Here is a 144,179-nt window from a genome sequence, read left to right on the forward strand (position 1 = left end):
GTGCTTGGAAGCTGATGTAAGTCCATCGAGTGGCAGTTAGGTTCCAGTGTGCGTGTGTTTGGTTCGGATGCTGATGTAAGTCCAGTGATTGGCATTTGGGCTCCATGTTTGCCTTCTTGTGTGTGTTCTGGTTCGGATGCTGATGTAAGTCCAGTGATTGGCATTCAGGCTCCATGTTTGCCTTTGCCTGTGTTTGTTTGTGTGCGTGTCAGCCGAGCTACGAATGCTCTGATTCTTCTCTCGTCCAAGGAGATACATATGCATAGGATGCGATATCCTAGCGAGCATGTGTCGTTTCCCCAGTCCGAACTACTTTGACTCTGATGTCTATGCCTGATAGACTAAGTAGGCCCAGGATGCGATATCCTGCCGAGTCAATCTTGTCTGTTTTCTTGTGTCTCTTTCAGCCAGTGTGTGTGAGTCTGAGCAGTGTTCAGCAACCATTTTCCTTCCTATTGTGCGTGGATCCCGTCGAGTACGACGGATGTGTAGGGGTGCTAATACCTTCCCTTCGCATAACCGACTCCCGATCCCATTCTCTCTGGTCGCGAGACCATGTTCTTTCCAGGTTTACTCTGAGCGTTTCCTTTCCCTCTTTTGGGATAAATAACGCACGGTGGCGGCTCTGTTGTTCTTGTTTTCCCGCCGGTTTTTCGCGTGATGCGACAGTGGGCATACCTATCCTAGACCAGTTGTCGTTGAGTGGCTTGGAGAGAGTTCCTTCTTCTCAAGAGATTGCTGATCTGTTACGTATAGATGAATCTATTATTGGTGCTCATATGACTACCAAAGGTGGAATTCAAGGTCTCCCGTCTGATTTCCTCATTGATCAAGCTACTATGTTTGGGAAGGACATGAGTGAGGACGCCTTTGAGGCCATATTTGTACTTCTCATCTATGGGCTAGTGTTATTCGCCAACATCGATAAGTTTGTGGATGTGAACGCCATTAGGATTTTCTCTACTCTTAATCTCGTTCCTACTCTGTTGGGTGACACTTATTTCTCTTTGCATATGAGGAATGCAAAGGGCGGTGGTACCATTGTGTGTTGTTTGCCTCTGTTGTACAAGTGGTTTATTTCGCACATGCCTCAGACGCTCGCCTTCAAGGAGAACAAAGGATGTCTACGGTGGTCCACGAGACTTATGTCTCTCACTAATGATGATATCTTTTGGTACAACCGTGTATATGATGGTGTGCAGATTATCGACTCTTGTGGTGAATTCTCCAATGTACCTTGTGTAACACCCTTCTACCCAAACGACATATTTAAATAGATTATCAGAGTACAACATGTAGAAGAGTTTACATTTCTTACAACATAACAATTATCACATCACAACATAAAACACATTAGTTATTTTATTAAAACTTCGCAGCGGACAACAACATTAATATTATCATTCATCGTATAACAATTCATAATAATGGTTCAACATTATCTCAACAAAACATCTCAACATGTTAGTCATCATAAACAACGTAAATAATAATCAATTATCTATCGAATCCCCTAACCCCGGTGTCACATGACCAGAGCATTTGACTCGACTCTGTAGAATAACTCTACACTTATTCTTCAAACCTCAACAATAGCTACTCCTCTTTATCTGCACATTGCTCATCATAGATGAACATAAACACATGCAGAAGGGGTGAGAATTACATTATTAAATAATAATATAACGACAGAAATATAAACATAAATATATTTCACATATGCCAACACAACTCATCATAATCCTCATAATCAACATATTCATGAACATCAACAAAACAACATATCAAATGCAATGCACACACCCATGCATGACTCAACACGACTCGGTATACCCATTTTGTGACCAACTACAGGATCACCACTCCCAGATTCATCACCATAGAATCCGAGTTCCCCGCAAGGAACCAAGCCTCTCAACAAGCCCGGAGTCAACAACATCATTGGAACTCAGTCCGTTCATCACTAGGCGTCGGCCTTTCATGAATGCATGCACACCAAGCATGCATCATAATAAACATAGCAACAACAGCATCATATAGTCATGTTATCATCATCATTAACACATCCTATCACCAAAAGCATATCACATCATGCCACATAATCAAACACAGTATTATCACACTCTACTAATATCTATACCACTCAAAGCAACGGGAAATGATCCCTCATATACCATGCATCAGCTAAGTTACCCCGCTCAGCCTAAACAACCAAAACTGCACAACAACAGCCCCGGAAAGACCACAGTCTGCCCATACGCGTATTGCCTATGCTCATACGCGTATTACCCACGCCTGACCAAATCCATACGCGTATTGCCCATGTCCATACGCGTATGCTACGCGTATCACATTCCCATACGCGTACCAACAGAGACCAAAACACGTTCAAAACATCATCTTCCTCATCCATACGCGTATTGCCTAGCGCCATACGTGTACCAGCCATCTCATACGCGTATTGCCTAGTGCCATACGCGTATGACCAGAAACCAGATTTCCAGATCTGCAATGGCTCCCTCTGCTACGAGATCTATCCAAATTCATCCTTCCACAGTCCAAATTTCACACAAAGTCACTCATATCATCTAATACAATAGTCCCCTATTCAATTTCACAAGTCCTAACATCATTGCATATAATTTCTACGAATTCCTTCGATTAAAATCCTAATTTCGTTCATCCAATATTTCACCATTTTCAGCATATTATTGTTTAATAAGGTTCAGACCCCTTACCTCTTTGGATTGAAGGAAGCTCTGAGCAATCTTTGGCCTTTTCCTCTTCCTTCTCTTTCTCTTCAGCGTTTCTTCCCCCTTTCTCTGACTCTGAGGCAAAACACGTGAAACAACCTGAATCCTCACTTTGGACTCTTTTATCCAATTTCCACTTTTACCCTTCCACTCTTCATATTCCATTTATTTTATTTATTTAATTATTATTAAATAAATAACATCTATAATAATAATAAAAATAATCCAATAATTCAACTTTATTTAATTAAATTAATAAAATAATATTAACTCAATTAAATAATTCTCTTATTTTAATCGGGGTGTTACAACTCTCCCCCACTAAAAGAGTTTTCGTCCTCGAAAACATACCTCAAGCAAATAGAGCCGGATACGACTCCTTCATCTGATCTTCACGCTCCCAAGTCAAGCTCTCACCAGCTGGACCTCCCCAAACAACTTTCACTAGAGCAATCTTCTTACCTCTCAGGGTCTTCTCTTCTCGGTCATCTATCCGAATTGGCAACACCTCAACGGTCAAATTATCCCTCACCTGGATATCATCCAACTGAACAACATGCGAAGGATCCGCAATATATTTTCTCAACTGAGATACATGAAACACATCATGCAGATTAGAAAGCGACGACGGTAAAGCTATCCGATACGCCACTTCCCCAACCCTCTTCAAAATCTGATACGGACCCACAAACCTCGGAGTAAGCTTTTTAGACTTTAAAGCTCTACCCACACCTGTCGTCGGAGTAACTCTCAAGAACACATGATCTCCCTCTTGGAACTCAAGTGCCTTTCTCCTGTTATCATGATAACTCTTCTGACGACTCTGAGAAATCTTCATTTTCTCCTGAATCATCTTAACCCTTTCAGTCGTCTGCTGCACAATCTCAGGTCCGAGTACAACACTCTCACCTGATTCATACCAACACAATGGAGTTCTACACCTCTTACCATACAATGCTTCATATGGAGCCATACCGATACTAGCATGAAAACTATTATTATAAGTAAACTCCACCAACGGCAAATAACTATCCCAAGAACCACTCTGCTCCAACACACAAGCTCTCAACAAATCCTCCAAGGATTGGATAGTTCTTTCAGTCTGACCATCAGTCTGAGGATGATAAGCTGAACTCAACCTCAACTTAGTTCCCAACGCTTTCTGCAAACTTTCCCAAAATCTAGAAGTAAATCTGGGATCTCTATCAGACACAATACTGGATGGAATACCATGCAGCCTCACTATCTCCTCGATATACAACTCTGCCAACTTCTCTAAAGAGTGATTAATCTTCATCGGCAAGAAATGCGCCGACTTAGTCAACCGATCCACAATCACCCAAATAGAATCATTACCTTTCACCGTCCTCGGCAATCCCGTCACAAAATCCATGGAAATGCTATCCCACTTCCATTCAGGAATCTTCAAAGGTTGCATCATACCTGCCGGTTTCTGATGTTCAATCTTTGACTTCTGACAAGTCAAACAGGCATACACAAACTTAGCAACATCTCTTTTCATACCAGCCCACCAAAACAACTTCTTCAAATCCTGATACATTTTAGTTGCACCTGGATGGATACTCAATCCACTCCTGTGGCCCTCTTCAAGAATACTCTTTTTCAATTCAGACACCTCAGGAACACAAACTCTACCTTTAAATCGCAGGATGTCATTCTCATCAATCTCAAAATTACCACCATTACCCTGGTTAACCATAGTAATATGATCAACTAGAGCGACATCAACTTGCTGACCATTCTGAATATCTTCCAGAATTCCACTAGTCAACTTCAGCATGCCCAACTTTACACTATCAGCGGAAACTTCACAACCCAAACTCATATCACGGAACTGTTCAATTAACTCAAGCTCCCGAACCATCATCATAGACATATGTAGAGACTTTCTACTCAGCGCATCTGCAACTACATTAGCCTTACCGGGATGATAACTCAATTCAAAGTCAAAATCCTTCAGTAATTCTAACCACCTTCTCTGCCTCATATTTAACTCTTTCTGATCAAACAGATACTTCAGACTCTTGTGATCACTGAACACTTCGAATCTGGAACCATACAGATAATGCCTCCACATTTCCAACACAAATATAACAGCTGCAAGTTCTAGATCATGCGTAGGATAATTCCTCTCATGAACTTTCAACTGTCTAGAAGCATAAGCTACAACTTTACCATTCTGCATCAAAACACCACCAAGACCCATCAAAGAAGCATCACAATAGACAACGAAGGACTCACCAGGATTAGGCAAGGTCAACACTGGAGCACTGGTCAACCGCCTCTTCAACTCCACAAAACTCGCTTCACAAGCTGCATCCCACACATATACTTGACCCTTCTTAGTCAACTGCGTCAACGGCAATGCCAACTTAGAGAAGCCTTCAATAAATCTGCGATAATAACCAGCTAACCCCAGAAAATTGCGTATCTCAGTAGCAGACTTCGGAGTCTCCCACTGTAATACGGCAACAACTTTAGCAGGATCAACAGAAATCCCACCACTCGAAATCACATGGCCAAGGAAACTCACTTCCTTCAACCAGAACTCACATTTAGATAACTTTGCATATAATTTCTTTTCTCTTAACACCTGCAAAACAATTCTCAGATGTCCTGCATGCTCTTCTTCCGTCTTAGAATATATCAATATATCATCTATGAACACCACAACAAAATTATCAAGGTACGGATGAAATATACGATTCATATATTCCATAAACACACCTGTGGCATTAGACACACCGAACGGCATCACAGTGTATTCATAATGACCATACCTCGTACGGAAAGCAGTCTTCGCAATATCATCTGACTTCACTCGGATCTGATGATAACCCGACCGCAAATCAATCTTACTGAAAACATGAGCTCCAACCAACTGGTCCATCAAATCATCAATCCTCGGCAATGGATACCGATTCTTGATAGTCACCTTATTCAACTGCCGATAATCGACACACAACCTCATCGTACCTTCTTTCTTCTTCACTAACAATACTGGTGCACCCCAAGGAGAAACACTTGGACGCACAAACTTCTTCTCAAGCAATTCTTCAAGTTGCTTCTTCAATTCAACTAATTCAGTTGCCGACATTCTATAAGGAGACATCGACACTGGACTCGTACCTGGTACTAAGTCAATGGCAAATTCGACTTCACGTTCTGGAGGTAATTCACTTACATCCTCCGGAAACACATCCTGAAATTCACAGACAACAGGCAAATCTACACTCACCACTTTCTTATTCGCTTGCAGAGACGCAAATAAAGCGAATATCTGAGCTTCATCTTTCACAAATTCCCCCACCTGCCTAGCAGATAGAAATCTTGCCTCATCATTCTCACCAACTTCAGAAAACCGCACCGTCTTACTATAGCAGTTGATAAACACGCCATAGAATTCTAGCCAATTCATTCCCAGAATAATATCAATTTGGTGCAAGGGTAAGCACACCAAATCAACTACGAACCCTCTCTCGAAGATCGTCAAACGACAACCTCGACAGACAACAGAAGTCTTCACAGAACCATTAGCAGGAGTATCTATCACCATACTTCCGCCTAGGGACGACATAATCACACCAATCCTGGTCGCACACTCATACGAAATAAACGAATGAGTAGCACCAGTGTCAACAATAGCAAGCAATTCAACATTATTAATCAAGCAAGTACCTTTAATCAGATTATCTTCTTTAGGAGCTTCAGCCCCACTCAGAGCAAACACCCTACCAGTAGTATGAGCTGCAGTAGCCGCCTTCTTCGGTTTCGAGCACTGCAAACTGATATGGCCTTTCTCGCCACAATTAAAACATGTCGGACCAGCATCCTTACATTCCGTAACTCTATGACCAGCCTGACCGCATCGGAAACATCTCAGCACTTTCTTGGTACAGCTATCAGCACGGTGGCCTGGCTCGCCACACTTGAAACATTTACCAGCTACGGGAGATCCTCCCCCACTTGGCTTCTTCGCATCTACCACTTTCTGCTTACCTTTACCATTCGGAGATGCATAAGGACTACCACGATCCTTATTCTTCTTTTCACTAAGACTCTTGTAGTGAGCAGTCCTAGCCTTGCTATCTTCATCAAATATCCTGCACTTGTTAACCAGTGTAGGAAACCTACGAATCTCCTGGTAACCAATGCCTTGTTTGATCTCGGGACGCAACCCGTTCTCAAACTTGACACACTTGGATTCCTCAGCATCAGCATTATTATAATGAGGACAATACTGTACCAGCTCCTCAAACTTCGAAGCGTAATCAGCAACAGACATGTTACCCTGCTTCAGTCCCAGAAATTCCATCTCCTTCTTACATCGCACATCAGCAGGAAAATATTTCTCCAGAAAGGCCGTCTTGAACCTTTCCCAAGTCATCTCAGCACCTGGTACTTCAATCCTCTGTCGAGTGTTATCCCACCAGTTTTCAGCCTCTTCAGATAACATATGCGTACCAAACTGCACCTTCTGTGCTTCAGTACACGTCATCACCCGGAAAATCTTCTCAATTTCCTTCAGCCAAATCTGAGCACCATCTGGATCATAGCGCCCCTTGAATGTAGGAGGGTTATTCTTCAGAAACCTTCCCAAATTCCTAAACTCGTCGACCGGCGGATTCTGCTGCGCCTGCATAGCCTGCGCCATAGCAGCCAAAGCCTCAGCAATCGCACGGTCATTTTCTCCAGCCATACTCTGCACGACGCAACTACAACCATTAAATATCGACAGTGTCATTTACACTAATCGACCAACAGGGAAAACATCACATTATGACTCGACTGGACTGACCATGCTCTGATACCACTAATGTAACACCCTTCTACCCAAACGACATATTTAAATAGATTATCAGAGTACAACATGTAGAAGAGTTTACATTTCTTACAACATAACAATTATCACATCACAACATAAAACACATTAGTTATTTTATTAAAACTTCGCAGCGGACAACAACATTAATATTATCATTCATCATATAACAATTCATAATAATGGTTCAACATTATCTCAACAAAACATCTCAACATGTTAGTCATCATAAACAACATAAATAATAATCAATTATCTATCGAATCCCCTAACCCCGGTGTCACATGACCAGAGCATTTGACTCGACTCTGTAGAATAACTCTACACTTATTCTTCAAACCTCAACAATAGCTACTCCTCTTTATCTGCACATTGCTCATCATAGATGAACATAAACACATGCAGAAGGGGTGAGAATTACATTATTAAATAATAATATAACGACAGAAATATAAACATAAATATATTTCACATATGCCAACACAGCTCATCATAATCCTCATAATCAACATATTCATGAACATCAACAAAACAACATATCAAATGCAATGCACACACCCATGCATGACTCAACACGACTCGGTATACCCATTTTGTGACCAACTACAGGATCACCACTCCCAGATTCATCACCATAGAATCCGAGTTCCCCGCAAGGAACCAAGCCTCTCAACAAGCCCGGAGTCAACAACATCATTGGAACTCAGTCCGTTCATCACTAGGCATCGGCCTTTCATGAATGCATGCACACCAAGCATGCATCATAATAAACATAGCAACAACATCATCATATAGTCATGTTATCATCATCATTAACACATCCTATCACCAAAAGCATATCACATCATGCCACATAATCAAACACAGTATTATCACACTCTACTAATATCTATACCACTCAAAGCAACGGGAAATGATCCCTCATATACCATGCATCAGCTAAGTTACCCCGCTCAGCCTAAACAACCAAAACTGCACAACAACAGCCCCGGAAAGACCACAGTCTGCCCATACGCGTATTGCCTATCCTCATACGCGTATTACCCACGCCTGACCAAATCCATACGCGTATTGCCCATGTCCATACGCGTATGCTACGCGTATCACATTCCCATACGCGTACCAACAGAGACCAAAACACGTTCAAAACATCATCTTCCTCATCCATACGCGTATTGCCTAGCGCCATACGCGTACCAACCATCTCATACGCGTATTGCCTAGTGCCATACGCGTATGACCAGAAACCAGATTTCCAGATCTGCAATGGCTCCCTCTGCTACGAGATCTATCCAAATTCATCCCTCCACAGTCCAAATTTCACACAAAGTCACTCATATCATCTAATACAATAGTCCCCTATTCAATTTCACAAGTCCTAACATCATTGCATATAATTTCTACGAATTCCTTCGATTAAAATCCTAATTTCGTTCATCCAATATTTCACCATTTTCAGCATATTATTGTTTAATAAGGTTCAGACCCCTTACCTCTTTGGATTGAAGGAAGCTCTGAGCAATCTTTGGCCTTTTCCTCTTCCTTCTCTTTCTCTTCAGCGTTTCTTCCCCCTTTCTCTGACTCTGAGGCAAAACACGTGAAACAACCTGAATCCTCACTTTGGCCTCTTTTATCCAATTTCCACTTTTACCCTTCCACTCTTCATATTCCATTTATTTTATTTATTTAATTATTATTAAATAAATAACATCTATAATAATAATAAAAATAATCCAATAATTCAACTTTATTTAATTAAATTAATAAAATAATATTAACTCAATTAAATAATTCTCTTATTTTAATCGGGGTGTTACACCTTGTAACACCCCTTTTCTATCCCAAAATACTTAACATATAATCAGAGTAAATAAGCACGCATATAAACAAAAGGGCGTCACATCGACGTTTTCAAAAACTAAAAGCTTTCAAAAACCAAACATCATCCATCATCAATATACAATACACCTGGTCATTTAAAATAACATATTTCACTTCTCATGAATATACAGGAATATGCGTTCGCAGCGGAAAATAATGAATACTCATGTATTTCATAAAATGATCCATGTCCCATACCATGATCATCTCTCAATAATCACCTCAAGATAAAATAAAACAAGTAATAACATAATGCATATCCAAATAAGATATGAGTTCAATACTACTAATCTACCCAGTGTTACATGACCAGAGCATTGACTCACTACCTAGTCTCCAAACTAGAATACGGAAGCTCTCCGGCTAAATCTCGAATGAGCTACCTTCCACTTACTTCAGCGATACAACTCCTGAGTATCTGCGCGATACACATGTAAAGGTAACATTCATACAGAAAGGGTGAGAATTCAAATCATTATGAAGAAGTATAATCAAGAACAATGATTAAATCAACAATTAAAGGAATTCATCACACTTCATATAACCATGTAAATAATATTCACCAACATCTATTTCACATGTTTCAAACATCCATCAAACTCAAGGAGTACAATATTAAAATCCAATATTATATTCTCAAATACACACATAACTACAATTATCACATAATCACATATGTTGTCAAGTTATGTATCCAGACATCACCAAATTCTATTACCATATCTCGTACACACACAACAATCACATCAATGCACATATTCAATTATCACATAACTCTAATGTGACTCAATGCAAGACATGTGACTCTATGCATGTGGTACCGAAATGTGAACCCAACGTTTCACCGCTTTCCGATTCAATATCTAGAATCCAAGCCACGCTTCCGATCCGGACAAGATCAAAGCTACCACGCCTATTTCCAATTAAGGATCAACGTCTGCGACGCCTATTTCCAATTAAGGATGAACGTCTATATGGACCCAACGTTCCACCACTTTCCAATTCAATATCTAGAATCCAAGCCACCACGTCTATTTCCAATTAAGGATCAACGTCTGCTACGCCTATTTCCAATTAAGGATCAACGTCTATATGGACCCAACGTTCCACCGCTTTCCGATTCAATATCTAGAATCCAAGCCACCACATCTATTTCCAATTAAGGATCAACGTCTGATGCGCCTATTTCCATTCAAGGATCAATGTCTAATACCATGTGAACCCACAGTTTCACCGCTTCCACTATGAAGCCGACCATGCCATGAATGAATGTACAAATACCAACACATATGCAATTAAGATCATCTCTACCATCTTAACATTCCACAAATCACCATAATTCAACTCTATGAATTATCCATCAATGGTACATATTCACATTCATAACAATATATCATTCACAAATCCACCAATGGTACATATACACATTCATAACAATATATCAATCACAATCCACCAATGGTACATATACACATTCATAACAATATATCATTCACAATCCACCAATGGTACATGTACACATTCATAACAATATATCATTCACAATCCACCAATGGTACATATACACATTCATAACAATATATCATTTACAAATAAAGGCTAATTATCAAATACACACACTTAGATTTCATTCCAAAACGAATACAACATTTAAAATATCAATTTTTCACTTTTCAAACAGTGCTAACCAGTTAAAGTATATGGTTAATCGGTTAACGCAAAACAGAATACACTTCCTGGCAATTTTCGACAGTGTTAACCGGTTAACGCATTTGGTTAACCGGTTAACGCAAGACAGAACACAATTCTAACAGGTTTTCAACAGTGTTAACCGGATAACGCATTTGGTTAACCGGTTAACGCAAAACAGAATGCTATTCCTGCGTTAACACAAAACAGAATGCAGAATTTTCTGCGTTTTTCATCGTTGGAGGACCTTCGGACCTTCGATTTCAATTCCGTAAAAAGCCAAACGTTCAGAAAATTATAACTCATACAATACTCTCATTAGATAAGGTTAATTCACAATTTTAACACAATCAATCACCACAATCAAGAATACTTATCAAACCTGACAATTTCAAACAATCATACAAAATTAGGGATTTTAACCTAAACATAATCTACCCATTGACCCGATCATACTAACCCATAATAAATAAGGATTCCCCCCTTACCTCTTCAATTTTCTGGAAACCCTAGCTTCTCCTTACTTTTCCTCTTCTTTTTCTCTATTGCCTCCAATGATCAAATGAATCCTAATTCTCACTCTCCTACCTCTTTTTTATAGTATTATATTTGGGCTTAAAGAGTGATATCTCTAATTTAATTAATAGGCCCAATAAGATCTAATATTTAAATATCTCTAATTTAATTCAAAGCAATTAAATCAACTCAACATACACCAAGTTAATTAATTTAATTAATTATTCAATTATATCTCATATCAACTAAATAATTAATTAACACACCAAATTAATTAATATAATCGATTATTATACTACCTAACAACCAATTAATTAATTAACACTCCAAATAAATAAAATAAAATATAGTAATAATAATATAAGAAATAAATACTAAAATTGGGTTGTTACAACTCTCCCCCACTTAAAAGATTTTCGGCCTCAAAAATACCTCAAACGAACAACTCCGGATACGATTCCTTCATCTTATCCTCGGGTTCCCAAGTAATATTGCCATTGGCGACTCCGCCCCATATCACTTTCACCAAAGCAATCTCCTTACCACGAAGCTTCTTCACTTCTCGATTTTCAATTCGCATAGGTGATGTATCAACCGTCAAATTATCCCTCACTTGAACATCATCTAATGGAACAACATGCGATGGATCCGCAATGTACCTCCTCAATTGAGATACATGGAACACATCATGAAGATTAGAAAGTGATGGTGGTAATGCAATCCGATATTCCACTTCACCTACCCTCTCGGAAATCTGATAAGGACCAATGAAACGCGGCGTCAACTTACGTGACTTCAAAGCTCTACCAACACCCGTTATTGGCGTAACTCGAAGAAACACATGCTCATCTTTCTCAAACTCAAGAGCTTTCCTCCTCTTATCATGGTAACTCTTTTGACGACTCTGAGAATCCTTCATCTTCTCTCGAATCATCTTAATCTTATCCGTAGTCTCTTGAATCAACTCGGGTCCAACCACAGTACTCTCTCTCGATTCGTACCAACATAAAGGAGTTCTACACCTTCTACCATAAAGGGCCTCAAAAGGTGCCATTCCAATACTCGAATGGAAACTGTTGTTATACGTAAACTCGATCAAAGGCAAGAAACTATCCCAATTTCCTCCTTGTTCCAAAACACAAGACCTCAAAAGATCTTCAAGTGACTCAATAGTCCTCTCCATTTGACCATCAGTTTGCGGATGATACGCCGAACTCAAACGCAACTTCGTACCCAAAGCACTTTGCAAACCTTCCCAAAATCTCGAAGTGACCCTCGGATCTCTATCCGAAAGAATGCTCGACGGAATACCATGCAAACACACAATCCTCTCGATGTACAACTTAGCAAGTCTCTCCTTCGACTAATCCATCCTCATCGGAATAAAATGAGCATATTTCGTCAACCTGTCCACAACGACCCAAATCGCCTCACAATTACTCAATGTTCTCGGCAAACCCGAAACAAAATCCATAGAGATATTATCCCACTTCCACTCGGGAATAGATAACGGTTGCATCAAACCAGACGGCTTTTGATGTTAAATCTTTGACTTTTGACAAGTCAAACATGAATACACAAATTCCGCTACATCCTTCTTCATACCTTGTAGTCAAAACATCTTCCTCAAGTCTTGATACATTTTAGTAGCACCAGGATGAGTACTCAAACTACTTCTATGCCCTTCCTCGAGAATCCTCTTTCTCAAATCCGCAACATCCGGAACACAAACTCGATCACGACACCTCGTGATACCATTCTCATCAATCCGAAAGTCACCACCTTTGCCTTGATTAATCAATGTCATAACATCGACTAATTTCAAATCTGACTTCTGACCTTCTCTAATCTCGTCAAGAATGCCACACGTAAGCTTCAACATACCAAGTTTAATACACGAAGACGTCGCTTCACAAACCAAACTCAAATCTCTAAATTGCTCCAACAACTCAAACTCTCGAATCATCAACATAGACATGTGCAATGACTTCCTACTTAATGCATCGGCTACAACATTCGCCTTTCCAGGATGATAATTCAAACCAAAATCATAATCTTTTAAGAATTCTAACCATATCCTTTGCCTCATGTTCAATTCTTTCTGATCGAACAAGTACTTCAAACTCTTGTGATCACTAAACACATCAAACCTCGATCCAAACAAATAATGTCTCCAAAGCTTCAACACAAACACAACGGCGACCAACTCTAAATCATGCGTCGGATAATTCCTCTCATGAACTTTAAGTTGCCTTGAAGCATAAGCTACCACTTGCCCTTTTTGAATCAAAACACCTCCCAAACCCAACAAAGAAGCATCACAATACACAACGAAAGGTTCTAACGGATCCGATAAAATCAAAATAGGAGCCGTAGTCAATCTTCTCTTAAGCTCTTGAAAATTCGCTTCACACTGCGAAGTCCAAATGAAAGCTTGAACTTTCCTAGTCAATTGCGTCAATGGTAACGACAACTTAGAAAATCCTTCAATGAACTTCCTATAATAACCAGTCAAACCAAGAAAACTTCGAATCTCAGCAACAGACTTAGGAGCTTCCCACTGAGATACAACTTCAATCTTCGTAGGATCCACAAAAATACCACCACTCGAAATCACATGTCCAAGAAAACTTACTTCACTCAACCAAAACTCACATTTGGAGAGTTTAGCAAACAACTTCCTCTCTTTCAACACCGATAACACAACCTTCAAATGCTCGGCATGATCCTCTTCACTCTTAGAATAAATCAATATATCATCGATGAACACAACGACAAACTTATCCAGATAATCATGAAAAATTATATTCATATACTCCATAAATACACCAGGTGCATTAGTCACACCAAAAGGCATCACGGAGTACTCGTAGTGACCGTACCTTGTCCGAAAAGCAGTCTTCTGAATATCCTCAGCCTTTACACGAATCTGATGATATCTAGACCTCAAATCAATTTTGCTAAACACACAAGCTCCAACTAACTGATCCATCAGATCGTCAATCCTCGGAAGTGGATACTTGTTCTTAATCGTCACTTTATTCAGTTGTCTATAATCAACACATAATCTCATAGAACCTTCTTTCTTTTTGACCAACAAAACAGGTGCACCCCACGGCGACACACTAGGACGAATAAATCTCTTCTCAAGCAAGTATTCAAGTTGACTCTTCAACTCTTTCAACTCAGAAGCAGACATTCTATAGGGAGCCATCGATACAGGACTAGTTCCAGGAACTAAATCAATCGAAAACTCAACCTCATGTTCCGGCGGTAAATCACTTACATCTTCCGGAAATACCTCCGCAAACTCTCAAACTATTGGCAATTCTTCAATCGTCCTCTTCTCACGAATATCCAAAGTTGCCAACACCATAAACAACTCGGCACCCTCTTGCACCGATTCATCAACTTGCTTAGCAGACACAAACCAATCTTCCTTAGCACCAACCTCAGGAAAAATAACCGTCTTCTCAAAACAGTTGATATACACCCGATTAAATTCTAACCAACACCATCCTCGAATCCGACCTCTCTTCGAGTTCAGGGAAAGCACAACATTCTCAAAATAGGTTAACTGGCCCACTGCACTCTTGCATGTAACAACATAATGTCCAAGATCGATACAATTGGAACATCCAAGAGAAGCAGACACTTCTCCCCCACTTATTTCATTCCCAACCTGCAAATGGAAAATAAAACAAGCATCAACAGTGTTCTCACACACATGTCGCATACTAGGGAATAAACATAACTAAACAACCTGGTCGGACGGACCGACCTGCTCTGATACCACTAATGGTATCAGATAAACCAGACAAACAGTATCGATCGTGTCAGATACACAAATCAAATACAACGGGATTGGAAATCCTAACGACTATTGACCAACTGGTCGACCATGCTCTGATACCACTTATATAACACCCCTTTTTATATCCCAAAATATTTAACATATAATCAAAGTAAATAAGCACGCATATAAATAAAAGGGCGTCACATCGACGTTTTCAAAAACTAAAAGCTTTCAAAAACCAAACATCATCCATCATCAATATACAATACACCTGGTCATTTAAAATAACACATTTCACTTCTCATGAATATTCAAAAATATGCGTTCGCAGCGGAAAATAATGAATACTCATGTATTTCATAAAATGATCCATGTCCCATACCATGATCATCTCTCAATAATCACCTAAAGATACAATAAAACAAGTAATAACATAATGCATATCCAAATAAGATATGAGTTCAATACTACTAATCTACCCTGTGTTACATGACCAGAGCATTGACTCACTACCTAGTCTCCAAACTAGAATACAGAAGCTCTCCGGCTAAATCTCGAATGAGCTACCTTCCACTTACTTCAGCGATACTACTCCTGAGTATCTGCGCGATACCCATGTAAAGGTAACATTCAAACAGAAAGGGTGATAATTCAAATCATTATGAAGAAGTATAATCAAGCACAATGATTAAATCAACAATTAAAGGAATTCATCACACTTCATATAACCATGTAAATAATATTCACCAACATCTATTTCACATGTTTCAAACATCCATCAAACTCAAGGAGTACAATATTAAAATCCAATATTATATTCTCAAATACACACATAACTACAATTATCACATAATCACATATGTTGTCAAGTTATGTATCCAGACATCACCAAATTCAATTACCATATCTCGTACACACACAACAATCACATCAATGCACATATTCAATTATCACATAACTCTAATGTGACTCAATGCAAGACATGTGACTCTATGCATGTGGTACTGAAATGTGAACCCAACGTTTCACCGCTTTCCGATTCAATATCTAGAATCCAAGCGACGCTTCCGATCCGGACAAGATCAAAGTTACCACGCCTATTTCCAATTAAGGATCAACGCCTGCTACGCCTATTTCCAATTAAGGATCAACGTCTATATGGACCCAACGTTCCACCGCTTTCCAATTCAATATCTAGAATCCAAGCCACCACGTCTATTTCCAATTAAGGATCAACGTCTGCTACGCCTATTTCCAATTAAGGATCAACGTCTATATGGACCCAACGTTCCACCGCTTTCCGATTCAATATCTAGAATCCAAGCCACCACGTCTATTTCCAATTAAGGATCAACATCTGCTACGCCTATTTCCATTCAAGGATCAACGTCTAATACCATGTGAACCCACAGTTTCACCGCTTCCACTATGAAGCCGACCATGCCATGAATGAATGTACAAATACCAACACATATGCAATTAAGATCATCTCTACCATCTTAACATTCCACATATCACCATAATTCAACTCTATGAATTATCCATCAATGGTACATATACACATTCATCACAATATATCATTCACAAATCCACCAATGGTACATATACACATTCATAACAATATATCATTCACAATCCACCAATGGTACATATACACATTCATAACAATATATCATTCACAATCCACCAATGGTACATATACACATTTATAACAATATATCATTCACAATCCACCAATGGTACATATACACATTCATAACAATATATCATTCACAAATATAGGCTAATTATCAAATACGCACACTTAGATTTCATTCCAAAACGAATACAGCATTTAAAATATCAATTTTTCACTTTTCAAACAGTGTTAACCGGTTAACGTATATGGTTAATCGGTTAACGCAAAACAGAATACACTTCCTGGCAATTTTCGACAGTGTTAACCGGTTAACGCAAGACAGAACATAATTCTAACAGGTTTTCAATAGTGTTAACCAGTTAACGCATTTGGTTAACCGGTTAACGCAAAACAGAATGCTATTCCTGCGTTAACACAAAACAGAATGCAGAATTTTCTGCGTTTTTCATCGTTGGAGGACCTTTGGACCTCCGATTTCAATTCCGTAAAAAGCCAAACGCTCAAAAAATTATAACTCATACAATACTCTCATTATATAAGGTTAATTCACAGTTTTAACATAATCAATCACCAAATCAAGAATACTTATCAAACTTGACAATTTCAAATAATCATACAAAATTAGGGATTTTAACCTAAACATACATCTACCCATTGACCCGATCATACTAACCCATAATAATAAGGATTCCCCCCTTACCTCTTCAATTTTCTGGAAACCCTAGCTTCTCCTTACTTTTCCTCTTCTTTTTCTCTATTGCCTCCAATGATCAAATGAATCCTAATTCTCACTCTCCTACCTCTTATTTATAGTATTATATTTGGGCTTAAAGAGTGATATCTCTAATTTAATTAATAGGCCCAATAAGATCTAATATTTAAATATCTCTAATTTAATTCAAATAAATTAAACCAACTCAATATACACCAAGTTAATTAATTTAATTAATTATTCAATTATATCTCATATCAACTAAATAATTAATTAACACACCAAATTAATTAATATAATCGATTATTATACTACCTAACAACCAATTAATTAATTAACACTCCAAATAAATAAAATAAAATATAGTAATAATAATATAAGAAATAAATCATAAAATTTGGTTGTTACATACCTCTTATTGGTACATGCGGTGGAATTAACTACAACCCTATTTTGGCACGTCATCAGCTTGGGTTCCCCCTAAAGGATAAACCCAATAAGATTATGTTAGAGGGTGTGTTCTTTCAGGAGGGTAAAGATCCCCAAGGCTTGAAGGGCAGGATGGTCCGCGTTTGGCGCAAGATCCATAAGAAAGGAAGGAAGGAGCTAGGACCGAAGAACTGTATCGCTTTGGAACCCTATACCTCTTGGGTTAGGAGGAGAGCTTCCGAGTACCTCATGCCTTATGAGTATCCAAGACCCACACCTTTGGTTGTGGCTAGGCCTTCAACCCTCCCTAGCGAAGGAGTATAGGAGTTGAGAGACGAAGACCGTTCGCGTGCTTGGATCCGTGAACGAGAGGAGTTGCTTCAGCAGATCAGAGAGAAGGATGCTTTTATAGAGTTCCTTGAGCACCAGGTTATTGATGATCCTGATGACGCATTGACTTCTCTACTTCCTCAGTCTTCCAAGTTTTGGAAGAGGAAGTATGATCGACTCGTCAAAGAGAAGGCAGATATGGAGGCAGCCTATGAGAGGGAGGTGAAGAGGCTTCGTGCAGCTTATCTTCCGGTCTTGAGGGCTTTGGACGATTGCTTCTAGGGATCCATAGGATGTTCATTTTCCTTCTCTCTTGTATTGTATTTGGTTACCAAGACTGTACTTCTTTGGCGTAAAAACATTTCCAAATATTAATTGACGTGATATTTCCGTATGTGATAAACGTTTAATATTTCCAAAATTTTCAAATAAGACTCTAAAGTTCCTCTGATATAAAAATTAAATCATAAGCATTGCATGCATCATGTTTATCTATTCCTAGGGGTTTATATCTTCTTCTTGATTCTAGTCGGGGTTTTCTTACACTGTTTATCTAATGTGAGACTAGAATCAAGGGGTATAATACCCTTTGAAATTGATAAACATGTTATTGCATTTGCATATTCATTAGCATGTCTTGCATAACAGGTATCGCCGTAGTGTTCTCATCTTGTTTGGTATTCCATTCTTAGGATAGCTGACTCAGGCATTCACCGATACGGTACCCGAAGGAATCAACAGAGAGCAATGGAAGGTTTACAAGCAGAGCTCGCTGAGATGAGGATTCGCATGAATCAGTTCATGGAAGTGGTCCAAGGAGTGGCTCAGGGACAACAGGAGATTAGATTGTTGGTACAGGGGAATCCCCCTACTACTCAACTGGAGGTTGTGGCTGATCCTCCCGCTGGAGAGGCTAATGGACCCAATGGACCGGGGCCTATCCCAATCCCACATGGCAACCTTGGTCAACAACCCATCCATGATAATCAAGAGGATCAATTCCCCCTGCTTCAGGAGGACTTTGGCATGGGCCATGGTATGGACCCTATGTTTCGGAGACTGAAAGAGAGGTTGAAAGCTGTGGAAGGGCAGAATGCTCTTGGTGTGGATGTTGCTGACTTGGGGCTGGTCCTAGGCGTGAGAGTTCCGCCAAAATTCAAGGTCCCCGTGTTTGATAAGTACAATGGCAACTCTTACCCGAAGACTCGTGTACAAGCTTACTTCCGCTAGATGATCGCGTATTCTGATGATGAGAAGCTGCTCATGTACTTCTTCCAGGACAACCTAGCTAGGGCATCCTTGGAGTGGTATATGAGGCTGGACAGAGCCCATATTCACTGCTGGAGAGACTTGGCTGAGGCCTTTGTGAAGCAATATCAATACAATACGGATATGGCACCTGACAGGACTCAACTCCAAAATCTGTCTCTCAAGAGCAACGAGTGCTTCAAAGAGTATGCTCAACGCTGGAGAGAGTTGGCTTCCCGTGTTCAGCCTCCGATGTTGGAAAAAGAGATGGCCAACATGTTTATGAACACACTGCCTGGATCTTATTTGGAGCGTCTGGTGGGTTGCAACGCCTCGAATTTTGCTAATGTGGTCTCTACTAGTGAGAGGGTGGAGAACTACTTGAAGACGTGTAAGATCCAAAACGGGGTTGGATCATCTTCGGGGTCAAAGAAGTCGTTCTTAGGAGGACAGAAGAGGAGAGAATGGGATTCAAATGTTGTGTCTTCTTATCATAACAGAGGTAACCAGAGGAATAACTTTCAGAATTACCATCTACAACCTTATGTTGCAACAGTGACCATTCCGGCTGCAGCACTAGTGCAACAACAACAACCTCGACGTCAACAAAATCAATACCAACAACAACAGGGTAACAGGCCTGCTTATCAACAGAGACAGAGGATGATGGATAGGCGTTTCGACACTCTTCCGATGTCGTATGCCCAGTTGCTTCCCAACCTTCAACATTTGCAATTTGTCTAGTTACGCACTTTGGCTCTTCCCGTTGGCAGGCTTCTAGTGGGTTATGACGCCAATGCTAGGTGTAATTTCCACTCTGGGGCACCTGGCCACACTATTGAGAACTGCAAAGCTTTTAAGCACGTAGTTCAGGACCTTATTGATTCAAAGGCCATTAACTTTGCGCCGGATCCTAAGGTTGTCAACAATCCCATGCCGCAACATGGTGGAGCATATGTTAACATGGTTGAAGAAGGAGTCAAATCAGTCAAGGATGTGTTGAAGCTGAAGACTCCGCTGTTAGAAATCAAAGAATACTTGCTAAAGGCAGATGTTTTCCCCGGCTGTGGGAGCGGTTGTTTGGGTTGTGTTGCACTGAGTGGGGGTTGTGTGAAGCTGCAGCAGTGTATCCAGGCCTTGCTTGATGATGGTATCCTCCAAGCTGAAGACTTATCTTCCCAAAGGTCTGTTGAAGGGGTTGTTGAGAATGCAGATGTTGACCCTCTCTTTCCTGAAGATGCTGAAGAATTTACAAATGTTGTTCCTGCTGATTTTGTAATTCCTAATGATGTAATTAATTTTTCTGATGATGTTGCTGATATTCCAAACATGGTGTTTGATTCTGATGTACTTGCTGAACTTGATTCCGATGTTTCGGATGTTTGTACTTTAATAAATAATATTTTTGAGTATGACTATGACATTGCCACTATCACGGTTTTCTATCCAACCGCTCAGATCAGTGCGCCAGTAGTGTAACCGGTACCACCAGTGCGACCACATCAATCCACTATGACCATCACGACCCCTTGTCCTTTACCTTTCACCAGCGAAAGGGACATTCCTTGGAATTACGAGGGGAGTGTGTACACTCATGATCATGGAGTGGAGTAGCCACTGAAAGTAGAAGAGGTGCAGGATCAGAAGTCTGAACTTGGAATTGAGATAAAAGATCCCGCAGTGGACAATGTTGGTGGAATCGGGCGATTCACGAGAAGTGGTAGACTGTTCTCACCACCGGTTACCCAACCGGATAGTGCTGACGCCACGGCGAAGGCCAAAGGCAAGCAAGTTGTGAATGAGGGTACCTCCGCACCATAGGCTGGCTCTGAGCCTGCTTTTGTGAAGGATGTGGACGAACTTTTGAGAATTATAAAGAAAAGTGATTACAAGGTAGTCAATCAGTTGATTCAGACGTCATCCAAGATATCTATTCTCTCACTCCTGCTGTGTTCGGAGTCACACATGAGGCACTTTTGAAGGTCCTTAATGATGCATATGTGCCTCAGGAGATCTCAGTGAACCAACTAGAAGGGATCGTTGCAAATGTTCATACAAGCAACGGGTTGGGTTTTACTGATTCTGACTTGACGCCAGCTGGACGCGATCATAACAAGGCTTTGAACATCTTGATGGAGTGTAAAGACACTGTGCTATCCCATGTTCTAGTGGATACAGGTTCCTCTCTCAATGTGCTACCCAAGAGAGCCCTGTCAAGGTTAGATGTAGAAGGTTTGATCTTGAAGCCTTCCGATCTTGTGGTAAGAGCCTTCGATGGTTCTAAGAGGTTGGTGTTCGGAGAGGTAGAATTGCCAATTCAGATTGGCTCACAAACCTTTAACACCGTATTCTATGTGATGGATATCAGTCCTTCGTATAGCTGCTTGCTGGGTCGTCCTTGGATCCACAATGCTAGGGCAGTCTCCTCGACCTTACATCAGAAGATCAAGTTCCCGGTCAACGGAAGAATTATCACTGTCTGTGGTGAGGAGGATATTTTGGTCAGTAACCTGTCTACATTCAAGTATGTAGAGGTAGAAGGTGAGATTCATGAGACCCTGTGTCAGGCCTTTGAGGCAGTTCAAGTCAAGGATGCAGCTCCAGTGGAAGAGGTTGAAGCAGGTGCCTCTTTGTCGTCCTTCAAGCAGGCACATGCCTTGGTAAATTCAGGTGTTGCTCCCGGTTGGGGACGTCTGGTGGATTTACCTGTAAAGGAAGACAAGTTTGGGATTGGGTATCAGCCGACATTGACTTCTACAACTTCAACGCCTCAGACTCGTCAGAGGCCGATTACTTTCTCCAATGATGGCATCATTCAGTACGGCCAGGTCTCTGCAATCAACAAAGAAGACGGGGATCGTGATTGCGACGTTGACAACTGGGTGCGTCCAAGGGTCCCGGGTGAAGTTCTCCGCAACTGGTCTTCTGAAGAGATTATCTAAGTCACTCTTCTTAAAGAGTAATTTTCTTTGTTTATTCATGCATATCCAAGTCTTACGTTCCGCCCGGGGCGTGATGACTCATTGTAGGGCTCATCTATATGGATACCTGCATTTTTTATCATAAATAAATGACGTCTTTTTGCATTCAAATATTTTGTTCACTGTCTTTCTATTTTTGCAGTTTTCAAAAATCAAAAATAAAAATAAAATATACATTTGGCAATGTTTTGTTTAGTTTCCACTTCTTGTTCACACTCATAAGCACATACCATCACTCATGCAGATGCACGTCACCGGATCCTATTGATAACAGTTCTGCTATGGCTCGCTTCGACTTTGAAAATCCAATCTTTTAAGCTGAAGAAGAGGGTGATGAAGACTGTGAACTCCCTGAAGAACTTTCCAGGTTATTAAAAAAGGAGGAAAGGGTCATTCAACCGCATCAAGAGTCTGTTGAAGTGATTAATCTCGACACTGAGGACGTCAAGAGAGAGATCAAGATAGGGGTTGCTTTGGAAGATAATGTGAACAAGGGGCTGATTGAATTGCTGCAAGAGTATGTTGACATCTTCGCTTGGTCTTATCAGGACATTCCAGGGCTTGACACAAACATTGTGGTACACTATTTGCCTCTCAGAGAGGATTGTCCTCCGGTCAAGCAGAAGCTCAGAAGAACAAGACCAGAGATGGCTGTCAAGATAAAGGAAGAAGTGCAAAAACAGTTGGATGCAGGGTTTCTAGCGGTTATAAATTATCCGCCATGGGTTGAAAATATCGTTCCAGTACCTAAAAAGGATGGAAAGGTACGGATGTGTGTTGACTACCGGGATCTGAATAGAGCTAGTCCTAAAGATGATTTCCCATTACCTCACATCGATGTTTTGGTGGATAACACGACTCAGTTCTCGGTATTCTCCTTCATGGATGGATTTTTTGGCTATAATCAAATTAAGATGGCACCAGAAGACATGGAGAAGACAACTTTCATAACCCCATGGGGCACCTTCTGCTACAAGGTGATGCCGTTTGGTCTGAAAAATGCTGGGGCAACATATCAACGAGCTATGGTAACTCTTTTCCATGATATGATTCATCATGAAATCGAGGTTTATGTTGATGATATGATTGCCAAATCTCAGACGGAAGAAGAACATCTAGTGAATTTGCAGAAACTGTTTGAGCGTTTGAGGAAATTCAAGCTGAGGCTTAATTCGAACAAGTGTACTTTCGGGGTGAGATTTGGAAAACTGCTGGGTTTTATTGTTAGTGAAAAAGGGATTGAGGTGGATCCGGCCAAAGTGAAAGCGATACAAGAAATGCCTGAGCCAAGAACAGAAAAACAAGTCCGTGGTTTTTTAGGAAGGTTGAACTACATTGCAAGGTTCATCTCTCACCTAACAGCCACGTGTGAGCCAATATTCAAATTGTTGAGAAAAGATCAGGCCATCAGGTGGAATGATGATTGCCAAAGGGCTTTCGAAAAAATAAAATAGTATTTGCAGAATCCTCCTATCCTTATGCCTCCAGTCCCAGGGAGACCGCTGATTATGTATTTGACAGTACTCGATAATTCCATGGGTTGTGTTCTCGGTCAAGACGACGAGACAGGTAGGAAAGAGCATGCCATCTACTACCTGAGTAAATAATTCACAGATTGCGAGTCGAGATACTCAATGCTTGAAAAGACATGTTGTGCACTTGCATGGGCTGCTAAGCGATTGAGACAATACATGTTGACTCACACAACCTTACTGATCTCCAAAATGGATCCAGTCAAATATATATTTGAGAAGACAGCTCTCACCGGAAGGATTGCTCGTTGGCAAATGGTACTGACAGAGTACGACATCCAGTATACATCCCAGAAAGCCACCAAAGGGAGTATTCTGTCAAACTATCTTGCTCAGCAGTCGATTGATGATTATGAGCCGATGAAGTTTGATTTTCCGGACGAAGACATCATGTTCCTCAAGATGAAAGACTGTGAAGAGCCAGTTGTTGAGGAGGGACCTGATCCAGATGAAAAGTGGACTTTAATGTTTGATGGGGCCGTCAATGCCAAAGAAAGTGGAATTGGTGCTGTCATTACCACTCCGAAAGGTGCCCACATGCCTTTCACCGCTTGTCTGACTTTTGAATGCACCAATAATGAAGCTGAGTATGAAGCTTGTATCTTGGGTATCGAGCAAGCCATTGATTTGAGAATCAAGACTCTAGACATCTTCGGAGATTCAACTCTAGTGATCAATCAAGTGAATGATGATTGGAATACTCTCCAGCCTAATCTCGTGCCCTATAGAGATTACACGAGAAAACTGTTGACTTTCTTCACAACAGTAAAGCTATATCATATACCTCGTGATGAGAACCAGATGGAAGATGCTCTTGCTACTCTATCCTCCATGATCAAGGTGATTCGGTGGAACTATGCTCCCAAGATGGATGTTATGTGCCTTGATAGGGCCGCATATGTGTTTGCTGCTGAACTGGTAGTTGATGACAAACCCTGGTACCACGACATCAAGTGCTTTTTGAAGAATCACGAGTACCCTGCAAGGGCATCCAACAATGATAGAAAGACTTTAAGAAGATTGGCAGGAAGTTTCTTCTTGAACAAAGACGATGTGCTGTATAAGAGGAACTTCGACATGGTTTTGCTCAGATGCGTGGATAGACACGAAGCGGAAATGTTAATGCAGGAAGTTCATGAAGGCTCCTTCGGTATTCATGCCGGCGGACATGCAATGGCTAAGAAATTTTTGAGAGCGGGTTATTACTGGATGACCATGGAATATGATTGTTTCAAATATGCTCGGAAGTGTCATAAATGCCAGATTTATGCTGATAAGGTGCATGTGCCGCAAAATCCTCTGAATGTGATGTCTTCGCCGTGGCCGTTTGCTATCTGGGGCATTGATATGATTGGAAAGATTGAGCCGACTGCTTCCAATGGGCATCGCTACATCCTTGCTGTCATCGACTATTTCACCAAGTGGGTTGAAGCAACGTCATTTGCGAAGGTCACGAGGCATGTGGTTACCCGATTCATTAAGAAAGAAATCATTTGTCGTTATGGGATTCTCGAAAGAATCATTACTGATAATGGTTCTAACCTCAATAACAAAATGATGAAGGAGTTGTGCAAGAACTTCAACATTCAACATCACAACTCTTCCCCTTATCGTCCTAAGATGAACGGTGTTGTTGAGGCAGCAAATAAGAACACAAAGAAGATTGTGTAGAAGATGGTCATTACGTACAGAGATTGGCATGAGATGCTACCCTTCGCCTTGCATGGGTACCGTACTTCAGTACGTACATCGACCGGGGCAACCCCTTACTCCCTTGTGTATAGTATGGAAGCAGTCCTACCTGTTGAAGTGGAGATTCCTTCTCTAAGAGTCTTGCTGGACGTCAAGTTAGACGAAGCTGAATGGGTTCGGACAAGGTCCAATGAGTTGAGTCTTATCGAAGAGAAGCGAATGACAACCATTTGTCATGGGCAGTTATATCAAAGTTGGATGAAGAGAGCCTTTGATCAGAAAGTGCGTCCTCGATGCTTCCAAGTCGGAGATTTGGTGTTGAAAAGGATCCTTCCTCCTCAGACAAATCATAGGGGCAAGTGACTCCTAACTATGATGGACCGTATATTGTCACCAAGGTTTTTGATGGTGGAGCCTTAATGCTTGTAACTATGGATGATGAAAACTTCACTTCCCCTGTGAACTCAGACGCAGTTGAAAAATACTTCGCATAAAATAGACCCGCTGGACGATAAAAAGAATAGTCCAGGCAAAAAAATGGGCATCCCGGCGAACCAAGAAAATGAAAAAGGTTCGGGCAAAAGTTAGGGATTAAAAAAATGAAAAGATTGTACACTCGGTAAGTTGAAAACCTGAAAGGGCAACTTAGGCAAAAATGGGTATCCCGATGGATTGAAAACCCGAAAGGACGATCCAGGCAAAAGTTAGGGATTAAGCGAATGGTTGCGTTCTGAGTAGTTTTGAATATCATCTCGTGTCGATAACCGAAAACTTCCGAAGGATAGGAAACAGTCCAATCACCTTTTTCGGAAAGCTGATCATCTGGAGGATCTTGAAGACGAGCTAATCATAGTAGAATTGGAACCCGATAGAAATCCATTTCACATTGCCATTAGATTAATTTCTGTTTTTATCTGTTGTGCAATTACCTCTTTCCAGGGATTGCTTCCTGATGTAAATACCTATTCAGAGACCACTCAATCAATAAAATCATGTTATTCAGTACATCTCTGTGTTCATTTTCATTTTACTGTTTTGTTTGCAAAAATGACGTCCGAATAACTGATAAACATTGCATCATGAAACATAAGAGCTTTACAGGTACGTGCTTAATAAACATTGAAAATTGCTGTAAATTTTAAGTGCTTTGGATCGTCTATTCAGAACAGGTACACTCGGGGCATTTCCTTAAGGTCCCCATCAAATGATCGCGGATGTTTTTCCTCAACAGTTGGAATTTGGTATCTTATCCCTGCAGAGCTGGTCCGAGCGTTGGATTCTTCAAACCCCAGCAGGCTCTCACTGCGGTACTTCCCCAAGCATTTGTTTCAGATTATAGATTCACCAGCGGAGTTGACAGTTGATCCGCAGTCGCACGCGGATCAAAACGAGTAGTTTTTCAAAAATGTAGTTTAACGACATATTGACTCAAATATCGTTCTCAAGGATTCTTGTTTAATTAATCTACCGATAGAACAAAAAGGGGGGGTGGTTGGTTTAGATTCGAAAAAGTGATTTTTAAAAGTGATTATAAAATAAGCTGACACGAACCAACCTACTGCATCATCTTCCGACTTATCATTGATTCTTAAAAATTCCAAATCCCTAACGGGTCTGCTCCTATTCGATTACAATTACCATTAACAAGCGTAAAGGAAATTATGCGAGTAATATTCCCAAATTCCGAATTAAGCAAACGGATTAAAAACTATTGCGAATTAAGCAAACACAATATGATCGAACGCGATAATGCAAAAGCTACACTAATCACGAAATTGATTCGGGATAATCATTCATCAATTGAATTTAAGGATTCTATCCTAGAGCAACAATTAGATTAAGCAAATAATTGGAATTATAAGAAGAATTCAAAGGAAACAAATTGGAATTAATAAAAACCTCAAAGCGGATTCTGAATTACAGCAGGTTGATTCAAAAGGGATTAGTTCTCCATAGTCATCTTGCTAGCTCTCAAAAAATCGTAAATGAACAGAAAAACGTAACCCTGTTTTTGGCTGCCTCCACTAGGTAAAAACACCCAAACCCGTTTCACCACTCAACCGGGTCAAATGTACGATCCAGGCCCAATACAACTAACCCAAACAAAATATAAAAATAATGCAGCAGCTTCAACGAAATTTCTGGCCCGGCTACATTCTGATTCAGCTCTCGACTTCTGAACAAAAGTTGTAGATCTTTTTCTTAGTTTTCCATCGACTGGTAGCACGTCTCAATCCGATACTCCTAGCTCAAGATATGATTTTTCTCGCGAAAGTTGCTAATACTGAAAATTAAATACGAAAATTAAATAAGTGCAAAAATAAAATAAATTATGAAAACACATTAAAACATAAAAATAATCAAAGCAAACCGAAGAAATGCTTAAGTACAAACATGGAAGAACGTGCATCAAAATGCACTGATCAAATTCCCCCACACTTGAACTTTTGCACTCCGAGCAAAATGAAAAACAAAACAAAACACAGACACATCAACGGTTACTCATTCTAGGCTACAAGTCATCTTCTGTTAAGTTTGCTTCGATAGGTACTAATCTTGCACACTAAGGACATTGTAAGAACACTAATCCACAGTTATGCAGATATAAACCTCCTGAATACACAAATCAACTCGAATCATGTTATTGTATTAAAGCCTAACTTACTCATCCTTCTTTGGCTCTTTTTCATTCAGGCGCAATCACATTAAGCCCGTTATCTCCACACACTCATAGCAAGGCAACCGGTCAGTGACTCTGATCCTTTTCTGCACGGGGTTTTGGTACTTAAGTGGCATAACCCTTTGCTTACTCAATTGTAGTTGCGGGGGATCGGACCGTAATCCGCCCTACCAAGTTCAGCACCAGAAATCGCTGAACCAACTACAAAAGAGTCTTATATCCAACTTTTTTTTGAAGGTTCCACAACCGTTGGGCTAAGTGACCGAGTGAGGGTCACCAAACTTAGAAGGTGCATTCCTTTATTTTATTTTTCTTTGGAACACTCACTTATATTCATCGGCTTCCCTGCGTAGAGTGTGTGTGAGATGGTGCTGACTGCTGAAATAAACTACTCAAGAGCTGTCAGAGGATGAGAATGTAAGGCTAAAACATAATAAAAATTCAACTCAATTTCCATATGCAGGAGACTTACGGTGTTAAAACAATACCGATCTTGTGAATTTTTCCCAAGTCTCCGCAAACTCGACTCAAAGTAACCTATAGCCTAAAACTTTCAAGAAGATGCATTTTTTTTAATGACTAAAAACAAACAAAACACTAACAAAAACAAAGAAAACACACGATTCCCTCCCCCATACTTAAACTAAGCATTGCCCTCAATGAAAGGACTTTACTAATAAAGTAGAGAGAAGGAGAGAAAGACTCCCTGATCAAGTTGCAGTGTAGTCAAGCGCTTCCAAAGAAAGCTCCTCTATGCTGACATCTTCAGGCACCGAACTTGCATGGAATAACTTCAGACGCTTCCCGTTAACCTTGAAGACTTTGTCAGTACCTGCACTTTTTATTTCTACTGCACCATGAGGGAAAACATTAGTAACAACAAAGGGGCCAATCCATTTGGATCGAAGTTTCCCAGCCATAAGCTTAAGGCGGGATTTAAACAATAAAACTTGTTGGCCCACAGAAAATTCCTTCCTAGAAATCATCTTATCATGGAAGTGCTTAGTTTTCTCTTTATAAATCCTAGAGCTTTCATAAGCCTCTAATCTAAGCTCTTCCAACTGTTATAATTGGAGTTTTCTTTCAATACCTGCTTGTTGCATCTCCAAATTACAACTTTTCACCGCCCAATAAGCACGATGTTCTATCTCAATAGGAAGATGACATGCCTTACCAAAAACAAGTCGATAAGGAGACATCCCAATGGGTGTCTTGAAAGCGGTTCTTTGAGCCCAAAGTGCGTCTTCTAGACGACGGCTCCAGTCCTTCCTGTTTGGCTGCACCATTTTCTCTAAAACCTGTTTGATCTCCCTGTTTGAGATCTCAGCTTGCCCATTAGTTTGTGGGTGATAAGAAGTAGAGACTCTGTGCACAACTCCATTCTTTCAGAGTAAAGCTTCCATGGTGCGGTTACAGAAATGAGTGCCTTGGTTACTGATGATAGCTCGCGGTATTCCAAACCTGCAAAACATATTAGACCTGACAAAATCTGCAACAACTCTAGAATCATTAGTCCTAATGGGGATAACTTCCACCCACTTTGAAACATAATCAACAGCAAGCAAAATGTAAAGAAAACCAAATGATACAGGAAAGGGACCCATGAAGTCGATTCCCCATACATCAAATACCTCACAGAAAAGCATGGGCTGCTGAGGCATTTCACTCTTGCGAGTGATGTTTGTACCTGCTATCTGGCACTCTTTACAAGTGCGGTAAGTCTCATAAGCATCATTAAAAACAGTTGGCCAATAGAAACCTGAATCAAGGACCTTTCTTGCCGTCCTTTGAGGACCAAAGTGTCCGCAAACTTGAGATGCATGAGAAAAATTCAAAATAGATTCAATCTTATTGTCGGGGACACATCTCCTGATTACCTGATCACTACCAAAGTTCCATAGATATGGATCATCCCAAACATAATATTTGGCATCACTCTTGAGTTTATGAACCTGTGATCTCGATGCACCTGTAGGAAAAACACCAGCAACAAGAAAATTAAAAATGTCAGCAAACCAAGGTGTAATCCCATGCAAAAGAAACAACTGCTCATCAGGAATGTCATCCTGAATAGGAAAAGGATCTTCATTTCTCTCTATCCTGCTCAAGTGATCAACCACTAAGTTCTCAACTCCACTTTTGTCTTTAATCTCAACATTAAACTCTTGGAGCAACAACATCCACCGAATCAATCTCGGTTTTGCATCCGGCTTCTTCAGCAAGTACTTCAAAGCTGCATGGTCAGTAAAAACAACAACCTTGGAACCTAGCAAATAAGATCTGAATTTATCAAGAGCAAAAGCAATAGCTAGCAGTTCTTTTTCAGTGGTAGTGTAATTTGACTGTGCAGAATCTAAAGTCCTAGAAGCATAGTGTAGCACCTCAAATTTGCCCTCCTCATTCATGCATTCATTTTAGGTCATTTAACATTTCATATTGCATTTCATCATGTCAATCAGAATCAGCTTCAAGAGTTTGTCCTCCAAGAAGCTTGTATTCAACTGTGAAGTCAAAAGTCAACTGTTGGTCAACTGAATGTTATATGGATAGAGGATAACTTGAGTTACTTCCAACATGTTCAAATGGGGTCTATTCATCATTCAAAACGCTAATCTTGAAGGAGCAAAAGTTTGTCCATGAGCTGTCATGCTCGCTAGGCGAGCAGCGTGGTTCGCTTAGCGAATCTGAACTATCATGCTCGCTAGGCGAGCAAATTCTTCGCTAGGCAAAGCCCACGCGTTTTAAAATATAACAGAAAATCTTGGACTTGGGCCTCTCTCATTTGAGCCCACAAAGCCACGAAAATCAGGTTATAAATTCAGAGTTTCAGTGGAACAAAAAACCCGGGAAGAAGAGAAGAGCTAACAGAATTCAGAGCAGCCTCCATAGACACTGAAGGAAAAAACTCCTTTGCACAGGATCACCTCTACCACATCCATCTCACATAAACCCTAAGATTTCTTTGCGAACCCAACCGTGCAATTGAACTTCATTCGATCTCTCCAATCAGGTTTTCCTTATTCCCATTACTCTATGCTTTCAATTTGAATTTTCTGAATGTATGAGGTATTATGGTTGAATCCGGGAGAGTGGGTATCGTTAGGTTTTGCATGTGGGTTTAGATATGCATGAATGTATAACAATACTTTGAATGTTTGATCACTCAGTTTCTGAAATGGATACCTAGGGTTTGGGGTTTCTGAAATCGCACTGTTATCAATGGAAAATCCAGAACCCGTAGGCATTCGCTAGCCGCTTCGCTAGGCGAGCCTGCAGCGAAGCTTCGCTAAGCCTTCGCTAGGCGAGGCAGTAGCGATCGCGACAGTAGCTACTTTTTCTGTTTGATCTCCAATCTATTTCATGCTTTGTTATGACATGCTTTCTATTGCCTCCGGGCACATGTTTTAGTATATATGTCACGTCCTGATGTGTGGATCCTGGTCCCTGATTTTGAGTTTTGATACCCTTTTGATTCATTTGTTTGACAAGAGGTTTAGGCCCCCTACCCTTAGTTGCTTTTTGTGAACTTTTTGTGAATTTTAATGGCATGATTCATGTGGTTACATTTCAATTTGGTGCAACTCTTGATTGCACCCCCATCTTGTCATTCTAACCTGTTTGTTGAGTTTTTGTGAGGGCTCACATGACTCTTGCAAAGATAGCTTGCTTGGCATTCCACTTTATTTGTGGGATACCATTTGGAGATTTATTCTGATTGCCCTGCTGACTTGCTTTCTTTGATGATGCTAGCTTGAGAGACCTATGGGTTTCTTATCTCTTCAGTTGTTGTTACTTCGGATTTTTATCCGTGTTGTAGATCTCTTGATCCCTTTATCTTTCCCACATTTTACTACTTTCTTAGCTGGAAGACCTCGATAGGAGGCAATGTTCTTGTGTGTTTATTTTTGTGCCCAAAGACCTCCAAGAAGAGGCACCAGTGCTAAAGACCTCCATAAAGAGGCAATTGACGGATAAAAGGGATTAGTAATCAATCCCCCGTTATTCAGTGTGTCGTTCTTTAAGCTCACACTACGTGTCGATGCTTTAGAGCAAAAGCCCAAGATCTTTTGTCCGGTCAGTCCGTGGAGAGGGTTCCACCTTTCTGAATCCCCACTTTTTGTCATGAGCTCACCCTGTCCAGGGTTAAGAGTTATGAGGTCTTATCCTCATTACCCTTTTGATCTGCTCACCCGGACGTTCAATGTCAGTGGTTTAGAGCCTATTTGATTAACTTTCCATGGCTTGTTTGTCGAGGTTGATATGACCCCTCTTGACTAAAGCCCTACCCATGTATGTTTGAGCCCCCTTGTTGGCGTGTTTATTTTATGCATGTTTGTTTTGTATGGTGTGATCGTCTCCCCATAGGATTGCTAGGCTTCGTATAGTCTCTCGTTTGCATGTCAATTAAGGTAGCACGGTTCCTTCGTCTAGGACTTCCTTTTTGCATGAGCATTCCTAAAACACAAACAAACTCATTGATTTTTCTTCTCCTAAGAACACGTTAACTCCTTCTACTACAGGCGAGTAAGTCTCCAAAGGTCGAGCATCCGGTAGATTGCGTAGCAACGTCGTTCACCCAAAACAAACCCGTACATAGCCGAACTACGGCTTGCTCTGATTCTTATTCCAGATGAGATACGTAGGCATAAGACGCGATGTCTTAGCGAGCACACTCCCCTTTAACCCATAGGTAGCCGAGCTACGAAGACTCTAATTCTCACATGCAAATGAGATACGTATGCAGTGGTTGCGACATCCGTGCGAGTCATTTTCTTTTGACCCCTCTTTTAGTAAATAGTACATTAGATAAACCCACACCCTTTAGACAAGAACAACAAGAGTGGATCCCGTAGAGTACTACGGATGCGTAGGGGTGCTAATACCTTCCCTTCGTATAATCGACTCCCGAACCCAAGATTTGGTTGCGAGACCTTGTCTTTTCCTTTTCGCCGGTTGTTTTTTCGCATATTATATTTTTTAGGCTGCGACAGCTGGCGACTCTGCTGGGGACCCGGTTTCCCTAAGCGAGTCCCTCCTAGTATTTGTAGTTTCTTATTTATTGGGTGTTTATTCTTTTGTACAGTTATTTATTTACCTGCTTTACCCTATTGCATTGTGTACATATCATTACTGTGTCTGTTGGCTCTGTTGGGATGTTTGTTTGTTGGGGTGGGATGTTCTATGAGATAAGCCCACTACCCAGGCTTAAGCGTACAAACAAGTTTTAGAGTGGATAGTCATGAGGCTTGCGTGGCATGTTGCTACGTTAAGTCGTTCATGAAGACCCACATTCCAGACGAGGTTCCTTTTGGATATATTTTGTCCTATGGGTGTTCCATGACGACAATATTTTCCTTTAGAAATCGTCGACTCTGGTGACCATTTCCCGAGAACTCAGTCGAGGCCTCTCCTCCGAGACGCGTTTATGTTAGCTCTGGTGGGCGCATTCTCGCTGCTCAATCCGAGGACCCCGAGACTGGGAACTTGCTTTAGGATATCCTGTTGAGGGGAGTCAGCGGAGGTCTTTTATCCCGTAATAATGCCAAACCTTCAGTGGTAAACGTATTATTCTCGACTGAAGGGCTGAAACTGACAAACTTCTATTCTTAGAACCTACCAGTGAGGGAGGGCTAAATTCAGGAAACATTAACCTTCAACCAACCTGGTTTTATGGAGCAGAACTCTGATCTCGTATTATATTACTCAGTGGGTTTCTCTTCAGACAGTGCAACCCGACAGATGTTCAAGCCGATACAACAATCTTGATTCCCATGTCACTGCATTGCATCACATTATTTTGTATTACATCATGTTGCATTCATATCATTTGACACATGTTTATCCATTTCTAGGGGGTTTACATCTTCTTCTTGATTCCGATCAAGGTTTTTCTGGTTCTCTTAAGATGGATATTGGCAGAAAGAGACATGTCGCCTACAAGTTTCCTGTGGTTTTCTTGGAGCCTATTCAACAACTGATGAAGTTAATGGATCATGGTTCTCTAGAAGGATTCCGGAAGAAGTACGGTTTGATTCTGAGTTTCGTTACGGTTCTTTCCAAAGATCAACATGATGCTCTCTTTACACTGTTGCAGTTCTATGACCCTCCATTGAGGTGTTTCACGTTCCCAGATTATATTTTGGTCCCTACTTTGGAGGAAGTTGCTAGTTTTCTAAGAGTTCCTATCAAGCCGCAGTTGCTATTCTATAGTTCCGAGTTTCTACCCGATCTAAACATGGTTGCTTCAGCCACATATTTGGGAAATCAATCTTGAAGGCTAATATGTGTTAGAAGGGAGGAGTTAATGGTTTTCATTTGAGTTTCTTACTGGGAGAAGAAAAGAAGAAGCTTGAAGATGGTGACCAGAGGGGTTTCAATGCTGTGTTGGCTCTTTGTGTGTATGGGATTGTCCTGTTCCCTAATGTGGCGAAATTTGTGGGCGTAGACGCCATATGCCTCTTCGTGTTGGGAAATCCAGTGTCGACCTTGTTGGGAGATTTCTTTCATTCAGTGCATCACAGGAATGAGAATAGAAGGGGAGGATTGGTGAATTGTTGCGCGCCTTTGTTTTACAAGTGGTTCAGTTCCCACCTACCCAAGTCAGGAGCGTTCGTTGATGTCAAAAACTCGTTGAGTTGGTCAAAGAGACTGATGGGGTTGAGAGCTGAAGATATTTCTTAGTGGTCTGACCGGAGCTTGCTTCGGGCGGATATTATTCACAGTTGTGGGAACTTCCCGAATATACCGTTGGTAGGAAGAAGAGGAGGGATCAACTACAATCCTTCTCTAACAGTCAGACAGTTTGGATATGCTTTAAGAACTCCGCCTTTGGAAAAAGATGTAGAAGAATCTCTGTTTTTCTATTCTTCATCTGATTTGACTGTATCGCGTAAGGCAGCTGAGGCTTGGCTCAAGGTGATCAAGAGAGGAAGAACTGTGCTTGGAAAAGGAGATTGTAGAACATACCCTTAATATGAAGAGTGGCTTCAAGGAAGAGTCGAAGAGTTTGGTCTGCTGTTTCCTATTGAAGAAACTTTGTATCCACCAAAGCCTGAGCAGTCAACAACAGTGAGCCGAGAGGAGTATGACAAATTGAAGAATGCCATGGAGGAACTTCAAACTGAAAAATCGGAGTTAAGTGTGAAGCTGCAAGACTGTATGCATCAATTCCATGAGGCGGAATATCAGAAGGGGGAAGCCGTTAGATTGCAAGAGGAAGCAGAGAGGAAATTAGCTGTGGAGGTGGACTTCTTCAGGAAGACAGAGGAAGCCTTGGGATCATCCAGTTCTGAGTTGAGGCGAGTCAAACAACAGTTAACAGATGCTCTTGGTAAGCTAGCTGGTTGGCAAGAGCAATGGGATACATTTTCAGCTTCTAGGAAGGTGAAGGAGGATGAGATGGTGGCCGAATTGACTGGTCAGATGGAGAAGTTGAAGATTCTGCTGAAGGAGAAGAACAATGAGCTTCTGTGTGCCGGTTCGACTAATGGCTACATGACAGATCAACTCAACAAAGCTCAAAGACAGATTGAGGAACTCAAAGTGCTGGCAGGTTTGAAGAAATCCAAACTTGAAGAGGTATTCGGAGAAGATGATGGGAATTACTACAGAGAGCATATCAACAAGTTGGATGGAGTTATTCACAAGAGGAATCTTCTTATCCGATGTTTGACAGAATCTCCGGATCATCCCGACACGGTGGCATTGCTGGCTGAAATGAGGCACAATCCTTATGGGTTGTATGCAGGAGGCTGATTCCTGATTTTTGTTCCTCTCTTTACTTTTTATGTTGTTTCTTTGTAATGCATGATCCACAGGCTTGTTGTGGAGATCCTCTTTTGATGTACTATTGTCTAAGGCCTTTCCCTTCTTGAACGCATTTGTATAATGGTTTACTTTTATTACATCTTGATCTCAAAAGTTTATCCACAACTCGGTCTTCTTGCGCTTTCTGTCGGATGTGAGACCGGAATCAAGGGGGTAGAATACCCGTTGGAATTGATAAACATGTCATTGCATTTACATATTCATTTGCATATCTTGCATAACAGGTACCGCTGCGGTGTTCTTATATTATTTGGTGTTCATTAGCCGGATAGCTGACTCAGGCATTCATCGGTACGGTACCCGCAGAAACCAATAGAGAGTAATGGAAAGCTTTCAAGCAGATCTAGCGGAGATGAGGACCAACATGGCCCAATTCATGAGTATGATGCAAGGGGTAGTGCAAGGGCAAGAGGAACTCTGAGCCTTGGTCCAGAGACAAGAAACTGTGATCCCCCCTGTCGGTCAGAACTCGCCAGAAGGGACCCCTGTCGATGACGCTGCTGTTACCAACCCTGTCAACAACCATGCTAATGGTGACGAATTGTGTGGTATTAGAATCAATGGACAACCCATCATTACGGAGGCTGCTAATGCTCGAGCAGCACGTGCTCCAATTCACCATCCTTCTCAGTTGGTTGACAAGCAAGAAGATATGTTCACCATTCCCAATGATGATGAGGAATTTGGAAAGGCGGAAGAGAGAGATAGAAAGGTTGACGCCCTTGCTGAAAAGATTCGTGCCGTGGAGTGCCAGAATTCTTTGGGTTTTGATGTTACTAATATGGGTTTAGTTGATGGGTTGAGGATCCCGTACAAGTTCAAAGCGCCATCTTTCGACAAGTACAATGGCACTTCTTGTCCCCGAACTCATGTGCAAGCTTACGACCGGAAGATATCCGCTTATACTGATGATGAAAAGATGTGGATGTACTTTTTCCAAGATAGCTTGTCTGGAGCATCTTTGGATTGGTACATGGACTTGAGAAAAGAATCTGTCAGAAGCTGGAGAGAGTTAGGTGAAGCTTTTCTGAGGCAGTACAAGCATAACATGGACATGGCTCCGAGCAGAACCCAGTTGCAGAGTTTGTTTCAAAAGACCGGTGAGAGTTTCAAGGAATACATCCAGAGGTGGCGCGAACTAGCTGCGAGAGTACAACCTCCGATGTTGGAGAGAGAATTGACTGATATGTTCCTTGGAACCCTATGGATCGTATGGGAAGTTGCCCTTTTGGCAGTTTTTCGGATGTTGTGATTTGCGGAGAAAGAACTGAAAGTCTTATCAAAGCGGGAAAAATCCGAGACCCTGGTTCTTCAAGTTCTTCAAGTGCTAAGAAGCCATTCTCAGGGGCACCCAGAAGGAGAGAGGGTGAGACAAATGCTATACATAATCAGAGAAGTGGAAACAGAGGACAACAATACCGTCAAGCTGCTGTTGTGACTATTCCAGCAACCCAACCTCAACAACAACAAAGAGGACAACCACAACAACAACAGCAATGCCAATTCCAACCAAGACAAAGAATGCCAGATCGTCATTTTGATCCGTTGCCAATGACTTATGCTGAATTACTCCCTGAACTTCTCAGGTTAAAGTTTGTTGAACTTCGCATTATGGCTCCATTAACAAGGATTCCCGCTGGTTATGAAGCCAACGTCCGTTGTGATTTTCATTTTGGTGCGCCAGGGCACCACATCGAGAATTGTCGGGCTTTTCACCATAAAGTCCAAAACTTGATCGATGCCAAGACGATTAACTTCGCTCCTACTCCGAATGTGATGAATAATCCTATGCCTCAGCATGGAGGCCCCAGAGTAAACAGTGTGGAAGATGGGGAAAATTTGAACTTGGTAGTCGATGTTAATGATGTTCAGACTTCGTTGTTTGTGGTGAAGGAACGTTTGCTTAGAGGGGGAGTATTCCCGGGATGTGACAAGAATTGTTCAGATTGTGGTAATCATGAAAACGGCTGTGTGAAATTGAAAGAAGGTATCCAGGAATTGATGAATGAAGGTTGTTTACAGTTTGATCGAGTAGTGAAGGACTGGGGAGAGGTATTAACTGTTACCATTTACTTTACACCGTCAGAAGGTCCTGTACGTGCTCCAAGAACTATTAGTGCGCCTGTGACTGTTGGTACTCCTGTGACCGTAGCTGTGCCCGTGACCATATCTGCTCCGATGACTATTGGTGTTCCCGTGATTACTAATGCTCCGGTAACTATCAGTACCCGTACCACCATTGCTGCTTCTAGTGGAAGACTTTTTGAGAATAGTAGAGCAATCCCGTGGCAATATGACAATGCTTCTTGTAGAAATAGAAGACTTGAGAATCAGACCAGATCAGTAAATCATAATCCTGTGACGATTGGTTCGTCAGATAAGACTCCAATAACAATTGGTTCGATAGTGGGTAATGTGGGAGGACCTGGAGGACTTACGAGAAGTGGTCGTTTGTTTGCACCACAGGTTCCGAAGGATAATAATGCTGAGGCTCTTGCTAGAACAAAAGGAAAACAAGTTGTAGTTGAAGAAGAACCAGTGCGAAAGGAAGTGCCCGAGAATTCTTTTGAGAAGGACGTGGAGGAATTTATGAGAATTATCAAGAAAAGTGATTACAAGATCGTGGATCAGTTGAACCAGACACCATCAAAAATCTCTATTCTCTCTCTGTTGATGTGTTCCGAGGCACATCGTAACGCCCTGTTGAAAATGTTGAATATGGCTTATGTGCCTCAAGAGATTTCTGTTAACCAGCTTGAAGGTGTTATTGCAAATGTTAACACGAGACATGGTTTGGGATTCACGGATATAGACTTGACACCTTAGGGTCGCAATCACAATAGAGCTATGCATATCACGATGGAATGCAAAGGCGTGGTTTTGTCGCATGTTTTGGTTGATACCGGCTCTTCTTTGAATGTGCTTCGCAAAAAGGCTCTAAGTAAGCTTGATACCGAAGGGGTTGTTGTCATACCAAGTGATCTTGTTGTCCGTGCTTTTGATGGATCCAAGCAATCAGTTTTTGGTGAAGTTACGTTGCCTGTGAAGATCGGCCCGGAAGTGTTTAATATTGTCTTCTATGTGATGGATATTCAACCAGCATATAGTTGTCTGTTGGGGCATCCCTGGATACATGGAGCCGTAGTAGTTTCCTCGACTCTTCACCAAAAGCTAAAATATGTGTGGGATGGTCAAGTTGTGACCGTGTGTGGCGAAGAGGACATATTTGTGAGCCATTTATCCTTCTTCAAATATGTGGAGATGGATGGCGAAATTCATGAAACTCTATGTCAAGCTTTTGAGACTGTCAGTATTGAGAAGGTGGCTTTTGTTGAACAGAAGAAATCAGGTACCTCGATTGCGTCCTATAAACAAGCTCTGGAGGTCATTCATTCAGGTAACACGGAAGGCTGGGGCAAGATGATTGATGTGCCCGTAAAAGAAGATATGTTTGGCATTGGTTATCAGCCTTTTAAATCATCAGAGCAGGGGGTCCAGAATCAGGAAGGGCCGTGCACTTTCACTAGTGTTAGGTTAATGAATCACGGTGATGTCTTTGCAATAGACAATGAAGATGGTGACAGTGATTATGATATGGATAATTGGGTGCGCCCGTGTGCTCCGGGGGAGAAGATCAACAACTGGACTGCTGAAGAAATAGTCCAAGTTACTCTTCAGACAGAGTAATTTTCTTTTGTTTTGCATTTTGCATGAAAGCCCTACGCTCTGGCCAAGGCGTAGTGGTTCATTGTAGGGCCACATCATGTTTTGAATTTTCAATGATTATCATCAATAAAGGATGTTTTGCAATCAAACTTGTGCTCACTATCTTTCTGTTTTTATTACTTTCATTTTCAAAACAATAAAAATGGCAATGTTTTTTTTCTTTTTTGTGACATCCTTGAACTCTTTTCTAAAATAAAGCATGAAACATCGTTCGTGCAGAATTGACCTTGCGGATTCCATTAAAAACAGTTCTGTTATGGCTCAGTATGACTTTGATAATCCCATTTACCAAGCCGAAGAGGAGAGTGAAGAAGATTGTGAACTCCCCAAAGAATTGGCCAGACTATTGAAACAGGAGGAAAGAGTCATTCAACCTCATCAGGAAGAGTTGGAAGTCATTAACCTTGGTACTGAGGACGCAAAGAAAGAGATCAAGATAGGGGCTGCTTTAGAGGAAAAGGTCAAGAGAGGGCTGATTGAAATGCTGCAAGAATATGTGGACGTATTCGCATGGTCGTATCAAGATATGCCTGGTTTGGATACAGATATTGTGGTGCACAGGCTACCTCTCAGAGAAGATTGTCCTTCGGTAAAGCAGAAGCTTCGCAGAACTAGTCCTGATATGGCTGTCAAGATCAAAGAGGAGGTTCAAAAACAGTTGGATGCAGGTTTTCTAGCAGTTACCAATTATCCCCCTTGGGTGGCCAACATCGTACCCGTGCCGAAGAAGGATGGTAAAGTCAGAATGTGTGTCGATTACCGAGATTTAAACAGAGCCAGCCCAAAAGATGACTTCCCATTACCTCACATTGATGTATTGGTCGATAACACTGCTCAATCCTCGGTTTTCTCTTTCATGGATGGATTTTCTGGCTATAATCAGATCAAGATGGTGCCAGAAGACTTGGAGAAGACGACATTCATTACACCTTGGGGCACGTTCTGTTATAGGGTAATGCCATTTGGGTTGAAGAACGCCGGTGCTACCTACCAAAGAGCTATGACGACTCTCTTTCATGACATGATGCACAAAGAAATTGAAGTGTACGTGGATGATATGATTGCGAAGTCTCAGACAGAAGAGAAGCACTTGGTAAACTTGCAAAAGTTGTTCGAAAGATTGAGAAAGTTCAAACTGAGGCTGAATCCAAACAAATGTACATTTGGAGTGAGATCTGGAAAGCTGTTAGGTTTCATTGTTAGTGAGAGAGGGATTGAGGTTGATCCAGCGAAAGTAAAAGCTATTCAAGAAATGCCTGAACCAAGAACGGAAAAGCAGGTTCGTGGGTTTTTAGGGAGGCTGAACTATATTGCACGGTTCATATCTCACCTAACAGCTACGTGCGAGCCGATATTTAAATTGCTAAGAAAAGATCAAGCAATCAGGTGGAACAATGATTGTCAAAAAGCTTTTGATAAGATAAAAGAATATTTGCAGAAACCTCCAATTCTTATACCTCCAGTTCCTGGGAGGCCTCTGATAATGTACCTTTCAGTAACAGAGAATTCGGTGGGTGTGTATTGGGACAGCATGACGAGTCTGGTCGAAAAGAGCATGCAATATACTACCTTAGCAAAAAGTTTATCGACTGTGAAACAAGATATTCGCTGCTCGAGAAAACTTGCTGCGCTTTGGCATGGTCTGCTCGCCGGCTAAGACAGTATATGTTGAACCATACTACCTTGTTGATTTCTAAGATGGACCCAGTAAAGTATATCTTTGAAAAGCCGGCTCTTACCGGACAAGTGGCTCGCTGGCATATGGTTTTGACAGAGTATGATATCCAGTACACGTCGCAAAAGGCCATCAAGGGTAGTATTTTGTCTGATTACCTGGCCGAGCAACCAATTGATGACTATCAGACGATGATGTTTGAATTCCCCGATGAAGATATCATGTACTTAAAGATGAAAGATTGTGAAGAGCCTCTTGTCGAGGAAGGACCGGATCCCGATGACAAGTGGACACTGATGTTTGATGGGGCGGTAAATGTGAATGGAAATGGTGTTGGAGCAGTACTCATTAATCCTAAAGGTGCACACATACCTTTTTCCGCCAGATTGACTTTCGAAGTAACCAACAACGAAGCTGAGTACGAGGCCTGTATCATGGGGATTGAGGAAGCCATCGACCTAAGGATCAAAACTATGGATATTTATGGAGATTCTGCTCTAGTGATTAACCAGGTCAATGGAAACTGGAATACTCATCAACCGCATTTGATTCCTTATAGAGATTACACCAGAAGGATCCTGACTTTCTTCAAGACAGTAAAGTTGTATCATGTACCCCGAGATAAAAATCAAATGGCTGATGCCTTAGCCATATTGTCTTCCATGATTAAAGTTCATTGGCCGAATCATGTGCCACACGTTGCTGTGAATCCACATAAGAGGCCTGCGTATGTGTTTGCAGCCGAGTCTGTTATTGATGAGAAGCCGTGGTTTTATGATATTAAGAATTTCCTCAAAAGCCAAGAGTATCCTGAAGGAGCGTCAAAGAATAACAAGAAGACACTGAGAAGGCTAGCTAGAAGCTTTTACTTGAATAAGGATGATGTGTTGTACAAGAGGAACTTTGACATGGTTCTGCTCAGATGCGTGGTTAGACACGAAGCAAACATGTTAATGCAGGAAGTACACGAGGGATCTTTCGGTACCCATGCTGGTGGTCATGCAATGGCCAAGAAGTTGTTAAAAGTAGGTTATTACTGGATAACCATGGAATCTGGTTGTTTCAAATATGCTCGGAAGTGCCACAAATGTCAGATATATGCAGATAAAGTGCATGTACCACCAAACCCTCTGAATGTTATGAATTCTCCTTGGCCATTCGCAATGTGGGGCATCGATATGATTGGAAAGATTGAACCTGCCGCTTCTAATGGACATCGCTTCATCCTAGTCGTGATTGATTACTTTACCAAGTGGGTGGAAGCAGCTTCCTATGCCAATGTTACCAGACAAGTGGTTGCTCGATTCATTAAGAAAGAAATTATCTATCGTTATGGGGTTCCTGAGAGAATCATCACTGATAATGGTTCAAATCTCAATAACAAGATGATGAAAGAGCTTTGCAAAGACTTTAAGATTGAACACCACAATTCTTCTCCTTACAGACCAAAAATGAATGGTGCTGTAGAGGCGGCAAACAAGAACATTAAGAAGATTGTGCAAAAGATGGTTGTGACGTATAAGGATTGGCATGATATGTTGCCTTTTGCTTTGCACGGGTATCGTACCTCAGTGCGTACGTCAACTAGGGCAACTCCGTTTTCACTTGTGTATGGCATGGAGGCAGTCTTGCCAGTAGAAGTTGAAATCCCTTCTTTGAGGGTGATGATGGATGTGAAACTTGACGAGGCTGAATGGGTTCAAGCCAGGTTCGATGAGTTAAATTTAATTGAGGAAAAACGATTAGCGGTTGTGTGCCATGGATAACTATATCAGAGAAGGATGAAGAAGGCCTTTGACCAGAAAGTGTATCCTCGAAGCTATCAGATAGGTGACTTAGTTTTTAAGATGATCCTTCGTCCCGGTACAGATAGCAGGGGCAAGTGGACTCCGAATTATGAAGGTCCATATGTTGTTAAAAAGGTCTTTTCTGGTGGAGCCTTGATACTTACAACTATGGATGGTGAAGATTTTCCTTCTCCTGTGAATTCATATGTAGTCAAAAAATACTTCGCATAAACTGACCCGCTGGACAAAAAAGGAAAGTCCAGGCAAAAAAGGGCATCCCGGCGAACCAAGAGAAAAAGAAAAGAAAAAGGTTCGGGCAAAAGTTAGGGATAAAGAATAAAAAATAATATGTACACCCGGTAAGTCGAAAACCTGCAAAGGCGGCTTAGGCAAAAATGGGTATCCCGGTGGATTGAAAACCTGAAAAGGCGGTCCAGGCAAAAGAGGGATTAAAGCGAAGACTACAGTCTGAATTATCTGTACTTCATCGCGTTTCAGTGTCTACCATCTTGAAGGATATGATCGGTCCAATCACTCTTCTCAGAAGGCAAGGAATTTGGGGAAAGTGAAGATCTATGAGTCAGAACAAAATTGGAAAATAGTGGAATGTCGTGTTCACATTGCCAATAGGATAGTTTATTTTCTCTTTTGACGCAATTACCTCTTCCTAGGAATTGCTTCCTGATGTATTTGCCTTTATAGGCCATTCTCAATCAATAAAAGTCGTTATTCAGTCAAATTGCTCTCTTGTTTTTTTTATTTCTACTATTTTGTTTGCAAAAAACGTCCGAGTTTTTGATAAACATCGCATCTAAAAACATGAAGGCTAGACAACGACGTGCGGAAAGATAAAACATCTGAAAACAATTTTGAATGATTAGGTATACTTGAGTATATGTTGTCCATACGATCCCCTGGGGCATGTATGTCTTGCTGTTTTGCAGGTTACTATCTTTGATTGATGGCTAAAGCAGATGAGCCAAAGTTTGTTCGAAGGAAGACCCCGTTGTTTCAACACTGTCCAGTCGTGTAAGAAGTTGGGTCGTCTAAGTCGAGTTCGGAATTTGTTTCCCCAGCATGGTCGAGAGGTTGGTGTTTTCCCAACAAGTGACTCCCCGGTTGAGTTGGTTTCTCTACCGTTCCGAGAATGTCAGATCAACAAATATCCTCAACAGAATTGTTATATGTCCCCACAGAGTTGGAAGATTGAAGCAGAAATTGTATGCTCAGTAAAGTGATCATTTGCTTTCCCAGCAGGAGTTTTCCTCCCTTTGCATCTTGCATGTAGTAATCATCATTTGCATTCGCATTCTCAAATCGCGTAGCATTTCCATTCAGTATGGAGCATTACGCCATGGAAAACTCAAACATATGCATACATGTATTAAACCAGATTGGATCATATCCCCAGAAGAGACGGATCATTTTTCAACATCAGTGTGGCACATTTGCAGCAGTTGCTGTAGCACCTCAAATTTGCACCCTCCATTCATGCATTCATTTCATTTTTAGGTCATTAACATTGCATAGTACCTTGCATCTTATCAGTCAAGACTGGTATCAGGAGGATTCACCTGTGCAAAGGAGCAAAGCATTCCCATGAGATAAAGGCCCTATGGGTGTTCTAGAGAGCTTATGGGAACCCAAGGTTCATTTTGAAGCCATTGTACCAAGTGCTAGAGGCTCAAAGTCCACAGTGCAGTTTCAGGTCATCTGGGGCCCATAAAAGTCAACTGCAAGTCAACTGAGGGCTAGGAGGTGGAGAAATGGTTTGAGAAACTTCATTCATGTCTAAAAGAGGTTTATTCAACATGTCAAACATCTACCTTGAATATTTTGAAGCCAGATCAAAAGTTTCCCAAAATGGAAAGTGACCTGTAATTTCAAGTTTCCAAAAATGGCAAGTTTTTGGACCAACTTCAACTCAACTTTCCAACATCAAATAAGCTTAAAATGAAATTTTGTCCAACATGAAAGTTGAATATCTTTGTCTCCCATTTCCAAAAAGTCCAAGATCATGAGCATCTGATGAATGGTTGAGGAGATCTGATCCAATCATTGCCAAGTGTGCATGGAACTTCAAAAGGACATAACTTTTGATCTAGAACTCCAAAATGAGTGCCTCTTTTTGCATATTTCTTCTCATGACATGTAGTTTCCAAATAATTCATCACATTGCATGAAATTTTGTCATATAATCATTTGCTTATTCATGTGATTTTTGGAGGGAAAACCATGAATTCAAAATTGGTGCATCATATGGACTTTTTAACCATTCCAACATGTTCATAGGAGGGTTTTAAGTGAAATTGCATGGCCATTGTTACTGTTCACGTGGGATTGCATGCATGGGGTGAAAAAACCAAATTTTGCACAACACCTCTTTTCTCATTAAAATTTAATTAGCCAAGCCTAAGCATGATTAGGAAATGGATTAACATGTCATATAAATAGCTAATCATAACATAATTTTTGATTATTTCTCAATTCTAGATCTAGATTGAAAATTTCCCTCCAAAATTTCTCCCAATCCAAATTCAAATTTCTTCCACATAAGTCTTTGATTTTCTTCCATATTCTTGTTCTGTGATATTGATTTGGTGTAGATAAAGCCTTGGATCATTGATTTTGGCCAGAATTCATGCATAATCCAAGGAAGAACATGAAGATGGAAATGACTATTTGAGCTAGATCTAGGTTGTGCCAAGCCTCAATTTCAACTTCAGGCTTCATAACAGTGATACAGGAGTGGATTTGGATGCTTGTCAAGCCTTGAATCTACCACTGCCATTGTTGAAGCTCCAAGAGGTCAGAATTTCGCACCTCTTAATTTTCTTTTTTATGCACATAGAGTTGTAGAGTTTTGCTTGCTGATTCCACTGATATAAAGAACATGAAAAATGGCGCAATATTGAGGAAGATACATGAGATTAAAGTTTGAATATTCATGTGGTTTTCTCTTCGATTTGCTGTGATCATGATTAATTAAAGTAAAATAATGGTAGATTCGGAACCTACATGTCACAAGCTTTAAAATGATATAAAATTTTCGTGATTCTGCAAAATTTCTCATGAATGTCACTGTTCACCACCACCGTCTTCATGAGGAAGACGGTGGTTTCCGCCGCAAGCTACAGTACCAGCCGCCGCCTGTAAACCCTAGGGCGAAACGACGTCGTTTCGCTAGCGTGCGTTTCTCCATTTAAAATCCTGGCCAAAACGACGTAGTTTTGGTATAGCGCGTACACACTTCGATCCTGCCTGGCTGCAATTCCAGTTTTCATAATTCTTTTCATTTTTTTCCATGTTTTCACAATTTTAATTTCATTTTTATGCATGAACTTCAAAAAATCACCAAAAATAGAATAATAATCCAATTAATTCCAGGTTTTTTCTACATAATCCTTGGAATGTCTAGAATTTTATGGTGTTGATTTTAGGATTTTATCGTTTCTGGAAAATAAATTGTGTTGGATTGATTGAACATGTATACATTTGGACCATGCCTTATTCCAATTGATGTGAATTGCTCAATACTTATCCAATTGCCATGAAATTTTACATGATGATTCTCAACATGTTGTGTGATTTTTGAGGCTTGGTTGTGCATTTTTAGCCTTTGTCATTTCTGTTTCAGGCACATGCTAATATGGTGTGACAATGTGTGTCACACAATTTGATATTGATCTTCTCCATTTTCATTGCCTAGCCAATTGAGCTCCTTTGTTTATGATTTTGTACATGATGATTATGTCGGACATGTTGTATGCTCATGAAAATTTCCAGAATTGTTTGAGTCATTTCTGATTTAATATGGAATTTGGGTTCTGGTTGACTAATTGTGTGCACCTTTTGCTTGCCTTGCCTTCTCCTAAGTGAATCATGGCCTTGCTCAATGCTTTTGATTTGGTCCTTTTTAGGACATGTTCTCATTTGTTTGAAGTTGCTTCTTGTGAAATATTGGTTGCTGTTTTGACTTTTTGCCTTACCTTTGACCCTAGCCTTGGTGCTAGTGGTTTGTACTCATCTTTTGAGTTGTGCATTTCAGGTTCAAGCTTCTAGCCTTGATGGTTGATGTTGATATCATAAATTGAGATGCAATATGCTTTTGTCCACTAACCCTTGCTGTTTGTAGGCCATTTGAGATGATGAAACAATTTGAATGCTTGCACATAAAGCTTGCTTGTTGTGTATATTGGTGTAACACCCCAAAATTTGCCCTCCTCATTCATGCATTCACTTTTTAGGTCATTTAGTATTTCATATTAAATTGCATCATGACAATCGGAATTAGCTCCAAGAAGCTTGAACATCATCCAGGACACTTTGCAGGTTCTATTTAGATGGTCAGTCAACACAAGGAAAAGACTTGAGGCACTACCAACAGGTCCAAATGGGGCCCATTCACCGTGCAAATCACCAAGTCTGAAGAAGCAAGAATCTGCTGCTGAGCTGTCATGCTCGCTAGGAGAGCAGATGTTTCGCCTAGCGAAAAGTACTGCCATGCTCGCTAGGCGAGCAGGTCCTTCGCTAGGCGAAGGGCGCGTATTGCAAAACATAACAGAAAAGTTTTGGGCTTGAGCTGTCCTCATTCAAAGCCTACAAGCTGCGAAATTTGGTCTATAAATACCAGAGTGGTCAATGAAATAAACCCGAAAAAAAAAAACACTGGCTGAACAGAAAAGACCAGAGACTGGAGAAAGAGACCTAGGAACTACTCTGCAGCAACCTTTAGGCAGCTCTGAGAAGTTCACTCCGCCTCACACAAACCCTAGTATTACTTTGCAGATCCAGCCGTACCATTCAATCTTAATCACTCTCTCTCATCAGGTATGCCTTTGTTCCTATTACTTTACGCCCTGAATTTGAATATTATGAATGTATGAGGTAATATCAGGTTTTGCCCACGGGTTCGAATAGGCATGAATGTGTAACAATACCTTGAATGTTTTAATCGTTTTCGTTTATGAGATGGATACCACAGGGTTTCGGATCATAGAGATCGAACTGTTATCAAGGAGGAATCCAAAACCCGCAGGCCTTCGCTAGCCGCTTCGCTAGGCGAGCCTGTAGCGAGGCTTCGCTAAGCCTTCGCTAGGCGAAGCAGTCGCGAACGTGACAGTATTTGCTTTTTGTTCTGTTTTGTTCTAACCTGTCTTGTGCTTCCATGGCATTGTTTTCCCTAGATTTCATCTTGTTTGTCTAACCTTTTTGTCAAGTTTTTGTGAGGACTCACATACTCTTGCAGGGATACCATGCGGAGGTTTATTCTGATTACTCGTATTGACTGATTTTCTTTGATGATCTAGCTGGAGAGATCTAAGGGTTGTTAATCCTTTAATTGCTGTAACTTCGGAACTTTATCCGTGTGGTAAATTTTTCCCTTTCTCGTACTTTATCGCTTTCTTAGCTGGAAGACCTCGATAGGAGGCAATGTTTGAGCCCCTTGGTGGCATTTTACTTTAAGATACATGTTTTGTGTGGTGTGATCGTTTCACCATAGGAGACGAGGCTTCGCATAGTCTCCCATTTGAATGCCAATTAAGGTAGCACTGTTCCTTCGCCTAAGACTTCCTTTTTGCATGAGCATTCCTACAACGCGAACAAACCCCAAAACCCAAAGCAACATGTTATCTCCTTCTACTACAGGCGAGTAAGTCTCCAAAGGTCGAGCATCCGGTAGATTGCGTAGTAACGTTGTTCGCCCAAAACCCAATCCATAACCCCGTAGTTAGCCGAACTACGGCTTGCTCTGATTCTCATTCCAGATGAGATACGTAGGCATAAGACGCGATGTCTTAGCGAGCACACATCTCCCCAACCCATAGGTCAGCCGAGCTACGAAGACTCTGATTCTCATATTCAGATGAGATACGTATGCAGTGGATGCGACATCCGTGCGAGTCATTTTCTCTTAACCCTTTGTTTTTTTTTTAGTTTTAGTAAATAGTACATTGGATAAACCCACACCCTTTAGACAAGAACTACAAAAGTGGATCCCGTAGAGTACTACGGATGCGTAGGGGTGCTAATACCTTCCCTTCGCATAACCGACTCCCGAATCCAAGATTTGGTTGCGAGACCCCGTCTTGTCCTTTCCTTTTTCAGGTTTACTTCGAGCGTTTCCTTTCCCTCCTTTGGGATGAATAACGCACGGTGGCGACTCTTCTGTCATTTTCTTTCGCCGGTTGTTTTTTTTGCGTACTGTATTTTTCAGGTTGTGACAGCTGGCGACTCTGCTGGGGACTTAAGAAGTTGACCTCTTGCTGGTCCATCTTCCCTAAGCGAGTCCCTCCTAGCTTTTGTGATTTTTGGTTCATTGGGTGTTCATGCTTTTGTACATTTATTTACTTACTTGCTTGCATTCATCTGCTGTATCTGTTGGAGCTGTTATTTGTTTGTTGGGATGGGATGTTCTACGAGAGATAAGCCTATTACCCAGGCTTGAGTGTACACACAGATTTTAGAGTGGATGATCATGAGGCTTGCGTGGCATGTTGCTACGTTAAGTCGTTCGTGAAGAACCACACCCAGACGAGGTTTCTTTTGGATATATTATGTCCTACGGATGTTCCGTAACAACATGATGTTCCTTTAGAAATCGTCGACTCTGGTGACCATTTCCCGAGAACTCAGTCGAGGCCTCTCCTCCGAGACGTGATTATGTTAGCTCTGGTGGGCGCATTCTCGCTGATCAATCCGAGGACCCCGAGACTGGGAACTTGCTTTAGGATGTCCTGTTGAGGGGAGTCAGTTGTAGCGGTGTATTCGTTACTATATGATCTATTGATTAAATCATAAGCAAAGTATACAATAACATAGAGTCGCCACCGCACTTTTATTTATCCTAAGGACTGGTTAAAAAGCGAACAAAAACCTAAGAAGTTTTACTCGTAGAAAACTAATGAAAAAGATCAGAGATCGGGGTAAGGGGTAAATTACGCAATGGGAAGGTGTTAGGCACCCAATGCGTCCTAGGTACTCCTAGGGAGCCCTTTTCACACTTTGTTGTTTGAAAATTATTATTTGTCATGACATAAGTATTGTGCAAACATGAGTGGGATGATGAGAAAAGAATATACAAGTTAATTATTTTTGTGTTCGAACGGATGAACCCGCTGCCTACGTACCTTCCATCAAAGGTAAGGATCAAAACGCCGTAGTTCGGCTAAAAGATTTCCAAAACATTTGTGAGTTCAATTTTAAACAACAGCACTTAAGGTTCTTCATTATCAATGGGAGAAAACTCGACCAAGACCAACATCCACCATGCGAGGATAGCTTCGACGTACTAGAGGGGTTAACCCTGTTTTCAGTACGGAAGTCTTATTGTCGACTCACTAAGGATAGGGTGAGGTTTACATCAACCACAATGAGAATTGAAACCTATGGCTAATGCATGAAAAGATTAACAAGAATGGACAAAGCCAAAACATTTGAGTGAGTGAAATTAGTTGATTAGGATTATTCACAAAATGAGTCAAAGTATGATTAAGGTCAATTCAAAATGAAGTATTTACAAAAATGAAGTTTGGAAAATCATGGACTTAAGGTCCAAGTTTCTAATTTGAAAAGGGGTGAGAATGTTTGCACAACACTTATTTCAAGTTTTAAAACATGTGTGAAAAGGTAGGACACAATGGGATGAATGGATAATGGTGGAATGTAAAACTTCTTAGAAGGGTCCGCCTCTTGAAATCATATAGAAGATGATTCAAGTGGGTCCTTAGGAATAGGCTACAAATGAGCAATAATATGAACATGGTAACAGATGAAAGTAAATAAAAGCGGATACTGGATGCCACTCAATGGTCTTATACCTGTCTCCTAAAACAAGTAAGGATATCAGAAGCCACTCTATGGACTTACACTAATCTCCATCAGAATAAAACAAGAAAAACACACAAGGAAGTCAACTGCCAATCTATCTGGACTTATGTTAACCTCCACAGTATGATCCTAGGAATGCAAATGCCACATCACAGGGACTTACAATGAATCCTCACATACAACAACAATGCTCAAACAAAGAGCAAAGAAGATATGAGTGACCAATGAGGTCTTACACTCTATCTCTTCCATGTCATGGGAACAGATGCCAACTCACAGGGACTTATAACTGGTTCCTCAATGGGAAAACAACAATGTCACGAGGACAAAAGAAATGATCATGCACTAATGGCAAACAAAGATGATAAATGCCCAATGGCAATCAATGATAGTAAATGCACAATGGCAATCAAGTAATCATGTATAAATGAATCAAGTAATCAATCACATAAATTCAAGTAGCACACGCTATAACCATTCAATGGGGCTCAAGCAAAAGGGTTTGACTATGAAAGTCCACTGTAATAGGTAAGTGTCGCTCTTAACCTGGCCATTGAGGGGCTCAGGTGAAGCAGATGAAAGGATATGAGGGGTGTGCCTCATTGCTTCTATCTCAGATTCGAGAGAGCATGTAAATATAAGAATGTGGGGGAGTTCAGAAAGATGGAACTCTTTCCCCGATTGGACTCGATAGATCTTGGGCTTGGATCTCAATGCTACAACCATGTAATGGGAGCAAGGAGAAGACACACAGAATAGTGGGAGATAGGCTACTTATCTCTACCTTCCACCAATTGCCTCGAATGAGGACTTTTCCTGCTTGGGACAAATATAAACATACACAAGCATTGCCTCTTAAGGAGGACTTCAGACAATTTGCCCGGCCAAATAACGAGCCGGGTCTCCAGACTACATGAAGAAGAAGGTGCAATACCTCAATGCTAATTGCTTATAAGCAAAGCAATGCAAGTTCTTAAGAGAACTGAGCAACTAAAGGGTACCTGAAAACAATCCAACATGATCAGCATCCCATTCATAATCAAACAACAATACAATAATCAACAATGTACAATCAAACAACAATGTGCGAGGCACAAGGCTCAAAGCTCAAAGGAGCTATACATCCTACAAAACAGCCACATTAGTTTACAAGTATCAAGCAAAACATCCCAAATGTGAAACAATATCCTTAAGCCTTAACTTCTTAACCTGAAAAGCCAAAGACAAGTTCAAATGTAAGTGACAAGACCACTAGGACTAGCCTAGGGTCAAAAAGAGGGAAAAATCCTAAAACAGCAACCAATTCATGATCAAAGTCAAGCTATTTCAATAACAAAGGGATCCCAATTGGTCCCATATCCAAATTATGCTCCTATTTCTATTTATGCAACATGGAAGGCAAAAGATGCAATGTGGAGTCTCATACAAACAACCAGCAAGATCACATTCAAATAAATGCCAAAATGGCACCAAAAAATCCACAAAAATTATGTTCTAACCAGAAGACATTCAGCAAGCCACATGTTAATTTTCAAGTCATTTGGACTAGTAGATCAATAGGAATTAATTAAACATGACAAGGCATGCAAAAACAACATCAAATGAAGCCTACAATTATGCATCAACTTCAATCTAATGGTAAACAGTAATGGTGCATTATAAATCAGTAGGACCAAAGCCAAATGCTACATTAATGTGTTAGGAACTATGTCATCAATTTTCATGGTCATTGGACAAGGCATGAGAATATGGCAACATGAATAAGAATGTGTCACTAGCTAGGTTCAAAAATGATAGGCAGCAAGAAAAAATATGAATCAAATCGAAAATGGATTGTAAAAATCCACAAAAATTCACAGGGGATGTTAACATGTCAAACAAGCTTCACGCAAAAATTTAAGGCCATTGGCCAGAGGGAAGCATGGTAAACAATTAGAGTAATTCAGCATATCAACTTATGTCACATTTTTACACATCCAAATTCAATAATTCACATATAATAAACCATAGACTCAAAAATTATGAAACCTATGTCAAAAAATCCAGAAGGATGTCAAGAATCAATATCTCAATTTTCAATTAATTTGGATATAGCATGGTGATTTTATAATTAAAATGGTGAGACATGTGAATTTGGCATACATCATGAACATCTCTATGGCAATTCAAATTTCTACCAAGCAACATTTTTATTTTTTGATTCTATAAAAAGGTAGAGAAAAAAAGAAGATTATCAAAAAAATCCTTGCATTTATTTGGATTATTAGTGAGCATTTTGTGATTTTTTGAAGTTTCTAAATGTTTAGTGAAATATTATTTGGATTTATAATGATTTTATTTAATTAAATTGTAACAGAATGGCAAATGTGCAAATAGCATCTCCAGAGCCAAAACGGTGCCGTGCAAATAATTGACGTGGCAGCACTTGATTTGTTCTGGCGCTCCAAAAACACAAAAAATGAATTGAAAACGGAGGAAACAGGATCCAAGTGCATTTTTCCAGAATTTTTCCGTCTTCTTCGCACAGCTCGTACTTCTCATCGCCGGCGAATTCGGTTACGAGCAAATGACCACCGAATCGAACAAGCCTTATACCGTTGGAACCGGCATCTCATCAGGATCATGAATCTAGCAAGCAATTCTCCTAAATCTAACCATGCACGATGAACCGATCGAAACAAGATTCACATATAAATAATCAACTCAACATATCTCTCTTAATACCTAACGGATTCGCACGATTCGAAGCTTAACGCGACCTACATGCCAAGATCTACAAGATCCATATAGGAATTGCAAGAATTAACAAGTTTGATTTCCAACCTTTAATGGTGGCAGCGGCCGAGTTTGTTGGATTCGAGCGTCGAAACTCCAAAACAGATTTGCAGCAAGGCGTAAGCAAGCACGTGCAATCAATTTCCAAGCTCCAAACAGCTCACAGCGATGGAAATCTCCAACTGTTATCTCTTGGAGCAAGCTTGGACAGTGTGGTTTCAATGGATTTTGAGCTTCAATGGCTTTCAACAGTTCCTAATCAACACCTGCAGATGAAAGATTTACCAAGAAATAGCACGAAACTTGATGGATTATTGGTGAAAAATTGAAAAAAGTGAATATGCCATATGTGAAAAAGTGAGAGAAAATGAGAGAGTTTCTTGATATTTTTTTTTGTTGAATTTGTGAATTATGATTAGTCTTTGCAATTCTGTTAGAGTTGTGCTATATATACTCCTAATTAACAATGCCTAAACATGATTAGTGAAATGGTAAATGCATTTAGCTAAAATGGAGGTGTATGAGAGCTCAAAACAAAGCTACGTATTGATACCCAAGCTCCTGTATCGATGCCTAGCACATTTTTGACAGTACGCATCGATGCATAACTCGTACGTATCGATACATAACACTTTTTAACAGTATGCATCGACACATGACTTGTTTGTATCAATACATAACATTTTTTAACAGTATGCATCGACACCTAACTTGTTTGCATCGATACATAGCATTTTTTAACAGTGTGCATCGACACATAACTCGTGTGCATCGATACATAGCCATTTTTGCCTTGCGTGTATCGATACGAAACTCGTGTGCATCGATACATGAAAATTTTCGCCATGCACGCTCGGTGGTAATTCGATCATATCTCCTCAACCGTTCATCCGATTCTCATGATCTTGGACTTTTTGGAAATGGGAGAGAAAGATCTACAACTTTCATGTTCAACAAAATTCCATTTGAAGCTTTTTTGATGGAGGAAAATTGAGTTGAAGTTGTTCCAAAAACTCGCTATTCTTTTGGAAACTTGCAACCATAGGTCATTTTTCCTTTTGGAAACTTTTGGTATGACCTTAAATCCTTCAATGTGAGTATTTGAAATGTCAAATGAGACTTGTTTGAACATGAATGGAGCATTTCTAATCACTTCCCACCTCCAAATCCATGATTAAATCCACAGTTGACCACATCTGACTTCTGTTGACTTTTGGTTGACTGGGCCATATTCTGATGAATTCCAAGCCTCTTTCACATGAGATCTTGATTCCAAATGATATCACAAGTTATATGAACTCTTGATTATTGATCATGGTGTCCAAATTCTTCAAGAATGGCCACCATCAATTGCTCAATGCCTGATTTGACTGCTTTGGCCTAGCTAGCTTCATCTGCAAGCAACAAGGTTAGATGACAATATTTTTGTACTTTTGGTTAGTAAACATATGAAAAGCAATGACACACAAATGCTATACATGCTTGGTGATCAAGAACCACACTCACAAGGTATCCCACCCACTAGGAGGGCAGCTAAGGTATGCAAAGATCCTTGAGGCCATGATATGATATGATATGGGCCATGAGGGATCTTAGGGCAAAAATTGGGGTCTTACAGATGCCCCTATTTAAGGTCATTCTAGCCGGAGAAGTGAAGTTTAGAAATCTTCATCTCGACGCGGTAGAATGGGCTTAAATAATAGTAATGAGACGAATTTTGGTCCCTAAGAGACCTCATGATGCAGATGTATGCATGCAAAAGCAAATTCTGTGGAGAATATATTGTTCACACAGAAGAAAAGACGATCCGTCGGAGTAATACAATCACCAGGAACAGAGACTCAACTAATAAGACTCTTATTGGACTCAACTAGGGGATAATAAGAAAAAGAATGCGTGAGCAGGACACGACTTTGATTAGGGTAATGACAAAACTGACACAGCGTGAACAAGACACGACTCCGAGTGGGGATAACAGATATCGGAATGGAGAACTTGCTGGGGTAGCAAAGGACTCGCACTGGGGAATAAAGAATTCCAGAGGAAAATAAATCCATTGGAAAGACATAAGCTGACTCAACTATCCATAAAGGATACTTCGGATAAAAATCCGGACTCGGACCAGGAAAAGATTCACATAGAACCTCCCTGCCGGGAAATGCATATACTGGGGAATAAACACCCATATAGCAAAGGGGTAAAAATCACCAAAGGAAACTCCGCAGGGGAATGTCTAACAAAGAGACTCTCCTGGGAAAGCAACAGGAAACTCCACTGAAGAAGCACCAAAGAAATGAAGATGTTACCGGTATAAGGGTAACAAAAATCAGGAAGGAACACCAAGGATACCGGGTTGTAGGTATGTAACAGGTGACCGACCAAAGACGTGAATTGGTGTGTGTTCCAAAACACTCATCATCCTGAAGAGAGCGAAAGCAAACTTGTTTATAGGATGGATATTTGATTCTGTAAAGAATACAAATCTTACTCAGTTGGGGAAACAAACAAAGTGTTCGACAAAAGAGTGCATGAGATACATTATCTATAGCCGTCAAAACGTAGATAATGTACTCGCATGGAAAGTTATCCTGAACCGGGTTGTAGGTTGTTTATAGGATAAGATCCGAAATCGTGAATCGGTTTGTGTTCCAAGACACTCATCATCCTGAAGAGAGCGAAAGCAAACTTGTTTATAGGATGGACATTCGATCCCACAAGGAATACGAATCTGACTCTGCGGAGAAAACAATCAAAGATTGACTCGAGAGTGAACGAGATATAATATCCATTACCGTCAGAACGTGGATAGAATACTCACATGGAAGATTATCCTGAACCGGGTTGTAGGTTGTTTGTAGGATAAAATCCGAAAAGAAAGGCACCGGGATACCAAATTAGGTATATAATGATGACCAGTCAAAGGGAGCAACAGACATTACCAACAAGAGGGTAAATGCAAGAAGACTCGCTGGGATGCATTGATGAAAATCAATGATCCGGGGAACACAATCACTGACAAAAGGTGAAAGGACCCGCTGGGGATAAAATTGCTAGCATACGGCAATTATCCGCAAAAGACTTGCTGGGGATATAAGTGCTGATTTGAGCAACTTATCCAAGCAAAGGAAAATCAACATCAAGAACTAGATGAAGATATCCACAAAGAGGGAATTGTCATCGGTTGGGATGAACAACAAAGTTAACTCTGCAAGGAGAGAACAGGGTTTATGACTACTGGTTTGTAGAAAAACCGCAAAGAAAGGACTTACGACTGCTGGTTTGTAGGCAGAAGGCCAAAAGATGGTGGGGTTGGCCACAAAATTAGGGTTTACATCTACCGAATACGGGGTAGAAGACCAACAACTCCGCGTGGGGATAGAATAAATCACAAATCCGCACGGGAAACCAAAATAGGGTTTATAACAAACCACAAACTACTGGAGAGCAGGAAAATAGGATTTACGACTACCGGTATGAGGGTAGAAAACCAAAACTCTGGCTGGAGAATAAAAGGTGTATAACCACAAATTCTGCCAAGAAAGCCAGGAAAATAGGACTTACAACTACCGGTATAAGGGTAGAGGCCCAAATCGACTCTTGCGGAGGAATGAAAGGTATATAACCACAAATTCCGCCAAGAGGACAAGGAACAATAGGACTTACAACTACCGGTATAAGGGTAGAGGCCCGAAAACTCCGCTGGGGGACAACCCACTGGGAAGCACAAGGAACAGACGACAAATGTCAATTCAGGAAAGATCCGAAAAGACAGACTGAATCAAGACACGTCCTAATGAGGATATAACTCAAATAGGAACATTCATCCCAATATATGTGTTGGGAGGAAACGGAAGAAACCGTCATCCACGAGGGTATATCTCAGTGGGGAACTGCAGAAGGAAAGACAGACACTTTCTGCTTATGGGCTGACTCTATACGGAGAGATTAAAACACCCGACATCTGCTTAGGAAGATCTGTAAAGATCTATATCACCATAGCAGGGAACAACAAACAAAGGATATATGGCAAAAATGCAACATGAATATCTGAATGTTTTATGAATATGCATGAATATGCGTGATGAATGCTGACAAAACAGACATTTCTAACACAACAGGTCCAGGAATCAAACGTCCGGTATTACACTTCCAGGGGAGAACCAGCTGGAAAGCCAATTTGCTGGAGACCCACATGCTGTAAAGCAAAGATCTGCGGGTACTGCTGGGAAGCAGAATCAAAAGAATCGGAGATATCTGGAGAATACCAAATCTCTGAGCGATGGATCAGCGATCATCCCAACTAGGGCACAGAAAGTCACAACAGGCAAAACAGCCACCAAGACGAATCTGTCGGCGAACAAGAGAATCTCAAAGTCCTGCAGGGGATCTTATCGAACACTGCTATGGAAACGGATCCAACATAACTCCATTGGGGAACAACCCACTGAGGGAGCAAAGGTCACGCGGATAGAGTCTGGCTGCACAAGCAACTCTACTGGGGATATCATCAACTATTCTCTTGGGGAACAACCCACTGAGGAAGGAAAGCACCAAACAAGTAGATTCTGCAACAAACCACTCTACTCGGGGCGAACACACATCTGATGGATCACATCGGTAGATTCTGCAATAAGAGCCACTCTACTGAGGATCCAAAAGTATTCAGGAAATCAATACAATCTCTGGATAGCGGAGCCATCAACCGATCATACCGGGGATTGAAGGAGGTTCAACAGGCAATACTGCCACAACAACCGCTCTGCAGACAAATGCTGGAGAAAGATGGATGAAAATACGGGGATATCAACCCAATCAACCACGGAGTAGGAAAATAAATCCTGTTCTGCTGAGAATAACAACCATTCTGATAGAGGGAAAGTAAACACCTCCACTGACGACTTTGCCGGGGAAAAGGTAAAGTACCAGGTATCAAACCACTGGCTTACCGAGTCTTCCAAAAGGAAAGCGACCGTGCTGAGAAAACAGATAAATCCGTTGGCAACTGCGCTGGGGAGAGTGACAACAGCTCTGCTCGCGACTTCGATGGGGATATCAATAACTGTCCTACTCGCCAAGGAGACAAATAAAGTCTGGGGATATCGACCCACTGGAGAAAATGACGAGGCACCAAGGTGACAAACCATCAACTGCCGAATCTTCCACAAGGAAAGCATCCATACTGGGGAAAACTGTTGTTGGAGAAAACTGAGTCTTCAACAACACTCTGCTTAGGGAACAACCCCACCAACAACTCGGCTTGCAATTATGCTGGCAACTCACTTGGGGATAAATACGGGACGCGGGGATATCAACCCACTAACCACAAATTTTCCGAACGACTGAGCAATCAAGCCGGGGAGAGACTACTGCTGGAGAACAGACCGAGTCCTCAATACACCACTCTGTTTCGGGGAGTCAAGATTCACAGAAGCTCTGCTTAGGGGACAACCCCAACAACCAAAATCTCTGCTTGGGGAACAACCCCAACAACCAAATCTGGAGAAGAAGGATACAAACCAAACCAGGAGTATGAACAACTGTCTTACCTGTTGGAAACCATGCCACCCTTGGGAGAGCACTGGGGAAATTCTTTGAGTATCCTTTTATCATTTGTGAATGTTCACTTTGTTTAAAACAATAATTTTGAAAAATTTTGTTTTTTAAAACAATGATATTTTTATCAATTAAAACATGCAAAACATTTGTTGAATTGAAACAAATAAGAGTGCAAATAATTGGATAAAAGCTCAAATTTATTTGATGGGATGGTAGCCTGCAAATGGCAAGACTCCATAGATCTGTACAAATTTGAAATCAGTGATATATATTGGAAGAGGGCTACATTGAACATAATGATCCTTTCTCTACCAATTTGAATCTCGATGTATTCGAAGCTTCAGTTGACGACGAATCGAGAATCTTCTGACGAAAAGACGGCTGGTGGAATAGAAAGTCTTGTCCGGATGCAGTTACTTGCCTGATCCCTAATTTTTGCCTAGATTGCCCCAGAGTGAGGTACTCAATCTAGCGGGATGCAAATATGCTTTTTTATCAAGTCTCTAACTTTTGCCTGGATTACCCTTGCGGGTTCTCCACCGAGACGCTCATTTTTTGCCTAAGCCGCCCTTTCGGGTTTTCAACTTAGCGGGATATTCTGTTTTTCATTTGCATATACTTTTTTTTCTAGGCAAAGTATCTCTTAACTGCATCTGAATTCACAGGACGAGTGAAATCCTCCCCATCCATTGTTGTGAGCATCAAAGCACCGCCTGAAAAGGCTCTCTTAACAACATATGGACCCTCGTAGTTTGGAGTCCACTTGCCCCTGGAATCGGGCGCGAAAGACAAAACTTTCTTGAGCACAAGGTCACCTTCTCTGAACACGCGAGGCTTGACCTTCTCATCGAATGCTTTCTTCATTCTCTGCTGATACAACTGACCATGACACATGGCAGTTAATCGCTTCTCTTCAATCAAATTCAGTTGGTCATAACGACTCTGAACCCATTCAACATCAGTCAACTTGGCTTCCATCAAGACTCTCATTGATGGGATCTCCACCTCTACTGGGAGAACAGCTTCCATGCCATACACAAGAGAAAAAGGGGTTGCCCCTGTTGAAGTGCGTACAGACGTACGATATCCATGCAAAGCAAATGGCAGCATCTCATGCCAATCTTTGTACGTGACAGTCATCTTCTGGATAATCCTCTTGATATTCTTGTTAGCAGCTTCAACAGCCCCATTCATCTTGGGTCTGTAGGGAGAGGAATTATGGTGTGCAATCTTGAATTCAGCGCACAACTCATCCATCATCTTATTATTCAGATTAGATCCATTATCAGTAATGATCCTCTCTGGCACACCATAACGGCAAATCAGCTGGTTCTTGATAAACTTCACAACCACCTGTCTGGTTACATTCGCATACGAAGCGGCTTCAACCCATTTGGTGAAGTAGTCGATTGCTACGAGGATAAATCTGTGTCCGTTGGACGCTTTCGGCTCAATCATGCCGATCATGTCAATTCCCCACATAGAGAACGGCCATGGTGATGAAATCACATTCAGAAGTGTCGGAGGAACATGAATCTTATCCGCATAAATTTGACACTTGTGACACTTCTTCACATACTTGCAACAGTCAGACTCCATTGTCAGCCAATAGTAGCCTGCTCTCAACATCTTCTTAGCCATGGCATGTCCATTGGAATGAGTACCAAACGAACCCTCATGGACCTCAGTCATCAATAGGTTTGCTTCGTGTCTATCCACGCATCTGAGCAAAACCATATCGAAATTCCTTTTATACAGCACTTCACCACTGAGGTAGAAACTGCCTGACAACCTTCTCAAAGTTTTCCTATCTTTCACAGATGCCCCAGGCGGGTATACCTGGTTCCGGAGGAAATTCTTGATATCAAAATACCAAGGCTTGTCATCATTGACTTCTTCAATTGCAAATATGTGAGCTGGTCTATCCAAGCGCATCACAGTAATATTGGGGACATCATTCCACCATCTGACCACAATCATGGAGGCAAGCGTAGCAAGCGCATCTGCCATCCGATTATCCTCTCGAGGAATATGGTGAAATTCAACTTCTGTAAAGAAAGTTGAAATCCTTCTTGCATAATCTCTGTATGGTATGAGACTTGGCTGATTCGTCTCCCATTCACCCTTGATCTGATTAACAACTAGGGCCGAATCACCATAAACATCAAGATATTTGATTCTCAAATCAATACATTCTTCAAGTCCCATAATACAGGCCTCATACTCAGCCATATTATTCGTGCATTTGAAAGTTAACCTTGCTGTAAATGGAATATGAGCACCTTGAGGATTAACAATTACTGCCCCAATTCCATTTCCATACTGATTAACAGCGCCGTCAAACACCATCGTCCACCTGGAACCAGGTTCCGGACCTTCATCAAGTGTAGGCTCATCACAATCTTTCATTTTCAAATACAGGATTTCCTCATCAGGGAAGTCATACTGAACTGACTGATGATCTTCAATCGGCTGGTGCGCTAAATGGTCAGCCAAGATACTACCTTCGATATCATACTCAGACAACAACATCTGCCAACGGGCAATCCTCCCAGTTAAAGCAGGTTTCTCGAAGATATACTTAATTGGATCCATTCTGGATATCAACCAAGTTGTATGATTTATCATGTACTGGCGCAAACGCTTAGCAGCCCAAGCCAAAGCACAGCACGTCTTCTTAAGCATAGAGTACCGAGACTCACAATCAGTAAACTTCTTACTGAGATAATATATAGCAAATTCCTTCTTCCCTGATTCATCTTGTTGACCGAGTACACAACCCATTGAGTCTTCAAGAACTGTTAAGTACATAATCAGAGGTCTTCCTTCCACAGGCGGCGACAAGATCGGAGGTTCAGACAGATATTCTTTGATACTGTCGAAAGCTTTCTGGCAATCCTCGGTCCAATCATGAGACTGATCTTTCCGGAGGAGCTTGAATATCGGCGCACATGTGGCAGTCATGTGGGATATAAATCTGGAAATGTAGTTCAAGCGGCCAAGAAAACCTCGGACTTGCTTCTCAGTTTTGGGCGCAGGCATCTCTTGTATTGCTTTGACCTTGGCAGGATCAACTTCAATACCTCTTTCACTGACAATAAAACCCAATAACTTTCCGGAACGGACTCCAAAAGTACATTTGTTCGGATTCAGGCGGAGTCTAAACTTCCTCAGACGCTGAAAAAGCTTCAACAAATGTTCAACATGCTCAACTTCCGTTCGGGACTTAGCAATCATATCATCAACATAGACCTCTATCTCCTTGTGCATCATGTCGTGAAACAAGGTAGTCATAGCTCGTTGATACGTGGCTCCGGCGTTCTTCAAACCGAAAGGCATCACTCGATAACAGAATGTTCCCCAAGGTGTGATGAATGTTGTCTTCTCCATATCTTCTGGTGCCATCTTAATTTGATTATATCCGGAAAATCCGTCCATAAAGGAAAAGACTTTGAATTTAGCTGTATTGTCTACCAACATATCAATGTGTGGTAGAGGAAAATCATCTTTCGGACTAGCTTTATTCAAATCTCTGTAATCAACGCACATACGGACTTTTCCGTCCTTCTTAGGAACAGGCACAATATTGGCCACCCATTGAGGATATGTGGAAGTCACCAGAAACCCCGCATCAATTTGCTTCTGAACTTCCTCTTTGATCTTCACTGCCATATCTGGATGAGTTCTTCTGAGCTTCTGCTTCACAGGCACGCACTCAGGCTTCAAAGGCAGGAAATGTTGCACAATATCTGTATCCAAACCCGGCATATCTTCATATGACCATGCGAAGATATCTGAATATTCTCGTAGCAATTCAATCAAATCCTTCTTGACAGACTCTTCAAGAAGTGCCCCAATCTTCACCAGGCGAACACAATCTTCAGACCCCAAGTTGACTGATTCCAAATCTTCGAGATGCGGCTGAATGATCTTCTTCTCGTGCTCAAGGAGGCGGGTAATCTCATCAGGAATTCCTTCAACATCATCTTCCTCTGCCTCAAATACAGGGAATTCAAAGTTGGGAGATGGCGTTGGATCATTATGTTCAATGGGTTTTAGAATCAACCTGCATAATGATTTTGGTTAATGAAAAACTTTAGAATTTAAACAAGCAAACCATTATGCAGATGAAAAATGTTTTTATTCTTGTTTTTATGGGTTTTTTGTGATCACTGATTTCATGCAAAAAAAAGCAAAAAGTGAAAACAAATGGAAAGACAAATATTTGACAATGCATTAATTGAATGAAAACATCATTGTATATATGAGCCAAACATGTCATCACTTCTCCTTTTGGCATGTGAGAAGGGTTTTAAACAAAGTGAACCATTACTTTGATCTATGAATGACTGTAGGAACATCCACAGCGACCCAATTGTGGCAGACACCACCAGGAATAACAAAATTGCTCATATCCTCTGCGTCTTCTTCAATGATAGCAGCAACTTCCTCTTCTACAGACTGATCATCATGGATGAATCCTCCACTTGTGAACAAGCCTTGCTCATTATATGCCCCAGAACAGAAGCCAATGCCAGCCCGGGATTTGTTGTCTTCTAGCTCAATCACTTTCCCTAAACCAGCGACTGCACCACATTCAATGGCCAGCTTTGCATCACGGTAGGAAGCAAATGATGGAGACTTCTTCTCAATCGGTTCATCAATAGATAAAGCTTGGAAAGGAGTTCCAACTTCATCCTCTGCATCAATATATGAGAAGGAAGACAGGTGGCTAACCAGGAGAGCCTTTTCTCCCCCTACCACAACCAGTTTCTTATTTTTAACAAACTTCAGCTTCTGGTGTAGGGTGGATGTCACGGCGCCAGCCTCGTGAATCCATGGTCTGCCTAAGAGACAGCTATATGATGGGTGGATATCCATTACCTGGAAGGTAACCTGGAAATCACTTGGGCCTATTTTGATAGGGAGATCAACTTCCCCAATCACGGTCTTGCGCGACCCGTCAAAAGCTTTCACAACGACCCCACTCTGCCTCATAGGAGGACCTTGATATGACAATCTGGAGAGTGTGGATTTTGGCAACACATTAAGGGATGATCCTGTGTCCACCAGCACGTTGGACATAGCATCAGATTTGCAGTTCAGAGATATGTGTAAAGCCATGTTGTGGTCTCTTCCCTCCTCAGGGAGATCAGCGTCACTGAAACTCAAGGTGTTGCAAGCAGTGATGTTTGCAACGATACTGTCAAATTGTTCAATGGTGACGTCATGATCAACATACGCCAGATCCAAGACTTTCTGCAGAGCCTCCCTATGGGGTTCTGAATGCATCAGCAAGGATAATATGGAGATTTTGGACGGCGTGTGTAGAAGCTGGTCTACAACGTTATACTCGCTTTTCTTGATGAGCCTCAGCATCTCATCAGATTCTTCGTTCACAATGCCGCTCGGGCCAACTGAAGAAGTAGGAGTTTTTTGTATGGAGGAGGGTCTGGCAACATCAAGTGCCGGATTCTGGCTATTGACAGCAGTCCCAACTGGACGCTCAGAAGATTCAGAAGCAACAGGGGCCTTAGCAGGCGCAGAGAATACTCGACCACTCCGGGTCAGGCCGCTCACATCGGCAATATTGGTCACAGCACTAGAAGGCAAGGGCACTTCCACCCCATCTTGCACAGCAACTGGGTTGTACCTGAACGGCACAACTCGATCAGATGTATAAGGCACAGGGCCAGCAGGCTTAATCATAAGGGAAGGAGAAGTCTTCGGCTTGCTGCTATCGTAGCGAATAACAACAGGTTCTGGCAATTTGAACACTGGAGATATAACATTAACCTCAGGTTCATCTTCGTCGACATTGCGATTCTGGAGAATCTCAATGGTTCCTTCGTCTAGTAGCTCTTGAAGCTCTCTTCGCACCTGATTACAACCCAAACGGTTCACCGAACAGATACGGCACTTATCATGATCATGTACCATATGGCTATACTGGCACAACAAGCGATGTAGCTCCACCAACGATTGTCGAATATGACTAACATATTTGACTTTGTATTTCCCCGGGCATCCCTGGACCATATTTACAGACTTCCCATGCGAAGGCAATGGGTTCTTGGTAACATTTGGGCCCGAATCTTCGAAGCTCAGAATACCACATCTCATCAGGTCTTGAACCTTTGTCTTTAGCTGAAAACAGTTCTCTATATCATGGCCCGGAGCGCCAGAATGGTAGACACAATGCAGATCAGGCTTATACCACCACTGAGGGTTGACCGGTATAGCCGGAGGATCTCTTGGAGTAATCAGGTTCCGCTCGATTAGAGAAGGGTACAACTCTGCATACGACATAGGAATTGGATCGAAACTGATCTTTTTCCTATCGTAGTTCATGTTCGCTTGATTATTGGTGCTACCCCGAGGCTGGTAAGCCTGTTGCTGTGGGCGAGATTGTTGTTGACGATACTGTTGAGAAGGTTGTTGTTGATTGAGTTGCTGCTGATATTGAGGTTGCTGATACTGTTGCTGAGGATGATATTGCTGCTGCTGGGCATTGTCTTTGAAGACAGGAGCAATATGGGCCACCTGATGTTGATGACCTGCACGGCGTGTCGGTTCCCTCTGAACCGGAGGTTTCCTCGATTTATGGGACTGCACAGCATGTGCTTCCCCATCTTTCTTCTTAGCAAATGAGCCATACCTTTTGCTAGAAGAGCCTTCATCTTTTGCTAAACGTCCCTCACGGACACCCTCTTCAAGTCTCATCCCCATATTCACCATTTCAGTGAAGTCTGAGGGAGCACTAGCCACCATTCGCTCATAATAAAATGGGCTAAGAGTTTTAAGGAAAATCTTAGTCATTTCTTTCTCCTCGAGCGGTGGAGTGATCTGAGCTGCCAGCTCTCGCCACCTCTGGGCGTACTCTTTGAAAGTCTCTTTATCCTTCTGCGACATAGACCTGAGTTGATCTCTGTCAGGCGCCATATCGACGTTATATTTATACTGCTTGACGAAAGCCTCGCCAAGGTCATTGAAGGATTGGATGTTGGCACTGTTCAGGTTCATATACCACCGAAGCGCAGCACCTGACAGGCTGTCCTGGAAGTAGTGGATCAGGAGCTGATCGTTGTCGGTCTGAGTGGACATCTTCCTGGCGTACATGACCAGGTGTGCAAGCGGACAGGTGTTCCCTTTATACTTCTCAAAGTCGGGAACTTTGAATTTGATAGGTATTTTGACTCCAGGAACCAGGCAGAGCTCGGCAGCAGACTTGCCGAATAGATCTTTTCCTCTGAGGGTCTTCAATTCCTTCCTCAGCTCAAGGAATTGGTCATTCATAGCGTCCATTTTCTCATTAACGTCCGGGCCCTCAGATGGCTCGGAATGATAGATGGGTTCATCTGCCCTTGGCAAGGTATGCACTACAGGAGGAGCAGCAGTAATGACCGGGCTAGATGCCGGCATATGAACGAAGGTAGGAGCAGGGATGTCAGGCATGAAACCTGGAGGCATACCCCACGGGTACCCGGCTGGCATGACATTGGGCATATACTGAACATTGGCAGCAGGCATGACAGAAGTAGCAATCTCTGAGACAACGGTCCCTTGGACGGGAGTTGCAGGCGGTTGAGCAGGCTGATTCTGGGCGGCAAGAAGTTGCTCCATCAGAGCGCCAAGTCTGGCGACTTCATCTCTCAGTTCTCTGTTCTCTTGCTCTAGCTGATCCATTACTCTTGCAGAATTTGCTCGGGTATAATACCGGTGAGTCAGCTTGTCTTCAAAATAAATGAAGAACAGAGTCAGGACAAGAAGACCAGAAACAAAGGGTACCTGCTTATGCAACATGATGCATGACATGCTTGTGCAGATGCTTTATTTTATTTTCAAGGAACCCTTAGGGCATTATTTGCAATATTTTGAATATTTAAAGCATTTTGAATTTCACATGGAGAACATCTCATTCAATATATTTGAAACAAAGGAGTACAGCATTTTGATCATTACAAAGAGAAAAGGAAAATAACATCCTATGGACCCCTATTAGCTCGGGATGCTGGAATACGAGAAGCGCACAATTTCTTGATCTCTCTCTCATAAGCAGCTTCCATATCTGCCTTTGCCTTAGCAAGCTGATCGTACTTCCTCTTCCAGAATTTGGAAGACTGAGGAAGCAGAGAAGTCCAAGTGTCGTTCGGGTCGTCGATCACCTGATGCTCAAGAAACTCTATCAGAGCATCCTTCTCCTTAATCTGTTGCAGCAATTCTTCTCTTTCACGGATCCAAGCACGTGAAAGGTCTTCTTCTCTCAACTCCTCTACACGCTGGATAGGGAGGGTTGAAGGCCCAGCCACATCCAAAGGTGCAGGTCTCGGATAATCGTAAGGCATCAGGTATTCGGCAGCTCGCTGTCTGACCCAGGAAGTATAAGGCTCCAAAGCAATGCAATTCTTCGGACCCAATTCATTCCTACTCTTCTTACGGATGTTGCGCCAAGCGCGGACGAATCTGGCTTTCAAGCCTCGGGGATCTTTACCCTCCTGAAAGAATACACCTTCTAACAGAATGTTATGAGGTTTATCCTTTAGGGGGAACCCAAGCTGACGACGTGCAAGTGTAGGGTTGTAGCTGATCCCACCACATGTACCAAGAAGAGGCACATTCGGGAATTCACCACAAGAATCAATAATCTGTACAGTATCATATACACGATCGTACCAAGAGATATCATCATTAGTGAGAGACATGAGTCTCTGAGACCACCGTAGACAACTCTTGTTCTCCTTAAAGGCAAGTGTCTGCGGCAAGTGCGAAATAAACCACTTGTACAGCAACGGAAGACAACAGACAATGACTCCACTACCCTTCATATTCCTCAGGTGCAGAGAGAAATAGGCATCGCCCAACAAAGTCGGAACAGGATTAAGAACCGAGAAGATCCTAATAGCATTCATGTCCACGAACTTGTCAAAGTTGGGAAATAGCACTAATCCATAGATGAGTAATACAAACAAAGCCTCAAAGGCGTCTTCACTCCTGGCTTCTCCATAGAAGGTAGCTTGAGCGACAAGGAACTCTGAAGAGAAACCCTTAATCCCACCTTTGGTAATCAGATTGGCTTTGATCAAAGCTTCATCTATATGCAACAGACTAGCAATCTCCTTAGCAGATGGAATACTCTCTAGGCCACTGAACGGCACCAGATCCAGAATAGGAATCCCAATAAGGTGAGAGTACTCTTCCAATGTAGGCAATAACTGGAAGTCCGGAAATAAGAAGCAGTGATACAGCGGATCATAGAACTGAGCAAGAGTGCTCATCAATCCCTCATCCACCTGAGTAGTCAACAGCGGTAGAAGCTTCCCATATCGAGCCTTGAAACCCAAGGGATCTAGTACATAAGATGTCAGATTCCTTAACTCCTTTACATCAGGCTGTCGGAAACTGTACTTCTTCGTATGCCTTTTTGGTCTTTCCATGTCTGAAAATTTTGCAAATAAACCCTTTTAAGTTCCTTGAAAATTTTCTCTTTTTTTCGGTGACATGAAATGCAGATGAATGCATGAATGTATGAATGCAACAATCACACTCAAGGATCAAGCAAAGCACACCAAACAAAGGTCATGGGAAAGCTCAATGTATCCCTAATATCAATCATCCATTTTGGTGGATTTAGGTTTTCACCTTATCGACACCCAAGTTCCATTGATATTAACGGTACATGAACCGGCTCAAACATCCTTAATATCAACCAGCCGCTTTGGTGGATTTTAGGTTTTACACCTGATCCGGGATCCATTGATATTAACGATGTTTGAACGACTCAACCACGAATCACGGGTTCGTTGAGAGTCCCGAGCATGGAGTCTTGGTTAAGAACCACCCAAAGGGAGTGTACTAGGGTTTAAACCTGCCAGACATGTTCTACCAGAGGTTCCCATAATCATCGTCCCATCTCTCGGATATTATCGGAGGAACGAGTACTCGTATTCCAAAAATATTCTCAAGAGAGACTCTTATGAGTGTAGTATCGCGTGACAATCGCATCAGAACTTACATCTGAACGACCTCCGCACTACGTCCTAAAAATAGGCCAAGATGGGTTTGGTAAACTAAGGTCTTTGGCTTCTAAGGCACATGATTGGAAGAATAATGCCTAACCACAAATAACTTGTGTGACATTATTAATCCAACATGACCTCCACCAAGTGAATGGACTCGCAAGTCAACTGGCTAAGGACTACTCCACACCAGTCGACAAGACTATGCCATTCTCCTATCCTAAGGTGCACTCGAGTTCGGGTATAGAACTCATCTCACAGAGATCACCAAAGCAAACAGCATTTGTATATCAAGCAATTCAAACATTACAATCAATACAGTTATCCCACATTGTACAAAAATATGTCAAATAACACATAATAATATATCACACAACAAGGGTGAAAAGTAGGCAATACCACCAGGGAAGGTCACTTATATCCCCAGTGGAGTCGCCACTTTTCTGTAGCGGTGTATTCGTTACTATATGATCTATTGATTAAATCATAAGCAAAGTATACAATAACATAGAGTCGCCACCGCACTTTTATTTATCCTAAGGACTGGTTAAAAAGCGAACAAAAACCTAAGAAGTTTTACTCGTAGAAAACTAATGAAAAAGATCAGAGATCGGGGTAAGGGGTAAATTACGCAATGGGAAGGTGTTAGGCACCCAATGCGTCCTAGGTACTCCTAGGGAGCCCTTTTCACACTTTGTTGTTTGAAAATTATTATTTGTCATGACATAAGTATTGTGCAAACATGAGTGGGATGATGAGAAAAGAATATACAAGTTAATTATTTTTGTGTTCGAACGGATGAACCCGCTGCCTACGTACCTTCCATCAAAGGTAAGGATCAAAACGCCGTAGTTCGGCTAAAAGATTTCCAAAACATTTGTGAGTTCAATTTTAAACAACAGCACTTAAGGTTCTTCATTATCAATGGGAGAAAACTCGACCAAGACCAACATCCACCATGCGAGGATAGCTTCGACGTACTAGAGGGGTTAACCCTGTTTTCAGTACGGAAGTCTTATTGTCGACTCACTAAGGATAGGGTGAGGTTTACATCAACCACAATGAGAATTGAAACCTATGGCTAATGCATGAAAAGATTAACAAGAATGGACAAAGCCAAAACATTTGAGTGAGTGAAATTAGTTGATTAGGATTATTCACAAAATGAGTCAAAGTATGATTAAGGTCAATTCAAAATGAAGTATTTACAAAAATGAAGTTTGGAAAATCATGGACTTAAGGTCCAAGTTTCTAATTTGAAAAGGGGTGAGAATGTTTGCACAACACTTATTTCAAGTTTTAAAACATGTGTGAAAAGGTAGGACACAATGGGATGAATGGATAATGGTGGAATGTAAAACTTCTTAGAAGGGTCCGCCTCTTGAAATCATATAGAAGATGATTCAAGTGGGTCCTTAGGAATAGGCTACAAATGAGCAATAATATGAACATGGTAACAGATGAAAGTAAATAAAAGCGGATACTGGATGCCACTCAATGGTCTTATACCTGTCTCCTAAAACAAGTAAGGATATCAGAAGCCACTCTATGGACTTACACTAATCTCCATCAGAATAAAACAAGAAAAACACACAAGGAAGTCAACTGCCAATCTATCTGGACTTATGTTAACCTCCACAGTATGATCCTAGGAATGCAAATGCCACATCACAGGGACTTACAATGAATCCTCACATACAACAACAATGCTCAAACAAAGAGCAAAGAAGATATGAGTGACCAATGAGGTCTTACACTCTATCTCTTCCATGTCATGGGAACAGATGCCAACTCACAGGGACTTATAACTGGTTCCTCAATGGGAAAACAACAATGTCACGAGGACAAAAGAAATGATCATGCACTAATGGCAAACAAAGATGATAAATGCCCAATGGCAATCAATGATAGTAAATGCACAATGGCAATCAAGTAATCATGTATAAATGAATCAAGTAATCAATCACATAAATTCAAGTAGCACACGCTATAACCATTCAATGGGGCTCAAGCAAAAGGGTTTGACTATGAAAGTCCACTGTAATAGGTAAGTGTCGCTCTTAACCTGGCCATTGAGGGGCTCAGGTGAAGCAGATGAAAGGATATGAGGGGTGTGCCTCATTGCTTCTATCTCAGATTCGAGAGAGCATGTAAATATAAGAATGTGGGGGAGTTCAGAAAGATGGAACTCTTTCCCCGATTGGACTCGATAGATCTTGGGCTTGGATCTCAATGCTACAACCATGTAATGGGAGCAAGGAGAAGACACACAGAATAGTGGGAGATAGGCTACTTATCTCTACCTTCCACCAATTGCCTCGAATGAGGACTTTTCCTGCTTGGGACAAATATAAACATACACAAGCATTGCCTCTTAAGGAGGACTTCAGACAATTTGCCCGGCCAAATAACGAGCCGGGTCTCCAGACTACATGAAGAAGAAGGTGCAATACCTCAATGCTAATTGCTTATAAGCAAAGCAATGCAAGTTCTTAAGAGAACTGAGCAACTAAAGGGTACCTGAAAACAATCCAACATGATCAGCATCCCATTCATAATCAAACAACAATACAATAATCAACAATGTACAATCAAACAACAATGTGCGAGGCACAAGGCTCAAAGCTCAAAGGAGCTATACATCCTACAAAACAGCCACATTAGTTTACAAGTATCAAGCAAAACATCCCAAATGTGAAACAATATCCTTAAGCCTTAACTTCTTAACCTGAAAAGCCAAAGACAAGTTCAAATGTAAGTGACAAGACCACTAGGACTAGCCTAGGGTCAAAAAGAGGGAAAAATCCTAAAACAGCAACCAATTCATGATCAAAGTCAAGCTATTTCAATAACAAAGGGATCCCAATTGGTCCCATATCCAAATTATGCTCCTATTTCTATTTATGCAACATGGAAGGCAAAAGATGCAATGTGGAGTCTCATACAAACAACCAGCAAGATCACATTCAAATAAATGCCAAAATGGCACCAAAAAATCCACAAAAATTATGTTCTAACCAGAAGACATTCAGCAAGCCACATGTTAATTTTCAAGTCATTTGGACTAGTAGATCAATAGGAATTAATTAAACATGACAAGGCATGCAAAAACAACATCAAATGAAGCCTACAATTATGCATCAACTTCAATCTAATGGTAAACAGTAATGGTGCATTATAAATCAGTAGGACCAAAGCCAAATGCTACATTAATGTGTTAGGAACTATGTCATCAATTTTCATGGTCATTGGACAAGGCATGAGAATATGGCAACATGAATAAGAATGTGTCACTAGCTAGGTTCAAAAATGATAGGCAGCAAGAAAAAATATGAATCAAATCGAAAATGGATTGTAAAAATCCACAAAAATTCACAGGGGATGTTAACATGTCAAACAAGCTTCACGCAAAAATTTAAGGCCATTGGCCAGAGGGAAGCATGGTAAACAATTAGAGTAATTCAGCATATCAACTTATGTCACATTTTTACACATCCAAATTCAATAATTCACATATAATAAACCATAGACTCAAAAATTATGAAACCTATGTCAAAAAATCCAGAAGGATGTCAAGAATCAATATCTCAATTTTCAATTAATTTGGATATAGCATGGTGATTTTATAATTAAAATGGTGAGACATGTGAATTTGGCATACATCATGAACATCTCTATGGCAATTCAAATTTCTACCAAGCAACATTTTTATTTTTTGATTCTATAAAAAGGTAGAGAAAAAAAGAAGATTATCAAAAAAATCCTTGCATTTATTTGGATTATTAGTGAGCATTTTGTGATTTTTTGAAGTTTCTAAATGTTTAGTGAAATATTATTTGGATTTATAATGATTTTATTTAATTAAATTGTAACAGAATGGCAAATGTGCAAATAGCATCTCCAGAGCCAAAACGGTGCCGTGCAAATAATTGACGTGGCAGCACTTGATTTGTTCTGGCGCTCCAAAAACACAAAAAATGAATTGAAAACGGAGGAAACAGGATCCAAGTGCATTTTTCCAGAATTTTTCCGTCTTCTTCGCACAGCTCGTACTTCTCATCGCCGGCGAATTCGGTTACGAGCAAATGACCACCGAATCGAACAAGCCTTATACCGTTGGAACCGGCATCTCATCAGGATCATGAATCTAGCAAGCAATTCTCCTAAATCTAACCATGCACGATGAACCGATCGAAACAAGATTCACATATAAATAATCAACTCAACATATCTCTCTTAATACCTAACGGATTCGCACGATTCGAAGCTTAACGCGACCTACATGCCAAGATCTACAAGATCCATATAGGAATTGCAAGAATTAACAAGTTTGATTTCCAACCTTTAATGGTGGCAGCGGCCGAGTTTGTTGGATTCGAGCGTCGAAACTCCAAAACAGATTTGCAGCAAGGCGTAAGCAAGCACGTGCAATCAATTTCCAAGCTCCAAACAGCTCACAGCGATGGAAATCTCCAACTGTTATCTCTTGGAGCAAGCTTGGACAGTGTGGTTTCAATGGATTTTGAGCTTCAATGGCTTTCAACAGTTCCTAATCAACACCTGCAGATGAAAGATTTACCAAGAAATAGCACGAAACTTGATGGATTATTGGTGAAAAATTGAAAAAAGTGAATATGCCATATGTGAAAAAGTGAGAGAAAATGAGAGAGTTTCTTGATATTTTTTTTTGTTGAATTTGTGAATTATGATTAGTCTTTGCAATTCTGTTAGAGTTGTGCTATATATACTCCTAATTAACAATGCCTAAACATGATTAGTGAAATGGTAAATGCATTTAGCTAAAATGGAGGTGTATGAGAGCTCAAAACAAAGCTACGTATTGATACCCAAGCTCCTGTATCGATGCCTAGCACATTTTTGACAGTACGCATCGATGCATAACTCGTACGTATCGATACATAACACTTTTTAACAGTATGCATCGACACATGACTTGTTTGTATCAATACATAACATTTTTTAACAGTATGCATCGACACCTAACTTGTTTGCATCGATACATAGCATTTTTTAACAGTGTGCATCGACACATAACTCGTGTGCATCGATACATAGCCATTTTTGCCTTGCGTGTATCGATACGAAACTCGTGTGCATCGATACATGAAAATTTTCGCCATGCACGCTCGGTGGTAATTCGATCATATCTCCTCAACCGTTCATCCGATTCTCATGATCTTGGACTTTTTGGAAATGGGAGAGAAAGATCTACAACTTTCATGTTCAACAAAATTCCATTTGAAGCTTTTTTGATGGAGGAAAATTAAGTTGAAGTTGTTCCAAAAACTCGCTATTCTTTTGGAAACTTGCAACCATAGGTCATTTTTCCTTTTGGAAACTTTTGGTATGACCTTAAATCCTTCAATGTGAGTATTTGAAATGTCAAATGAGACTTGTTTGAACATGAATGGAGAATTTCTAATCACTTCCCACCTCCAAATCCATGATTAAATCCACAGTTGACCACATCTGACTTCTGTTGACTTTTGGTTGACTGGGCCATATTCTGATGAATTCCAAGCCTCTTTCACATGAGATCTTGATTCCAAATGATATCACAAGTTATATGAACTCTTGATTATTGATCATGGTGTCCAAATTCTTCAAGAATGGCCACCATCAATTGCTCAATGCCTGATTTGACTGCTTTGGCCTAGCTAGCTTCATCTGCAAGCAACAAGGTTAGATGACAATATTTTTGTACTTTTGGTTAGTAAACATATGAAAAGCAATGACACACAAATGCTATACATGCTTGGTGATCAAGAACCACACTCACAAGGTATCCCACCCACTAGGAGGGCAGCTAAGGTATGCAAAGATCCTTGAGGCCATGATATGATATGATATGGGCCATGAGGGATCTTAGGGCAAAAATTGGGGTCTTACATCAGTGGAGGTCTTTTATCCCTTAATAATGCCAAACCTTTAGTGGTAAATGTATTATTCGCGATTGAAGGGCTGGAGTTAACGAACTTCTGTTCTTAGAACCTACTAGTGAGGGGCGGGCTAAATTCAGGAAACCTTAACCTCCAACCAACCCGGTTTTCTGGAGCAGAGCTTTGATCTTGTATTATATTCCTCAGTGGTTTTCTCTTCAGACAGTGTAACCCGACAGATGTTCAAGCAGATACAGCAATCCTGATTGACATGCCACTGCATTGCATTCAGATCATCACATCATTTACATTCATATCATTTAACACATGTTTATCCATTTCAAGGGGGTTTAAATCTTCTTCTTGATTCCAGTCGGAGTTTTTCTGGTTCTCTTAAGATGGATATTGGCAGAAAGAGACTTGTCGCCTACAAGTTTCCGGTGGTCTGTCTGGAGCCCATCAACAGTTGATGCAGTTAATGGATCCTGATTCTCTAGAAGGATTCCGAGAGGATTACGGTCTGATTCTAAGTTTCGTCACGGTTCTTTCCAAAGATCAACATGACGCTCTATTCACACTGCTACAGTTCTATGACCCTCCACTGAGATGTTTCACCTTCCCGGATTATATTTTGGTCCCTACTCTGGAGGAGATTGCCAGTTTTCTCAGAGTTCCTATCAAGTCACAGTTATTGTTCTACAGTTTTGAGATTCTGCCCGATCTCAGCATGGTTGCTTCAACCACATATTTGGAGGAATCGGTCTTGAAGGCTAATATGTGTCAGAAGGGAGAAGTTAGTGGTTTTCATCTGAGTTTCTTACTGGGAGAAGCAAAGAAGAAGCTGGAAGACGGTAACCAGAGGGGTTTCAATGTTGTGTTGACTCTTTGTGTGTATGGGATTGTCTTGTTCCCTAATGTTGCCAAATTTGTGGACATGGACGCAATACGCCTCTTCGTGTTGAGAAATCCAGTACCGACCTTGCTAGGAGATTTCTTTCATTTAGTGCACCACAGAAATAAGAATAGAAAAGGGGGATTGTTGAATTGTTGTGTGCCTTTGTTTTATAAGTGGTTCAGTTCTCACCTACCCAAATCAGGAGTGTTCGTTAATGTCAAGGACTCGTTGAGTTGGTCGAAGAGATTGATGGGGTTGAGAGCTGAAGATATTTCTTGGTGGTCCGACCGGAGCTTGCTTCGGGCAGATATTATTCATAGTTGTGGGAACTTCCCAAATGTTCCGTTGGTAGGAAGAAGAGAAGGAATCAACTATAATCCTTCTCTAGCAGTTAGACAGTTTGGATATGCTTTAAGAACTCCGCCTTTGGAAAAGGATGTGGAAGAATCTCTGTTTTTCCATTCTTCGCCTGATTTGACGGTATCCCGTAAGGCAGCTGAGGCCTGGCTCAAGGTGATCAAGAGAGGAAGAACCGTCCTTGGAAAAGGAGATTGTAGAACTTACCCTCGGTATGAAGAATGGCTTCAAGGAAGAGTCGAAGAGTTTGGTCTGCCGTTCCCTATTGAAGAACCTTTGTATCCACCTACTCCTGAGCAGTCAACAATGGTGAGCCGAGAGGAGTACGACAAGTTGAAGAGTGCCATGGAGGGACTTCAAACCAAGAACTCAGAGTTGAGTGAGAAGTTGCAAGACTGTATGCATCAATTCCAGGAGGCAGAATATCAGAAGGGGGAAGCCATCAGAGGGCAAAAGGAAGCAGAGAGGAAATTTGCTGTGGAGGCGGACTTCTTCAGGAAGACAGACGAAGCCTTGAGATCATCCAGTTCTGAGTTGAGGCGAGTCAAGCAGCAGTTAGTAGATGCTCATGGTAAATTAGCTGGGTGGCAGGAGCAATGGGATGCATTTTCAACTTCTCGGAAGGCAAAGGAGGAGGAGACAGTAGCCGAACTGACTGGTCAGATCGAGAAATTGACGACTTTGCTGAAGGGGAAGAACAATGAGCTTCTGTGCGCCCGTTCTACTAATGGCTACATCACAGATCTACTCAATGAGGCTCGAGGACAGATTGAAGAACTCAAGGTGGTGGCAGGTTTGAAGAAATCCAGACTTGAAGAGGTATTCGGAGAAGATGATGGGAATGACTACAGAGAGCACATCAACGAACTGGATGGGATCATTCACAAGAGGAATCTGCTTATCCGGCATTTGACAGAGTCTCCAGATCATCCCGACACGGTGGCATTACTGGATGAAGTGAGGAGCAGTCCTTATGGGTTGTATACAGGAGGCTGATTCCTGGTTTATGTTCCTCCCTTTACTTTTTGTTTTGTTGTTGTGTAGTGATAATCCACAGGCTTGTTGTGGGGATCCTCTTTTGATGTACTTTTGGCTAAGGCCCCTTTCCTGGAACTCATTTGTATGTTGGTTTCCCTTTGTTGCATCTTGATCTCAGAAGTTTATCCATGACTCAGTCTTTTTGCACTATTCGCCTGATGTGAGACTGGAATCAAGGGGGTAGAATACGTTTTGGATTTGATAAACATGGCATTGCATTTACATATTCATTGTCATATCTTGCATAACAGGTACCGCTGCAGTGTTCTCATATTGTTTGGTGTCCCACTAGCAGGATAGCTGACTCAGGCATTCACCGATACGGTACCCGAAGGAATCAACAGAGAGCGATGGAGAGCCTACAAGCAGAGCTCGCCGAGATGAAGATTCGCATGAATCAGTTCATGGATTTGGTTCAATGGGTGGCTCAAGGACAGCAGGTGCTTAGATTGTTGGTACAGAGGGATCCCCCTATTACTCAACCGGAGACGTTGGCTGATCCTCCGGCTGGAGAGGCTAATGGTCCCAATGGACCGGGGCCTATCCCGATCCCGCATGTCAACCTAGATCAACAACCCATTCAGGATGGTCAGGATGATCAGTTCCCCTTGCTTCAGGAAGACTTTGGCATGGACCCCATGTTTAGAAGATTGGAAGAGAGGTTGAAAGCAGTGGAAGGACAGAATCCTCTGGGAGTAGATGTTGCTGACTTGGGGCTGGTCCCAGGTGTGAGAGTGCCACCGAAATTCAAGGTCCCGATATTTGACAAATACAATGGCAGCTCTTGCCCCAAAACTCACGTGCAAGCTTATTTCCGTAAAATGGTTGCATACGCTGATGACGAGAAGCTACTTATGTACTTCTTCCAGGACAGCCTGGCTGGGGCATCCTTGGAATGGTATATGAGGCTGGACAGAGCCCACATCCGTTGCTGGAGGGATTTGGCAGAGGCTTTCGTGAAGCAGTATCAGTATAATGCAGACATGGCTCCGGACAGAACTCAACTTCAGAATCTGTCTCTTAAAAGCAATGAGTGCTTGAGGGAGTACGCTCAACGCTGGAGGGAGACAGCTTCCCGTGTTCAGCCTCCGATGTTGGAAAAGGAAATGGCCAACATGTTCATGAACACTCTGCCCGGACCTTACTTGGAGCGTCTGGTAGGTTGCAATGCTTCCAACTTTGCTGATGTGGTCTCTACTGGAGAAAGGGTGGAGAATTACCTAAAGACCTATAAGAGCCAAAGTGGAGGTGGATCCTCATCAGGGGTGAAGAAGCCGTTCATTCAGGGACAGAAGAGGAGAGAAGGGGATGCAAATGCCATATCTCCTTATCAGAACAGGGATAACCGAAGGAATAACTTTCAGAATTATCATCAGCAACTGTATGTTGCGGCTATGACCATTCCAGCTGCAACACCACTACAACAACAACCACAACGTCAACCAGCTCAGTATCAACAGCAGCAGCAACCGGGTAACAGACCCGCCTATCAACAGAGGCAAAGGATGATGGACCGGCGTTTCGACACCCTTCCAATGTCGTACGCTCAGTTGCTTTCTAGTCTTCAACAACTACAACTTGTGCAACTGCGCACTCTGGCTCCTCCTGTTGGTAGACTTCCGGTGGGTTACGATGCCAACGCTAGGTGTAGCTTCCACTCTGGGGCACCGGACCATAACATTGAGAACTGCAAAGCTTTTAAGCACGTAGTTCAGGACCTCATAGATTCAAAGGCCATCGACCTTGCACTGGCTCCGAATGTCGTTAACAATCCCATGCCCCAGCATGGTGGTGCGAACATTAACATGATAGAGGGAAAAGCCAAGTCCATTAAGGTTGTGTTGAAGTTGAAGACTCAATTGTTGGATATCAAAGGATGCTTGCTAAAGGCCGATGTTTTCCCCAGTTGTGGGAAGGGTTGTTTGGATTGTGCCACTCAGAGTGGAGGTTGTTTGAAGCTACAGCAGGGTATCCAGGCCTTGCTCGACAAAGGTATCCTCCAGGTTGAAGATTTGTCTGTCCAAGAGTTTGTGGAAGGGGTTGAGGAAGAAGGGTTTGAAGATGCTACTGATGAATTCGCAGATGTTGTTCCTACTGATTCTGTAATCCATGATGATGTATTTATTTTTTCTAATGTGGATGATCCTGATATAATTGAACTTGATTCCGATGTTTCGGATGCTTGCATTTCGATGAATGAGATTTCTGAGTACGACTGTGATATTGCTACTATCACTATTTTCTACCCAACTAATCAGATCAGTGTGCCAGAAGCGCAACCCGTGCCACCAGTGCGACGATCTACTATGACCATCACAACCCCTGGTCCTTTACCTTTCACCAGTGAAAAGGCCATTCCGTGGCATTATGGGGGGAGTGTATACACGCACGATCATAGGGTGGAACGACCACTGAAAGTAGAAGAGGGTCAGAAACTTGAGTTGAAGGTCCCGCAGTGGACAATGTTGGTGGAATCGGGCGATTCACCAGGAGTGGTAGACTGTTCTCACCACCGGTTACCCAAGCTGATAATGCTGATGCTGTGGCGAAAGCCAAAGCCAAGCAAGTCGTGAATGAGGGTACCTCTGCACCCCAGGATGGTTCTGAGCCCACTTTTGCAAAGGATGTGGACGAGCTTCTGAGAATCATAAAGAAAAGCCACTACAAGGTAGTCGATCAGTTGATTCAGACTCCGTCCAAGATATCCATTCTCTCACTCTTGTTGTGTTCGGAGGCACACAGGGAGGCACTTTTGAAGGTTCTTAATGCTGCATATGTACCTCAAGAAATCTCGGTAAACCAACTAGAAGGGATCGTCGCCAATGTGCATGCAAGCAACGGGTTGGGTTTTACCGATTCTGACTTGACACCAGCCGGACGCAATCATAACAAGGCTCTGCACATCTCGATGGAATGCAGAGACACCGTGCTATCGCATGTTCTGGTGGATACAGGCTCTTCTCTCAATGTACTACCCAAGAGAGCCCTGTCGAGGTTAGAAGTAGAGGGTTTGGTCTTGAAACCTTCAGATCTTATTGTGAGAGCCTTCGATGGTTCTAAGAGATCGGTGTTTGGAGAGGTAGAATTGCCAATTCTGATTGGATCACAAACCTTCAACACTGTCTTCTACGTGATGGATATCAGTCCTTCCTACAGTTGCCTGCTGGGTCGTCCTTGGATCTATAATGCTGGGGCAGTCTCTTCAACTCTACATCAGAAGATTAAGTTTCCGGTCAACGGACGAATTATCACCGTCTGTGGTGAGGAGGACATCCTGGTCAATAACCTGTCTACATTCAAGTATGTAGAAGTAGAAGGTGAAATTCATGAGACTCTGTGTCAGGCCTTTGAGTCAGTTCAAGTCAAGGATGCAGCTCCGGTGGAAGAGGTTAAGGCGGGTGCCTCTATCTCATCCTTTAAGCAGGAACGGGCCGTGGTGGATTCAGGTGTTGCTCCCGGTTGGGGGCGTCTGTTGGAATTACCAGTGAAAGAAGATAAGTTCGGGATTGGGTATCAGCCAGTTTTGACTTCTACAACACTTCAGGGGCCGATCACTTTCTCCAGTGCTGGCATCATTCAGTATGGCCAGGTCTCTTCGGTCAACGAAGAAGATGGGGATAGTGATTCTGACATTGACAACTGGGTGCGTCCGAGGATCCCGGGTGAAGTCATCAACAATTGGTCTTCTGAAGAGATTATCCAAGTCACTCTTCTTGAAGACTAATTTTCTTTGTTTATTCATGCATATCCAAGTCTTACATTCCGCCCAGGGCGTAATGACTCATTGTAGGGCTCATCTATGTGACACTTGCATTTTTATCATAAATAAAGGACGTATTTTTGCATTCAAATATTTCGTTCCCTGTCTTTCTATTTTTGCAGTTTTTCAAAATAAAAGAATGGCAATGTTTCGTTTAGTTTTCACTTCTTGTTCACACTCATAAGCACATACCATCACTCATGCAGATGCACGTCACCGGATCCTATTGATAACGTTTCTGCTACGGCTCGTTTCGACTTTGAAAATCCAATCTTTCAAGCTGAAGAAGAGGGTGATGAAGACTGTGAACTCCCTGAAGAACTTACCAGGTTATTAAAACAAGAGGAAAGGGTTATTCAACCGCATCAAGAGTCTGTTGAAGTGATTAATCTCGGCACTGAGGACGCCAAGAGAGAAATCAAGATAGGGGCTGCTTTAGGAGACAATGTGAAGAAGGGGTTGATTGAATTGCTGCAAGAATACGTTGACATCTTCGCCTGGTCTTATCAGGACATGCCTGGGCTGGACACAGACATTGTGGTACACCGCTTGCCTCTCAAAGAAGGTTGTCCTCCGGTCAAGCAGAAGCTCAGAAGAACAAGACCAGAGATGGCTGTCAAGATAAAGGAAGAAGTGCAAAAGCAGTTGGATGCAGGGTTTCTAGCAGTCACCAATTATCCGCCATGGGTTGCAAACATCGTCCCAGTACCTAAGAAGGATGGAAAGGTACGGATGTGTGTCGACTACCGGGATCTGAACAGAGCTAGCCCTAAAGATGATTTCCCATTACCTCACATCGACGTTATGGTGGATAATACAGCTCAGTTCTCGGTATTCTCCTTCATGGATGGCTTTTCTGGCTATAACCAAATCAAGATGGCATCAGAAGACATGGAAAAAACAACTTTCATAACCCCATGGGGCACCTTCTGCTACAAGGTGATGCCGTTTGGTCTGAAAAATGTCGGAGCAACATATCAACGAGCTATGGTGACTCTGTTCCATGATATGATTCATCATGAAATCGAGGTTTATGTGGACGATATGATTGCCAAATCTCAGACAGAAGAAGAACATTTGGTGAATTTGCAGAAACTGTTTGAGCGTTTGAGGAAATTCAAACTGAGACTTAATCCGAACAAGTGCACTTTTGGGGTGAGATCGGGAAAATTGCTGGGTTTTATTGTTAGCGGAAAAGGGATTGAGGTGGATCCTGACAAAGTGAAAGCAATACAGGAAATGCCAAAGCCAAGAACAGAGAAGCAAGTCCGTAGTTTCTTAGGGAGGTTGAATTACATTGCAAGGTTCATCTTTCACCTAACAACCACGTGTGAGCCAATTTTCAAATTGCTGAGGAAAGATCAGGCTATCGGGTGGAATGAAGATTGTCAAAGGGCTTTCGAGAAGATAAAAGAGTATCTACAGTGACTGAGAGTATCCTTTTAATGTACCTGTCACTGACTGAGAACTCGATGGGGTGTGTATTGGGACAGCATGACGATTCTGGTCGAAAAGAGCATGCCATATACTACCTTAGCAAAAAGTTTACCGACTGTGAAATCAAATATTCGCAGCTTGAGAAAACTTGTTGTGCTTTGGCCTGGGCTGCTCGCCGACTGAGGCAGTATATGTTGAACTATACTACCTTGTTGATTTCTTAGATGGATCCAGTCAAATACATATTCGAGAAGCCAGCTCTCACCGGAAGGGTGGCTCATTGGCAAATGGTACTGACAGAGTACGATATCCAGTATACATCCCAGAAAGCCATCAAAGGGAGTATTCTGTCGGACTATCTTGCTCAGCAGCCGATTGATGATTATGAGCCGATGAAGTTTGATTTTCCAGATGAAGACATCATGTTCCTCAAGATGAAAGACTGTGAAGAGCCAGTTGTTGAGGAGGGACCTGATCCAAACGAAAAGTGGACTTTGTTGTTTGATGGGGCTGTCAACGCCAGAGGAAGTGGAATTGGTGCTGTCATTACAACTCCGAAAGGTGCCCACATACCTTTCACCGCTCGTTTGACTTTTGAGTGCACAAATAATGAAGCTGAGTACGAGGCCTGTATTTTGGGTATTAAGCAAGCCATTGATCTGAGAATCAAGACTCTGGACATCTTCGGAGATTCAGCTCTGGTGATCAATCAAGTGAATGGTGATTGGAATACTCTCCAGCCCACTCTGGTCCCCTACAGAGACTACACGAGAAGACTGTTGGCTTTCTTCACAACAGTAAAATTGTATCATATACCTCGTGATGAGAACCAGATGGCAGACGCACTTGCTACTCTATCCTCCATGATCAAGGTAATTCGTTGGAACCATGCTCCCAGGATTGATGTGATGCGCCTTGACAGGGCCGCATATGTGTTTGCTGCTGAATTGGTAGTCGACGACAAGCCTTGGTATCACGATATCAAGTGCTTTCTGAAGAATCAAGAGTACCCTGCAGGGGTATCCAACAACGATAGAAAGACTTTGAGAAGATTGGCAGGAAGTTTCTTCTTGAACAAAGACAATGTGTTGTATAAGAGGAACTTCGACATGGTTTTGCTCAGATGCGTGGACAGACACGAAGCGGACATGTTAATGCACGAAGTTCATGAAGGTTCCTTCGGTACTCATGCCGGCGGACATGCAATGGCTAAGAAATTGTTGTGAGCGGGTTATTATTGGATTACCATGGAATCAGATTGCTTCAAATATGCTCGGAAGTGTCATAAATGCCAGATTTATGCTGATAAGGTGCATGTGCCGCCAAATCCTCTGAATGTGATGACTTCGTCGTGGCCGTTCGCTCTGTGGGGCATTGACATGATTGGAAAGATTGAGCCGACAGCTTCCAATGGGCATCGCTTCATCCTTGTTGCCATCGACTATTTCACCAAGTGGGTCGAAGCAGCGTCGTTCGCGAATGTCACCAGACATGTGGTTGCCCGTTTCATCAAGAAAGAAATCATTTGTCGCTATGGGATTCCCGAAAGAATCATTACTGATAATGGTTCTAATCTCAACAACAAAATGATGAAGGAGTTGTGTCAGAACTTCAACATTCAGCATCACAAATCTTCCCCTTACCGCCCTAAGATGAACGGCGCTGTTGAGGCGGCAAATAAGAACATAAAGAAGATTGTGCAGAAGATGGTCGTCACGTACAGAGATTGGCATGAGATGCTACCCTTCACCTTGCATGGGTACCGTACTTCAATACGTACGTCGATTGGGGCAACCCCCTACTCCCTGGTGTATGGTATGGAAGCAGTCCTACCTGTTGAAGTGGAGATTCCTTCTCTAAGAGTCCTGTTGGATGTCAAGTTAGACGAAGCCGAATGGATTCGGACAAGATTCAATGAGTTGAGTCTTATCGAAGAGAAGCGAATGGCAACCATTTGTCATGGGCAGTTGTATCAGAGTCAGATGAAGAGAGCCTTTGATCAGAAGGTGCGTCCTCGTTGTTTCCAAGTCGGAGAATTAGTGTTGAAAAGGATCCTTCCTCCTCAGACAGATCACAGGGGCAAGTGGACTCCTAACTATGATGGACCGTATATTGTCACCAAGGTTTTTGATGGTGGGGCCTTAATGCTTGCAACTATGGATGGTGAAAACTTCACTTCCCCTGTGAACTCAGACGCAGTTAAAAAATACTTCGCATAAAATAGACCCGCTGGACAGTAAAAAGAATAGTCCAGGCAAAAATGGGCATCCCGACGAACCATTGAAAATGAAAAGGCTCGGGCAAAAATTAGGGATTAAAAATGAAAAGATCGTACACCCGGTAAGTTGAAAACCTGAAGAGGCAACTTAGGCAAAAATGGGTATTCCGGTGGATTGAAAACCCGAAAAGGGCGATCCAGGCAAAAGTTAGGGATTAAGCGAATGACTGCGTTCCGAGTTAGTTCTGAATCTCATCTCATGTCGATGACTGAAAATTTTCGAAAGGTAGGAAACAGTCCAATCACCTTTTCAGAAGGCTGATCATCTGGAGGATCTTGAAGACGGGCAAGTCATAGCAGAATTGGAACCAAATAGAAATCCATTTCACATTGCCATTAGATTAATTTCTGTTTTTATCTTTTGTGCGGTTACCTCTTTCCAGGGATTGCTTCCTGATGTAAATGCCTATTCAGAGGCCATTCAATCAATAAAATCATGTTATTCAGTATATCTCTGTTTTCATTTTCATTTTACTGTTTTGTTTGCAAAAATGACATCCGAATTTTTGATAAACATTGCATCATGACACATAAGAGCTTTACAGGTACATGCTTAATAAACATTTAAAATTGCTGTAAATTTTAAGTGCTTTGGATCTTCTATTCAGAACAGATACCCTCGGGGCATTTCCTTAAAATCCCCTGCAGATGATCGTGATTATCTTCCCCAGTGAAGTCGCCAACAGACGAATCCGGTGTCTTATCCCTACAGAACTGATCAGAGTGTTGGGTTCTTCAATCCCCAGCAGGTTCTCACCACTGTACTTCCCCAAGCGTTTGTTTCAGGACATACACTCCCCAGTAGAGTTGACAGTGCCAAACTATATATCCCCAGCGGAGTTGACAGTGCCAGACTGTATCTTCCCAGCAGAAGTGGCTGCTCCTTAGAGTTCGAGGCCAGATCGATAATCCCAATGCCAGATCCATGGTCTCTTTTCTTTGAAGCAGAACCTCGGTACCGTATCAGTGTTTCCTTCCCCTGCTGAGTCATCTCCCGCAGATCGTGGTTTCCAGGACCACTATCGCTTTCCCCAACAGCAGGTTTTCAGCGTCGCTCTCTCCCCAATCAGAATCTCGGCATTTCATCATTGCTAGAACACCGTGTGGCGGGTCATTTCCCCACATATTTCTTCGTGTTGTGCATCTCCAGCAGCTTTGCTAGAGCCCAAAGGATGGTGATCATTTCCCCGGCAGATCCCCTTGCCTCAGCTTGGAATTCTACCCAGCATTTCGCATCCCTGCATGTAGAATCATATTGCATTGCATTCTCCCAAATCGCGTAGCATTTTCATTTTCATGGAGCATTACGCCATTGAAAAATTCAAAGATACGCATGTAAGCATAAAACATTCTCGGTATCCCAAGTGATAAGTTAGAAGTTGTTTCCAGTACTCAGACTGAAGATTGTTCATGACTCACCTTGGTTATCCCCAGAGTGTCATTGGCCCATGCGTCGCCTCTATTATCTTTCCCTATTTTCTGTCGATGCTGACAGGCATGAAGTTTTTCCGATATTCAGACCGAAGTGGCATTCAGGCCAATTTTCCGGTATTCAGACCGAAGTGGCATTCAGGCCAATTTCCGATATTCAGATCGAAGTGGCGTTCAGGCCAGTTTCCGGTATTCAGACCGAAGTGGCGTTCAGGCCAGTTTTCCGATGTTCAGATCGAAGAAGTTTTCGACGTTCAGGTTGATGCAACTTGTGGCATTCAGGGCAGTTTTCCGATGTTCAGATCGAAGAAGTTTCCGACGTTCAGGTCGATGCAACTTGTGGCATTCAGGCCAATTTTCCGATGTTCAGATCGAAGAAGTTTTCGACGTTCAGGTCGACACAACTTGTGGCATTCAGGCCAGCCTGGTGAACGTATCCTGTTGGTGACTTTTGTTTGGTCCTGTTGGTAACTTGGTTCTGAAGCATGGGTTCCAAATGACTTTGGGTTCCAGATGACTTTGATTTGTGGTTTCCGGTTCAGAGTTCATGCCGAAGCTCTGATCCTGTGCCTTGTGATGCACAGCCAGCCAGTCATAGTTGCATCATTTGCATCATAGCATGTTTATTTTGAAAAAAATAATGCAATAAAAAAAATGAAAAAAGAGAATGAAAAAGAAAAAAAAAGCTAATTTGCTCATGCATATCATTTCTCAGGTTCATTCAGGAGTCCGTTCACTGTGAGAGATGGCAGCCATTCCAGAGTTGAAGAGGAAGACTTGCACCTACAGTTTTTACCGTGAGCCATTGAAATCTTTGGTAGAGTTGAGCAATCTTATGACCGGCGGTAATCAGAAGGTGTTTGATGATCAGTATGGGGATATTCTGGCACTGTTGAAGATGATGGTTGATCCAGTACCTCTGCAGACCCTCCTACAGTTCTATGATCCAGAGCTTCGTTGTTTCACTTTTCAGGATTATCAGCTAGCTCCCACTCTTGAAGAGTATTCCATCCTGATGAGTATCCCGATCAGATATCAGATACCCTTTCTGGATGTGCCAAGGGAGGTGGATTTCAGGGTTGTTGTTAAGGCTCTTTATTTGAGTATCAAAGAAGTGAGCGATAATTGGAAATCAAGTGGTGATGTTGTGGGTTTTCCTTTGAAGTTCTTGGTGAGGATGGCTAAGGAAGAAGCAAAGAAAGGAAATTGGGAAGCTTTCAATGCTCAGTTAGCTGTCATGGTCTATGGAGTAGTGTTTTTCCCTAGCATGCCTAATTTTGTGGATCTTGCTGCTATCACTATTTTCATTGGAGGAAACCCAGTTCCTACCTTGTTAGCTGACACTTATTATGCTATACACAGCAGGCATGGTAAGGGTGGAGCTATCAGGTGTTGTCTCCCATTGTTACTCAAATGGTTCTTGTCTTTTCTACCAACCAGTGGACCTTTTGTGGATACTCAGAGCACTCATAAGTGGACTCAGAGGATCATGTCTCTCACATCCTATGATATCAAGTGGCAAGCTTACAGGATGAGTGTGCGCATTGTCATTATGAGTTGTGGAGGGTTTCGTAATGTTCCACTCATAGGGACTAATGGTTGCATCAACTACAATCCGGTTCTTTCTCTTCGTCAGTTGGGTTTTGTTATGAATGAAAGACCACTAGATGTTGAGATAGCTGAGAGTGTGTACTTTGAGAAGCGGAGTGACCCAGCTAGATTGGAGCAAGTGGGAAAGGCTTGGAAGAACATTGGTGTCAAAGATGGACATGTGCTAGGGAAAAAGTTTGCAGTTGCTATCCCTGCGTACCTTGATTGGGTCAAGGAGCGAGTTGAAACTTTGTTGCTACCCTATGATAGGATGGAACCATTGCAAGAGCAACCACCTTTGATACATTCTGAGAATGTGCCTGCTGAGCAGTACAAACAAGCCTTGATGGAGAATCGTCGTTTGAAAGAGAAAGAACAAGACATCCAGATGGAGCTTTACAAAGCCAAAGCTGATAATTTGAACTTGGCTCATAAACTCAAAGGAGTACAAAGTGAAGATGCTAGCAGATTGAAGAGCAAGAAGAGGTATTATGAGGAGATAGAGACAATGCTGAAGGAAGAACACCATGAGCGTTTGAGGTTGCAAAGAGCGGAAGCCAATTACCAAAAGAAGATACGGGACTTGGAAAAGCAGCTTAGAGACAAAGATGCTCAGTTAAAGAAGGAAGTGGACCTAAGGCGTACATCAGAGAGCCAACTCAGAGAAGAAGTTGTGGAACTCAGGGAGCAACTGAAGGAGAAGCTCACTCCTTTGCCTGAGTGTTCAGAGTATGACCTGTTGATAGACCAGTGCCAGTATCTGAAGACTCTCATTCCTGGAGGACAATTTTCTTAGATTGTATCTGTGGTTTATGTTGAGGATCACCTCCAGGATTGTTGGATGGGATTCATTCTTTACTCTGATGATTTGGATCTATCTCTGTTTGAACTATGTTGTATGATCCTTAATGCTCATGTCTATAGATGAGATTGTTGATGTTTCACTTGTGCTCATCATCCTGTGTAGGTTGCTTCTTTGTTGTTCATATTGCAGGTTGCCATTTCTTGAAAGATGGATATGGCTCTTGAATGCCTGAGAAATGAACATATCATATGCATCATACACATCATATGCATCATATACATATCATCCTTGCATTACATGTGTTCTTGAACGAGACTTCTCACTCTAGTTCCTGTTTTAGGCAGGATTGCTGATCGTCGACCGCACCGCTACGCTACAAGACTGAATCAACAAAGAAGTATGGACCATGTTCAAGCTGAGTTGGCAGAGATGAGGGCTAACATGGCCCAGTTTATGAACATGATGCAAGGGGTTGCGCAAGGGCAAGAGGAACTTCGAGCACTGGTCCAGAGACAGGAAACTGTGATTCCACCGGTCCACCGTGCTTCACCAGAGGGGGTCTCTGTTAATGAAGTTGTTGCTGCTACTATTCCCGTCAACAACTATGCTATGGGTGATGAGTTGACGGGTATCAGAATTAACGGACAACCTATTGCTGCTGAAACTGCTAATGTTAGAGCAACCCGTGCTCCGGTTCGCCATCCTGCTCCGTTAGTTGACAGACAGGAGGACATGTTTACTCTCCTCAGTGATGATGATGAGGTGGGAAGGACTGAAGAGAGGGATAGGAAGGTTGATGCCCTAGCTGAGAAGATCAGAGCCACGGAGTGTCAGAACTCTTTGGGATTTGATGTAACCAATATGGGATTGGTTGATGGGCTGAGGATTCCTTACAAGTTCAAGGCGCCATCCTTTGACAAATATAATGGCACTTCTTGTCCTCGCACCCACGTGCAGGCTTACTATAGAAAAATCTCAGCATATACTGATGATGAGAAGATGTGGATATACTTTTTCCAGGATAGCTTGTCTGGAGCGTCCTTGGATTGGTATATGGATCTGAAGAGAGAATCTGTGAGAAGCTGGAAAGATCTGGGGGAAGCCTTCTTGAGACAGTATAAGCACAATATGGATATGGCTCCGAGTAGAACCCAACTGCAGAGTCTGTTTCAAAAATCTGGTGAAAGTTTCAAGGCGTACGCCCAGAGGTGGCGTGAGTTAGCTGCAAGGGTGCAACCTTCTATGTTGGAGAGAGAGATGACTGACATGTTCATAGGAACCCTGCAGGGTGTGTTCATGGACCGTATGGGAAGTTGCCCGTTCGGTAGCTTTTCTGATGTGGTAATCTGTGGAGAAAGGACGGAGAGCCTTATTAAAGCAGGGAAAATTCAAGACTCGTGTTTGTTTGTTTGGAGTCTGACGTAAGCCCAGCGATTGGCGGTCGGTTTCCTGTTTGCGTTTCTTTGTTTGGAGTCTGATGTAAGACCAGCGGTTGGCCTTCGGTTTCTTGTGTTTCTTTTGTGGAGTTGGATGTAAGCCCAGCGATTGGCATTCCGTTTCCAGTTTGTGTTTGTGTTTGTGTTTGTTTGGCGTGCGTTAGCCGAGCTACGAGTGCTCTGATTCTTACTCTAGTTAGAGAAGATACGTATGCATAGGATGCGACATCCTAGCGAGCACGTTTCCCATTTCCCCGAACTACGTTCACTCTGATGTTTGTGTTTGACAAACTACGTAGGCCCAGGATGCGACATCCTGCCGAGTCCCGTTTCCTCCGTCTTTCACCTGTGTTTGATTCCTATGCAGTTTTGAGCAGTTATTTAGCAACCTTTCTTTTATTCTTTTGAGCGTGGATCCCGTCGAGTACGACGGATGCGTAGGGGTGCTAATACCTTCCCTTCGCATAACCGACTCCCGATCCTATCAATCTCTGGTCGTAAGACCATTTCCTTTCCAGGCTTACTTCGAGCGTTTCCTTTCCCTCCTTTGGGATAAATAACGCACGGTGGCGGCTCTGTTTCTTTTTCCCGCCGGTTTTTCGCGTAATGCGACAGTTGCTCTTGGCAACATTCAGAATCGATAATCCCGATGAGATTTATTTTCTCACCGGTCCGTGAAGGAAAAGCTTGATTCTCTCCCCAGTTTAGTCCCCGGCAAGTGTCTGCCTTATTTTGATATCATCCTTGCAATACCGGTAAGTGTCGTGTTGATCCCCGTAAATGTCTGTGCTCTTCTTTGATGTCGGTAAACATCATCTTTTGATGTCGGTCAATGTCGAATTCCAATCGTTGGCCATCAGTAGATGGCATGTCTCTCATGGTGTCCAAAAAAAAATCGTTCTGTCAACACCTGTGTGTGTCCTTTCCCTTTCTTTTGGTGTCGGTAAACATCATCGTCTGATGTCAGTAAACATCAGCCGCTTGTTAACCATCGGTAAATGGTTTTGTCGTTTAAGATTCCCCAGCAGTTCGTTATTCGTAAATATCGAGTATTTCGTTTTCGCCACCGGTAAATGGTTTCGTTTCATAAATGTATTCTTTGCCCAGTGAAGTCGACATCTTTGTTCGATGTCGGTAAACATCGAGTCCCTTCCAAGTCATCGGTAAATGTCTGGTCTTGTTTCGTAAACATCATTGTTCGATGTCGGTAAACATCGAGTTCTTTCCCAGTCATCGGTAAATGTCTGGTCTTGTTTCACTTATAAACATCATTATTCGATATCGGTAAACATCGAATTCCTTCCTAGTCATCGGTAAATGTCTGGTCTTGTAGCGCTTTCCTTGATATCGATAAATATCAATTCCCTAGTGGAGTCATCGGTAAATGTCTGGTCTTGTTTCACTTGTGAACATCTTTGTTCGATGTCGGTAAACATCGAGTTCTTCCCTAGAGCCACCATCGGTAAATGGCCCCGCTCTCTTTGATATCGGTAAATATTAAATCTGTTTTGAAGCCGCCATCGGTAAATGGCCTCGCTCTCTTTGATATCGGTAAATATCAAATATGTTTTGAAGCCGCCATCGGTAAATGGCCTCGCTCTCTTTGATATCGATAAATATCAAATCTGTTTTGAAGCCGCCATCGGTAAGTGGCCTCGCTCTCTTTGATATCGGTAAATATGAAATCTGTTTTGAAGCCGCCATCGGTAAATGGCCTCGCTTTCTTTGATATCGGTAAATATCAAATCTGTTTTGAAGCCGCCATCGGTAAATGGCCTCGCTTTCTCTGATTCATCACCTACAAAGTGCAAATTCTCCGGTTCTTTTGGTATTCAATCCCTGTTTACCTTGAAAGTCTGATAGTCGTTGCTTTCATCCGTTCAGGTTCACAGTTGATTGAATAGGGCCAGCTGTAGCACCTCAAGTTTGCCCTCCTCATTCATGCATTCATTTTAGGTCATTTAACATTTCATATTGCATTTCATCATGTCAATCAGAATCAGCTCCAAGAGTTTGTCCTTCAAGAAGCTTGTATTCAACTGTGAAGTCAAAAGTCAACTATTGGTCAACTGAAGGTCAAATGGCTAGAGGATAACTTGAGTTACTTCCAACATGTTCAAATGGGGTCTATTCATCATTCAAAACGCTAATCTTGAAGGAGCAAATGTTTGTCCATGAGCTGTCATGCTCGCTAGGCGAGCAGCGTGGTTTGCTTAGCGAATCTTAACTGTCATGGTCGCTAGGCGAGCAAATTCTTCGCTAGGCGAAGCCCACGCGTTTTTAAATATAATAGAAAATATTGGACTTGGGCCTCTCTCATTTGAGCCCACAAAGCCACGAAAATCAGGTTATAAATTCAGAGTTTCAGTGGAACAAAAAACCCGGGCAGAAGAGAAGAGTTAACAGAATTCAGAGCAGCCTCCATAGACACTGAAGGAAAGAACTCCTTTGCACAGGATCACCTCTACCACCTCCTTCTCACATAAACCCTAAGATTACTTTGCGAACCCAACCGTGCAATTGAATTTCATTCGATCTCTCCAATCAGGTTTGCCTTATTCCCATTACTCTATGCTTTTAATTTGATTTTTCTGAATGTATAAGGTATTATGGTTGAATCCGGGAGAGTGGGTATCGTTAGGTTTTGCATGTGGGTTTAGATATGCGTGAATGTATAACAATACTTTGAATGTTTGATCACTCAGTTTCTGAAATGGATACCATAGGGTTTGGGGTTTCTGAAATCGCACTGTTATCAATGGAAAATCCAGAACCCGCAGGCATTCGCTAGCCGCTTCGCTAGACGAGCCTGCAGCGAAGCTTCGCTAAGCCTTCGCTAGGCGAGGCAGTAGAGATCGCGATAGTAGCTACTTTTTCTGTTTGATCTCCAATCTGTTTCATGCTTTGTTATGACATGTTTTCTATTGCCTACGGGAACATGTTTTAGTATATATGTCACGTCCTGATGTGTGGATCCTGGTCCCTGATTTTGAGTTTTGATACCCTTTTGATTCATTTGTTTGACAAGAGGTTTAGGCCCCCTACCCTTAGTTGCTTTTTGTGAACTTTTTGTGAATTTTAATGGCATGATTCATGTGGTTACATTTTGATTTGGTGCAACTCTTAATTGCACCCCCATCTTGTCATTCTAACCTGTTTGTTGAGTTTTTGTGAGGGCTCACATGACTCTTGCAGAGATAGCTTGCTTGGCATTCCACTTTATTTGTGGGATACCATTTGGAGATTTATTCTGATTGCCCTGCTGACTTGCTTTCTTTGATGATGCTAGCTTGAGAGACCTCTGGGTTTCTTATCTCTTGAGTTGTTGTTACTTCGGATTTTTATCCGTGTGGTAGATCTCTTGATCCCTTTTTCTTTCCCGCATTTTACTGCTTTCTTAGCTGGAAGACCTCGATAGGAGGCAATGTTCTTGTGTGTTTATTTTTGTGCCCAAAGACCTCCAAGAAGAGGCACTAGTGCTAAAGACCTCCATAAAATGGCAATTGACGGATAAAAGGGATTAGTAATCAATTCCCCATTATTCAGTGTGTCGTTCTTTAAGCTCACACTATGTGTCGATGCTTTAGAGCAAAAGCCCAAGATCTTTTGTCCGGTCAGTCCGTGGAGAGGGTTCCACCTTTCTGAATCCCCACTTTTTGTTATGAGCTCACCCTGTCCAGGGTTAAGAGTTATGAGGTCTTATCCTCATTACCCTTTTGATCTGCTCACCCTGACGTTCGATGTTAGTGGTTAAGAGCCCATTTGATTACCTTTCCATGGCTTGTTTGTTGAGGTTGATATGACCCCTCTTGACTAAAGCCCTACCCACGTATGCTTGAGCCCCCTTGTTGGCGTGTTTACTTTATGCATGTTTGTTTTGTATGGTGTGATCGTCTCCCCATAGGATTGCTAGGCTTCGTATAGTCTCTCGTTTGCATGTCAATTAAGGTAGCACGGTTCCTTCGTCTAGGACTTCCTTTTTGCACGAGCATTCCTAAAACACAAACAAACTCATTGATTTTTCTTCTCCTAAGAACACGTTAACTCCTTCTACTACAGGCGAGTAAGTCTCTAAAGGTCAAGCATCTGGTAGATTGCGTAGCAACGTCGTTCACCCAAAACAAACCCGTAGATAGCCGAACTACGACTTGCTCTGATTTCTCATTCCAGATGAGATACGTAGGCATAAGACGCGATGTCTTAGCGAGCACACTCCCCTTTAACACATAGGTAGCCGAGCTATGAAGACTTTGATTCTCACAGGCAGATGAGATACGTATGCAGTGGATGCGACATCCGTGCGAGTCATTTTCTTTTGACCCCTCTTTTAGTAAATAGTACATTAGATAAACCCACACCCTTTAGACAAGAACAACAAGAGTGGATCCCATAGAGTACTACGGATGAGTAGGGGTGCTAATACCTTCCCTTCGCATAATCGACTCCCGAACCCAAGATTTGGTTGCGAGACCTTGTCTTTTCCTTTCCTTTTTCCAGGTTTACTTCGAGCGTTTCCTTTCCCTCCTTTGGGATAAATAACACACGGTGGCGACTCTTCTGTCATTTCCTTTTCACCGGTTGTTTTTTCGCATACTATATTTTTTAGGCTGCGACACATAGAAGCATCACACATAAGCTCAAACGGGAGGGTCCAGTAAGGGGGCTGGATTATGGGAGCGGAAGTCAATGCTTTCTTCAAGAAGTCAAACGCTTGTTTGCACTTGTCATCGAAGCTGAAAGTGACGTTATTCTTCAACAAGTTTAACAGCGGAAGAGCTATCTTGCTGAAATCCTTGATGAAACGCCTGTAAAAACCTGCATGACCAAGAAAAGAACGAATCTCGCGAACGCAAGAAGGGTAAGGCAGTGTAGAAATTACATAAATCTTAGCAGGGTCAACAGAAATTCCTTTTTCAGAAATAATGTGACCAAGAACAATTCCCGGCTCAACCATAAAATGACATTTTTCATAATTTAAAACAAGGTTAGTCTCGATGCATCTTTCTAAACTCAAGCTTAAACTGTTCAAGCATGCATCAAAAGAGGAACCATAGACAGTGAAATCATCCATAAAAACCTCCATGCAATTTTCGATAAAATTAGAAAAAAATGCTAATCATGCATCGTTGGAAAGTGCCAGGAGCATTGAAAAGACCAAAAGGCATCCTCCTGTAAGCAAAAGTACCGAAAGGACAAGTAAAAGTCGTCTTCTCTTGATCCTACAGTGCAATATGAATCTGAAAATAACCTGAAAAACCATCAAGAAAACAATAGTGTGATTTACCAGCTAACCGTTCAAGCATTTGGTCAATGAACGGTAAAGGAAAATGATCCTTTCTCGTAGCCTTGTTCAATCTCCTGTAATCAATACAAACTCTCCAGCTGTTCTGAACTCTAGTGGGAACAAGTTCATTCTTTTCATTTTTCACCACTATAAGTCCAGATTTCTTAGGTACAACCTGCACTGGGCTTACCCACTTACTGTCAGAGATAGGATAAATTATACCTGCTTGCAAGAGTTTGGTTACCTCTTTCTTCACAACATCAAGAATCAAAGGATTAAGCCTCCTTTGGGGTTGCCTTACTATTTTGGATCCATCCTCAAGTAGAATCCTGTGCATGCACATCGATGGACCAATACCTGGAAGGTCGGCTAATGTCCACCCGATTGCCTTCTTATGCTTCTTCAAAACCTGCAAAAGTTTGTGTTCTTGATCGAAATCAAGGTTAGAAGAGATAATAATAGGGAGTTTCTCATTACTCTCCAAGTAAGCATATTTCAGGTTCTCGGGGAGCTCTTTTAGCTCTAAGGACGGGGGATGCTCGGTGGATGGAATGCGTGGGGCAGTCGGGATGTCAAGAGCATCAACTGCAAAAACAGGTTTATTGGTAACAACTTCACCTGTAGGAAATGTATCAGCCTGCAAGGCAGCATCAATCTCAGCACAGACAACATAAACGTTAGTGTCAGTACAATCAGCACATGAATAAATATCATCAAAACCAGAGAGAGATGAAAAATCAAGCACAAATAGTTCAGAACTAGCGTCATCAACTAATTCAGAAATCAACTCAATATGAAAAACGGAATGCTCCTCCATAGGGTGTTTCATGGCATCAAAAATGTTAAATTTTGCGACAATGTCACCAAATTCCATGGACATGGTTCCATCGCCAACATCAATTTTTGTCTTCACCGTTTTCATGAACGGTCTGCCTAAAATGATGGGAGCTCTGCTTGTCTTGGTTTCTCCTTCCATGTCTAGAATATAGAAATCTGCAGGAAAAATCAAATCGTTAACTTGAACAAGAACATCTTCCACTACCCCGGCGGGTCGAGCGTTGCTCCTGTTTGCCAATTGAATGATTAAACCTGTATGCTGCAAAGGACCAAGACAAAGGTTATTATAAACAGAAGTAGGCATAACATTAATGCCCGCTCCCAAATCAAGCATGCAATTCTCAAATTTACTATCCCCGATGGTACAAGGAATAACAAATGTTCCCGGATCCTTCTGCTTTTGTGGCAGAACCTGAGTAGTGAGGGCTGAAACATTTTGCTCACCTACAATCTGTTTGGATGATTGTTTGGGCTGAATAAAGGCAGAAATATTTCGTCCTAAGTTTACTCTTTCACTTCCCTTAATCCTCCTCTTGTTGGTACACAAATCTTTCAGAAACTTTGCATACTTAGGAACCTGCTTAATAATATCAAGTAGAGGAATATTTACCGCAACCTTTCGGAAAACATCCAGTATCTCTCTTTCTTTGTCTCCCTCCTCAATTCTTTTATTTTTCAGAACTCTATGTGGGAAGGGGACTGGTGGCCCATACTCCTTTTCTTTAATTTTTTCAGTTTCGACCACAACAGAAGAAGGAGAAGAAAGTTCAGCTGGGTGAGGCTCAGAAGGAGAAAGTTCAGAAGTTACCTCAATGATTTTTTTTATTTTTTTTCAGGGGATGGTTCTGTAACTTTTCCGGATCTCAAAGAAATTGCGCTCACATTAGCATTAGGACCATTCGGATTGACAACTGTCTGGGCTGGAAGTTGGTTCGAACCTTGAGCTTGCATGTTATTTATTTGAGTAGCAAGCTGTCCCATTTGAGTGTTCAAGGTCTGAATGCTAGCATCGGTCCTTTGTTGGAACTGGAGGTTGTTCACGGCCATTTGCTTAACAAGATCCTCCAAGGATGGCCCGGAAGGTGCAGGGGCAGCCACTTGAGGTGACTTCTTTTGTTGGCTGGTTTGCGGGTTTCCATATCGAAGGTTGGGATGGTTCCTCCAATTGGGATGGTATTTGTTGGTGGATAGGTCAGGAGTGTTGTTGTACCTGTTTTGATTGTAAAGGTTGGCTGCATAAGCTTGTGGCAGCTCAGTAATGGACTCGTCTCTCAGAATAGGACAAGTATCGGTCGGGTGCTCAGGAGAAGTACAAATGCCACACAAAGTTGTTGTTTGAGGTTTTGCTACTGCCAACTGTTTGACTAAGGCAGTGAGTTCGTCAATGCTGGTCTCTAAAGCCTTGTTGGAAGAAACTTGGATTTGACTCACGCCTTTGCTGTGAACAGAATTTTCTCTAGTAGTGAACTGTTGAGAATTAAGAGACATATTTTCAATAAGTGCTTTGGCAGCAGCTGGAGTTTTATTGACTAGTGCTCCACCACTAGCAGCATCAAGAATATTCATGTCCATCGGTAACAACCCCTCATAAAAGTACTGGATGAGGAGTTGCTCAATGATCTGGTGTTGAGGGCAGCTAGATACCAAGTGCTTGAACCTCTCCAAATACTTGGTCAGCGACTCATTGCCTTGTCTAATACCACAAATCTCCTTTCTTATTGTGGCAGCTCTGGAGGCAGGAAAATATCTTTCCAAGAACACTTTTTTCAGGGCTGTCCAACTTGCAATTGAGTTTGGATCGAGATAATAAATCCAATCCTTTGTTGCACCCTGCAATGAAAAAGGAAAAGCTCGAAGTTTGATGTGATCTTCGGTGGTCTCTTCAGGCTTCAATGGTGTAGAACACACCACCTGGAACTCTTTCAAATGCTTTGTGTGGATCTTCACCTGCAAGACCACTAAACTTTGGCAACAAGTGTATTAAACCCGATTTTAATTCAAAAGGAACAGCAGCAGCATCATATCCAATACACAAACCATTGTAATTCACATCAGGAGCAGCTAACTGCCTTAAGGTTCTATTATCAGCCATTGCAAAATCAAGTTCAGAATCCGAAGCAAACAAGTTATGCAAATAGTCAGACTCAATTGTGGGTGGTGAACTATTGGCAGCCTGGACTGTTCTACGTTGTGTGTGCAAAGTTCTCTCTATTTCAGGATCAAAAGCAACAATTTCAGAACAGCGAGACCTAGTAGCCAGGACTAGCGGAACAGCAATGCAGCAACAGCAACAATAGCGAAAATTCCAACAATGTCCTAAAAGTAAAAAAAACAAACACAAAGAAAGAAATTGATCAAAAATAACTCAAAAAAATAAACTGACACCTAAATTAATCTAATGACTTAAAAATATAATTTTGAGATTTTTTTCGATTTTTTTCGAAACGGTGAAAACAGTAAATAATTGCTTAAAAATAGAAAAATGATGAATTTTGGATTTCGAAACAGACACAATTTCTCAAAAACCAACTTTTTTATGATTTGGACTCTAAAACGCGAGTTGGACGAAACTGTAAGGAAACTAGGACCTATACGCTTAGACACTAAACCTATGAATCTAAAAAAGATTAAAAGAAACAAGAATCCCCGGCAACGGCGCCAATTCGATCCGCTGTCGCACGCGGATGAAAACTAGTAGTTTTTCAAAAATGTAGTTTAACGACAAATTGACTCAAATATCGTTCTCAAGGATTCTTGTTTAATTAATCTACCGATAGAACAAAAAGGAGGGGGGGTTGGTTGGTTTAGATTCGAAAAAGTGATTTTTAAAAGTGATTATAAAATAAGCTGACACGAACCAACCTACTACATCATCTTCCGACTTATCATTGATTCTTATAAAATTCCAAATCCCTAACGGGTCTGCTCCTATTCGATTACAATTACCATTAACAAGCGTAAAGGAAATTATGCGAGTAAGATTCCCAAATTCCGAATTAAGCAAACGGATTAAAAACTATTGCGAATTAAGCAAACGCAATATGATCGAACGCGATAATGCAAAAGCTACACTAATCACGAAATTGATTCGGGATCATCATTCATCAATCGAATTTAAGGATTCTATCCTATAGCAACAATTAGATTAAGCAAATAATTGGAATTATAAGAAGAATTCAAAGAAAACAAATTGGAATTAATAAAAACCTCAAAGCGGATTCTGAATTACAACAGGTTGATTCAAAAGGGATTAGTTCTCCATAGTCATCTTGTTAGCTCTCAAAAAATCGTACATGAACAGAAAAACATAACCCTGTTTTTGGCTGCCTCCGCTAGGTAAAAACACCCAAAACCGTTTCACAACTCAACCGGGTCAAATGTACGATCCAGGCCCAATACAACTAACCCAAACAAAATATAAAAATAATGCAGCAGCTTCAACGAAATTTCTGGCCCGGCTACAGTCTGATTCAGCTCTCGACTTCTGATTAAAAATTGTAGATCTTTTTCTTAGCTTTCCATCAACTGGTAGCACGTCTCAATCCGATACTCCTAGCTCAAGATATGATTTTTCTCGCGAAAGCTGCTAATGTTGAAAATTAAATACGAAAATTAAATAAGTGCAAAAATAAAATAAATTATGAAAACACATTAAAACATAAAAATAATCAAAGCAAACCGAAGAAATGCGTAAGTACAAACATGGAAGAACGTGCATTAAAATGCACTGATCAACAGTGTCAGACTGTATATCCCCAACGGAGTTGACAGTGCCAGACTGTATCTTCCCAGCAGAAGCGACTGCTCCTCAGAGTTCGATGCCAGATCGATGATCTCGACGCTAGACCCATGGTCTCTTTCCTTGAAGTAGAATCTCGGTACTGTATCGGTGTTTTCTCCCCCTTCTGAGTCATCTCTCTCGCAGATTATGGTTGCCAGAACCAATGTCGTTTTCCTCAGCAGCAAGTTTTCAGTGTCATTCTCTCCCCAGTCAGAGTCTCGGTATTTTGTTATTGTCAGAACACCGTGTGGCCGGTCATTTCCCCACAGAGTTCATTGTGATGTGTGTCTCCAACAGCATTGCCAGGATCCAAGAGATGGTGATCATTTCCCTAACAGAATTCCTTGCCTCAGCTTGGCGTTCTCTCTAATCAAGCATTTTGCATCCCTGCATGTAGAATCATATTGCATTGCATCCTCCCAAATTGCATAGCATTTCCATTTTCATGGAGCATTACGCCATTGAAAAATTCAAACATACGCATGTAAAGCATAAGGCATTCTCGGTATCCCAAGTGATAAGCCAGAAGTTGCTTCCAGTACTCAGATTGAAGATTGTTCATGACTTATCTTTATTATTCCCAGCAGGGGTCGTTGGCCCACGCGCCGCCTCAATGATCATTTTCCCTATTTCTGCCGATGCTGACAGGCATGAAAGTTTCCGGTATTCAGACCGAAGTGGCATTCAGACCAGTTTTCCAATGTTCAGATCGAAGAAGTTTCCGATGTTCAGGTCGATTCAACTTGTGGCATTCAGGCCAAGTTTCCGGTATTCAGACCGAAGTGGCATTCAGGCCAGTTTTCCGATGTTTAGATCGAAGATGTTTCCGACATTCAGGTCGATGAAACTTGTGGCATTCAGGCCAGTTTTTCGGTATTCAGACCGAAGTGGCACTCAGGCCAGTTTCCCGGTGTTCAGACCGATGTTTGATAATCTAATATCTTCCGATGTTCAGATCGAAGAAGTTTCCGACATTCAGGTCGATGCAACTTGTGGCATTCAGGCCAGTTTTCCGGTATTCAGACCGAAGTGGCATTCAGGCCAGTTTCCCGGTGTTCAGACCAATGTTTGATAATCAAGTATCGTCCGATGCTCAGATCGAAGTCATTTCCAGTATTCAGATTGATGAGCGGCATTCAGGCCATGGTCATTTCTGTGTTTCCATTTATTTTGGTATTCAGGCTAACATTCCTTGTTTCCGTGTTCAGGCGGACTCTCACCGTACCAGACAGATTCTTTTTCAAGACCACATCTTCGCCGATTCTGGCAGGCATTGTTTCTTCATTTTTTCAATTCAATGTAAATTTTCGGGCTTTTATCGTATTCAATCACTTTATACCTCGAAAGTACGAAAGCCGTTGCTATCTTCCTTTCGGGTTTCTAGTTGATTGAATAGGGGCAGCTGTAATACCCCAAAATTTACCCTTCATTTTTCCTGGAAGCATGGGATTATGATTTACACTTCATTAGCATCATATTAGGTCATACTCATTGCATACTGCATTAGTGACATGGAGATCAGGTTTTGATCGATCTTTCCTTAACAGAAGGAGCCCACACAAAGCAAGATTGAGAATTGGACTTCATTTTATAAGTATACAAGTCTCAAGGGTCTCAGGGGGGTCCAAGTATCTTATTATGGTCCTCAGTTCATCAGTGAAGGATTCAAAGCAATCAGAGTGTTCATCTGGATTTAATCAGAAATTAGGGTTTCATGGCTACCTGCAACAGGTAACTTTTGGTTGGAAGTAGAGGAGCTCATCCATGTCATGATTAGAGAGGCATCTTGGCCTATGAAGATTCATAATTATCTCAGAAATATCCATTGGCAATCAGTGCAATCAGTTCCTGATCATCTTGCCCTAAAACTAGGTTTTGGTATAAAATCAGTTTATTTCTGATTCTTTGGGTGAAACTCTTTTCCATGGCCCTCCATATGTCCACAAGGGTCTACATACAAAAAATCAGCTCTTTATTTGAGCTAGAAGTGCTTCAATTGATCAATGGAATCGGGAATCAGACAGTTTGGGAAAAGTCAACTGTGGGGCCAGAAAAGTCAACTCCTGACATTTTGTGAGTGGAATCTCAAAATCCATGTCTAGGGGATCCTACATGTGAAATTTTATAAAGGTTGGATCATGGATTCATCATTTGATCAGGAATTGGAAAAGTTACTTAATTTGGAAATGGTTGACTTTCCATTTAGGGCAAGTTTTCATGATCGTTGCACTCACTTTAAGCCCATTTTGAATCAATATAAAAGCTCCATTGGAAAATTTCTCCAACATGAAAGTTGTTCCACTTGTTCCGACATTTCTAGAGATATAAAGTTTGCTCCATTTGGATTAGAATTGAGAAAGTTATGCTTAGTCAAAGTGAGACATTTTTTTAGGACACTTAGAAAAATTTCTAAGTCCAAAATCTTCAAAATTTGTCAAGACTTCTTGGTCAGTTTTCTTGCACTTCAAGGCATTATTTGAAAATACTTTCTTCACAACAATTGTGCCTTGCCATGTCCTCTTTCACATCCTTTTGGAATCATCTCATTTGGATCCGTGGTTTGAGAGATACATTAATTTAAAGTGGACACCATGACTTGATTTTCTAGGCAGATTTTGGGCCTGGCTGACCCGATCAGATTTTCTTAGAATCCTGCACAAACCAATCACGTTTTTTTACCTCTTTTGGCCATGCATTGGACATCCATTCACTTAAGTTTGGCCCAAAATAACAACATTTTACACCTCACTTCACACTTTTATTCTTATGAATAAATCACTTATTAAAAAGCCCATGAGAACACCTAATCCACCCTATTTAAGAAGCTGAAACCCTAACCCTAAAGGAGCATTGGAATTTCTTGTAAAGGAGGCAAAGCTTCATCACATATCAGATTTCATTCCACTCCTATTTTCCATTAGGTAATCATCTCATCCATGGCCATGTTTTGATATATCTGCGCTTGCTTACCATGTTCATCACCATTAATCCTTCCATTTTCATATTTCTTTTTCTTATTTAAAATATTTTCTTCGTCCATAAAATTACCCAAAAATATTTTTCAATTTTCTTAACATTTTATTAAATTTTATATAATTTTTATTTTCGTATTTTTTTATATTAATATTTTACTTTAATTATTTATTCTAATTGGTCCATTTTAACACACTTTTTTTTATTGATTTTATTTTTATGACTTAAAATTATTGTTAGCATTTGATTTTTGGGATAAAGGTTGACCACTGTCTCTTGGTCAACCTGACCTTTCTTGGAATTTTATTTCACATTTTCAATTTATTTTGGATTTATTTTTGACCTAGTTTGGTTGGTTGACTTTTAATTTGACTGTTGTTTTATTTTAATTAATTCACATACCAATTTTCGTTATTTTTAAAATCTTTTTTGGGGATGATGATGTTCTGAACCCACCTTATTTAGTTTAATTTTTCATAATTTTCTTGATTAATTTACTATTTATTCTTGATTTATTTCTAACCTAGTCTCATTAATTGACTTTTGGTTTGACCTCGGTTTTATTTTAATTAATTTATGTACCAATTTTCGTTATTTTTAAAATATTTTTAGGGGATGATGATGTCCTGACCCCACCTCATTTATTTTTAATTTTTCATGATTTTCTTGATTAATTTGCTATTTATTTGTTATTTTTTAAGTTGACTTGAATTTTCAGTTGACTTCTTTATGATCGATGTTTGACTTAGGGATTGCTTATGGCAATTGAAGAGATCTTTTGATCCTCCCTTTTTCATCTCATATGCCATGTATTAGAGGCCTTTTAACTTGATTTTATTTGGTCCTTACCTCATTTCCTGATTAAATTATTCAGTGGACCCTTCGTGTGTATATTTTTATCTGTTTGATTCATTTGTTATCTTTTATACTTGTTTCTCTCATTCATGCTTTCTATTGCTTTATTATTTAACATGTTCATACTCCCATGCATTGTTTAAATGCTCCATTATTTGATTCTTAGGTTTGATTATATATTGTTTATTTATCCGATCTGATTGATAACTGTTGCCTATTTGTATGATGTATGAGGCATATATTCTTATTGTTTGTTTGCCATGAACAATCCCCATTCATAACAAATGTACCCCTCTCCCATAAAGTGTATAATATTTATTTCTTTATTTCTTTAGTCACCTGTTAATACAAGAATTAAAACGAACATCCGATAACCAATTCAAAATAAGATCAAAAGCTCGATCCAACGTCGAGTAATCATTTTCAAAACTTAACAGAACCAGCAGACATTCATCCATCCTCTTGTAAGTCGATTGCCTCAGGCTTTGCCATCTACCTGTAAGTTGATTGCCTCTGGCATCGCCATCTACCCTTATCCGTAACTCCTCTCCGCGCTCCATCCGTCGACTCTTATTCCGTTTAGGTAGCACCCATTAGGTAGAACCCTTTGTATGATAACATAGGTAGAATTCCCTTATTCTTTGCATGCTAACATTAGGTAGATGTTCCCCTTTGTACATCCTAACACATAGGTCCATATTGCATGACAACTCTAGAGCAGAGCTTCCCCACTTTTAGACCTTCCGTGCGTCTCCGATCTTGTGGCATGTCAGTCCGTTCTATTGCAAAGAGGTAACTTCCTAAGACTCGATTCAGCGAGCTGCGACACCTATTGCTAGGACGTTGAACACACTGCCCACCCTCCTTTGACACAGCTGGTGTCCTCTTTTGTAAGTCCATGTTCAGATGGCAATCCTTAACCCCTAGTTAGCCGAACTACGTTTTGCTCTAATTCTTATTCCAGATGAGATACGTAGGCATAAGACGCGACGTCTTACCGAGCACACTTCTCTCTAACCCATAGGTAGCCGAGCTACGAAGAATCTGATTCTCATCCTCAGATGAGATACATAGGCAGTGGATGCGACATCCTTGCGAGTCATTTTCTTTTAACCTTCTTTTTAGTAAATAGTACTTTAGATATACCTACACCCTTTAGACTAGAACAACACTTATGAAAAGGGCTCCCTAGGAGTACCTAGGATGTTTTGGGTGCTTAAAACCTTCCCATTGCATAACCAACCCCCTTACCCAGATCTCTGACATTTTTACTAGTTTTTGATTCGATAAAACTTTTAGGTTTTTGTTCTCTTTCTAACCATTTCTTTGGATAAATAGAAGTGCGGTGGCGACTCGACTTGTATGGTTTACCTTGGATTTAGTCAATATCTCTAATGGTAACGAATACCCCGCTACAAAGCTTTTTCAGCGTTTGAGGAAGTATAATCTTTGTCTGAATCCTAACAAGTGTAAATTTGGAGTCCGTTCCGGCAAGTTATTGGGTTTCATTGTCAGCGAAAGAGGTATTGACGTTGATCCTGCAAAGGTCAAAGCAATACAAGAGATGCCTGCGCCCAAAACTGAGAAGCAAGTCCGAGGTTTTCTTGGCCGCTTGAATTATATTTCCAGATTCATATCCCACATGACTGCCACATGTGCGCCGATATTCAAGCTCCTCCAGAAAGATCAGTCTCATGATTGGGCCGAGGATTGCCAAAAGGCCTTCGATAGTATTAAAGAATATTTGTCTGAGCCTCCGATTCTGTCTCCACCTGTGGAAGGAAGACCGTTGATTATGTATCTGACAGTTCTTGAAGACTCGATGGGTTGTGTCCTTGGTCAACAAGATGAGTTAGGAAAGAAAGAGTATGTTATCTTTTACCTGAGTAAGACGTTCACTGATTGTGAGTCTCGATACTCTATGCTTGAGAAGACATGCTGTGCTTTAGCTTGGGCTGTTAAGCGCTTATGCCAGTATATGTTAAATCATACGACTTGGTTGATATCCAAAATGGATCCAATCAAGTATATTTTTTAGAAGCCTGCTTTAACTAGGAGGATTGCCCGTTGGCAGATGTTGTTATCTGAGTATGATATTGAGTATCGAGCTCATAAGGCTATTAAAGGCAATATCTTGGCTGACCATTTAGCTCACCAACCGATTAAGGATTATCAGTCAGTTCTGTATGACTTCCCAGATGAGGAGATTCTGTATTTAAAAATGAAAGATTGTGATGAGCCTACGCTCGATGAAGGGCCAGAGCCTGGTTCCCGATGGAGCATGGTGTTTGATGGCGCTGTTAATCAATATGGAAATGGTATTGGGGCAGTGATTATTACTCCTCAGGGCATACATTTTCCTTTTACAGCAAGGCTAACTTTCAAATGCACGAATAATATGGAGGAATATGAGGCCTGTATTATGGGTTTAGAAGAATGCATTGATCTTAGGATCAAACATCTTGACGTTTATGGTGATTCGGCCCTTGTTGTTAATCAGATTAAGGGTGAATGGGAGACAAATCAGCCTGGACTCATCCCATATAGAGATTATGCGAGGAGGATTTCAACATTCTTTACTGAGGTTGACTTCCATCATATTCCTCGAGATGAGAATCGGATGGCAGATGCACTTGCTACACTTGCTTCGATGATCGTGGTGAGACTCTAGAATGAGGTTCCCAATATCACTGTGATGCGATTGGATAGACCAGCTCATATATTTGCAGTAGAGGAAGTGAAGGATGATAAGCCATGGTATTATGATATCAAGTGCTTCCTTCAGAGCCAGATTTACCCGCCTGGGGCATCTGTGAAAGACAATAAGACCTTGAGAAGATTATCTGGAAGTTTCTACCTCAATGGCGATGTGCTTTATAAGAGAAATTTTGACATGGTTCTGCTCAGATGCGTGGACAGACACGAAGCAGACCTGCTAATGGCTGAAGTCCACGAGGGTTCATTTGGTACTCATTCCAATGGACATGCCATGGCTAGAAAGATGTTGAGAGCAGGCTACTATTGGCTAACAATGGAGTCTGATTGCTGCAAATATGTGAAGAAATTCCATAAATGTCAGATTTATGCGGATAAGATTCATATCCCCCTGACACTTCTGAATGTGATTTCATCACCATGGCCTTTCTCCATGTGGGGAATTGACATGATTGGCATGATAGAGCCAAAAACATCCAACGGTCACAGATTTATTCTCGTAGCAATTTATTACTTTACCAAATGGGTTAAAGTGGCGTCATATGCAAACGTAACCAGGCAGGTGGTCGTGAAGTTCATCAAGAATCAACTCATATGCCGTTACGGTGTGCCGAATAAGATCATTATTGACAATGGATCTAATTTGAACAACAAGATGATGAAAGAGTTGTGTAAAGAGTTCAAGATTGCACATCATAATTCTTCTCCTTACAGACCCAAGATGAATGGGGCTGTTGAAGCTGCTAATAAGAATATCAAGAAGATTGTCCAGAATATGGTTGTTACGTACAAAGATTGGCATGAGATGCTGCCATTTGCTTTGCATGGATATCGTACATCTGTCCGCACTTCAACAAGGGCAACCCCTTTCTCTCTTGTTTATGGCATGGAGGTTGTGCTCCCAGTAGAGGTGGAGATCCCATCAATAAGAGTCTTGATGGAATCCAAGTTGACTGAGGCTGAATGGGTTCATAGTCGTTATGACCAACTGAATTTGATAGAAGAGAAGAGATTGACTGCCATGTGCCATGGTCAGTTATATCAACAAAGGATGAAGAAAGCCTTTGATAAGAAGGTCAAACCTCGTGTGTTCCGAGAAGGTGACCTTGTGCTCAAGAAAGTTTTGTCTTTCGCGCTCGATTCCAGGGGCAGGTGGACTCCAAACTATGAAGGTCCATATGTTGTTAAGAGAGCCTTTTCAGGCGGTGCTTTGATACTTATAACTATGGATGGGGGGGATTTAACTCGTCCTGTGAATTCAGATGCAGTTAAGAAATACATCGCCTAAAAAATAAAAACAGAATAGCTCGCTAAGTTGAAAACCCGAAAGGGCAACTTAGGCAAAAATGAGCGTCTTAGTGGATTGAAAACCCGAAAGGGCGATCCAGGAAAAAGTTAGAGACATAAAAAATAATGAATATATATCCCTCTAGATTGAGTACCTCACCCTGGGGCAATCTAGGCAAAAATTAGGGATTTGGCAGGTAACTGCACCCTAACAAGACTTTATTCTACAAGCTGTCGTCTGTCAGAGATTCTCGCTCAGTCATCATCAACTGAAGCTTCAAATACATCGGATTCAGAGTTTGTGGAGAAATGGTCATTATGTTCAATGTAGCCCTTTTTCAATATATATCACTAATTTCAAATTTGTAAAGATCTATGGAGCCTTGCCATTTGCAGACCACCATTCCATCAAATAAATTTGAGCCTTTATCCCATTATTTGCATTCTTATTTGCTTTTCATTCAACAAATGTTTTGCATGTTTTAATTGAGAAATATCATTGTTTTAAATAAATAAATTTTCATAACTTGTTTTAAACAAAGTGAACATTCACAATGATAAAAGGATACTTGGGATGTCTTTAGTGCTCTCCCAAGGATGGTATGATCCCCAACAGGGTGAGACATTTGTTCATATTCTGGCATGCTTGTATCCTCTTCCTCCGGAGCCTTTTATGGTTTTTCTCCCAAGCAGAGTGTTTGGTAAAGTATTCATCCCTCTTTCCTTCAGCAGAATAGTGATCCTTCCTCCTCAGCAGGTGTGATCTCTTTGGTAGTGCAGTTAGTGGTGACCTTGGAGGCTTCTGATCGGTGGTTTCTCCCCACAGAGTTCCATCCTCCCCTTTGATAATTTCCCCAGTAGAATTGCTTATACGGTGGATTTTATCTATGCGATGATCCTGTCCCCAGCCGGAATGACTGATGTCCATTCCCCTGCAGAGATCTTTGTTTCTTGGTATCTCTTGCCCCCATCAGATTGGATGTTCTCCTCTGGGCCTGGCTTTCTCTCTTGAGATGTAGTACCGGATATTTGTTCATTGATTCTTGGACCCGTTTGTGTTAGATATGTCTATTTTGTTAGCATTCATCATACTTAAACCACGCATATATGCATAATTGTTAGCATTCAGATATTCATGTTGCATTCTTTGCCATATATCTTTGTTTGTTATCTCCTGCTAGTTGGTAATATATTTCCCCAAGTAGATGTTTGTGTTTGATTTCCCCATGTAGAGTCAGCCCCATAAGCAGAAAGTGTTTATCCTTTCTTCCATACTCCCCACTGAGTTATGTCCTCGTGGATGATTATTACTTCTGTTCCTCTCAGCACATATACTGGGATGGAGTTCCCCCTGAGTTATATCCTAATAGGGATGAGTCTTGTTCCGTCGTGCCTATCTAGTTTGTTCCTAGATTGGTTTCTGGTGTTCTTCCTTGCACTTCCCCGTAGTTTAGATGAATGATTGCTCAGTAACCAGTAATTGTCCATCTTTTCCCCGACGGAGTCTGTGGCCTTCTACCCTCATACCGGTAGTTATAAGTCCTATCTCTTTGGTTCTCTACCCTCATACCGGTAGTTGTAATCCCCATTTTTATCCCCTTGCAAAGTTAACCTTTTTGTTCATCCTAACCGATGACGGTTACTCTTTTGTGGTTTTCTACCCAGTATCTGGTAGATGTAATCCCCTCTTTGACGGTTATCTTTATCCAATATTCGGTATTGATAGTCCTTCACCCTTTTCGAGCATATCTCCCAGTAACCGGTGATATCTCTCTCCCGGATCATTGCCTTTGTCAATGTATCCCCTGCGAGTCATCTGTCATTTGCCTTTTGTTAGCAATGATTTGTTTCTCCCTTTGATTGGTCATCAATTTATACCTAGTTTTTGGTATCCTGATGCCTTTTCTTTCGGTTGATTTATCCTTCATTAACCCAGTAACCGGTTGTGGATAGTCTTCCATGCGAGTGTGTTATCTATGTTCTGACGGTAATAGATAATATATCTCATGCGCTCTTTGGTTGAAGTCTTTCGTTCTTCCCAAGTCGAGTAAGATTCGTATCCCTTTTTGTGGAATCGAATGCCCATCCTGTAATCGAGTTTGTTTTTATCCCTCTTTTGGATGATGAGTGTCTTGGAAATATTCCCCAATTCACGCTTGGTCGGTCACCTATTATATGCCCAGTAACCGGTATCCCTGATGTTCCTTCCTCTCTGCTCCCTATTATGACTTTTTGTCCCTTATGGAGTCAGATCTTCCTGAGTTGAAATTTACCTTTTTAGGTTTTCCTCAGATGATTTTGGATGTTTGATATCTCTCACCTTTATATCGGTCTTAGATATTCATTCTCCCTGAGCATGTTGTTATCTCACCCTTATAAAGGTGTTCGGATCACATGTCTCTTTGAGCTTATTACCCAGTAGCCGGTAATACCTCATTTTGTGGTTTCCTCAGCTGAGTTCTCTTTGGACATTGCCCCATCAGGATCCTTTGTGGTTTTTCCCCAGCGAAATCCCTTAGTGGATTTCTCCTAGCCTGAGTCCGGATTTTTATCCGAAGTATCCTTGTGGACAGTTTTGCTGTATTGGCATATTCCCCAATACATGCATCTTTAAGTCAGCTCGAGTCCTTCCATTGATTTATTTTCATGGAATTCCTCTCGTGTCTCTCAGCAAGTTCTAAGTCGTGACCTGCTCACGCACTTTATTCCCTTCCTTATCCCCATAAGAGTGCCAGAGTCTCTGTCCCATGGGGTGAATTACTCATATGGATTGTCAGTTTCTCCGGATTTCTTTTCTTCTTTGTGGACACATATCCCCACAGAGTATTAGCTTTTGCATACATACATTTGCATCATGAGGTCTCTTAGGGACCAAAATTCGTCTCTTTGTTATTATTTAAGCCCATTCTACCTCGTCGAGACGAAGATTTTAACCTTCACTTCTTCGGCTAGAATGACCTTAAATAGGGGCATCTGTAAGACCCCAATTTTGACCCTAAGATCCCTCATGGCATCATTACATTGCATTTGCATAGCCTCAAGGATCATAAGCATCTTGGTTCCCTTTGCCTTTGGGTTGGGACCTATTGTGAGTGGTTTGAGATCACCAAGCATGCTTGAATTGTATATTATTTCTTCTCTTATCTTATTAACTCAAAAGCACAAAAATATGTCACTAACATTTCTTGTTTGTAGCTTGAGCAGTCACAAGGTCTAAAGCTTCTAGGAGATCCTTTGTGCAATGATATGGTCAAGAGAAAATGAAAGCAAGCATGGTAATGGTTCCCAAAGCTCACATCCATCAAATATGCCTACCAAGTATCTCAATTAATCATTTTGATCAAAACAAGTCAAAGGGTTTGAGGCTTGTTTCCCAAGGAAACCCTAATTCATTTGTTCATCAATTGTGCCTTGCTCATGAAGCAACCTCAGCCCATGGTCAAAAAAATCAAGGGAAGTTCTTTAATTCATCATTTCATGCATATTTTAACTCATTTGAGTGTCCTCAATCATCCATTCATCAAGATATGATGTGTGGACTTGAGAAGTTGATCAGTCAATTCATCTGACTATTTTGAAATGCACTGAGACCTAACGTTTTATGTGTTGGTCAAATGGAGATGACCCTAAGATAAAATATGTTCTTAAGGACAATATGAACAACTTTTATGTTCATCAAAGTTTGATTTGAAGCTTGGAAGGTCATCATCCATTCCAAGACATTATAGGTCATTTTAACTGAAACCCTAATTTTGGGTCAACTTCCCAGGAACATAACTCAGTCATTTTTCATAATTTTGAGGTGAGACTTAATGCATTAGAAATTTTAATGTGTCTAATTCAAATGTTATGTTGAGAAAAATTGCAAAATCTCAAAAGAAATACATGTGATAAACATTATAGGTCACTTTGGACCAAATGCATTGAAATGTGAAAAAGTCCAACTTCAAGTGCCCATAACTTCTTCATCAAAAATCCAAATGATGCAAAATCTAAGTCCAAATTGATTTTATTGAAAAGATATACAACTTTAATGTTGAAGATTTTATCATTTGGAGCTTGCATCATTGAGACATAGGGGCTTGAACATTGGCCAATTTTGGAAATTTCACATGTGCATTTGTTACTTATGCCTATAAGCCTATGTTTCAATTTTGGAAGTATCATTTTCAAAGAGTGGAACTTTTTAGTGCATTTTTGGAAACTTGATTCAATTGCATTGCATGAGCTGACTACATTTACTTTGCACGTCCATTTCATTCATTAATAATCTCAGCTTGCCAAACCAAGTGGAATTAGGCCATCCATGCGCCTGTACAGGCCCATGCATGGAGGCCCTTTCCATTCATGCAAATTTGAAGTCACACATTCAGCATTGCCTTGCCTATAAATACATTGCATTGGAGCTTCATTTCTTCAACCTGAAGGCGCCTGAACCTCTGTTGAATTGAATCCACACCCTCACACCAAAGGAACTCTCTCTTTTCTCTAAATATTTCAGATCTAGAATTCAGTTTCCTCGACTGTTTTCTTAAGATCTAAAGTTCCTAGACCTCTTCACCTTGATCCATAGAAGCTTCTGTTTGCAAAAGAACTCAAAGATAGTGACCTAATTCATCTCAATTCCAAGGTTTTGCTCAACTGCATTTTGCTTCAAAACAGCTTATACATTGTTCCATTTGCCTTAATTTTGTGTGATCTTAAGTCCTCTGCATAGAGGCATCATTGTTGTGTTTTTAATTTTTGAAATCAAGCAAGTTCAGTTGAACACCACCAAAGTTCCATCTCTGATTTCTCTCTCAATAGGGATCTAGAGTGGAATTGAGTGGCATAGGAGTGATGTACATCACTCCACCTTTCATTTGGTACCTGGATCATGCGTTTTGGTGCACATTTGTTCTTCTGCAAATTTGAGCTCTCACCGGAGCTAGCCGGAGAAGACGGTGGCGCTGGCCACCGTCTGGTCTCCAGATCCAATCGTGGTCGTCCACTTTCATTTCCAGATTAGATCTAGGCCTCTCATTTTTATGACCTTTTAGTAAGCAACGTGTTTTGCATTAACCTGGACATATGGTGGATGCGCGCCTGAAAGCCATGTGATACGCCAACTCAATTAATGAGCCATCATCCAACACCTCTCCTTTTTTTTTCTAATTTTTAATTTCCGATTTCTATTTTCTTTTAATTCCATTTTATTTCTAAAATCCATATCTCTTTCATTATTGGTCCAAAAATTATGGGACCAATTGCATTATTTCTCTTTTAATTTCTAGTTTCTAAAAATGATTTTTAATATTTTTTATTTTATCATTTGCTATTTTTTAGTAATTTTCTCTTTTCTGGTTATTTTTAATTCATTTTAAATAGTTTTTGAGATCCAAAAAATACAAAAATATTTTCTCAACATCTTTGAATGATGATAGATCTATGAAAAATATTTTCATCAATTTATTAATTGATTTGAGATTTATTTGAGATTTTAGTTCAATTAGGTTATTTTTATGCATTTTTAATTGATTAAAAATAGTTTCTGACTTTTAAAAATGCTGAAATTTTTTGTCAACCTTTGTTTGACCTTGTTGAACTTGGGATAATTCACTAGGATTTTTAAAAGTTGATTTGAAGTGAGTTTGAAGTTTGACCCTTCTTTAATATTTTAATTCAAGTTTTATTTTAAATATTAAAAATGCCAAAAATATTTTGTTTATTTCTTGACTTCTAATCTTCATTTTGCTTCTGTTTTCTATTGTTTGACCTTGATCTTCTCTATCTTTGGTCATAGCTTGTTGATTATCTCATACCATTTCATTTAATGCACTTTAATATTCTTCTTCTTTTTCTCCTTCTTCTTTTTCTTTTTCGATCAATGAGTTAATGATTGGTGGTTAGCATTGATTAGGGAGGTTTAATCTTCCTTGATTCAAATCTAATTCATCTTGATCATGGATGAAGTGAATGGTTTTGCATTAAGGATAGATTGCTTCCTAAATCATGCAAAGGACCTAAATCAATACAAGATCATTTCTCATCTTCTTTTTGGCATGGCAAGTTGTTGGAGTTTGGTTCACTAATCAAGACCTCTAACTTGTGTTGTTGCCTATATTATTATTGACCAGCCTCAGATAGTTGTGATTTCTACATAAGTCCAATTACGATTGCTTAACATAACGCTAAATTTGCCTTATGGCACACTAACTACTAACACTAACCATTAACCATTAACATTTAATTCTTGCTCTTTACATTTATGCAATTTACTATTCTTATACATATTGTTCATTTGCTTTTATCCTTTGCTCACTTGAGCACATGTTTATGTTAATGCAATTTGCCTTTTGCTCACTTGAGCACATAATTGTGTATATATTATTGTGCTTGTGTTTTGTTTTGATTATTGTGGACCAAATGCAAAGAAATGGACAAATGGACTTAGTTTCTAGGACTTTCCCTATGCAAATTGGAGTAAAAGGACCTTAATGTTGAAGATGGATTAGAAGGACCAAACCTCTAAACTCACTCTTGTCCATTCTTGATTTACTTCATAAAACTCTTTGATGTGTGTGTGCTTTTGTGTTAGGGGATCCTATGAGAGCTCAAATTGAAGAACCATTGTCATGTTCATCCAAAGTGAAAGATACAAGAGACATTGGGGATCTTCTAAGAGCTTGTTTTGATTATGTTGATTGCTTGAGCTTACACTTATTTTGCTTGCATATTCCAAAGGATGTGAGCTACTTGGGTCATCAATATGATCTCAAGAGAGGAACTCCATTTGTGGTCTTGTTTCTTATCCTTCATCTCTTGTATGATTAGGACCTTAGCCATTCTTCTTCTTCCTTCCATTCTAACCCAAGCCAAAACTTTTGTGCAAACATTTAACATTTCTTTTCAAACATTAGAAACCTAAGCCTTATGCTTTCGATTTCCAAACTTTCTTTTCATAACACTTGTTTTGAATTGAATCTTTAAGTCAACTTTGACCATACTTTGTAAATACTTTTCATTGGTAAATATAACTCATTCAAATACTTTTTGTGGTTTCAATGGCCACTCTTCCTTAATCAAAACTTTTTCATAACCTTTAGCTATTAGGTTTGAGTTATCCTTGAGGTAGATGTAATACTCACCTATATCCTTAGTGATGGACAATGAGTCTTCCATGCTTATTATAGGGTTAACCCCTCACTAGCATGTTGAAGCTATCCTCACACGGTGGATTTGTGATTTTAGGTTGAGTTTTCTCCCTTGGATAACAAAAAACCTTAAGGCTTTTGGACCAATCAATTCACCAACTTGTTTTTGAGATTTTTACCCCGAACTACGAGGTTTTGATCCTAATCTTTTTTAAGATGGTACGTAGGCAATGGGTTTAACCATCCAAACACAAAATGTAAATAACTTGTATATTCTCTTCTCATCTCTTCAATCATGTTTGCACAAACAAATTTTCACAAAATACCAACCTTACAACAAATGTGAAAAGGGCTCCCTAGGAGTACCTAGGATGTTTTTGGTGCTTAAAACCTTCCCATTGCATAACCAACCCCCTTACCCAGATCTCTGACATTTTTACTAGTTTTTGATTCGATAAAACTTTTAGGTTTTTGTTCTCTTTCTAACCATTCCTTTGGATAAATAGAAGTGCGGTGGTGACTCGACTTGTATGGTTTACCTTGGATTTAGTCAATATCTCTAATGGTAACGAATACCCCGCTACACACACTTCTTTCAAAATTCCAAAACTAGCAATATCCTTTGTATGGATGCATGGGCGTGTGATAGGACCATGTAATGATGCATTTAGGTCGAAAAATAAGTGTAAGCAATGCTGAAGTCATGTGGAAAGGCCATGCATTCGTGTATGGAAAGTGAAACTTCAAATCTTCCAAATGGCCCTTCATCTTTAAGCCATGCACAAGTCATTCATTCTTGGTCCAAATGGGATAAACTTGTACTTTTTGGAAAGGTAAGATTAATAGGAACGCCTTTCATGTTGAACACTTTTTCGTTTGAAGCTTGAATCATGACGAATTTTTAGGTGGAAGTTTGGTAATTCAAACATATCAAAAACATTTCTAAGTACCAAGCCATATGTTCACTTCTTCCACCTTGGATAACTTTTTCTGTGGGGTTCAAATGAGAAAATTTCCTTCATAAAAGTTGTATCTATCTCAAATTCCTTCTGATTTGTCACAAATTTGAGCTTATTTGGATTTAACATGAAGGAGTTATGCATTTTAGAAGTTGAGGAAAATCACTTGTTCAATGGTATTGGCCCAGAATGACCTATAATGTTTCCTCATATCACATGCATTTAAAAGTTGAATTTGCACTTCCTCCAAACATAAAAGTTGAAGTAGACATCTTGAATTAGATCATGAAACTTTAATAGCTTTCATATCATAAAAATTGAGCAAGTTATGGTCTTGGGAAGTTAACCTCCAAATTAGGGTTTAGACAAAATGACCAATAACTTTCACCATAAAAAATGAATTTCCAAGCAAACCCAGCTCTTTACCTAAACATGAAAGTTGTTTGGAATGTCATTTATAGTAACTTTGCTCTTGGAATCATTTTCATATGACAGAATTTGTAGGAGATAGGGTCTAGGGAACCCCCAGTTTTGCCAGTTGAATTCTTCTGGTCAACCACCATGAACCAACTTGCTAGCTTGATATTCTCTTAACTTTTGGGAACCATGGAGGATCATATATGCATGAGATAATTTAATGTGAAGTATACCTTGAAATATTTGATCAATTGTTGAAGAAACTTGTTGAAGAAGTTACTTAAGATACCCAGATGAATTAGGGTTTCCAAGGCAAACCAATTCCAAACTCTTGATGATTTCTTGATCATAATAACATGTGAAGATCATGGGGATTAATATATGATACATAGAGCCATATTAAACCAATTCTTGATTGATATCCTTGCAATGAGGGTCTTAAACCCTAGATGTGAGCTTGATAGAGTATAGATGAGCATGTGCACTACCTACAAAAGAGTTAAGCTATACAATGACATATTTTTGGTATTTTGGTTAGTAAATAAAGAAAAATAAAGTATGATACAATAAAATGGTGCTTTGTGATCTCTCCCAATGCAAACCCAATGAATGAGGTGTAAGGAGGATGTCAAGGTGTGATTCTAATGCTAGTGCATATGATGAGAATAGCATGAAGGATCTTAGGGTCAAAATTGGGGTCTTACAGGTCGGGTATATTGTTGCCTCAAGTGTAGCAAAGGAAGTTGTTTGGATCAAAAAGTTCATTAGTGAACTTGGCATAGTTCCTAGCATTGTGGATCCCATTGGTCTCTATTGTGATAACAATGGTGCTATCGCACAAGCTAAGGAGCCTAGATCTCACCAACGATCCAAACACATACTTAGGCGTTATCACCTCATTCGATAGGTAATAGATATAGGAGATGTGAAAATATGCAGAGTACCTACACTTGACAATATTGCTGACCCACTGACAAAGCCTCTTGCGTAGCAGAAGCATGATGTCCATACTAGATCTATGGGCATTAGGGGTATGCCTGATTGACTCTAGTGCTAGTGGGAGATTGTTGGTTTAAGCCCTAGAGGCCAGTACTCTTGGTACTTATATCAAATTATTTATTAATAATAAAAGGCTTTTTCTTTATTATGTTTGTTTAATAAAGTCCCTAGAATAGCTAGTCTGTTTAATGTATCAAGTGTGACTTAATCATGAGATCTCATTAAACATAAGGACATTATTTTTAAAGTATCTGTAGTCGAGCTTTGTTGTGAAGTGGGATAACATTAAAGCATTAAGACTATTATGTACATAGACTGATGATCACATCTCATGGATCATGGATAAGGAGTTATCAAGTCTTAAACATATGTATGAATATTAGGAGTAATATTTATACTAGATTGACCCGCTATGAGAATACTATATAATTTGTTATGCAAAGTTTCATAAGTTATTATCATGGTGATAGTGGTGTATACCACCCTTCGACCTGAAACCACTATGGACCCTAGATGTAGAGTCGAGTGCTTTATTGCTGATCAAATGTTGCCCGTAATTGGATGACCATAAAGACAGTTGATGGGTACTCCACGAAGCATGCTGAGGGACATGAGTGACCTAGATGAAATTTGCCCGTCCTGTGTAACATGATAAATGTCTAAGGGCTCAATATTGAATTGGACAAGGATGACAAAATCTATGCCTTGTGTTCAATATATACATAAGGGCAAAAGGGTAATTGTACACACAAGTATTATCATAAAAGGATTTGTCAGATCACATAACATTTTCATGTCTTGGGTAGCAGTGATGTGTTGCTAGATACTGCTCACTGTTTATTATGTTAAATACGTGATTTAGTATAATTGCCAATGCCACGAAAACCTACAGGGTCACACACAAAAGGATGGATTGATGAGAGATAGAGTAAATAAGGAATACCATTAGGTACAATGCACTTAAGTAAATTGTAGAACATCATAAGGTACGGTTCACTTAAGTATAATGTGAAATATGGTAAGGTACCATGCACTTAAGTGATTTTGGTATATCATAAGATATGGGCCACATACACTTAAGTGGGCTTTTTTGCTTACAACCCACACAAGTGGTTCTATAAATAAAACCCTTGTGTAGAAGCATTTGATCAGATAAAAATTTCGTTTCTCTCTCTCTCACTCAAAGCCTACATTCATAGTAGCTAGCACTGAGATTGAAGGAATTCGTTCGTGTGGACTTAGTAGAGGTGTTGTCACCATTCAACGTTCGTGATCACTCCTTAGATTTGCATCAAAGGATTCAATATCCACAAGAGGTAATGATTTCTATCACTAATCATGCCCATTCGTAAGGATCACTAAAGGAGAAAATTTTAATTTCCGTTGCATTTTGGATCGCTATTCTCCTTCATGATCACCATATGAAGACCAAGGCATCAAATAAAGATAGCCACAATATCCAAGCAAGCAATCCAAAAGCTAGCAGTCTTCGATGTCTGTCTTCCAATGTATCAGATGAAATATTCCTTGATCAATTTAGAACAATCATCAGACATAGATAATAATAACAATATAACAATTAAGCATAGAGACAAAGTAACAGATGAATTAAAGGGATCCAAGATCTTGCATCAGATGAAGGCATAGTCAAAGATAGCTCAGTCTCATATGTTGGCATTGACCAAGTCTTTTAGCATAGAGAATGTTACCTAATTCTAAATCCAAAAGTTCAGATCAAATCCAACAGTCCATCAAGATGTTTTTTAGGATTTTTATTGTTATTAGATGTTTTAAGGTCCTAAGACCACAACCAAAAACAAAACCAAGAAAAAAATATATACTATCACAAGATATGGCTCAAATGAGCAAAGTTAAAAGGACTTGAAACATAAACAAGTTGCATGAAATGTAAATGGAAATGAATGATAAAGGTACTGAAATTTAAATTGCATAAAGTAAATGACTTGAAAATAAAACCACATTAATTAAGAAGTTAGTCAATGATTAGTCAAATGTTAGTGATGAGTTTTAATTGATTAAGTCATTCTTTGGAGAACACTCAACCATTCATTCACAAGTATGAATCCTTAAACCAAGACATCATCCATGAGAAGGGCTCCAACTTGGATAAATCAACAAGTATGCCACTAGCTCTCATGAATGGATAAAAGGTCAAGTTTTCATATAATGCCATGAAGAATGGGATACTTACAATCTCACTTACTAGAATGCTATGTGTAAGACCCCATTTTTGACCCTAAGATCCCTCATGCAATTTCATCATAAGCATTAGCATTGGGATCATGACTTGGCATCCTCCTTACCCCTCCTTCATTAGGTTTGTTTTGGGAGAGATCACCAAGCACTTTGTGGTTATATCATACTTGTATATTATCATTTTACTAACTAAAATACCAAAAATATGTCTTTGCATTTGTCTAACTCTTTTGTAGGAAGGGCATGATTTCATTGATTTATCAAGTTCACATCTAGGGTTTGAGACCCTCATGAACAAAGAACACAACCAATAATTGATTCAAGAATGGTTATTAGCATCATATTTGAGTCCCAATGATCTCTACATGTTATATTGATCAAGTTTTCTTCAAGAGTTTGATGGTGATTTGCCTTGGAAACCCTAGTTTAATTGGGTATCCTGAGTAACTTCTCCAACAAGCTATCTCACCAACTGATCAAATTTCTCAAGGGACACTTCAAAATTCATCATCTCATGCATATATGATCTACCATGAGCCAATAAAGTCAAGATAATTGAAAGTTAGCAAGTTGGTTGATGGTGGTTGGCCAGATGGATTCATCTTATAAAAACTGGGTCTCCCTAGACCCTATCTCCTACAATTTTCATCATATGAAAATGATTCCAAGAGAAAACTTACTCTAAATGACATTCCAAACAACTTTCATGTTGATACATAGATCTAATTTTTCTTGGAAAATCATTTTCTATGTTGAAACATTATAGGTTATTTTATCTAAACCCTAATTTGAAAGTCAACTTCCCAAGGCCATAACTTGCTCACTTTTTATGATATGAAAGATTTAAAAGTTTCACAATCAAATTCAATGTGTCTACTTCAACTTTTATGTTTGGAGTGGGAGATAATTCAACTTTTTTGAGCATGTGATATGAGGTTACATTATAGGTCACTTTTGACCTATGCCATTGATCAAGTGATTTTTCCAAACTTCAAAAATGCAAAACTCTATCATTTTAAATCCAAATGACATAAAATTTGTGACCATTTTTAAAGTCTTTGAAATATCTACAACTTTGATGAAGACACTTTTCTCATTTGAATCTCATATAAAAAGTTAATCAAGGTGGAACATTGAGACATATGGCTTGACACTTAGAAAAATTTTGATATGTAAAAAATTTCCAAACTTCAACCTCAAATTTATCCAAGTTACAAGATCCAAATGAAAAAGTGTTGAACATGAAAGTTGTTCCTCTTGATCTCACCTTTCCAAAAAGCTCAAATTCATTCATTCTAGACAAGGAATGCATAGGCTGAGCATGGTGTCGCGGCGGGATTTTTCACGAGATTAAGTATTGATTGAACTTAACCCGTTTAAAAAATATTTTAAATGCAAGAGTCGCCACCGTCTTTTATTTTATCCAAAAAGAGGAAGGGAAAAATAACGATAAATCCCTTTAGAGTTACGGGTTCGGGGGTTGGTTATGCAAAGGGAAGGTATTAGCACCCTCTACATCTGTGGTACTCCACAGGAACCTTTTTGCTTATGTTTATGTGAATGCTTTGCTTTTTTCGCTTTGATCGTTTGATTGGGGAGATGAGAAAAGAACTTGATTTTATTGCTTTTGGACTCGATAAAGTCGTAGACTTCATGCATACGTATCTCCAAGGCGCAATGGAGAAATCAGAATCCACGTAGTTCTCCCAAAAGAAAAGGGGAAAGTCTGTTTTGTTGATTTTAGATTGGCGTGTCTTGTCATCTCTTGCTCGACCTAGGCGGGAGGCTTCGAGACTGACACGTCCTTTTGAAAATGTTTTTAAACTGAAAAGCCAAAGCTGGCAAAAGATTTGAATGAGCCTAAACCCTGAAACAATAAATAAATGGGCTCATTATAAGGAAGCCCAAGAGTAAGCTTGTGAGTGTGTGAAAAGGGTTTCTTAAACGGCGACCGTTGGAATCGCATCGGGTTTCTCTTTTTTGGATTTTTCAATTTTTTAACATAAAACGTGAACAATACGATTAAACACACAATACAGAACATAAAAAATGCGAGAAAGTAAATTATTACAACACAGTTAGCTATGAATAGTTAGTATTACGAATAGTTAGTGGAGTTAATCGAGCTGAAACTGAAACGAAACGGTTAGTAACAACATAAACAAATATAAAAAAACAATATAAACATTTACTTTAGACAAAATAAACATTTGATATAAATAAACATTTAATTAAAATAAACATTTAAACAAATAATTAATTTAACTAACATTTAAATAAAACATATATGCAAAATAATAATAAAAGATAAACAATATTTAGTAAACAAAAGTAATATATATATATATATATATATATATATATATATATATATATATATATATATATATTTATATTTTAGACAATAAATATATAGTAGACAAAAATAATATATATGTACATTTAGACAAATAATATATAATAGACAAAAATAATATATATATATATATATATAAATATATATATATATATATATATATATATATATATATATAGACAAATAATATATAATAGACAAAGATATATATATATATATATATATATTTAGATAAATAATATATTAAAACACATGTCGGCAAGCCGGAACTTTGCCGATTTCAGAGATAAGTGAAGAATATTACCTTGTGTGAAGAGGATGAACTTCTGATCGTCCAAATGATCGACCGAAAGCTGGAAACCGTCACCGACGCAGTGCTGGCTGCCTTCGTGAGTACCTGACTTCAACGTCGCTTTTGATCGGTGAAACGACGCCGGAATGAAATGAACCTTGGATATTTGTGACCTGGACTCAACGAACTTCAAAGATATGAAATCGGTTTTGTGTTTCAGTGAATAATCGGGACGATTTTGGGTTACCGAAAATGAAGAACAAGTGAAATACGATAATGCTTTTGGAAAAATAATTCTTTTCAATTCTCTGTTTCTCTCACCACACGTTTTTTCCTTACTGATCCACCTCCCTTTTTCTCTTTTTCTTACTAACCACATCTATATATATATATATATATATATATATATATATATATATATATATATATATATATATATATATATATATTTAGATTACTTAAACAATAAGAAACCTAAAAAATATCTAACATAAATTAATAATATATATTTAGATTACATAAACAATAAGAAACCTAAAAAATATCTAACATAAATTAATAATATATATTTAGATTACTTAAACAATAAGAAACCTAAAAAATATCTAACACAAATTAATAATATAATTTATATATATAATAATAATAATACACTAATATAATATTAATCCTAATTAAATAAACTAATTAACAACTAAACACAATTAATATTAAGCACAAATAATATTAAACGGCACACGATTAAAATACGATAAAATCGAGCGACACGAACGCGATAAAAACGATGACAATTTGCACAGCAAAACAGACAAATTGATAAAACCAATAAACCAGTAAACCGGTAAACCAGTAAAATCAACAACACGACTCAAACAGACTCGATTAAATCACACGGCACAACACGTAATTAAATAAACAACCCTAGGCAATAATAAAATCAACACGACATCACGAAAACGCTGACAAACACAATCACAAAGAATCGGACAATACGGAAACTCTAATATATTCGAAATACAGTCAAAATACCGACAAACAAACAATTAAAAAAACGCACAAAACCTAATCGAAGCGATGCCACGCACAAAAGAGATAAGCGAGATAAATACGAGGCAACGATATCGGCCAGGTTTTGCTAAAACAACGAAATACAACACGGTAAGCAACGAAAACACACAAAACCTAATCAAACCAGTTGTCACGCGAAGTTTAAGAAATTGAGATGAATACGAGACAACGAGATTAATCAAGATGTGGTCAACAAAGCCAAAGTCAAATTTTGGGGTGCGACAGATGCCCCTATTTAATTAACTTAGGCCAGATAGCCGGAGGCTATCGAATGGCGTAAGGTAATTAAATATGACAAACGCCACAAAATTTGACCGCAAATGCATGTATGCATGATGCAAAAGACAGACAGACACAGAGACACAGGAGTGCAAACTCTACTGGGGAAGGACATACACCGACTCAATGCATGAAGGTAAACACTGAGAATACTCAACTGGGGAAGATTCACTACCTATTCATAGATGGAAAATAGGAGGAAAAGAGATATCGACTCAATGTTGACGATACATCACTATCTCATAGATGAAAGTGGGAAAAGATCAATATAACAAGAGTACTGATGTGACAGTACATTACCAACTCAAAGATGGAGGTAACAGAAAAAGATGAATACCAACTCAAGGATGAAGGTATAACAAGGGTATAAGAATCGAACTGCGTTAACTCATGGTTGACAGCTCACTACCCACTCATTGATGAGGTAAACAGGACATGCCAACTTAAAGTTGAAGGCAAGCTTCAAAAGATTGATAATAACACTGCTAGGGAAATCAAATTTCAACTCATTGATGATGGTGTAGATGAAGAATCAGATCTAAGGATCATTGTGCAGACTTACAGTTGAATGCACACTACCAACTCATTGATGAGGTAGACAGAGAAATGCCGACTCAAAGTTGAAGGCAACCAACGATTCATTGACAAAGGTGTTTAAAAGAATTTAGAACATATTCTCTTGGATATGTTTATCATTACCGACTCAAAGATGACGGTGGAAGGACAAAATGTACCTGACTCATAGATGAAGGTACTCCATCAATCTCAAAGACGAAGATGGAATCAGAAGTTATCTGTGCAGACACGAAGATGAAAGCACACTATCAGTTCAACAAGGATCAAACGTACCCTACTCATAGATGAAGGTACTCCATCAACTCAAAGACGAAGATGGAATCACAGGAAAATTGTGCAAGCTCAAAGATGAATGCACCTTACCAGCTCATAGATGATGGTACTTCACCAACTCAAAGACGAAGGTGGAATCAAAAGAAACTTGTGCTAACTCAAGGACGAAAGCACGCTACCAGCTCAAAGTTGCAGGTAGAAGGATATAGCATATCTAAATCATAGATGAAGGTACTCCATCAACTCAAAGACGAAGATGGAATCAAAAGAAACCTGTGCACGCTCAAAGATGAATGCACACTACCAACTCATAGATGACGGTACTTCACCAACTCAAAGACGAAGGTGGAATCAAAAGAAATCTTGTAAACTCAAAGATGAATGCATACTACCAGCTCATAGATGAAGGCTCACTATGTACCTAAATCATAGATGAAGGTACTCCATCAATTCAAAGACGAAGATGGAAACATAAGAAAATTGTGTTGACTCAAAGACGAAAGCACGTTACCAGCTCAAAGATGAAGGTAACGGGATAAAGTGTACCTAACTCATAGATGAAGGCATTCCATCAACTCAAAGACGAAGATGGAATCAAAAGAAACCTGTGCAAGCTCAAAGATGAATGCACACTACCAGCTCAAAGTTGCAGGTAGAACCATGGAACTTTCTGTGAGGATGTTATCAACTCATAGATGGAGATAGTAATTAATTTATCCGAGGGATAACAAAGGTTACCACTCATGGATGTAGGTAACTCAAGTTTGTAACGGGTACCAACTCAAAGATGAAGGTATAAAGGACTTGGACACAATATCTGTCATGTCTGTTTTACTGAATGAGAGTCACAAAGACTATATTGTTGCCTTCTTTTACTGGCAATTTCTGAGCTTTATCTGGAGACACGAGGTTCAAACTAGGATAGAACTAGAATGAAACGGTCGAACAAGACTTCAACTGAAGAGGAATGAACTCATCAGGATTTACAACTGAAACAACCATCTTCCACGAGGCATAGATCTCTGTGGGGAACATGACCAATAAAAGGTATTTTGCTGCTTATGAGGATACTCTATATGGAGAGATTGACTCAACCCACAATATAAACAAGGAAACAAGGTGCATATGAATGCAAGCATGATATGTCATAGATATGCATGAATATTTAGTAATGAATGCATGATGGACAGACAAAACTAGGAATAACTAAAAATGTTAACAGTTGCATAAGGACTTGCTGGAGATTTGCACTGAGACTCGCTGGGGAGTAGTACAAAGACTTGCTGGGGAATTGCTACAAGAGCACCATATCCAGGTTTCTTTAAAAGTCTGTCTCTGCTGAGGATTCCGTAGAAGAATGGAGATGCCTTCTACTTCAAAAATGCAGGAGATTCCCTGTGGTTCTTGAATTTGTGAGGTATATGAGGATTGGACCTTTCTGAGGACTCCGTTGGGGATACAAGGTGTTATCCTCTGGAAATAAGATGATATTGTAAGAGAAGTCCTGCAATTCTTGAATTTGCTGATAATGCAGAAGGGATTATTCTTCTGGAAGACTCCGCTGGGGATAAAGTCCGTTGGGGATAGGTGGTATCTTTCCAGGGAATAAGAATATAGGGGAAATATATCCTTGATTTTTTTTGCTTTAATTATCATGGAGACTTTCTGTATCCTAAGACTCTGCAAGGGAATATGGTGTCTGATATCTGGTTACGAGATCTTTCCTCTAGGAGACTCTGTCGGGGAACAGTGATGTCTGACCTTTGAATATAAATGAGAATTTAGGAGAAATCCTGCAATTCTTGAATTTGCTTAAAATGCAACACACTCTTCTTTACTACAAAACATTACTGAGGAGGAGACATATCCTTCTATTGAATGGACAGAGAACAACAGGAGATTCCCTGTAGTTTCTGAATATCAACTTTCTTCACTCGCTGAGGGATGGAGACCTCTGTATTACTCCTGCTCGGGGAAATCAAAGCTTCCTTCTCATCCTCTGCTGGGGACATTGCTGATCCCTCCTTAATAAATTACTGGGGAAATACCTGTAGTAATCCCATAGGCCAAATCTGTAACTTAAAACCTGGATCAAAGTTTTCATGATCAATTAACCGGGGAGTCTTCATGATCAATTAAACTGGGGAGTCTTCATGATCAATTAACTGGGGAGTCTTCATGCCCCAAGTGAAGGGAATAAACTTCTTGAAATATTTCTTGCATGATCTCTTGAGGAAAACTAGGAAGCATAGCTGGGGATATCCAGAATCACAACCTCTGCTGGAGAAATATTACTGCCAAGACACCTGTGGAGATTTTTTCATCATATACATATAAGGATAGTAATATGAACATGTCTAGTTGGAATCACATGATTTCAGAATTACTGGGACCGCATGTCTCAATCCTTTTATTGATGTCCACAAATCAAAGTAAATAATCTTTATAGTTTTCAAAAACTGTTTTTAATTCAAAACTTTTGTTTCAAAACATATCTGTCAAAGTAAAAGAACTTTCGTAAATTGAAATGAAAATTAAGAGTGCCAAGAAATATAGAAAGGCTCAAATTGATTTGATAGGATGGTAATCAGCCAACAACATGATTCCATATATCTTTACAAATTGGAAAATGGTAATTTCGTGGAAAAAGGGTACGTTGAACTACAATGACATCATTCTCTCTTCCACTTTTGAAACCTGTATTGCATCCTTAAGAAAGTTGGAGAACTGTTGAAAATATTCTGATACTTCAATGATCTTGTCTCCGTTATGCAGTTACTTGCCTGAAATCCCTAACTTTTGCCTAGATTGCCCTTTCGGGTTTTCAATCTACCGGGATAATATTTTCTTTGTTTTTTATGTCTCTAATTTTTGCCTGGACCGCCCTTTCAGGTTTTCAGTCCACCGAGACGCTCATTTTTGCCTAAGCCGCCCTTTCGGGTTTTCAACTTAGCGAGCTGTTCTTTTCATTTTTTAGGCGAAGTATTTCTTGACTGCATCTGTATTCACTGGACGTGGAAGCTCTTCACCATCCATGTTTGTAAGAATTAAAGCACCGCCTGAGAAGGCTTTCTTGACAACATAGGGTCCTTCATAGTTAGGAGTCCACTTGCCCCTAGAATCATTGTGAAATAGTATCATCTTCTTGAGTACAAGGTCACCCTCTTTGAATTCTCTCGGCTTAACCTTCATATCAAATGCCTGCTTCATTCTCTTTTGATATAACTGTCCATGGCACAAGGCAGTCATTCTTTTTTCTTCAATCAAATTCAACTGATCGTATCTGCTTTGACACCATTCAGCCTCTGACAACTGAATTTCCCTTAGTATCCTCATTGATGGAATTTCAACCTCTATCGGTAACACAACTTCCATACCGTATACAAGTGAAAATGGGGTTGCCCCAGTTGAAGTACGGACTGATGTTCTATATCCGTGTAGTGCAAAAGGCAGCATTTCATGCCAATCTTTGTAGGTAACAACCATCTTTTGAATGATCTTCTTGATATTCTTATTTGCAGCTTCAACTGCCCCATTCATCTTTAGATGGTAAGGAGAAGAGTTGTGATGCTCGATCTTGAAACTTTCACATAATTCATCCATCATTTTGTTGTTCAGATTGGAGCCATTGTCAGTGATGATCTTGTTTGGAATGCCATATCGGCAAATGAGATTATTTTTGATGAATCTGACCACCACTTGCTTTGTCACCTTTGCATACGAAGCTGCTTCCACCCATTTGGTGAAGTAATCAATTGCCACGAGAATGAAACGGTGTCCGTTGGAAGCTTTGGGTTCAATCATACCGATCATGTCAATGCCCCACATTGAGAATGGCCAAGGAGCAGAAATCACATTCAAAAAGGTTGGTGGTACATGAACCTTATCAGCGTAGATCTGACATTTGTGACACTTCTTTACAAATTTGCAGCAATCTGATTCCATGGTCAACCAGTTGTAACCAGCTCTCAACATCTTTCTTGACATAGAGTGGCCGTTTGCATGAGTACCAAAGGACCCTTCGTGAACTTCTTTCATCAACATTTCTGCTTCCTTTTTGTCAACACATCTGAGTAAGACCATGTCATAATTCCTCTTATAGAGCACATTCTGATTAAGGAAAAAACTGCCTGACAATCTTCTCAAAGTCTTTTTATCTTTTTCTGTTGCTCCAAGAGGATACTCCTGAGTCTGAAGGAAATGCTTGATATCGTGGTACCATGGTTTATCATCAAAATTGGCCTCAGCTGTAAACACATGTGCTGGTCTATCAAGTCGCTTGATCACAATTCTGGGTACTTCGTTTGGAAAACCCACTTGATACATTGAAGACAACGTAGCTAGAGCATCCTCCATATGATTCTCATCCCGAGGAATGTGATGCAATTCAACCTTGGTGAAGAAAGTCAACAATCTTCTTGCATAGTCTTTGTATGCGATCAAGCCAGGGTGGCGGGTTTCCCATTCTCCTTTGATCTGATTGATAACTAACGCTGAGTCACCATAAACAGTAAGATTTTTGATGCGGAGGTCAATGGCTTCTTCAAGACCCATGATACAGGCTTCATATTCAACAATGTTGTTTGTACATTCAAAGCAAATTCTTGCCGTGAAAGGAATATGAGAACCTTCTGGAGTGATAATGACTGCACCTACTCCATGTCCATAAACGTTGGAAGCTCCATCAAATACTAAACCCCATTGAGAATCTGGTTCAGGTCCTTCTTCAGGAAGTGGCTCTTTACAATCTCTGGATTTTAGGAACATGACATCTTCATCAGGAAACTCATCCTCATTATCATCGTGATCTTCAACGGGTTGGTGAGCAAGGTACTCAGCCAACACACTGCTCTTGATAGCTTTCTGGGTATGATACTCAATGTCGTATTCTGATAACAGCATCTGCCATCTGGCAATCTTACCGGTGAGTGCAGGCTTCTCAAAAATGTACTTGATTGGATCCATTTTGGATATCAACCAAGTGGTGTGACTTAACATATACTGCCTCAATGTCTTAGCAGCCCAAGCCAATGCACAACATGTCTTCTCGAGTAAGGAGTATCGTGATTCACAGTCAGTAAATTTCTTGCTTAAGTAGTAAATGGCATGCTCTTTCTTTCCAGTTTCGTCTTGTTGACCCATAATACAGCCCATAGAATTCTCAAGCACTGTCAAATACATAACCAACGGTCTTCCAGCAACAGGTGGTAACAAGATAGGAGGCTCCATGAGGTACTCTTTGATACTGTCAAATGCTTTCTGACAATCCTCTGTCCAAACACAATTCTGACTCTTTCTCAGCAATTTGAAGATAGGTTCACGAGTGGCAGTCATGTGAGAAATAAACCGGGATATGTAATTCAATGGTCCTAGAAAACCTCTCACTTGCCTTTCTGTTTTTGGTGCGGGCATCTCTTGGATAGCTTTTACTTTATCTGGATCAACTTCAATGCCTTTTTGGCTGACAATGAAGCCCAAGAGTTTACCTTACCTGACGCCAAATGTGCATTTGTTCGGATTGAGGCGAAGACGGAACTTCCTCAATCGTTGAAACAACTTCAATAGATCTACTAAGTGACCTTCTTCTGAACGAGACTTCGCGATCATGTCATCCACATAAACCTCAATCTCTTTGTGCATCATGTCGTGAAAGAGCGTTGTCATGGCTCGCTGGTAAGTAGCACCTGCATTCTTCAACCCAAACGACATTACTTGATAACAGAATGTTCCCCATGGTGTTATGAAGGTAGTTTTTTCCATGTCTTCGGGAGCCATTTTGATCTGGTTATACCCGGAGAATTCGTCCATGAAGGAGAATATGTCAAACTTTGCTGTATTGTCTACCAACATGTCAATGTGAGGCAGGGGGAAATCATCCTTTGGGCTTGCTCTATTTAAGTCACGATAGTCGACACATATTCGTACCTTCCCGTCCTTCTTAGGAATTGGCACAATATTTGCTATCCACTTTGGATACACTGAAGTGGCAAGAAAACCAGCATCTATTTGCTTCAGAACTTCTTCTTTAATTTTGACGGCCATATCTGGATGTGTTCTTCTTAATTTCTGTTTGACCGGTGGACATTCTGGCTTCAAAGGTAGCTTGTGCTCTACGATGTCAGTGTCGAGACTAGGCATATCTTGATAAGACCAAGCAAACACATCTACATACTCTTTCAACAGGCTGATCAATTGCTCCTTGACCTGTGGGGATAACAATGCTCCAATTTTGACTTCTTTCACATTTTCTTCCGAACCCAAGTTGACTGTTTCCAAAGGCTCCTTGTATGGCTGAATAGTGTCTTCTTCATTTTCAAGCTGGCGGGCGACCTCTTCTGGAATCTCATCCCACTCTTCCTCTTCAGCTTCGAATACAGAATGTTCAAAGTTGGGAGAGGGCATGATGTCATTGTGTTCAACGGGTTTAAGTAACCTGTACAAACAATTGTTTTTAGAGGACTGACCATGACATGCAAAAATGTGTTCTTTTTAAGGTTTTTTTTGTGTTACCATTTTCCGAAAAAGCTGAAAAGATAAAAGGACACAAGTGTATAGGAACACAAAAGATCTTTTTCATGGATAGTACGTTTTTGACAAAAGTGCCCATTTTACAAAATTAATGCTTCGCGCTTTGGGCTAAAGCGGAAGATTTTTGAAAACTGAAAAGCTTAATTACTTTGATATGTGGACACAATGTGGGATGTCAACTGCGGTCCAGTTCTTCATAACTACTCCTGGTGTCACAAATCTGGGGCCTTCTTTTGTAGTTGGCTCTTGTGTTGTAATTATGCGTCAGCTTGAAATGGATCTGCTGGCGGGAAGCAACTGTTAGAAGACTGGACCAAGACAGACAACCTGTATGCACGTGATGCATGGATATGCAAAATGAATGATTTTCCAAGGAACTCTAAGTGAAGGAAAAGATAGAATTGCAAACATTTTTAATAACAAAACAAAGTTATCAACCCAAAATACAACCAAGAAAACCATTTAAGGACATGTGTCATCAGGACGAGCATAAACAAGTAGGAGTTGTCCTTCAAGTCTCTCAATTCTTTCTTCATAGGCCTTCTGCATGAAAGCTTTCTCCTTCACCAAACTGTCTACAAGACCTTTCCATGCACCTGAGGACTGTGGAATCTGGGAGTAATCTGTTGTGCCTGAGGAAAATAAATCCTCTTGCACCCTTGGACGTTTACCTGCACGATCTTCTCCACTCTGCTCCTTTAACTGTCTCTGAAGTTCTTCATTTTCCATTTCGAGCACCTGGGCCTTATCCTTCCAAGCGTCTCTCTCTTTCTTGACCCTCTCCAAGGTGGCTTGGAGTTCTTCTTCGTCATCTAGCGGAAGGTAGGGGGTCTTCAACGGAGCGGGTTTGATAGGATCATGATGTGGGTATGGCATTTTCAACTGTATAGCTCTGGCTCTGATCCACTGGAGGTACGACTCATAGGAGGTACAATCTTTCTTACCCAATTCAAGTCTCCCTTTGCGACAAACACGATGCCAAGCTCTTACTACTCTCTCTTTCATGGTAGGGTCCTCCTCGTTATCCCTCAAGAAAATACCTTCTAAAATAATGTTAGGAGGCTTGTCCTTCATAGGGTAACCGAGTTGTCTCCTAGCAATTACTGGATTATAAGAAATGATTCCCTTTGTGCCCATGAGGGGCACATTGGGGAACTCCCCGCAACTATCAATGATCTTCACATCGTCTAAAACTCTACTATACCATGCAATATCTGACTGGGTAAGAGACATAATCCTCTGTGACCATTGAAGTCCTGACTTGCGATCCCAAAAAGTAGCTGACTTAGGAAGATGAGAGACAAACCATTTGTAAAGTAACGGTATACAGCAGACTATGGTTCCTCCTCCTTTCAAAGTACGGTAATGGATGGAATGATAGGTGTCTCCGAGCAAAGTTGAAACAGGATTACCACTTAGGAAGATGCGTATAGCATATGAATCCACAAAACCTTCAATATTAGGAAATAGTAACAAACCGTAGATCAACAAGGCGAACAGATGCTCCACAATAATATCACAACCTTGACTGGCAAAATAAGAAACCTTCCCCATTAAGAACTTGGCAGTGAAACCTGGAAGTCCTCCTTTGGTGGTGAAGTTATTCTTGAATTCTGACTTCTTCATGTACAACACTTTTGCAAGAGAACTGTGCTCGGGTAACTTTTCTGAACCAGAGAAAGGTACTGTATCAGCAACTGGGATGTGAAGCAACTGGGCATACTCTTCCAATGTAGGCATGAGTTGATAGTCTGGGAATGTGAAACAGTGATAGACTGGATCATAGAACTGTACTAATGTCTGCAATAACCCTTCTTCCATCCTAAGTGTCAATAAAGATATAAGTGCCCCATATCTGTCTTTGAAACCAATAGGATCTGCGATCGAAGAAACCAGTTTCTTTAGTTCATCTATCTTTGGATTGATGAGATTGCACTTTTTCACACTTCTCCGTCCAAAATCCATGTTTCCTGCAATATTTGCAATCCTCACTTTAAGTTCCTTGGACAAAGGTTGAAATGATGGGAATGAATGCATGTCATGCATGAATGCAACAAACACAAACATGGTCAAACAATACAAGGCTCAAAGTTCATCACCAGCATGGAGTTTAGGACAAAGCCCCAAGATAAGTTCTAAGGTTCACCTGCCAAACGGGTTCTAAAAGTTCCCAAGGTTATGGATCCTTCTTCGGATAATACCGGGTTAAGCAACTGCTCGCTTTCCAATATTATTCTCAAAAGAATCTCGCTTGAGTGTGATATCGCGTATCAACCAAACCAGACTTTTGGTCCGAAGTGGTCACCGCATCACATCCTAAGTAAGGCCAAGATAGGGTAAAGGTAAACTAAGGTCCTTGGCTTCACGGGCCCGTCGAAAGCAACAATGCCTCACAAATGACTTGTTTTAGCACTATCACCCTCAAAGAGGCCTCCACCAAGCGGACAAAGGCTCAAGTCAACTCGGTAAGGATTGTCTCCTATCAAGTCAACCTGAATTATCATCCATCCTATCTCAAATGTGCCCCAAATCCGGGTATAGGATTTATCACAAGTATCCCCCAAAACCCAAAATAACAAACATTACAAACAATACAATTTAGCAAATATTCACAAAGCAAACATATAAACAAGCAAAGATAGGCTAAACCCTCAAATAAGTTTAAGCATTGTTATCCCCAGCAGAGTCGCCATTCTGTCGCGGCGGGATTTTTCACGAGATTAAGTATTGATTGAACTTAACCCGTTTAAAAAATATTTTAAATGCAAGAGTCGCCACCGTCTTTTATTTTATCCAAAAAGAGGAAGGGAAAAATAACGATAAATCCCTTTAGAGTTACGGGTTCGGGGGTTGGTTATGCAAAGGGAAGGTATTAGCACCCTCTACATCTGTGGTACTCCACAGGAACCTTTTTGCTTATGTTTATGTGAATGCTTTGCTTTTTTCGCTTTGATCGTTTGATTGGGGAGATGAGAAAAGAACTTGATTTTATTGCTTTTGGACTCGATAAAGTCGTAGACTTCATGCCTACGTATCTCCAAGGCGCAATGGAGAAATCAGAATCCACGTAGTTCTCCCAAAAGAAAAGGGGAAAGTCTGTTTTGTTGATTTTAGATTGGCGTGTCTTGCCATCTCTTGCCCGACCTAGGCGGGAGGCTTCGAGACTGACACGTCCTTTTGAAAATGTTTTTAAACTAAAAAGCCAAAGCTGGCAAAAGATTTGAATGAGCCTAAACCCTGAAACAAAAAATAAATGGGCTCATTATAAGGAAGCCCAAGAGTAAGCTTGTGAGTGTGTGAAAAGGGTTTCTTAAACGGCGACCGTTGGAATCGCATCGGGTTTCTCTTTTTTGGATTTTTCGATTTTTTAACATAAAACGTGAACAATACGATTAAACACACAATACAGAACATAAAAAATGCGAGAAAGTAAATTATTACAACACAGTTAGCTATGAATAGTGAGTATTACGAATAGTTAGTGGAGTTAATCGAGCTGAAACTGAAACGAAACGGTTAGTAACAACATAAACAAATATAAAAAAATAATATAAACATTTACTTTAGACAAAATAAACATTTGATATAAATAAACATTTAATTAAAATAAACATTTAAACAAATAATTAATTTAACTAACATTTAAATAAAACATATATGCAAAATAATAATAAAAGATAAACAATATTTAGTAAACAAAAGTAATATATATATATATATATATATATATATATATATATATATATATATATATATATATATATATATATATATATATATATATATATATATATATATATTTATATTTTAGACAATAAATATATAGTAGACAAAAATAATATATATGTACATTTAGACAAATATATATAGACAAAATAATATATATATATATATATATATATATATATATATATATATATATATATATATATATATATATATATATAGACAAATAATATATAATAGACAAAGATAATATATATATATATATATATATATATATATATATATATATATATATATATATATATTTAGATAAATAATATATTAAAACACCTGTCGGCAAGCCGGAACTTTGCCGATTTCAGAGATAAGTGAAGAATATTACCTTGTGTGAAGAGGATGAACTTCTGATCGTCCAAATGATCGACCGAAAGCTGGAAACCGTCACCGACGCAGTGCTGGCTGCCTTCGTGAGTACCTGACTTCAACGTCGCTTTTGATCGGTGAAACGACGCCGGAATGAAATGAACCTTGGATATTTGTGACCTGGACTCAACGAACTTCAAAGATATGAAATCGGTTTTGTGTTTCGGTGAATAATCGGGACGATTTTGGGTTACCGAAAATGAAGAACAAGTGAAATACGGTAATATTTTTGGAAAAATAATTCTTTTCAATTCTCTGTTTCTCTCACCACACGTTTTTTCCTTACTGATCCACCTCCCTTTTTCTCTTTTTCTTACTAACCACATCTATATATATATATATATTTAGATTACTTAAACAATAAGAAACCTAAAAAATATCTAACATAAATTAATAATATATATTTAGATTACTTAAACAATAAGAAACCTAAAAAATATCTAACATAAATTAATAATATATATTTAGATTACTTAAACAATAAGAAACCTAAAAAATATCTAACACAAATAAATAATATAATTTATATATTATATAATAATAATAATAATAATAAACTAATATAATATTAATCCTAATTAAATAAACTAATTAACAGCTAAACACAATTAATATTAAGCACAAATAATATTAAACGGCACACGATTAAAATACGATAAAATCGAGCGACACGAACGCGATAAAAACGATGACAATTTGCACAGCAAAACAGACAAATTGATAAAACCAATAAACCAGTAAACCGGTAAACCAGTAAAATCAACAACACGACTCAAACAGACTCGATTAAATCACACGGCACAACACGTAATTAAATAAACAACCCTAGGCAATAATAAAATCAACACGACATCACGAAAACGCTGACAAACACAATCACAAAGAATCGGACAATACGAAAACTCTAATATATTCGAAATACAGTCAAAATACCGACAAACAAACAATTAAAAAAATGCACAAAACCTAATCGAAGCGATGCCACGCACAAAAGAGATAAGCGAGATAAATACGAGGCAACGATATCGGCCAGGTTTTGCTAAAACAACGAAATACAACACGGTAAGCAACGAAAACACACAAAACCTAATCAAACCAGTTGTCACGTGAAGTTTAAGAAATTGAGATGAATACGAGACAACGAGATTAATCAAGATGTGATCAACAAAGCCAAAGTCAAATTTTGGGGACACATGGCATGAACATGGTGATATCACTTGGCAAGGATCAAACTTCAAACATCAATGCACACTTGCCTTGCAATCCAAGCTTAATTCAGACTATCCAACATTCGTTTGTGGACCTCAAGCAATGATTTCATGGGCCTGAGCATGCCCATGCACCCTTGCATCACCATTTGCCAAAATTGGAAAGTGATTTGAAGTGTGCAATTATCAACTGTTTTGGCTATAAATAGAGCTTCAATTGCTCATAAATGAACACACATTTGCACCAACTTTGATCCCCCATCTCAAACCCTCACTTTGCAAAGGATAAGCCTGAGAAATTCTCTTGAATTTGAGGTTGAATTTCCACTGTTTTGAAATTAAAATCCCCAAGAATCCATAGCCTTTCAAGCATCTAATCCTTCTTCTGCAAGCAAGTGGAGTGAGATCAAGCACAAGCAAGATAAAGATCAGTTGAATCCCGACCTCCATTGAAGGTATTTTCCAAAAAATTTGAACTCTTTGATTCTCTCAAATTCTTGCTCAATTCTATTGATTCTTTGGTTGTCTGAAGTCCTACCAATGTAGGCGAGAAGATTGAGTTGCTTTGAGGCCAAATCGGAGCAACTCAATTCATGTACCTCAAATTTCAACTCCATGTATCTCTCAATATACTTGGAGTTAGAGTGAATTGAGGCCATATTCGAGCTCAATGTCATTTTTACTTTAAAATCATGTCCTTGTTTTTCATTTTGGTGATGGTTGATGGTGGACCAGTCCGGTGAGGTCCACCGGAGAAAATGACTGGAGCTCTGGCTCCGGCGATGCGTTGGCAAGTCTCTGAACCACATGATCAATTCATTTTGTTTTAATCTTAGGCGTTGGTTTTGATTACCACATGTGCAACGTAGTTGACTAGTGACCACATGGAATGCGCGCTAGGGACCATCTGATCTGCCACCTCAATTAATGAGGGAGATCAGGTGGTCCACGTATTTTTGATTTTTTGAATTTATATTTTAATTGCATTTTTTTCAATAATTCATATTAAATTCAATATTGATCCAAAAAATATGGGACGTTCACCAAAATATTTCAAATATTTTTCTCTTTCATACTCTGAATTAAAATTATTTTTTGGATCGTTATTAATATTTTTCATGGATTAATTGATTTTGCATTTGTTTTTAATTGTTTAATTTTTTTTTTAAATGTCCAAAAATTATGAAATTTTTTCTCCAAGGTCCTTTGACCTTGTTTGACCTATGATAAATCTCATGGCCATTTCTTTGGTGTTTTGATGAGACTTTAGGAATTGGAGAAACCATATTTAATTTAAATGCACTATTTTATTAGTTTTAATTGAGTAAATGTCAAATAAATTTGTTGAGCAATTGTGATGACTTTGTTTAAGTTTGACTCTTGTTGTTGGGCCTTGGTCAAGGTTGATTTGACTTTGTCAAATTAATATCATTGGATTTAGAGGATTGATGGAATGTACATTCCATATCCCAAAAAGAATGAATGATATTAATTTGGTAAAAGTCCTCCTTTGACCAATTTGTGATTTCATTCATCCCCCTCCCACTTCATCTTATTCCCCTTCTTCATTCATTCACTCCATTTGGCCTATGGTATCTCAAAGTCCTAATGCTAGTTGATTAAAAAATTAACATGAGTATGAATGAGATTAAGCCTCACTTTGTGCATATTCTTTTTTTTTGTGGTATGTTTCATGAGCATAGTCCATTATACTATGTCTCTAACATGCATTAACACCAAAATTCTATTGCTTGACCTCAAATAGTTGTGACTTCTACATAAGTCCAATTACGATTGCTTAACATAGCGCTAAATTTGTGACATAAAAGGCATAAGCATTCTAGTTAGTGAGATTGTAAGTATCCCCTCTTTCATGGTATTGTGTGGAATCTTGGTCTTCTTTTCTTCCTTTGGAAGATGTTTTGGTTCAAAGATCCATGCTTGTGATAAGTGGGTTGAGTGTTCTCCAAAGAATGTCTTGAAATGAAAAGCAAAAGCAAAATAATACTAACTCTTAACCTACTAACTACTAACTTTTAATTTCAAGCTTTTACTTTAATGCAATTTACTTTTAACACTCTATTTTATTTGCCATTATTCATATCATCCTAATTGTTTATGTTAATGCAATTTTCACTTTGTCCATTTGGACCATATTGTGTGATATATTTCGTTTGTGTATACTTTGCTTGTTTATGTGGTCTTTGACCATTAATGTACATAATAATAACAAAAAACCCTAAAAAACTTTTGAATGGACTATTGGCTTGATCTTGGACAAATGGACTTAGAATCTAGGCAACCTTCCTATGCTAATGGACTTGGCCAATGCCAACTTGTTGAAGAACCAAGTGCTTGCAATTTGAACTTCATCTGATACATAATTGAAGACCTTCCTAAGTTCATCTACAACATGATCATTGTGAAGATGTTATTTTGAACCTGTGACTTGTGGAGTTCATCTGTTACAGGGCTATTTTGAAGAAGATCATGGAATGGATAAACTTGGATGAGACCATCTTTATTTGATGTCTTGCTCTTCAAGATAATATAATTGTGCATTTGTGTGTTGCTTGATTCTAAAAGTCCAAGGGAATTCTGGGTTTTTATTGATATTCTTGTCTATTGAATTGCTACCCACTTGGTCAGATCTTTTCAACTCTAAACTCTTAATTTTGTGCATAGGATAGTCTCTTCATCTTCTCCCCCATTTCTTTAATTTCAAAATATCTCCCACCATTTTTCAAAATCTTCTTTGTGTGAACTACTTTTGTTCTAAACTTTGACCACTTTGCAAAAAGATAGAAACTTTGGCCTTATGCCATTGTGTTTTCAAACTTCTTTTCTTAAATCAAACTTGTAAATAAACTTAACTATAATTTACTTAAACTTTCAAAAAAGCCAAAAAAGAACTAACTCATTCATACCATTTTTAGGCCATTGTGCCTTTCAAACTTAATTTTTGTTAAAAGCAATGCATCCATTTTGAAATTTATATCACGAACTACGAGGTTTTGATCCCTCATTTCTATGTTGGTACGTAGGCACAAGACCGAAGGTTTTGTAAAACACAACAATATAATTAATGAATTCTTTTCTCATCCCCCCATTCTATTTGTTTGTAAACACCACTTTGTACAATATACATATGCACACAAAAAGGGCTCCCTAAGAGTACCTAGGACACTTTGGGTGCTAACACCTTCCCTCTGTGTAACCAACCCCCTTACTTGTGATCTCTGACTTTTATTAGTTTTTATTTGAAAACTTCTTACATTTTGGATTTTGTTCGTACTTTTTCCCTTTTCCCTTTTCCCTTGGAAACAGTAAAAGTGCGGTGGTGACTCTTGTTAATTGATATCTAGCTTGTCAATAGCTTGATGATCATCAATTTCCCGCTACACTATGTCTTGAGGGACAAATTTAGCTCTATTTTAAGCAATCGTAATTGGACTTTGTAGAAGTCACAACTATCTGAGGCCAGGCAATAAAAATATAGGTGTTAATGCATTTTAGATATTTGGTACAAAGAACCAAACTCCTAAATCATACCACACACTAAAAAAATAGGAAGACCTATCTTAGTCAGACTTGTGCTGATTCGTCTGACACAAGGTCATTGATGAATCAACTAGCATTTAGACAACAGAGAAATCATTGGCCAAATGAAGGATTGGGGAAGAATAGGGATGGAGATGAATAGGGAAGGGGATGTAGAAACATAAATTAATCATGAGAGGAATTTCATCTGATCAATACCATCCATTTATTTTGGGAGATGAAATGTACATTTCATCAATCCCCTAAATCCAATGGTATTGATAAAAAAAAAGTCAAATCAACCATGACCATGACCAAGGCTCAACATAATTTTTAAATATTTAATAAATTAAAAATCAAATTAAAAGTGAATTAAAATGCATTATTAAATGAACAAAATCTCAAATCCCTTCAAAACACCAAATAAATAGCCAAGGGATATCCTAGGTCAAGCAAGGTCAAATGACCTTAGACAAAAAATTTCATGATTTTTTGAAAGCCAGAAGTATTTTAAAACAATTAAAAATAAGCCAAAAAATATTTAATTCATGAAAAATATAAAAACTAATCCAAAAAATGATTTTAATTCAAAATATGAAAGAGGAAAATATTTAAAGATTTTTGGTGAAAGTCCCATATTTTTTTGATTAAAAATGAAATTAATATGAATTAAACAAAATAAAGGAATTAAATGGAAAATTAGAAATAAAATAGAAATTGGAAAAAATGAGGTCCATCAGATCTCCCTCATTAATTAAGGCGGCATATTTGATGGCCAAGCGTGCGCTTCCCACCATACACCTCAATCAATGCGTCATAGGGATGGTAATCAAAAGGAAGGGTAGAGATTAAAACGTGGACTCATGATTAGGTGGTCTGGGCAATGCCAGCATACCACCAGAGCCCTAGCTCCGGACATCTTCTCTAGTGGACCTCACTAGACTGGTCCACCCTCAACCAATCAGAAAATGAAAAGTAAGGACACTATTTTAAAGAGAAAAAACCAAGGATCACTAATCTGGCCTCGATTTTATCCAATTCAAAATATATTGAGAGATATGAGGAATTGAATTTTGAGGTACACGATCTGAGTTGCTTCGATTTGACCTAAAAGCAACTCAATCTTGTTGCCTATATTGATAGGACTTCAGACAACCAATACACAAAGAGAATGGTGGAGAATTGAGAGAGAATTGAAGGCTTGAAGTTTGGAAAAATTTACCTTCGGGTAGAAGTGATTTGACTTGATCTCAATGTGAATCCACTTGGTTCTTCCTCCTCTTGCTTGCAGCGATAAAATGAGATGAAAATGGAAATGAATCCTTCGAGTTTGAATCTCAAAACAGAAGGTGAAATTCAAACTCGATTTCAAAGAAATCCTCAAGGTATTCTATGGAGTAGGGTTCTGGGATTGCTTGACAAGGTCTGGGAAATGTTTGTCCTTCATTCAGAAGCAATGCACTTCTATTTATAAGCTCGTGAATTAATTTCCACACCTTTTCAATTTTTGGCCAAATTTAGCAAGTTGGGCATGGGTGCATGTGCATTGAACTAGGCCCAACCAATGACGCAATCCACTTCCAATTCGTGCACATTTGGTACTGAAGTCACCATATGGAAGCATGCAAAAAGAAATGATCATTTGAGTTCAAAAGTTGCCAAAACAAACCCAACAAAGGAACCACACACAAGTCCTTCAATTATTGTCCGAATGAAGTGATCTTGGATTATTTGGAAAGATGACATCAAGGGGAACAACTTTGATGTTGAAGACTTTTCCATTTGGAGCTTGAATCATGATGAATTTTCAGGTGGAAGTGGAGAAATCAAACATGGTTGAAAATTTCTAGGTACAAAGTCAAATGACCACTTCTTCCACCTTGAATAACCTTTATTATGAGCTCCAAATAGAAATGGTTTCTTCACCAAAGTTGTAGCTATTTAAATACTTTTCAATTTTGTCACCAATTTGACATCATTTGGATTTACATGAGGGAGTTATTCATTTTAGAAGTTGAGGAAAATTGATTGTTCAATGATGATGGCCCAAAATGACCTATAATGTTTCCTCTTGGAACATGCCCTTGCAAGTTGAATTTGACATTTCTCAAAGCACCCAAGTTTTAGAATACATCTTGAAATTGATCATGAAACTTGTATGGGCTTCATATCATAAATATTGAGCAAGTTATGGTCCTTGGAAGTTGACCTCCTAACTAGGGAACATACAAAATGACCTATAATCTTTCACCATAAAAAATGACTTTCCAAGAAAAATTATCTCTTGATTCCAACATGAAATTGTTTGTAATGTCAAAAGGAGTAATGTTACTCTTGGAATAATTTTAATATGACATAAATTGTAGGAGATAGGGTCTAGGGAACCTCAGTTTTGACCAGTTGACTTTCTCTAGTCAACATCTTTGAACCAACTTGCAATCTTGAAGTTATCTTGATCGTTGGGACTCATGGAGGATCATATATGCATAAGATGATGTATAATGAAGTATCCTATGATATATTTGACCAAGTGTTGAAGAAACTTGTTGTGGAAGTCACACAAGATACCCAGATGAATTAGGGCTTCCAAGGCAAACAAGCTTCAAACTTTTGATGAATCCTTGATCAAAATGACAAATAATGAACATGAGAATCCATATATTATGATTATAACCAATGTGAACCTTTCCTTGATTTATCTCTTGTAATGAGGGTCTCAATCCCTAGATATGGACTTGATAGGGCACAAATGGATGCACACACTACCTACAAAAGAAACAAAACAATGCTAGACATATTTTTGGTATTTTGGTTAGTAAACAAAGAAAAATAAAGTATGATACAATCAAATGTGCTTGGTGATCTCTCCCAATGCAAACCCTATGAATGAGGGGTAAGGAGGATGCCAAGGGGTGGTCCCAAAGCCAAATGCAAATGATGAGATAATATGAGGGATCTTAGGGTCAAAATTGGGGTCTTACACGAATACGAGTAAAATATTTGCACAAATTTCAGTTTGTAGACTGTGTACAACTCAAAGATCCAAAAAGAAGAAATTTATTTTTCAACATTTATTTTGGACATAGTGATTGTACGAACTCTTGTAATTTTGTTACAAATCATAGTGGAAGACCAATAAATTTTGAATGAGAAACCATCAGAGAGTGGATTAAGCACAAAGCAAGGACTAACGTGCCAAACAACTATAAATCCCAATGTACACCTCCCTCTCTCTCTCTCTCTATCCTTTTAATTCTTGTTGTTAATTTCTTGATTAGGTTGTTTTTCATTGCTTTCTAGAAATTTCATGCTATTAAGATTTCTCTTGGTAGCGATTAATTGGAAAGGTATGTTTTTTTTAGAATTAGTATTCAACTTTGTCTTAGTTTTAACTAAACCTAAAAATTATGGTTGTAGAATCTTGTTCGTGTTAGAGATTGTAAGATAAAATTACTTATGTAAATGATCTATTATTCAATACATTGTAGTTTAATAATTTGGTTTTATTTGATTGACCATCGAGATTGTGTTGTGAGATGTTTAAGTATCTTCGTGTTCATTCCAATCGATAAGCATAATCTCTTTTATACTAAATTTGCTTCCGCCATGCAAA

At 40.2% G+C, this 144,179-nt stretch overlaps 1 protein-coding gene across 1 annotated transcript; it reads right to left on the bottom strand.

The window, feature by feature from the left end:
• Positions 1 to 30,106: 30,106 nt before the first annotated feature.
• Positions 30,107 to 95,923, bottom strand: LOC127130692 (uncharacterized). The gene is made up of 2 exons (XM_051059660.1): positions 95,656 to 95,923; positions 30,107 to 30,987 (listed from the first exon to the last, which is right to left on the bottom strand). Exons 1-2 carry the CDS (start codon positions 95,921 to 95,923, stop codon positions 30,107 to 30,109), a joined length of 1,149 nt encoding a protein of 382 aa, XP_050915617.1.
• Between the last annotated feature and the right edge of the window lie 48,256 nt (positions 95,924 to 144,179).

This window comes from Lathyrus oleraceus, chromosome 3, assembly GCF_024323335.1.
Source record: "Lathyrus oleraceus cultivar Zhongwan6 chromosome 3, CAAS_Psat_ZW6_1.0, whole genome shotgun sequence".
NCBI classification, from domain to species: domain Eukaryota; kingdom Viridiplantae; phylum Streptophyta; class Magnoliopsida; order Fabales; family Fabaceae; genus Lathyrus; species Lathyrus oleraceus.

Bases quoted from the DNA above. Each gene is read 5' to 3' on its own strand.
- LOC127130692 (XM_051059660.1), bottom strand. From the start codon at position 95,923: ATGGAGGTTTTTATGGATGATTTCACTGTCTATGGTTCCTCTTTTGAT. The intron at 30,988-95,655 runs GTTTTTACAGGC...CTTATTTGCTAG, and splicing joins TTCTTTTCTTGGTCATGCAG to GTTCCAAGGTTGTTGTTTTT.